Source organism: Ochotona curzoniae, unplaced genomic scaffold (assembly GCF_017591425.1).
Source record: "Ochotona curzoniae isolate NIBS_2020 unplaced genomic scaffold, NIBS_Ocur_1.0 contig_4612, whole genome shotgun sequence".
Taxonomy (NCBI): domain Eukaryota; kingdom Metazoa; phylum Chordata; class Mammalia; order Lagomorpha; family Ochotonidae; genus Ochotona; species Ochotona curzoniae.
Window position 1 is genome coordinate 13,609,942 of NW_024466343.1, and position 144,179 is coordinate 13,754,120.

The 144,179-nt window shown below is 40.0% G+C and overlaps 3 protein-coding genes across 16 annotated transcripts; 2 read left to right on the forward strand and 1 right to left on the reverse strand.

Annotated features, from left to right (window-relative positions):
• Nucleotides 1-5,166: 5,166 nt before the first annotated feature.
• SAMD13 (sterile alpha motif domain containing 13) lies at nt 5,167-68,895 on the forward strand. Of its 6 annotated transcripts, XM_040987360.1 has the most exons (5): nt 5,167-6,056; nt 10,436-10,520; nt 35,266-35,377; nt 54,115-54,222; nt 67,942-68,022. In XM_040987360.1, exons 1-4 carry the CDS (start codon nt 5,912-5,914, stop codon nt 54,184-54,186), a joined length of 414 nt encoding a protein of 137 aa, XP_040843294.1. In that variant the 5' UTR covers nt 5,167-5,911; the 3' UTR covers nt 54,187-54,222; nt 67,942-68,022. The 6 variants fall into 6 exon arrangements, with proteins under 6 accessions (XP_040843294.1, XP_040843291.1, XP_040843293.1 ...); XM_040987357.1 differs by lacking the exon at nt 54,115-54,222 and having other exon boundaries at nt 67,942-68,895; XM_040987359.1 differs by lacking the exon at nt 67,942-68,022 and having other exon boundaries at nt 54,115-54,549.
• A 14,010-nt stretch (nt 68,896-82,905) lies between these two features.
• Nucleotides 82,906-128,352, reverse strand: LOC121160995 (uricase). Its single transcript, XM_040987224.1, has 8 exons — nt 128,238-128,352; nt 104,817-105,035; nt 101,699-101,815; nt 101,523-101,601; nt 90,686-90,872; nt 88,837-88,960; nt 86,904-86,987; nt 82,906-84,040 (listed from the first exon to the last, which is right to left on the reverse strand). The coding sequence occupies exons 1-8, from the start codon at nt 128,265-128,267 to the stop codon at nt 83,966-83,968; spliced, it is 915 nt and encodes a 304-aa protein (XP_040843158.1). The 5' UTR covers nt 128,268-128,352; the 3' UTR covers nt 82,906-83,965.
• Nucleotides 128,353-128,850: 498 nt separating this feature from the next.
• Nucleotides 128,851-143,826, forward strand: DNASE2B (deoxyribonuclease 2 beta). 9 transcript variants are annotated; one of them, XM_040987227.1, is made up of 6 exons: nt 128,851-129,166; nt 131,760-131,937; nt 136,012-136,093; nt 138,811-138,906; nt 140,909-141,106; nt 143,371-143,826. In XM_040987227.1, the coding sequence occupies exons 1-6, from the start codon at nt 129,054-129,056 to the stop codon at nt 143,709-143,711; spliced, it is 1,008 nt and encodes a 335-aa protein (XP_040843161.1). In that variant the 5' UTR covers nt 128,851-129,053; the 3' UTR covers nt 143,712-143,826. The 9 variants fall into 9 exon arrangements, with proteins under 9 accessions (XP_040843161.1, XP_040843162.1, XP_040843159.1 ...); XM_040987225.1 differs by having other exon boundaries at nt 128,852-129,166; nt 138,745-138,906; XM_040987231.1 differs by having other exon boundaries at nt 129,073-129,181; nt 138,745-138,906.
• Nucleotides 143,827-144,179: the final 353 nt, after the last annotated feature.

Consider the following 144,179-nt stretch of genomic DNA (forward strand, 5'->3'; position numbering starts at 1 on the left):
ATTCCAACTTCTGAAACACACCAACTTCTGATCTCATGCTATGGAGGAAAAACTATAGATTTTCTTCAGTAAACCAAAATCCCTTCCATTCCCATCCTGTTCTTTCTTTTAAAACAAGTAGGCCAGATAAGTTTTTTATGCCATTCACCTCCTTGAAAACCTAATTCTTTGCATTGTTGAATTTACTTCATTTTTGCTTTTTATGACATTACCTGGTGACCTAAAGTTTTATACTCTCTTCTGTTTTCGTTGAATCAATTCTATAGTTCTCATGATTTCTCATGAATGCTTGGTTCAGCATCATTCAGATTTTTAGTTTATAACAGAACATATATTGTTTAAATTCTCCCAATAAGTCCTGCTTAATTGCAGTTGTTTTATTTTTTAAAGATTTATTTATTTTTCTTGGAAAGGCAGATTTACAGAGAGAAGGAGAGACAAAGAGAAAGATCTGCCACACACTGATTCACTCCCCAAGGAGCAGCAATGGCCAGAGCTGAGCTGATCCGAAGCCAGAAGCTTCTGTTGGGTCTTTCATGTGGGTGCAGGGTTTCAAGGCCTTTGGCTATTCTCTACTGCCTTCCCAGGCCACAACCAGGGAGCTGGATGAGAAACGGAGCAGCTGGAACATAAAGTGGAGTCCATGTGGGATCTTGACAATTGCAAGGCGAGGATTTAGCCATTAGGCTATTGTGCTGGACCAATTGCACTTGTTTTATACAAATTGATGTGTTTTTTTTTTTTAAATCATTGTTTAGCCATGAAAAAGTTAATTTTTTTTATTATGCTATACCCCTTGATTGTTGAGTTATCTGGAAATGTGCTTTTCAATTTTCTGCTGAATGTCTTTTATCTTTTAACTGAATCATGATCAGAAAATAGAATGTATTAAAAAATCAACAACTTATAGGGCAGTCATTTGCAAGAACCAACCTCTCTGATTCTAAGTCCTCAACCTAGATCTGTCGTTGGATCCTGAAGTTTCCTGTGGTCCCTAGTGACAAAGTTTTAGTCTCCACTTCCAGCTTCCTTCAGGCTTGCTTTGTCTTAGAGCTTTCTTCCCTGAGTCTGCCCAGTCACCTTGAATGAGGTTTCCCCACCCCTATGCCTTGATGAACCTATCTTAACTACACCTGCAATGATCTTATTCCAAGTGCTAGCGTTCAATGTCCTAATACTTTAACATATGTGGGGGGAGGAGCCCACGATTCAAGCCTCAACACTAATTTTTTCTCCAGAGAGATTTTATCTTCCAACAGACATAGATCATGTTGTTCTAGAGACACAGGATTTGGCTTTCTCTGTGCTGTTTCAGTGCCATATTATCAGCTTTCATTTACAGGGATATAGGAAATAATTTAATGAATATTACTATTGCATTTGCTGATTAAATTCATTAAGATGCTGTCCCATTTAATTTTTTCAGACTAAGTGCTCCAAAAATGTTTCCCTGAATAATTCATAGATTTCCTTTTAGAATCAATGAGAACAATATATTATAGCTCATTCTATACTTCTTTTTACTCTAGATGCCAGGAAAAAAAGCTTACGATTTTAGTCCTAAGTTAATTTCAATAATTTTGCAGAGTGATGCAACTACATAACTGGCTTTTTTACTTTTGCTCTAATTATCTTCATGCTGATGTTACACAGTTTTTAAATGTTTTTAATGTTATTACAAGTCATTCCCAATGGATAACATGCAGATTACAAGCTATCAACAACCATTTTCCAGTTTACATTTCCAGTGAATGACAGGAGCAGTATTCAGGCATAAAGTGAAATGCCCTAAAAGAAAGCTATGGAGGTTCCTGCACTGCAGCCTAGTGGCTAAAGTTTTTGCCTTGCATGCACCGGAAAGCCCTATGAGTGCCAGTTCATATTCCAGCATCGTCACTTCCTATGCAGCTCCCTGCTTGTGATGGGAAAGCAGTCCAGGATGGCCCAAAGCCTTGGGACCTCGGACCCACATGGGAGACCCGGAAGACGCTCCTGGCTCCTGGCTTCAGATTGGTGCAGCTCTGGACATTGCCACCACTTGGGGAGTCAATCATCAGATTAAAGAGCCTTCCTTCTGTCTCTCCTCCTCTCTGTATAGCTGATGTTCTAATAAAAAAAATTAAATATTTAAAAAATGCTATGGAAAAAAGCATAGGACTCATAAGAATTCAGATTTTAAAGTATAAGGAAAAGCAAATGAAACAAATGAGAAGTCAGGTTACTGACAATTACATTAAAAGCATCAAGAAGTAGAAAAACTGCAGAAAATTGGGCATTATGGGCAATCTATTTTAAAAACTCATGCAGAATTTAGTAGAAAATAAATGGAATGAATGTGATCAGAAAGAAAATGAAAGACAGGCCTGTAGCAAGTGGAGAACTTGATAAATGAATATCTACTGCCTTTGAAGATGTAAATGATCAAGTGGAAATGCAAACATTTACTTATAGGGTAATTCTATGTAAAATAAAACATCTTGAAATTGCATGTTGAAAAAGTTCACTATATTGTTAAGAAAATTTCATGCAAGCTTTCTTTTCATGATGTAAAAGTTCTGCATTTATCTAGGCAAAAGGGGAAATGTCAACTGCATAAACAAAGATTTTGGATAAAATGGACAGTAAATTTTTCCAGTGGCCCCCTTAGTTTAAGTCAGATACTAAATCCTTTTCTCCTTCAATATTGATTAAGCATGAATCCATTTTTTTCTTTCTTTTTTTAAAGATTTATTTTACTTTGATTGGAAAGGCAGATTTACAGAGAGAAGGCAAAGGAAAGCTTTGCTGGGTACATTATGCTGGGCCAACAATTTTTTGCTTTTAGAATCTGGAATATTTTGCTCCATCCTCTTCTGGCCTGTAGAGTTTTCTGTGGAGGTCTCCTGTGAATTTAACTGGCATTCCTTTATATGTCAATTGATTTTCTTTGGTGACACATTAGTCATTCCATATCATGTTATTTAACCTCATGGCATTGTAAATTCCTATTTTTTTATTCCTATTGTTGATTTTGTTTTGTGCTTCTTCATTTAAGGAAATGTGTAGTAACTCTGTAATAGAGACTATCATATCCAGATGTGAGGATACAACGTAGTATGCATCTCTACTTCCAGATAAAGATGGATTCCCCATGAAACTGTTTATTATATTTTGACAATGCTGGACTCTCTGCCATTGTCCATGCCCGCAATGATGAACATATGACTGTGTATGAAGAACTATACTATAGTAATAATATAAGGAACTCAGTTGGAGGGGAGGAGACCTGGGGAGGGTAGAGGGAAATCCTAGAGCATATTGAACCGTATTATAAAATGAAAATAATAATAATAAAGAAGTGCCATTTTTTAAAAAAAGAAATATCTCTGATTATATCATACTTCTGGTGCAACTTCCCAACAGATTCCTGTTTCATTCAGAGTGAAAAACTTGAGTGCTTGAATTGCCATTGAGCCCTACAGCATCTGTCCAAGGTCCAAGGGGCAGTCCTTCCATTACTCAAGGCTCCTACACCCCTACTCTCTCCACACCAACCACACTGCTGTCCTTGCTGTTTCTATTTGGAAATCCACAGCTACTTTCTTATCAGCTCCAGATCTTTCCTTGAAAGTCATCTTTTCAATGAAGTTTTCTCTGACACTGTGCTTAACATTTCAACCCATATTCTTTCTCCTTCACTCCCAACTCCCACTCTCAACTAATATTTTTATTTTAAATTAATTTATTTTTCTTGGAAGTACAGATTTATAAAGAGAAGGAAGAAGAGAAAGATCTTCCATCTGCTGGTTCACTCCCCAAATGATGCAACAGCCGGAGCTGAGCCAATCCAAAGCCAGGAGCCAGGAACTTCTGTTGTGTCTTCCACATTGATGTAGGGTCCCAAGGCTTTTGATTATCCTCTACTGCTTTCCCAAACCACAGGCAGAGAGCTGGATGGGAAATGGATCAGCTGGGACATGAACTGGTGCCCATATAGATCCTGTGTGTATAAGGTGAGGATTTAGCCACTGAGCCATCATGCTGAGCCCACAACTAGTATTTTTAATAATTCCAATATGTTAATGACTGTATTTATTTGGCTTATATTTATTAATCATATTTATTGTCTGCCTGCCTCTCTGTTAGAATATAAGTTCATAAAGGCAACAAACTTAATGTTAATATATTCATGTGTAGTAAGTGTCTAGAATGAAAAGGCACTCAAAAGATTGTCATTAACTGAACAAATAAGTACTTCTTACCCTGACAAATCCAATGCCCCTTTTCAGAAGCCTCTGCAATGTTTTGAGGTGAAAGTTTTAAGCTACTTACACATGTAACTTAAAAACAAAAAACAAAGCAATGAGTTAATTGTAGTGTGAAGGGAAAAAGTAAAGAAAGTAATTGTAATAAAATTATAAATGTTTGAATATTTAAATGCTCAGGAATTTCTAAACTGAAAGACACAAAGAAGTAGTCAGGTATTTCTGCCCACCTATAGAATCACTATGAAATGGACAGCTACAACATGAATAGTATTGGCAATAAAATGCCAAAATATACATCATTATTGCATTTATTACATCCTAGGAGAATTCAATGCAGCTTAAGACTGTGAAAAATACTATGTTGATAAGTAAAATTTACTCTAGACCAGGTGATCACAAGCAGGTTTTTCACCTACACAGTAGTACAGAGAAGTCCACAGCATGTGGGACAATCTTTGCTATCCAGGACTGTCTGGTCCATGGAAGATGCCTCCCTGGCCCCAACACCTCTTTGCAGGTAATCTTTCCCTTCCAACTGAGAAGAGCAAAGATCATGCTGGTAAATTTCCATAACAACCCACTCATCTCTATCCCAATAGCCCGTGAATTTAAAATCTAGTAACCTCTTTCTGTTATCACCTCTTGGTAGTGAGTGACCGGTTGGTGTGCTCCCAGCGCCCCCCCACCCCCGGGGGGGCTCTTCTTTCATCCTTGGTTCTGGTTTCCTTTGCAGGGTTCCCTTCCCCCCACTTCCTGCCTGGTATCCTTTTAAGATTCCACACCTCCCCTTAGCCGCTGCTACAGCTTTCTCTTCTTCTCTAGCCTGCTACTGTCCCAAGCAATACACCCTTAATTCCATTTCTATATAAAATGTCCAAAAGCACCACTCCCAAATGCTACTTGCTCATTCACACAGGTCCCCCGGCTTTGAAATCCTGTTTCCTTTTGGCTTCTTTTCTCTTACTCATAGAACCTTCTTGTTATTTTCTGCTCACAGTTTTTGTGTGTGAGCCTCCACTGCTAGTTTTCTCTTCCCTGTCCGTTCTCCAATTCACAGGTCCTTCTTTTGGTTTTACTTATCTTCTTGCTTCATAAGGATTTGTTAATCAGCCATTTGAAGAAAGTTCCGCACAGCAAGCTCCTCTTCTTACTGCATCTGTTCCCAGCCCTCCTCCTCACTCTTCCTTCCCAGCTGCTCAGAGCAGAGTTGAATAGGAAAATAAAAAGTGCAGAGTGGCTCGAGCTCCACTGGTATAGACACAGAAACGCCCTCCAACATGAACTTTTCTCTGCCTAAATCCAGAGTATTGTTTTTATAATTCCAATTCAGCGAACCAATTAGATGAAGAATGCTTCGCAAAACTAAGAGAGCTATAAAGCTCCCTGCAAGCGTCATGTGCAAACATCCGCTCTCCTTTTGCACGCCCAGGGCTTCAGCTGAATCGCTCTGGAGGAACCGAAGAGGTGTTCCAAGCAGAGAATGCCAGGTGTGTCTTCAAGGTCAAAGAACAGAGCCCTAAAGAGATGAACCTGACTCAAGAAACCTCGACTTATCAATGCCGCCCAAGTCCAGCTGAAAACTTCATCGGGGTTGTGAGGAGCAATTAAGACTGGAAGGAAGATGAAGTTAAGCTGTGAACCTCTTCCCCGCTCCTCTCAGCTGCATGGAAGTTTTTGCACCTGTCTGCCCTCACAGGACCCTCACACCCAACCTCTCGGACCCCGGGGCCCAGGGCGGACTACAACTCCCGGCGTGCCGCGCGCCAGCTCCTGGTGGGCGCGTTGCTGCCGCCGAGCTCCGCGCGGGAGGTAAGTGCTGGCCTGTGTGGCCAGGGCGAGGGTGCGCCCACGCTCTTCCCTCCCCAAGAAGAAAGGCTGCGGAAGAGCTGCCCTCGTCTCTGCTGTGTGTGCGGCGGTCCTGTCGACGGTGGCGTGGAAGTCTGTCAGCCTGAGGGGCGCCGGGGGCGCAGGTGGGCCCCACCCCGGGGGCGGCGAGGCTCGGTGGCCTCCGCCAGCGCCACGCCCCCACGCTCCCTTTCCGGGGGACAGGCTCTGCCGGGCGCCCCGAACAGAAACAGTGTGTCCTGAAACGTCGTAGCCAGAAACTTTGTCCTGGTGTTGCCGGAGCCACACACTCAGTGAAGTGCCTCTCGGCCGGTGCCGCCGCCGTTACCCACTTCGGCCGCCCCTCGCGACGCGTGGAGCTCCGGGCTGGGCGGGCGGTCCCTGTGGGACAGCACTGCGGTTCCAGGGATGTCTGCGCTAACACGGGGCAGAGTCATCTAGACACACACACACACACACACACACACACACACACACACACACACACACACACACACACACAATCAAAGGCCACACAGTCCTCCCTCCCCCGCCATGTCCCTGGGGAACCCACTCCTCTGTGTGCCCAGAAGTCTGCTCTGGAAGCCCGACGCTGGCTGTCTTCAAGTAGCGCAGTCCATGCTGAGCCCGCTCAGAGGTTTTGTTGAAGTAGCCCACTGCCCCCATAAACACCGCTCACACTACACGCCTTACAACCATGCATATAGCACACGCATGGGACACACCCCATAGCAGACATGTGACACCCACATACCATTCCTTCTCTCGAACAGGAGTGTTTTGTGAATGGTCTGTGCAGGACGTGAAGAGGGGGAGTGGGTGAGTGTACTGGTGAATGTATATTCACAAATGAAAAATTATTATCAAAGTTAGAACTTAGCTACTTAGCTAACCGGTGGAACCTCCTGTTATTATATAATGTAGTTGGCCTTTGATGCTGATTTTTTATAACATGGGAGTGGTTTTCTTACAGCACCAAACACTTGCTCACCAAACTTTTGATCGCAGCAGGCAAGGTGGAAAGAGATCATCCTTTGCTCCCTGTAGGAACAAATACTTGGAAGAGTTTCACAGGGTCCTCTCTCCCGTGTGTCTGAGGAAGGGTGAGGTCCAACTACTTTGTGTTTGCCCCCGCTCCTGAGAAAGAGAAGTGAGCCAAACAGCATTTGTTCTGAGCCATGCCATCAGGGCACTCTCCTCCCCTTCTTATGCCAGCCACTTCTACTTATATTTGGCTGACGCTTAGTTCAGGAAAATTCTATAAGGTACAAAAGTTTTGTAAAAATCTCTTGGTGATACACCCCTCTATTGCCCCAGTAGCCCATGGTTTTCATCAGCTGTGATGAACCACTCATCCTCCAAAAAAAAAAAAAAAAAAAATGGCCCTCAAAAATATTTAAGTAGTTAGAATGAATCTCTGAGTTGTTATTTGCATTTTCATGGAGGCAATAGCAAAGCTGGTTAGAACAATTAAAAGTCTTTGCCAGTCACAATCTTTGAAAATGCTGAAGATTGCTGATATCACTCCTGGAACAAGTTAAAATGGAAAAATAATGTTTTGAAATTCAGGTTCCAATTTTAGTTTATTAGTGGATGCTCTAGTACCCTTAAAGAAGTAGTAAAAAAAAAAAAAGTAGTAAAGTAGTAGAGAATGAAGCAGCCACTGTGCTGCTCATTTTGGCCTAAAGTCCTTAGATCATTATAGAAGCAAAGGTTTTGCAGGATCCTTCTGGGAACCAGCATTCTCTGGGAACCAGTATTGTTGGTATGTTGACCTAAAAGTGTCCTAAAGTGCTTGCATGTGTGCACACTCACCCCATATTTTCAGTGTATGCACAGAGCAGTTTGCAGTTTATGGAACAGAAATGTTGTCCTCCAGCAGTGGTTCCAGACCAAGCACAGGAACTGTGAGGCTGACCAGGAGAGCTGAAAAGATCTTGCCCAGGCTCTGTGCTCCTCCCAGTTTCCTGAGTTGTTGATTTAGGCTGCTGGTGGGAAAGACTGAATTTAGGAGTTGGCACCCTGTCGTCTTATTCATATGTAACTCATACAGTCCCAGGTGCTGATGGGTCAGGAGATGTATGAAGTAATGCTTTATTTGTGCAATTTGGATATAAACAGTTAAAATTAAAACTACCAGAACTAATTGTTTTCACTTTGTAGAATATGGTTTTGTTTATTTCAGTTTGAATTTTGACTGGCTTTGCTGGATAGGACAAATGCCAAAATGAAGGAATGTGGGTATTTGGGGAGATCTGGTAATCTATTTTGCATGCTCTCTGAAATATGCTACTTCCTGCATAATGGAGAGAAAGGATTTGCTGCTGGGCAGTGCTTTCCTTACTCTCACAAAGAGATTACTTCAAAGCCAGCCCTGGGAACTTTGTCCACAAATCTCTATTAGGAAATAAAAATGGACAAGGAATCACAGCTTCTGAGTGTTCATTGAGTATAGTGCATAAGCACTACCTTCTCTTTCCTCTATGAAAAAGAAATAGTCTGATATATGATATTCATGCCCAGAAAAAAGAAAGTAAAGGCATATGCAGCAACAATAAAGGGAGGGAGAAAATAAGAGGCTATTGAGACTGCTTGGTTCTCTTTGTCTAAAACAGGTGCACGGAGGGAGAATTCTGCAGTTTGGGAGTTGCAATTCAATCACTTCCACTAATTGTGCTGAAGGTAGTTAGTAAAAGTGAGCAGGCACACTGTAGCTTTAAAAAGTCAGCCATGAACCAGAAAGCAGTTGGTGCAGCTTGTGTGTGATTCCTAACGTCATGTTGGCTGAGAGCCAGCCTGGTTTTATTTCACTGTGTCAAATTGTACCTCCTTATTGAATTCCTTTGCCAGCCTACTTTGTGAAAGAAAACATTGGGGTTTCTTTGGCTGTTCTTGATAAGCCTATAAAAAATGACATATTTTAGTTGCTTATAGGTAGGTTTTCTTTTTACTCTTCCACCAAAAAAAGAGAGAAAATAGTAATAATAAGACAATGTAGAGTGATGTTGCAGAGTGTCAGTGTGAGTGTTTTGTTTTGTTTTGTGAGATGCTTAGAAAATGGTGAATGTGTAACAGTTTCCAACTGGTGTGAAATCATTCTGGTAGCCTAGAAAAGCATCACTCTGTTTGTGTCTACTCTAACGGTGTGTGAACCAATGCTAATATCTATGTGTGTATTAAATGTTGCTTTCTCTAGCAATATTCTAAGTGGCTTAGCAACTGGAAGTTTGTGTGTATGTTTCAGGAGTAAAGATTAGTGCACACTTACAGTGTTATTTGCTAATCATCTAATTCTCTAACAGTGATAAAATCTTGTGAATATACTAAATGATGCACTTGCCATGTCAGAGTAATCCCAGGAGGAGTGCCGAAGTATGAAGTGATTGGAGAGCAAATGTGTTTAATTTATGGCTTCAGCTGAATAACAGAAAACACGTTTCAGGACTAGTTTTTTTGTTGTTGTTGTTTTTCTTTTTGCAGTTTTGTTTGTAGTGTTTTTATCTTGCTAGTTGCATATTGATTGTAGAGGACTTTTGTTTTTCACAGGATTTTAATATTTTTCCTCATTCTACTAAACAAAAAGACTGATGGATGCTACTATCTCTCTTTAGATGTCTTGATGATTTTACATAAATCCAGCGAGTTGTCTAGGCTCTCATACACACACACACACACACACACACACACACACACACACACACACACACACAGCATCACCTCAGACACACACAGCATCACCTTTCTGTTCTTGGGGCTGGCTGGCATATTTGTGACCTTCCTGCATTAGCACAGCATGGCCATCTCACGGAGGGGTTTTAGAGGCTTTGCTTGTGAATATGTGAGGTGGGGAATACTTGCAGACAAAAGCTTTACGTGCCCTTCTGCATGGCAATGGAAAAATGTAGGAACTGGAGAAGTGGGGGAGAAATACAATAGGAAAAGAAAAACCACAGCCCGCTGCGGGAGGGGGAGGAGAGCCAGGATTGTTTTTCTGTACTTTTGACTCGTTTCTGAGTTGCAATGTCTTAAGTACGAGCTTGGCACCCAGTGGAAGCTGTGCCAGTTCACACAGCACTTGTTTTGAAGGAGGATTCAGTTTCATTTGCAAATGCTTATTGTCAGGGCAAGCAGTGCCAGTGCAGATGAAAGCACCCCAATCCGTCTCCTCCGGTCCTTTAGGTTTAATCGCATGTCTCCAATCGCTGAGGGAACTGGAGGTTTAAACAAACATACATGAACTGGTGTGAAGCTGTAAAAGAAACCATTATGTTTCCGACTCAGAATATCTATTCTTCTCTCACTTTCTAAGAATTAAACACAAGCTTTTCTCCCTTATTGATTAGTTGCTGAAGTAAAGGAACCCTGCAGCCTTCCCATGCTATCTGTTGACATGGAAAACAAGGAAAATGGCTCTGGCGGTGTGAAAAAGTAAGTGAAGCTGGCTTCTGAGTTCTGCTTCTGCAGACCACAGAGGGACTCGGTTTCTACTTTGATACTTTTTGCTTAGCTACTAAAATACAGTTTGGGGGTTGTCTTGGTTTGTCTACACTGGCCACCAGCCTCACTTCTCCCCCCAACCCCACCCAGTTGCCTTTTTCTGTCTTCCATTTCCAAGACATGATGTCTCAGACATGAGAAAGTGCCTGGAAGGTGAGCTTTATCAGGCTTTGGAAACGGGGTTGGGGATTTCAACCCTGCATTCTGTCTACTGCAGCGAAACAAACAAAAACAAACAAACAGGTCAAGCGGAGGAGACTGCCTTCTAAGTCCTTACTTAGGCTACCAGGGTGGGGATAGAAGATGGAGTTTGAAATTTTTTTAGAAATAAAATCACTTGTCACTCTCAAAACTAATGTGAAGGGAAGGAAAAAGCTTCATTAAACATACTAAATTTAACAACTTCTCTGTTGCTGTTCCCTTTTTAATCTGTGTTCTCACATTTGCAATCTCTGATAATGCTTGTGTTTGTTGTGGAGGAAGTATAAGCTTGGTTTTTCTAAACAGAAAATTCTGTTGCATTGTATAGCACAGTACTCTGAAACCAAAAAAAAGCCAACTTTCAAGAAGTCCATGAGTCAATGTAGGAAGCATGTATTCTAATTTAGAAGTTATGTCTAAGCTATCACTACTTTGATAATAAGGATAAAGAAAGTTCCAGGAGAATGTTATCTGTTTCATTTTTTTTTCCTGTGTCATTTAGTTTAAGATTGCTGTAAAGTTGAGCTGTGACGGAAACTAATTGAATGTAATCTGTAGAAGCTGTGATATTTAAATGAGACAATGTGCTATATGTTCATGCATAGAAAGTATAGTTTGTTTCACAGCAAAGTTACATTAAAATTAATAAAATCTTTTTTTTTAAATTCTTGGGCAGTTTATATGTCAGTACAATTTTTTTGTTTTCCTCAAATGATTTCAGATTTGAAAGTTTCAGTGTTCTGTAGTGCAGGGTTTAAGGTGTTGTCCTTAGTCCCATTCTTGTTGTTTGGCATAAGTAGATGTAAGGAGAAATGGCTTGAGTGAGCTACAGCTGTGCTGTGTGGTAGTACTTGCTACAACCATAGGCATGTTCTGTGCGTGGGCTTTCTAAAACAGTAGCTACTGACCAGGTGAGGCTATTAAGCCCTTGAAATATGACTAGTGTAACAGATTAACTAAATTATAGATTTTACTTATTTTCAAACTGTTTTAAAGTGAACAGGATTTTTAGTGTAATGAGTATATGAATTTTATGTGTTTAAAGCATAAACTGGTGATTTTTGTATTTATGTATGTCTGTCAGATCATGTCCATAATAAAGATAGTGAACACATCAATTATGCCCAAAGTTTTCTTATAGTCTGTTAGAGTCTCTTCATCTTCTTTCCTGCCACCATATCTCTAAGCAACCATTGTTGTGCTGTCATTGTAGTTTGCTTTTTCTAGATCTTTGTAAAAATAAGTGCATAATTGAATTTATGTATATGATTACATGTGTATCATACACACAAACCTACATAAAGGAGCTTCAAAAAGATCATGGAAAATGGAATTAAAAGATAAATGTGCATTTTCCATGGCCTTTTTCAAGCCACTGTGTGTTTATGTGTATATATGTCCATGGGGGAGGATTTGGTGTCCTTCACTTAGCAAAATTAATTTGATATTTGATATTAGTTCATAATTTTTTATTACTGAATACTTTTCCATTATATGAAGTTTTGACTTTTTAAAAACTATTTAGCCATCTGCATGATGGTAGACATTTGGATTGTTTCTGTATTTTCAGCTATTACAAATAAAACTGCTTTGATAATCATGTACAGGTTCCTGTGTATATGTATACTTTCATTCCTTTTCCCATCAATGCTCACAGGTAGAATTGGTTGCTCGGAATGGTAGATGTATGCTTACTTCTTAAGACTTTGGTTTTCCAAACTGATTGCATCTTTTCCATTCCCACCAACAATGTGAGAGTGCTCCTGTGGTTCCATGCTCTCCCAAACTTGGCATAAGCAGTCTTTTTCTATTACACGTTGTATTACATTCTTTTCAACTTTATTTTCTTAATAACCAATAGTATTGAACATCTTCTTTGTATACTTACTTTCCATCCTTGCATCTTCCTTGATAAAGTATTGTTCAACTTTTTAAAATCATTTTTCCTGCATTAGCTTTTTCCATGTTTGTCATGTTATGAGTGCAACTCTTCCATCATATAGATAAGTTCTTTCCATAATTAGCTAATCTTTTTGTTCTGTCTATAGTGTTGTTGAAAGTGCAGATGTTTTTAAATTTTGGTGAAGTCTCATTTATTAAGTTTTTCTTTTACGGTTATTGCTTTTGGTATCATAGCTAAGACATTTAGCTAATCCAAGGTCACAGTGGTTTTCTTGTTTAGCACTGTGTATTTTCGTTTAACTTTCGTTAGCTAAAGATTAAATTGTTTCTGTTGCTGTGGTAGTAATAGTGTTTTGTTTCATTCTCTTTGCTATGAATATCTAATTTTTCCAGTACCATTAGTTCAAAAATTAACTTTGTTAAAAATAATCATATGTATTTTAATTTCTTTCTAGACTTGACCATAGTCCACTAATCATATATTTATGCCAGCACACACTATTTCGATAACTGTGGCTTTGAAAACTACAGCCTGAAATCAGGTTGTAGTTTTTCACACAGTGTTCTTCCTTTTTCAAGATTATTTTGGTTCTTTGCTTTCCATATTAATTTTAGACTCATCAATTTCCACCAAAATACATACATACATACATACATACATACTTACTTACTTACACCCATACATAAAACACCTGATGGCATTTCAGTTGGCATTGACATATATCAGTCTGGGAAGACTTCAAATGTTAACACTACTATATCTTCCAAAAACGGAGCATAGCATAGCTCCATTTACTTAAATCTTTACTATCCCACAGTGATTTCGAATTGTTTTTAGTGTGTAGGTATTACATGCATTTGACATATGCATCCCTGGACAAATTTCATGTTCTTGATGCTTTTATAGATAATGCTGCTTTTTGAACTTGAATTTCTAATTATTCATTTCTACATAGTGTTTAGAAATCCAACCTAATTTCCTCTATAGTTCAATATCTTACAATCTTGTTAAACTTAGTTGTGACGTACAGTAGCTTTTTTGTAGATTCTTCTTACAATAGAAATAGTTATGTCTTATAAATTAAGGTAGTTTTAGTTCTTTTTTCCTTTTCTCTATGCCTTCTATTTTTTTCCTTTCTTGCTGCACCAAAGAGAATCTCCAGTAAAATGTTGAAAATAGTGGTGAGAACCAGCATGCTTGATTTGTGCCTCATCTTCATCTTTAAAAAAAGGAAGAGACACAGAAAGGAATATCTTCCATCTGATGATATACTCTCCAAGTGACTGCAGTGGTACTGCTCAGATCTGAAGCCAGGAGCCAGGAACTTCCTCTAGGTTTCCCATGCAGGTGCAGCATCTCAAGGCTTTGGCCCATCCTCAACTGCTTTCCCAGGCCACAAGCAGGAAGCTGGATGGGAAGTGGAGCTGCCAGGATTAGAACCTGTGCTCATATGGAATCCCAGTGCATTCAAGCCAAGGATTTTAGCCACTAGGCCACCACTGTGGGCCCTAATCTTCATCTTTCACTTGTTATTTGTTTTTTTCTTTTTGTTTTCTCTCTGCCTAAAATGTTTCCTTCTTTATCACTGGCTTTTGAAGCAATTCATCATGAGACTTGATGACATTGTCTTTGTTCCTGTGATGGGTTTTACTTTGTTTCTGGGATTTAAGTGTTTGCCTAGCTTTTATTAAATCTGGAAATTTGGGGGCATTATTTTTCAGATAATATTTGTCTCCTTTCTCCTTTAGGGGTTCCAGTCTTATGTATATTTAATTGCTTGCCCAGTATTTTACTAATGTTCTGTTAAATTTCTCTCTTTTATCTCTGTTTTATATTTGGATAGTTGTTTATTGCTTTACATTGATGTTCTTCTAAAATTTCTCATCCCTTGTTAATTCCATCCAATGTGTTTTTCATTTTATACAATGTAGTTTTCATCTCCAGATCCTTAGCTCGGCATGTTTTACATGTTTGGCTTCAATGTTTCTATTTAATACACTGAAATTTCTCTGTATATTTTAAAAATATTTTTTGAAATCAGAATGACAAAGAGGGAGACGGATTTTCTTTTTGAAGATTTACTCCCCAAATGGCCACAAAGGCCAGGGCTAGGCTGACGTGTTGAGTTAAAAATCTATACCAGGAGCCAGCACAGTGGGATAGTAAATTAATCTGCTGGCAGTTCTGTTACCCCCAGATGGGTACAGGTTCATGTCCTGGCTGTTCCACTTGTGATCCAGCTCCCTGCTTATGGCCTGAGTAGCAGCAGAAAATGGCTTAAGTCCTTTACCCAACACTCAAATGGGAAACCCAGAGAAGACTCTTGGCTTCAGATCAGCTCAGTTCAAGTGGTTGTGCCATTCATTTTGGAAACTGAACCAACAGAGGAAGGATCTTTCTCTTTATCTCTGCTGTCTGCTTATCTCCTTTCTCTTTATCTCCTCTGTATATAAAAATCTACCTTTCAAATAAAAATAAATAAATCTTTAAAAAAGATTAATTTATTCCAGTTTCCCATGTGGTTGACAGGGACCCAAGTACTTCAGTCATCTTCTTCTGTCTTCTCAGGCACAGTAGCAATGAGTTAGACAGAACAGAATAATCATAACTTAAGCTGGCACTCCAGATTGCAATGCTGTCATAGGAAACTACTTAACTGACTGCCACAATGCCTACCCATGTTCTATTTAAAAAAAAAAACAGTAATAACTGTAATTTCAGCATTTCTTGGAGTAAATTCTACCATTTGTATCATAGTTTCAACCGACTGTTTTTTCTTCTGTCTCTTATATTTTCCTATTTTTTTCACATGCCTGCTAATTTTTGAGTGAATACCAGACATTGTGATTTTTTTCACCTTATTATGAGTTAATTTTTTTTGTATTCTTATAAATATGTTTGAGTGTTATCCTTGAAAGACCTCAAGTTACTTGGAAAGAGTTCGTTCTTTTAAAGTTTTGCTTTTTACATCTTGTCAGGTAGTACCACAGCTGCATTTATTTGAAGAGCTGTATTGATTTTTCCTCCTTTAGTGAGTTAAGATCTTTCTTTGTGCTCTAATGGTGCTCCTCATTTATAAGATTTTCCTCTCCGACAGATAGACAGTATCTACCTACTTCTACATGATCTTCAAAGATTGTTCCCACTAATCCATTTGAGTTATTCTTCTACAGGCTCAGGTAGCTTCCGCACATGCAGGTGCTGGTGAGGACCGTGCTGACCAGAGTTCTTATACTGTGTATCTCTCTCCTCTGTAGTACTGCCCTTAACACAGCCTGAAAGCCCCAGACAGTGAATGTGAAGGGTTTGCTTTCTAGTTTTCCATCTCTCAGTGATCATTAACCTTCACTTCCTGTGAACAATATTTCACATGACATTGTTGTCTATGTTTGGTCTGCATGGAGTTTTAATTTTTTTTCTTAATTTTTCTGCTTCTTGATTGGAAGTAAGAGTTTGAATTAATTTATGTGCCCACAGCATGCTAGTGGCTAACACATTGAACAAGACACCAAAAGTTTTAGATTCCCTAAACACATAAACCACAAGTTCTTAAGGCTATTTTGTGAAGGGAATATAGGATGTGTGGCAGCATCCCTGGCCTCTCCCAGCCAAGGTGTAATACTCTTCCCAGTTAAGACAATCAAAATGTCTTCAGATATTGCTAAATGTTTCCTGGGGCATAACATCACCTCTAGTTGAAAACCAGTGCTCTAAACTAAACTCCACAAAAGAAATGTGTAGCAACAGATTGGCTCTTAAGTATCAGAAACTCGTTTACAATTTGTAACTGTCACTTATGCAGAATGAATTTTTGAATATTTCAAATGAGAACTTTCTCTGTATTCCTGTTTTTTGCCTGTTAATTTATACATCAGAGAAGGGAAGACAGGGAGAGAAGAGAAAAATGAAGCAAATGTAGTTAAATATTAACATTTGGGAGAATTTGAGTGATGCATGTATAGGATTTTTATACTATTCTTGCAATTTTTCTGTGAGTGTGAGACTTTTAAAAATAAAACCCATTCTATAAAAGGGGTGAGACTGTTACTGTTCCCTAGGAAAGAAGGGATATTGCTGCTCAGACTTGGCAACCAGGGAGGACCCAAGCGTGACCTGGTAATGGTAAGAGTTATTGACTTTTAAGTAAGTCTTAGGTGCAGAAGTTAGGTTTAACCTTGCTTTTATTTCATAATTAGCAAAGGAATTATAATAAATATAATAGCATGAGTGATAATAGATATAATACAATAATAGTAAATTAGTTAATTTTTCTCATCTTGCTGGTTTTGAGTATAGATTGGAATTGAAGAGATGTTAGGATCAAAACAAGGCACTTGAATGCATTAGAGTAATATATAGCTGCAACAGTCTTTATTTTCCAATGCAGAATGCATAAGAGGGCCTAGAATGAGCTATGCTTTCTGCTTTCTGGTAATGATTGTTACACACATTATCTCATTTAATTATCTCTGAATGAGAAATAGTAAATACATTGCAGCCCTTTTTTCCAGTAAGTGAATGGTAGCTTAGAAATGTAACTGAGAAAGGGGCAAACCTGAGGTTTGAACCTAGCTCTTCTGACTCCAAAAAGTGATTATTTTACTTCCTCCTACAACCTATAATTATCCTCACCCAGTGCTATAACTGAAGTAGATCTGGTGCTAGTCAGTAGGGGCAAGCTTTGTGTAGGCCTGGACAGTTGATTCCTAATGTGGCTTCTGTTAGACAAAGGGAAGGATAATTGGAATTTATTTTTCAGGCCTTGCAATTTGTCAGATGTGTTGACCCAAGTGACTGGGATTGGAAAATAACCTTGATAGCTTTGAACCAACATCCTACATTTATACATTTATTCCATTTAGGAGTTTAATGTAGATATTTGTGTAGATTGCTCTTTTTGCATCATGTGAGTCACTATGATTTTGGCATAATAATCATTAAGACTTAGATTCTACTTGAACTAATTCAGAAAAGCAAGAATAATTGGATTTTATATTATGTTTAGGGTCTTTAACAATAGTAACCGATAAATCAACCATAAAAGCAAAACACAAGAATGTCATTAAAAAATGGTCACAGGGGCCTGCATTGTGGCATAGTGGGTAATACCACTGCATGTGATGCCAGCACTCCATGTAAGTGCAGGTTTATGTCCTGGCTGTTCCACTCTGATCCAGCTCCCTACCTAAGGCCCAAGAAAAGCAGCCAAAATAGGCTCATGTGCTTGGTCCCTGCCTCTCTCTTTCTCCCTGCCTCCCTTCCTCTCTCTTTAACTTTTTCAAATTAAATAAGTAAAGCTTACCAAAAATAGTCATAACATGACCAAACATTTCACAAGAGTAGCAATTAACATTTGAAAAGAAATTCTTATCATATCCATATACTTGCCAAAAACGCAAAAAGTTCACAATACCTACCACTAGAGAAGATACGAATTTAGAGGCCATGGTGCCAGAGAGATTGTAAATTGGTACAGCAACTTTAGAAAGGTTTGACATTTTTTCTAGTGTTAAATATTTTATAGTTCAGCAATTTCATTTTTAGATATGTATTTGTATTAATGCTGCCTAGTAGAAACAAAACCTAAACATGTAATTTTGACTTTTCTGATCATCATATTTAAACTAGTGACATACATTTTAATAAGATGCCTTATTTAACTTAATATATGAAAAATGTTAATTTGATATGTAAAATAAGATTCTTAATGAAATATTTTACATTTTTGGTACTATATTTTCTAAATCTGTTGCATGGTTTACACTTACTGTATGTGCTGATTTGGACAGAAATTTTTCTTTGGGAATATTTGATTTGCAGTTAGATTTCAAAAAAGTAAAAGCTGAAAACATAGATGTACATACTGAAATAATTCCAAACATACTTAAAAGAACTAAAAAAAATTCTTGTTAATATTTGCATGCAAATTGATATAACTGATTTAGCTTGATCTGACTTTGAAACAAAAACATATTGGTTTCAAAATTAAATATGTCATAGTTAGATAAATTTATCAATGGTCGTATCAATGCAGTGTTTTTAAAATTGAATTCCAAGTAGTACTGCATCAGCTTTTACTTTATGAATGTCATTAAATCATCATTCAAATTTTCTTGGAGTTATGAGAAAAGTGTAAAATAATTACTATTATATTCTAAAAAGATAATTTTAATATAAAAGTTCTTTCTAACGATTTATGTGTTTTTATTTTTTGCTTCAAAGACAGATGAGGAAAGAAGAGATCCCCAGTCGTCCCAGTGGCCAGAGCTGGGATTGGGTGAAGCTGGGAGCCAGGAGCTTCTTCTAGGTCTTCCACATGAGTCTGGGGGCACAAAAACATAGGCCACACCCCTGCTTTCCCAGGCCGTCAGTCTGGAGCTAGATCTGAGACGGAGCAGCCAAGGACTGGAGTCAGAACCTTTATGAATCCCAGGCAGAGGCTTAGCCTAGTATGCCAAGACACTCAGCCCTAATGTAAAGTTTTATATGTGATTAGGCCACAAAGCAGCTTTAACTTTCTTTGGAACTTCCTAATTAGTTCATATGCACTGTGGAATTAGTTATAACATATAAATTATTCTATTTTAATTTTTAATTCTTGAATATTTGACAAATATTCTTGTTTCAGTAAAATATTAAGGTTGTGTTAATAGTACAATAAAGCTTTTCTGGGCCCAGCACAATAGCCTATTGACTAAAGTTCTTGCCTTGCATGTACTGGGATGCCATATGGGTGCTAGTTCCACATATGGGCGCCAATTTGTATCCCGGCTGTTCTGCTTCCCTTCCAGCTCCCTGGCTGTGGCCTGGGAGAGCAGTTGGGACTCTGCACTCTTGTGGAGACCCGGAGTAGGCTCCCGGCTCCTGGCTCCAGATTGGCTCAGATTGGCTCAGATCCAGCCGTTGTGGCCCTTTGGGGAGTGAACCAATAGAAGGAAGATATTTCTGTCTGTCTCTCCTTCTCTCTGTAAATCCAACTTTGCAATAAAAAATGAATAAATCTTTTAAAATTTTTTTAAAAAAAGCTTTTTCATGACTTGCCTAGTATGTTTAGAAAATTGGTCATTAAATTAGTCAGAAATAAATGATTACATTTAGAATCTTCCATTTCATCTAACAGATAGATTAACACTTACTTGTTCATTATATTTACAAACACATTGCAATTTAACATTGGTACCCATGACACTTCACAGGACTCTTCAGAAACTCGGATGTAGATATCAATGACAGGAAACAATAAGGCAAATATTGGTCTCTTCCCTTGAAATTACAATAAACTTAGATTTTTAAAACCTAAACATGGCTGAACAATGTCCATGAGGCTAGATTTGATATATATATTTTTTATAAATCTAGCTGAAATTTATCTTTGACAAATGTAAAAAGATTTAAAAATATCTAAATCATGAGTTTGGCTTCTCAGTCTGTATACTGACATTTTTTTCAAACTTGGATGTTTTTCAAGATAAAACATACCTCAAGTGTTAATTGGGTAGTGTCTTTTATATTACAGTTTCATCTAAACCTAAAAAATACTTGAGATTTTTTTCAGATTTTCAATCAGTTTATCTTAATTATTACAGTTTTTCAGGTGATTCTTTTGTGGCATGATTGTGAGAACAGTCTTTTTATTTAGTGTCTTCTACAAACTAGAAAGCTGAAATAGTTGTATTTTCATGGAACAATTGTTTTCTGTCTTTTGCAAGACTTGTAAACAGTATGTAACTGCATGGAGTTACAAGTTCAGATTCAGTTTTGAATCATTTTAAAACATTTTGTTGGACAAATAATTTTGATTTTAGGTGACTAATTTCATCAGTTCTTTTTTTGCCTTTTGGAAAGAAACTTGGCAAGTTAATTTGCTCAGAGTATCCATTTTTTAATCTTTGCCATTTTAAAACATGTTATAGTACTTTTTCCTTGTTTCTTCTCCAACAAATTGAAGTTGCTGCTCTTAAAATTTCCAAAATGTCTTGTTCCTATCCCTTTTATCCTCTTTTCTTGTTCTGGAGCTCATTATTGTGAGCTCTCAATTCTGCCTCCTTTTCAAATTTTAAAGTACATTTATGCTTATGTTTGGCTAAAAACTTTTATTTGTATGAAAACTAGAATAATACTGATGATAACAACTTAATCACTAGTTAAATTAATTGGTAATTAGAAGAGGGTCCTCATAGCTCGTGTTGCATTGCAAATATTGATCAAATATAGAAGCAAAAGGAAAAATTGTTTAAATTGATTCAACCTATTGAAACCAACTAGATGAATAATGTGTTGACATGTGCTACTAGTGAGAATATAAACGTCTGAAATGAGAAACTTATTTCAATAATGATATCCTCTGGAATGGAACAACTGAAAGGATGTAGTTGTGTTTTAACAGAAAGTATTTGTATTTTGTACCTTTTAACTTACAGTTTTTAGTTGCACATACACAAGCAGCTCCTCAGTCAAATTTTAAACACTTAATAACCACATGTTACTGCTGGCTGCTATGTTGAAATACAGAAACATGGCTGAGAGAAGCTGTTGAACACATACACTAGGACAAAAGTTAAATGGATATGAGATTGAAGATGAGAATTTCCCCAGGTAGGAAGGAAGAGTGAGTGCCTGAATCATAAGCTGTAGTTATGGCAAGATTGCAGCTTTTATTTTGCCTAGTGGATTTAAAATAACTAGAAAGGAGCAACTTAATAGTTCATGTACACTGTTTTAGAGAGTTTGAAAACATAACTTTTGATATCCCTATATAATCACACTGTAATGTACAGATACATTCCTATGTAGATACATACACAAACATATACATATATTTAAAGAACACATATGTGTAAGCTTGTATTGAACAGATGGGTCTTAGTATTCTATATTTGTGGATTTCAGATGTGTAAATTTTTGATGAATTATATTCTAAAACATGACACCCTCTTACTGGTAGAACATAACACATTCTTATTGATGTGTCTTAGAATTTTTAATAAGTTGTATAAAGAAAGTCTCTTACATTTTCATGCATTTCTGACCAAGTAATAAATTTTTAGTCATTCACTTGTTCTTACACCTTCCCCCCACACATCAACTTACCTTCTTTCTCCCCCTTTCTCCTGGAATGGCAAGAAAAGCTAATACTCCTGTGTGCTAGTTGCTTACACTAAGTCAGCAGCTTTTCAACCTGAAGCAGTTTATCTACACCCCACCTACCCCACAGGTTCCCCCACCTGCCTCCTCCAGCCTTGGAGTAGAGATTGCCTCAATAGAACATTCTCAGTAACGAAATTTAGCAAGGTTTTGCAGAACAACCTATTTCTTTTTAATGCCATGGCTTTTCTTGCTTGTATATATCACTACATTCTGTGCTTTTTGTTCAGTATGTTGTTTCATTATGAAGTAAAGGCTTTTTTCTTAATTTGGGAGTTAACATTCCTCTCATTTGTCTCATAGTTTTGGTAATGTTGTAATGCTTCAAACTAAAATAATGCTAGCTTTTAAAATAATCTTGTGTTTTCGGGCCCGGCGGCGTGGCCTAGCAGCTAAAGTCCTCACCTTGAACATGCCGGGATAGCATATAGGCGCCGGTTCTAATCCCGGCAGCTCCACTTCCCATCCAGCTCCCTGCTTGTGGCCTGGGAAAGCAGTCGAGGATGGCCCAAAGCTTTGAGACCCTGCACCCTCGTGGGATACCCAGAAGAGGTTCCTGGTTCCCAGGTCTGGATCGGCGCAGCACCAGCTGTTGTGGTCACTTGGGGAGTGAATCATCAGAAGGAAGATCTTCCTTTCTGTCTCTCCTCCTCTCTGTATATCTGACTTTGTAATAAAAATGAATAAATCTTTAAAAAAATAATCTTATATTTTTATTTTCAAAACTTGTTATATACCTAGTTAAGCTAAGTATTAAGGAAGTCATCAATTTTTGCCTAGGTAAATTAGAGAAGATGCAAATAGCCAAAATAATATAGTGAGAATTTATTCATCTGCATCAGTGAAATTTTATTCCAGCTGATTAGCAATAGCTCCTTTCTATTATTGCTAAGATTGTGCTACTAGTGTTGGTTCTATGGGTTATATTATTTTAGATACTGTGCAGGTAAGTAGAATCATGTAAGCTTATTTCTGTAACAGGCTTACTTCATTTAACAAAGTATTCTATAGGATTCATCCATGTTGTTGCAAATAAAAACTTGTTTTAGGTTGAATAATATTCCATTGTGCATAAGTACTGCATTTTTAAAAATCCATCCTTAAATCCATAGACATTTCTGTTGTTTCCACATACTGGCTATTGTAAATATTGCTATAGTGAATGTGGGTGCCCTAAGATGTCTTTGAGATTCTGATTTACATTATTTTTTATAAAGACCCAGAAGTGAAATATCTGGATCATTTGCTCATTCTATTTTTGATGTTTTAGGAACCTGTATACTATTAACATATGAACGGCTATAACATTTTTGCATATCCACTTGCAGTATACAAAGATTCTAGGGTACCTAGGTCCTTGCTAACATTTATGATTGTTGTTTTGTATCCTGACAAGTATGAGATGAATTATTGTGGCTTCAATTTAAATTTTCCCTGTAAATACTGACATTGAGCATGTCTTCACATACCCAAAGGCCATTGGTGTGGCTTCTATGGAGAAATATCTGCTCAAATTCTTAAGCTACTTTAATTAGACTATTGGGTTTTTTGTTTTGTTTTGTTTTGCTTTGCTTTTCACTGTTGAGTTACAGCCATCATTATATACTTAAGAATTTAGCCACTTATCAGATACATGATTTGGAACTTGTTCTCCCATTTCATAGTTTATCTTTTAACTCTATCAATTGTTTCCTTTGCTATGCAGAAGGTGTTTAATTTTATATAGTCCTGCTTTTCTATTTTCCCCCATTTTCAAAGAGGCTAGTGTGTGTGGTATCATATCAATGAAATTACTGTCTTGAAGTTTTCCTCTAGCAATTTTACAGCTTCAGGTCTGAAAGTTAAGTATTTAATCCATTTGAAGTTGTGTGTAGTATTAGGTAAAGGTCTACTTTAATTTGTTTGTGGATAGGTATCAAGTTTTCCCAATACTGTTTGTTGAACAGACTAAGCTTTCCCTATGGTGTATTCTTGACACTCTGTCAAAGATCACTGGACAATGTATGATATATTTTGGTGATATAAAGGCTCTTGCATCATTGTGTATGTCTATCTTTATCCTGTTACCATATTGTTTAAATTACTGTAGCTGTATAATATATATTTTTAAAATTTTATTATTATTATTATTATTATTATTTTATTGGAAAGGCAGATATACAGAGAGGAGAGACAGAGAGGAAGATCTTCCGTCTGATGATCCACTCCCCAAGTGAGTGCAATGGGCCGACGCTATGCCGATCTGAAGCCAGGAGACTCTTCCGGGTCTCCCACACGGGTGCAGGGTCCCAAAGCCCTGGGCCGTCCTCGACTGCTTTCCCGGGCCACAAGCAGGGAGCTGGAAGGGAAGCGGGGCTGCCGGGATAGAACCGGTGCCCACACGGGATCCCGGGCGTGCAAGGTGAGGACTTAACCACTTGCGCCACCGCGCCGGGCCCTGTATAATATATTTTAAAATGAGGATATATAATACATTTTGAAATGAGACTATCTGAACCGCTAGCTTTCTTATTTTTTTAAGATTGTTTTGACTATTTTGGGTCTTTTCTGATTCTGTAGTAAAAATTATAACTAAAGCTTTTTTGTGTATTAATATGTGTCCTGTAACTTGACTCGATTTATTAGTTCTAAAAGGTTTTTGGTGTAATCTTACAGTGTTTTCTCTATAAGAGATCATATCCTTAGAAAAGGGGGGTAATTGTTCTTTTTTTTTTTACAATTTGGATGCCCTTTATTCCTTTTTCTTCTTGCTCTAGATAGGACTTAAGATACTGTGTTGACCAGAAATGTCCAGAGTAAACATTCCTCCTGTGTTCTTGATCTTAACAGAAAAGCTTTTGGGTTTTCACCATTGGGCATTTTTTTTTTCTTCATATATGGCCTTTAATGAGTTGAAGCTAATGACTTCTATTCCTAGTTAACTCTGAACAGTTTTTGTTATAAAAAGTGTTGATATTGTCTAACACTTTTCATGTGTCTGTAATGATGGACTATGTGTTTTTGTCCTTTATTCTATTAATCTAGCATATTGCATTGATGGAATGGTTATAGGTAGAATGATCCCAGGAATAACTACTATTTGGTCATCCATCATGTATGGTACTTTCAGTGTGAGAATGACTCTAGTTTGTTAAGTTTATGTTGAGGAATTTTGTTTCTGTGTTCATCATGGGTATTGGCCTATAATCTTTTCTTGTGGCATCTTTTTTTTTCTGGGGTTAGTAGTAAGGTAATACTGACCTTCAGAAATGAGTTCAGAAGTATTCCTTTCTATTCAGTTTTTGGTAAAAGTTTCAGAAGAATTGATGGTGTTTTATAAGTATGCAATAAAATCTCCAGTGGGGTACATTGTCCTAGACTTCCTGTTTTTGTTTTTATTTGAGCGGTATGGCAGAGAGAGAGGAAAAGTATATGTGGTGTCATTGACTGGTTGCCCACAGTGGCCAGGATTGCGCCAGGCTGAAGCTGGGGTCTCAGTGCTGAATCTAAATCTTCCAGAGGGTGGAAGGAACCTACTTACTTAAGTTATCAGTGCTGCATTCTTGGATCTGTAATGGGCAGGAAGCTGGAAATAGGATCCCTTGTTTAGCACAAAGTTTGCCATTTTTATTTTTTTCAAAAGAACACTCTTACTTTTGTTATTTTTTTCTATTTTTTCCATTTTCTACTTCATTTATTTCTTCTCCTGACTGAATTTAGTGTGCTCTTTTCGAGTTCCTTGATATGTAAAATTAGTTTTACTAAAAACTTTGCTTATTCTTTAGTATAAATTTTCAGTATAAACATTCTTCTTAGTACCGCTGTTGTTGTGCTCCCTAAGATTTGGTATGCTTTATTTTATTTTCATTTGTCTCAAGATACTAATTTACAGGTGTATTTCTTCTTTGTCTTGTTGGTTGTTAAAAAGTGTGTTGTTAAAAAGTGTGTTGTTAAGTTCCACATTTCTAATCTCCAAGTTTGCTGCTGCTATTGAATTCTAAGGTTTACTTGATAATGATTGCAAAAGATACTTGTTATAATTTTAGTCTTCTTAATTTTGTTAGGTGTTATTTTGTGACCTAACAATGATGTGTCCTTGCAAGTGTTCCATGTCTAAATCAGAAGATTGTATACTCAGAAGATTGTTGTTGGTTTGAATGTTCTGTGTATGTCTGTTAAACTTGTAGGTGTCCCATAGATACCTACAGTGCTATTTAAGTGCACTATGTTTTGCTGAGTAATTTTTTGATCTTGATAAGTGGAACTTAATCATGCAGTTTTTTTTAGGAAAGCTAAATTCATATTTCATAGCTGTCTGTTACTATGTTCTTATGAGAAATAACTGATGACTCCCTTCAATTAAATGATAATGTGAATTAAGAATGAGTTTATCTATTGTTTTAATTTATATCATTTTGTAGTTTTAAATAACGTTCTTAACTAAGTATATACTTGAAAAAGTAAAATTATACATATTTAGATAACACATTTCAAGCTGAAATCAACAGGAGTTCCAGTCATTATATACTTACCTAGGTAAATAGCCTTGAAGGGTTGTTGTTTTCTGTATGGTTTCTGTCTTGCTCTTTGTATCCCTGCTGAAGTAAAATCAAATTTGTCTAAGCAATAAAGCCACAGTCACCCTAATTCTTAGGAATAGTGACTACTGTGCTGTGGCTCAGAACAGAGAAAGATTCTCCGAGCCATCACTCAGCTGTTGTCTTTGGTACTAATGATTCAGATTTTAAATGTTAAAATGTCTTTGAGGGTAAAATTTGTATGTGATAGTAAATAAAAACAAATTCATTGAAACATTTTGAAAAATGTTTTTATACTAGTTAGAAGGACTTGATTGATTACTGTAAGTTATAGACAAAGAAAAGAGACTATTTAGGATTCTTTGTTTTTGGAAAGAAAGGGTGAGTTATTAGGAAGACATCTTAGGCAGAGGTATGCTAAAAATAGGATGCTGTATAATTGCCCAGGACAGCAAGCAGCCTATTCCCAGGAGAAAGAAACCTGCTACAGATGAAAGAAATTATACTGGATGCTGCCCTATTGGTCGTGAGTACTTGCCGCTGGGACTGTCCTTAACTCAGAGCTCCAGAGTTTCATATTCATCCCAGCCTGACTCTGATTGCCAAGTGGACTATAAATCTGTTCTCCATCTATATGCCCTGTTCTTGATCCACATTTTGGGGTACAGGGAACAACGTGACTCTTCATCCTGCATCTTACTGGAGATTATTTATTTATCTCAGTAGCTTCCAATGAGCTTCCAATTCTTTCTACATTCTTGATTCATAAGAAGCAAATTAAAGGCAATTAATTAATGGCTATGTTAGAACATTGATTAAAGGTGTTTTGGTTGTTACATTTAACTTAAAAGAAGCAAGTAGGACTCAAATCTCTAGATGTTGAGGTTTGAGTGATATAAGCAAAGTCTTGGCTATAGTAATATTGAGGATGTTGCCCTGCTGGCTTTGCATACTTAAAAGGTGTTTAAATCAAATCTCTGAGTACAAGGGTAAACAGTTTGGAATACATAGAATTCTTAATGAGTTCTTTACATTTTTTAAAGATTTTTTAAAATTTTTATTGGAAAGTCAGATATATAGAGAGGAGGAGAGACAGAGAGGAAGATCTTCCATCTGATGATTCACTTTACTTAGTGGCTGCAACAGCTGGTGCTGTGCCAATCCGAAGCCAGGAGCTAGGAGCCTCTTCAGGGTCTTTCACACAGGTACAGAGTCCCAAGGCTTTGGGCCGTCCTTGACTGCTTTCCAGGCCACAAGCAGGGAGCTGGATGGGAAGCAGGGCCACTGGGATTAGAACCTGTGCCCATTTGGGATCCAGGCGCAGCGAATGCAAGGTGAGGACTTTAGAAGGTGAGGACCTTAGCTGTACACTTTGTCCATGTTTTAAAATAGGCTCTGGTTAAAAGCAATTTAACTTAATGCTAATAAAATAAGTACTCTCTTTCCCTATACCATATCTAAAAGTCAAGAGATTCAACAGAACACATTCCTTCCTCTCATTTCTCTCTTCATGCTAACAAGTAGGATGTAGCTAAAAAGCATGCTTAAAAACAGAAAGGAAGATTCTAAACTTTTGGACACTTTTCCTTTTATTATATTCAGATAAGAGTTGACTACATTTAGCTCCAGTAATCCAAGCAATAAAAGTGCTTAAAAAGCAAATAACTTGCTGTTCTGGGTATGGCGTGGTAGCCTAGCGGATCATGTCCTCTCCTTGCAGGCCTGAGGATCCCATATGAGCACTTCTTTTTTTTTTTTCCTTCCTTCTTTATTTTTTTTTTGCTTTTTTTTTTACATTTTATGATTATGATTATTATTATTGTTATTGCTTTATAATACAGTTCCATAGGCTCTTAGTATTTCCCTTATCCCCACCTCAATTCTTCCCCTCCCACCCAGTTCCCCTATATCATTACTAAAGTATAGTTCTTCATACATAGTCATATGTCCATCATTGCAGGCATGGACAATGGCAGAGAGTCCTGCATCCTATTGTCAAGATATAGTAAACACTTCCATTGTTAGTCCATCTTTGTCTGGAAGTAGAAATGCATACTACATTGTATCCTCACATCTGAATATGTTAGTCTCCATTTCACAGCTACTGTACATCCCCTCAAATGAATAGTCATAATACAAAATCAACAATAGGAAGAAAAATAGAAATTTACAATGCCATGAAGTTAAATAACATGTCACTAGATATGACAGTCTCTGTTACACAGTTACTATACATCCCCTTAAATGAAAAATCAGAAAATCAGCATCAGGAAGAAAAAGAAATTAACAACACCATGAAGTTAAATAACATGCTACTGAATGACTAAAGTGTTGCTGAAGAATTGAAAATCAAGAACCTTCTTGCAGAAAATGATGCTACTGTATGATCTATGAGTCATTGAATAAAGTGTTTTGAAGAGGTGAAACTAAAGCAAAAACAATCCATGCAATATATTTTCCACTGATTTTTGTTGGTGAAATGTGTCTCTTCTAGGCAAAAAATACATGGATTTTGTTTTTTTAATCCCATCTACTAATCTATGCTGTTTGGTTGATAAGTTTAAGCCATTTACATTCAGGGTTAGAAATTATGGGTGGTAATTTGGTTTTGTCATTGTAGGAATGGGTTGTTCATTGATTTAGTCTTCTGCTGCCATTTTACTGGGGTGTTTTTCACAGTAGCCTTTGGTTTTTGTGGGTGCTATTCCTCTGCTCTGTCAAGAGACCATCTTGAAGTATCATTTGTAGAGCAGGTTTGAAAGAGGCATATTCTTTTAACTTTTCTTTACTAGGAAAGAATTTTATTGCATTTTCAAAGACAAAAGAAAGCTTTGCTGGGTACTTTATCCTGGACCAACAATTTTCTGCTTTTAGAATCTGGAAACATGTCACTCCATTCTCTTTTGGCCCATAGAGTTTCCTATGAGAGATCTCCTGTGAATTTCATTGGCATTCCTGTATATGTCACTTGATTTTTTTTCATGTGCACATTTAAGGACCTTTTCCTTTTGTTCGATTGAAGAGATCTTGATGATCATGTGTCGTGATGAAGATTGCTTTGGATCAAGCCTGTTGGGAGTTCTGTGACTCCTGGACTTTATTTCCCAATTCTTTCTCTAGATTAGGGAAAATTTTTCCTTTATTATTTCATTAAATATATCTGTAAAACCAGTTTCTCTTTCTGCACCTTCTGGGACTCCCATAACTCTTATATTCAGCCTTTTAATAGTGTCGTTCAATTCTTGAACATTTTTTTTTTTAGATTGACTCAGCTCTGCTTCAAGCTTTTTGTTGAGTTCTCCCTGGTGACAGGAAATATCTTCCAGTACTGAGATTCTTTCTTCTGGCTCCTTCATTCTATTTTGGAGACTTTCCTCTGTACTTTTAGTTTGCTCCACTGTTTCTTCAATTCTGATATATCAGCTTTCATTTGATTCATTGCTGCTTTTCCTATGTAACATATTCCTTAAATTTTTTGATCTCTTGTATGTGCTTCTCATTGTTAATCATTTAAAATGAATCTTTGAATTCTGTGTCCCCATGTTTTCCTATGTATTCTTCAGTTAGCTCAGGTTGGCATAGGGTTTTGCTCCTTTGCAGGGGAGTCTTCAGTAATATTCCTTGTGCCTGTGTCTCTTCTTTTGCTCTTGGTCATTGTACTTCTGGTTAGCATATTCTTCTCCTTGGGCAGGTTTCTAAGCTGTGTCACTCACAGGTCTGCAGTTTGATTTTACTTATTGTAGTTGGTACACAACTCTTTGTTTGCAGTCACTTGTGCCACTCTTTCTAGCCAGTTCCAGGTCTGGGTTCTTATGTTAGATTTCCACCATGGTGTCTGTAGCCCCAGCTCCAGGCTCACCTCTCCACCTCCTGTGATTCCATGCTGAGGCCGCCCCATTGTCTGTACAACCTTTCTCCCACTTCTGGTTGGAGCAGGTCCCAGGATTAGGGAGACACCAGTTGTCCTATATAGCTAGGTTGTTGTTGGTGTTTATCTTGCTGGAACCTGTTGACCTGTTAAGTCTGGGTACCATACGGACCTGTTTTGACTCATACAATGTTATAGTTGGTATTATTTTCCCTGTGGGACCAGTGCAGTCCACAAAACTCAGTGATTTCTCCTGAGCCCAGAACATGCACCATTCACTATTGTCCACTGTAGTCCCCCTAAAGCTATTGCCACAGTTTACAAAATGGCGCCAGATGTGCCACCGCTAGAGTACTTCATCTGCTGGCAGTCAGGTCTGAGGGCTATCCAAACCTGATTGTGTGGAAACTGTAGAATGCCATGTTGCTGCAGTTACTGAGTCAGAAATGAGTTCACACCCTGCTCAGCATATGCTCAGTCCTTTCTCTTGCCTTTGCCTCCTTAGGCAAAATGGTACCCAATTCGGCTCTAGGGGGCAGACTGGGCTGTGAATTCCACCCTGTCCTCGCACTGCCCATCTGGAATGTGGTCCTCTGTCTCTACTCCTGGTCAAACCAAACGGACACGCAGGATGGACAGTTCTTTGTCTGGGTTCCCCTCCCAAGCTTCCAGTGAAAGTCGTTTCCTACCTGGTTGCTGGTGGAGTTCCAGCTGCTGGTGCAGTTCAGATCACCGTTACCTGAATGCCACTGGAATATTAGTCACTGCAACACCACACCGTTGTGTCCACTGCTTTCCTGTGTCTGTCAGTCTCCAGGTACCCCTTTGCTGTTGTTCTGTCCTCTCTCACCTCTTGGAATGTGTCCTCTCTGCTTCATCCTGATTAAATGTTTTTCCGTGCTTTTTTTTTTAAGATTTATTTATTTTTATTATAAAGTCAGATATACCAAGAGGAGACAGACAGAGAGGAAGATCTACTGTCTGATGATTCACTCCCCAAGTGATCACAACAGCTGGTGCTGCGCCGATCCGGAACCAGGACCAGGAACCTCTTCTGGGTATCCCACGAGGGTGCAGGGTCCCAAAGCTTTGGGCCATTCTCGACTGCTTTCCCAGGCTACAAGCAGGGAGCTGGATGGGAAGTGGAGCTGCCAGGATTAGAACCGGCACTTATATGCTATCCCAGCATGTTCAAGATGAGGACTTTAGCTGCTAGGTCACGCCACCGGCCCCTTTTCTGTCAGTTTAAATATATCCTTACTCTATTCCACCATCTTGCTTAGAAGCACCACTTCTAATCCCAGTGGCCCCGCTTCCCATCCAGCTCCCTGCTTGTGGCCTGGGAAAGCACTTAAGGATGGCCCAAAGCCTTGGACTTTGCACCTATGTGGGAGAACCTGAAGAGGCTCCTAGCTCCTGGTTTCAGATTGGCACAGCTCCAGCCATTGTGGTCACTTGGTAAGTGCATCAGCGGACAGAACATTTTCCACTCTGTCTCTGCTCCTCCCTATATATCTGACTTTCCAATATAAATAAATAAATTTTAAGAAAAACATGGACAAAGTTGTAGCTAATCTAATTTTAAAAATTAGTTAGAAATCCAGGCAGTGAAAAGAATGCATTTCTGAGCGTAAAAGTAACTGACATAACAAATATTTCAAAAAGGTTTAACATAACATATCATCATAAAATAAATCATCAATCAATGAATGTGATGTTATGTAATGAATGTAATGTTATGTAATAGTTATGAAATCATACCTAAATTTTATTCAAACTACCCATTGAACTTAACCATCTCTTAGGATTATAAGATCTTAAGTACCACAAATTATACCTGTGCTAGGTTTAGACAAAGCATGTGAAAAACTAATTTTCTACATGACTTTGTATACTATAAAGGAAATGATGACTTTTGTTGCCAGCACTTTGGAAATTACGATGTTCTTAATAATATCTCAAGCTGTTTATAACAAATTTATTTAATTTCTCTCCTTCTGATTATCTCTTTAGACCTGTTTAAAACTGAGTAGATTGTTTAATCAAGTGATGACCATATCTTAGTGCGTATTATCAGTCTGTTATGTAATTGTTATTAATGCATGATGTATCTAACCATTTCTACAAGGGTTGTGAAGTGACTGGGTTAAATGGAAACATTGATTTTATTCTAGTAAGAGATTGAAAAAAAGGTTTCTCTTCTTCATTTCTTGTTAGTATTTTGCAATATGCATGCATAGGAGCTTTTATGCTTAGATAAGTATTATATGTCCATGTACATATATTTATATATTTATTCTGTTATAAAAACATTTTGCTATGATGGTAGTGGATAATTTTAAATGGTGATGGCACTTTTATATCTACCATCTCATTTCACCAGTATAAAATTGACAGCTTTAGTCAAACACCATCTGAGAAGTATTTCAAACTGTCACTTATATTCCTCTTGGAAAATAAGTAGAGAGAATAGTCTATTTAGAAAGGAATAATGTTAAGTGCTCATTTGGCCACAAGTACCAGTCCTTGAGGAGATGTATCATTTCCCAACAAGGAATGATATCGCTGAAATCTATCCTCTAAAATTCCCGTTGTCAGCAAATACTTGGCCTTGGTTTCTTCCCCAACTGTGCCCTGACACTCATCCTGGCTCTTTGTGTTTTTTGCATAATCTTCCGCTCTCTTCTTAAAACTTACTGAGATAGCTGGAAGGGCCCAGTGAAATTACCCATCATGCTTTAGCATCAGCCCAGGAGTGATGATGTGTGCCTCTTCAAGGTGTCTCCCCATCAGGCCCCAGTTTAATAGAGTATGGTTTGAGAAACAAAGGCCCATAAAACTTGTCATCAAAAATCTTCATGAGTCCAAGTCAGACAAAACTGGATAGGCATTCCATTATATGTGTGCTCAGTGGTAGTTTGTTTACCCCTCAGTTCTTGCTTTAGGTTGTGTTAGTTATTAGTCTACTTTCCCTCCCCCAGCTTGCCAGTCTCTTAAGGGTGGTCTTCATAACCCAGTGTGTAGCACAGTTTTGAGATCTTGGAATCTCAGTAAATAGCTGTTGAATCAGTGAGTATAGAGGGAAAAGTATAGATTTTGAGTCAATTCTATTGGGAATCCAATTCTTATTTTATCTGCTATATAATCTCTAGTGAATTTTTCAACCTCTCTAAGCCTATAATTGCCCTGATTAACTAGTTCCTCAGAGGTGGATAACATGCTGTATAGTTTAGGTGCTCTGGTGAGCTGTCTATTGGACCAAAACAATGTTTACTGTGTTAGTTGTGCACTCCTCCTGCATGAGTTCCAGATTGAAATCCCACACTAAGTCTCCCCTCGGATATAAATGGTGCCCCAGCTTTAACATATCCAGCTAAACCTGAGAGTGCATGTCAGTGATGTTTCCACCAGCCATTGGGTTCCCATTATACTCCCATCCCCTGTATATCTAGCAGCACTAGTCATGCTGATTTTGTTAAACTTACTTTAAATCAACATGCTCTCTGCTTTTCCATAGCATTACTTTGAGTCTGAGTTATCATGGTCTCCTACTTGAATGACTTTAGCAGGCTTCTCATTTGGTGTTTCTTTTCCCTCAGCTCCTCTGTAATACTATCCTTTAAAAATATGAATTTGATCAGGTCACCCTTTCTACATAAGACCTTTTGATAACTTTGAATTGCTCTTAGCAAAACCCTAATTGTATTGGAAACTTGGCATGACCTGGAATATTCTTTACCTGACCTCATGTGGCTAATTTCTGACTGTTTTTTAGGCCTTACCTCAAATGAAATTTTCATAGAAAAGTTTCTCTTTCCCCTTAAACTGCCAAAACGCATTATAACTGTCATTGCTAGTATTTAACAGGACCTGTGGTTGTATGTTTATTTGTATATTGCCTTATCAGTGTCCACTGCCACAGGAATGTAAGGCCCATAAAAGTAGGATCTAGATCTATTTAGCTGCCCAAGCTATTCCTAACTGGAGAGCTAACGAGTTTTGTTCCAAAGGACTTCTTAAGTCACATAAACTACTTATAGTTTATTGTGAGGGCAACAGGAAGCTTTCAAAAGATTTTAAGTAGAGGAATCATGTGATCATATAAATGCTCAAGGTCAGAGATTCACCATGTGAAATGGAAAGGAATCTAGACAAATATTCATGAACCATGGAAATAAGGCAGAATCATAGTAACTGCAAGTCATTGGCATTCTCTGTTCTGCCTCTTCTACTCTCCTCTCTGAATCTAATGAGGAGTGCTCCCTTGAACTCTTTCAAATGCTTCATTGTCATGTTTGTTTATTCATTTGGACTATATTGAGTTCCTAATGATGTGCTTAGCACTAGAAACTTTAAAATGAAAAGTGATCTTGCTCAGATATATTCCTCTAGCCCAAACTTTGTACTCCAGTAGGAAAAAGTATACAATAATTAGTATAATCCCATGCACAGGAGCTCACAATGGGACCTTGAACTGAAGAGATTATAATAAAAAACACTTTCCTATCTTAACTAGGAACTGTTTCATAGAGGAGATAGCCTTTGAACTGGTTGGAATGGAAGGATTTTGTTGGTGCTAGAGGCAGTTGAGGGGGGCATGGTCAATGGCAGAGTTAGAATATACAAGGCATAGATTTGTAAAAGAGCATGAACTTTTGAAGATTGTGTTTACCCATGTATGTAGGTTTGGGGATGAGGTAGGTAGTGGGAGAGAAGAAAAAGATACTTGGGTCATGTTGGAAAAGGACCTGGTGTTTTTAACTTAAGTTTATGACTGGGCCACTTTAAATGTCTTGATTTGAAAACAAAGTATGGGAGGTTACGTGAAAGAGTACATAAATGGAAGGGAAGTAGTAATTAACCCAGTGTGTGTAATCATCATGACAACACAAGAAATAGAAGAATCAGTCTAATTCTGCAAGGAGTGGGCTTAGATCTGGGCACCTGAAGGGAGACAGCTTGTGAACTGGGAGGCTACGTCATGAGTTTGGACTAACTCCAGTGGATGCACACATGAATTTGGTCTGGACTTGTGTTTTGCAGTTCTGTGGAGAATGGGAGACCACCTGATCCTGCAGATTGGGCTGTGATGGATGTCGTCAATTATTTCCGGACAGCTGGATTTGAGGAGCAAGCTAGTGTTTTTCAAGAACAGGTAACTGAGTCTGAAGAAGCATGTTACAAACAGTCGCTTTATTCCCCACATTGAGAGAAGGCAGTGAAAAGGGGCAGGACCAATGAGCACGAGGAGTCACTGGGGCTCTAAGAAACTGAGGGGGAGACAGTCTAATGATTCCTTTCTGCAAGATAGAAACACCAGGCTTGAGGCACAGTGGAACAACAAAGAAGAGGGCAAAAGCTCATTAATGTGTCTTCTGGATGACTGATAATGCTTGGGGTGGAAGTCTTCAGCCCTGCCTTATAATACATGTATACCAGAAAGCCAGAATCATAGGAAAAAAGAAAAGAAGGGTCATATTTGGTGGAGACACATACAGTGCTTTTTGCTGCCTACATTGGCACCTGCTGAATGCATAAGCAATTGCAGTTTGCTGTCTTGGTGTTAGCAAGATGAAGTGCAGTGAGCACTGGATTTCTGCTCAAATTATGGTTCTTCTGTTTCTTTGTGACCACACCTAAGTTGCTGTACTACACTCTTACTTTTTACCTATAATGTGAGGCTGTCAATGCCTAATTTTTTAAAAGCATTATTGTGAAGACTAAAGAACAGTATTCCAGAACAGCCAGTCTTGGCACAGTGTTGGTGTTCAAAAAATGTTAATTCGTTTCCTACAGATCCAGGGTTGGCATTGGAAGAGGGAGAGAGGAGGAGGGATCCTCTCAGTTACTTGGACAAATCAGCGTTCCATTTTGTGTGCTAGACCAGACCAACTGTGAGAGTTGGTCCTCAAGGGGCTTTTAAAATGATGAGGCAAATTGGGGGAATGTATAATCCACTCCATATTAGCTTTTAACAAAATACAACCAAAGCTGCCGTTTTCCCAGCATTAACTTTGTCTAATATTGTGATGTAGTTGAGGGAATCATGAACTAAAATTGAATGCAGCTGCTTGCTGCACATCCCTCCTTTTGTACCATTATTTATTCTCTGAAGCTATAGCTTGCATGGGCTAAGTTTGGATAAGTGAACTTTTCTAATATTATATACATCAATCTCTCGATTTCTCTCAACCAGTACTTCCTTCCAACTTGATCCTTGTACATATGTATTCTTTGCTAGCTTGGAAAATCTGCCAAAATAGAAGCTTAAATTACTTACACCCACCAGAAGAGCTAATATTAGAAAGTCTGATAATGCCAAATGTTGACGAAGATGTGTAGCAACCAGAACTCTCCTACTTTGTTGTTAAGAGTGTAAAATAAACATTCATACAGTTACCCCATGATCCAGCAACTTTACTATTGGGTATTTGTCCAAGAGAAATGAAAGCAAATGTCTGTAATGGTTTATATAAAATTATTCTTAGTTACTTTTTAATAATAGTAGAAAATTAGAAGTTTAAATGTATTTGAATAGAAAAATGAATTACAAACAGATTATGTTCAAACAGTGGCATACTACTCAATAACAAAAATGAATTATTCAAAGAGTTGTATCAGTTGTGTTATATATATCATTTTTATATTATATTATACTATACTATTTTACATTATATCATATATAGGTCTCAAAAACCTTTGAGAATCTTTACAGAACAGAGTTCAGATGAATGGTTGCATTAGGATAAAGATTCAGAAGGAAACAAATCAGTGATTAAAGAAAAATTCAGAGCAGTGGGTAGGGAAGTACAGTTAATAAAATGGACAAAGAACATGAACAAACAATTTTCAAAGGATATAGTACAAATGGCCAATATACATCAAAAAAATGCTTGGGCTCACTGGACATTTGAAAATACAAATAAAAACCACAGTGAGGTTCCATTTATCCAGGAATTGATTTCGGTTGTTTGTCAAAGATTTGTTAGTTATAGATGTATGGATTAATCTGTGGATTTCTATTCAGTTCCACTGGTCTATCTGTCTCCTTTTGTGCTAGTACCTGGTTATATGATTATGCCTTGAAGTCTTGGTATTGTGATGCCTCCGGCTTTGTTTTTATTGTTGATTACTTAGCTATTTGAGGGTCTCTTGTGTCTCCACATGAATTTTAGCATTGTGCTTTCTAGATCTGAGAAGAATGTAATTGGTATTTTGATTGGAATCACGTTGAATCTGTAGATTGCTTTCAGTAGTATGGATATTTTAATATTAATTTTTCCAATTCACAAATAGAACATGGAGGATTTTTTCCAGTTTTTCCGTCTTATATTTATTTCCTTAATGTTTTGTGGTGTCATCATTGAGATCTTTTACATCCTTGTTCAAGTTTGTTTCAACACATTTGTACTTTTTCAAGTTGTGAATAGGACTACTGAAACTACCAACTCTTTCTCACCCATGGAATTGTTTGTGTATATGAAAACTTTTGATATTTGTGTTAATTTTATATCCTGTAACTTTGCTGAACTCTCTTATGAGTTTGTATAAGATCACTTCATTTCCATGTGTTTGTATATTTCCTAATATTTCTTAAGTTACTCATTTCCAGCTTCATTCCATTGTGATAAGAAAAGATACATGGTATGATTTTAGATTTTAGAATTTGCTGAAGTTTGCTTTATGACTAGCATATGGTGTACCCTATAGAAAATTCTCTGGACTCATGAAAAAAAATGTATTCTGGAACTGCAGAATGAAATGTTCTGTAGTTATTGGTTAGATTTGATTGCATCATAGTGTAGATTAAGTTTGTTCTTTCTTTGTTGTTGCTTTGTCTGGTTGATATACCATTGGTATGGTATGGCATAAAATTCTCCATTACTATTGTATAGAGTTTATGTCTACTTTTATATTCATTACTATTTTTTTTAAAAAGTCATGTGCTCTGGTATTGGGTGCCTGCACATTCTCTTTTTTTTTAATTTTAGAATTGGAAATTTATTTTTTTAATCTTTTAAAATTTATTATTATCATTTATTTCATTTTCTATCAGTTAAAGAGGCTCATTGGTATTTCCTTTATTCCCAAACTTAACTCCTCCCCTCCCACCTAGCTCCCCTATATCATTACTAAAGTATAGTTCTTCATACACAGTCATATGTCCATCATTGCAGGCATGGACAATGGCAGAGAGTCCTGCACCCTATTGTCAAGATATAGTAAACACTTGCATTGTTAGTCCATCTTTGTCTGGAAGTAGAAATGCATACTACATTGTATCCTCACATCTGAATATGTTAGTCTCCATTTCACAGCTACTGTACATCCCCTCAAATGAAAAGTCATAATACAAAATCAACAATAGGAAGAAAAATAGAAATTTACAATGCCATGAAGTTAAATAACATGTCACTAGATATGACAGTCTCTGTTACACAGTTACTATACATCCCCTTAAATGAAAAATCAGAAAATCAGCATCAGGAAGAAAAAAGAAATTAACAACACCATGAAGTTAAATAACATGCTACTGAATGACTAAAGTGTTGCTGAAGAATTGAAAATCAAGAACCTTCTTGCAGAAAATGATGCTACTGTATGATCTATGAGTCATTGAATAAAGTGTTTTGAAGAGGTGAAACTAAAGCAAAAACAATCCATGCAATATATTTTCCACTGATTTTTGTTGGTGAAATGTGTCTCTTCTAGGCAAAAAATACAAGGATTTTGTTTTTTAATCCAATCTACTAATCTATGCTGTTTGGTTGATAAGTTTAAGCCATTTACATTCAGGGTTAGAAATTATGGGTGGTAATTTGGTTTTGTCATTGTAGGAATGGGTTGTTCATTGATTTAGTCTTCTGCTGTCATTTTACTGGGGTGTTTTTCACAGTAGCCTTTGGTTTTTGTGGGTGCTATTCCTCTGCTCTGTCAAGAGACCATCTTGAAGTATCATTTGTAGAGCAGGTTTGAAAGAGGCAAATTCTTTTAACTTTTCTTTACTGTGGAAGAATTTTATTGCATTTTCAAAGACAAAAGAAAGCTTTGCTGGGTACTTTATCCTGGACCAACAATTTTCTGCTTTTAGAATCTGGAAACATGTCACTCCATTCTCTTTTGGCCCATAGAGTTTCCTGAGAGTTCTCCTGTGAGTTTCATTGGCATTCCTGTATATGTCACTTGATTTTTTTCATGTGCACATTTAAGGACCTTTTCCTTTTGTTCGATTGAAGAGAGCTTGGGAGTTCTGTGACTCTCCTGGACCTTATTTCCCAATTCTTTCTCTAGATTAGGGAAATTTTTCCTTTATTATTTCATTAAATATATCTATAAAACCAGTTTCTCTTTCTGTACCTTCTGGGACTCCCATAACTCTGATATTCAGCCTTTTAATAGTGTCTTTCAATCCTTGAACATTTTTTTTTAGATTGACTCAGCTCTGCTTCAAGCTTTTTGTTGAGTTCTCCCTGGTGACAGGAAGTATCTTCCAGTACTGAGATTCTTTCTTCTGGCTCCTTCATTCTATTTTGGAGACTCTCTTCTGTACTTTTAGTTTGCTCCACTGTTTCTTCAATTCTGATATATCAGCTTTCATTTGATTCATTGCTGCTTTTCCTATGTAACATATTCCTTAAATTCCTTGAATGCCTATGTTACTTGCTTCTTATTATTGATAAGAAGCTTTATAACAAATATTTTGAATTCTGTTCCCCCATTTTTTCCTATGTATTCCTCAGTTAACTCAGATTGGCAAAGGGTTTTGCTCCTTTGCAGGGGAGTCTTCAGTAATATTCCTTGTGCCTGTGTCTCTTCTTTTGCTCTTGGTCATTGTACTTCTGGTTAGCATATTCTTCTCCTTGGGCAGGTTTCTAAGCTGTGTCACTCACAGGTCTGCAGTTTGATTTTACTTATTGCAGTTGGTACACAACTCTTTGTTTGCAGTCACTTGTGCCACTCTTTCTAGCGAGTTCCAGGTCTGGGTTCTTATGTTAGATTTCCACCATGGTGTCTGTAGCCCCAGCTCCTGACTCACCACTCTCCACCTCCTGTGATTCCATGCTGAGGCCGCCCCAATGTCTGTACAACCTTTCTCCCACTTCCGGTTGGAGCAGGTCCCAGGATTAGGGAGACACCAGATGTCCTATATAGCTAGGTTGTTGTTGGTGTTTATCTTACTGGAACCTGTTGGCCTGTTAGGTCTGAGGTCCACACGTACCTATTTTGACCTATATGATGCTGAAGTCCATATTATTTTCCGTGGGGACTAGTGCAATATACTTAACTCAGTGAATTCACTCCCAGCTCAGCACATGCGTAGCTCACTGTTGTCCCTGAAGTCTTAAATTCTTTGCCCAACTGTAAGAAATCGCGCCTGATGTGCCACTGCTAGAGTTATTGATCTGCTAGCTGTCATGTCTGGGAGATACTCAAATCTATCATGGGAGGAATCTGTAGGATGCCACGTTGCTGCACTTCACTGAACCAGAAATGAGTTCACTCCCAGCTTAGTGCATTTGAAGTCCTGTCCCATGGTCTTTGCCACCTTAAACAAAATGGTGCCCAACTGATCTCTATGGCTGTGAAGTCTACCCTATTCCTGGCCTACCCATCTGGGATCTGCCACTCTTTCTCTGTTCCTGGTCAAATGAAACAGACCACCAGGTTGGGCAGTTTTTTGGGTTCACCTCCTGAGTTCCCAGTGAACTCTCATTCCTACCTTGTTGCTGCTGCAAATCAGATCACCAATTACTGAGTGCTGCTGCTGGGGTATCAGTCACTGTAATACCAATCCATTGTGTCTGTTGCTTCCCCGTGTCTGTCAGTTTCCAGGTACTCCTCAGCTGTTGTTCTTCCTCTCCTGTGTCCTGGAATGTGCCCGCTCTGCGTCGCACTGGCTAATGTTTCTTCTTCTGTTTAAACGTGTCCTTACCCTATTCTGCCATCTTGATTTTCTCTGCTGCTATTTCTAATCTGTTATTTATCTCTTTCTGTGCCTTTAGGAACTCCTAAGACACATAAATTAGAACTTAGATAGGATCCCCTAAATCCTGAGTACCATTTTCATTTTTTGTAATTTTTCTTCCTTTGTATTTTCTGAGTTGTTTCCAATGATTTCTCATGTGTCTCAGACATACTTTCTTCTGCTTCACCATGTGTGTTGTTGAGGCTTTGCATTGTGTATTCAATTTTTTTTTCATACTTGTTTGATTTCTTTCCATATATGAATCTCTTGGAACATTATTCTTCTGTCCATATGTTATTTTCTTCATCTCATGATTTTTGGTTCTCTGTTTCTGAATAATCTTATGATCATTTAAAAAAATTTATATTCAGGCATTTCCACAGTCTCTTTGTCTTCATTTTCTAATATTGAATTATTGTGCTTCTTTTACAGAATCGTATCATCTTCCTTATGTTTGTTTCTTTTATTTCTTCACATTTACTTTTTTATTTTTCTATTCTTTTTTGTTATTATTTAGATGATGTTTACATATTTGAGCAGGGTGGAAAGGATACAGAGTTGGGAGAAGTGAATATCATTGTTTCCAAACTTTCTATTTCTTCTTTTTTAAAGACTTATTTATTTTTATTGCAAAATCAGATATACAGAGAGGAGGAGAGACAGAGAGGAAGATCTTCCTTCTGATGGTTTACTCCCCAAGGGGCTGCAACAGCTGGATCTGAGCCAATCTGAAGCCAGGAGCATTTTCCCGATCTCCCACGCAGGTGCAGGGTCCCAAGGCTTTGGGCTGTCCTTGAGTGTCTTTCCAGCCATAAGCAGAGAGCTGGATGGGAAGCAAGGCCACCGGGATTAGAACCGGCACCCATATGGGATCCCAGTGCATGCAAGGCAAGGACTTTAACCACTACAGCCATGCAGCCATGAGAACAAAAATCCTCAGCTTCAAGCCCAGACCTGCTTGAGATCCGCCCTATCTCTTTATTTTTAGCCGTTTGTGGAAATCCTTGTTGCCTTCTCTTCTTGTGACTTTTGTGTTTGAACTATAGTTCTGTGCCTTGGTAAAGTTTATTTCCCTTCAGCAAGTATTCAGAGGGTGTACTTAGTTGGGCCAAGGAGCTCTGGTCAGTGCTGAAGGGTGAAGCAAAAATCCATGTGACACCCAAATTGGGAGTCATGGATCTTCAGCAGTGGGGAAGATGTGATCATATCCATTGATGTAACCATAGCCTCACTTCCTCTCTTCCTATGTGATCAATGCCTGGAGTATCCCACAATGGGTACAACTGTCATCCACAAGGCTAATGATCTGAGCAATGCTCAGTATTAGCGCGGAACCCTCTTCAATGCCCTATGCACTCACTGAGCCATCTGTAGCCTCAGCAGCTAGGTGCAGTGGCTGCCCAGAGATACAATCTCACCCCATGCGTTGTTGTGCAGTCACAGAATTCCCAAAGTCATAGAGCTCAAAGCTTCCACATTCACAAGGCACAGAGGATCCACTCTCAGTCCCACAAGCCTACCCCATTCACAAAGAGAACAGGGGCACTCCCACAGCCAGCTGCCTGTGAGTGCTCTGTCTTGGCTGTTTGAGCCCAAGAGCCTTGATAGGTTGTGGGGGAGAAGAACAGCTCAGAGTCCTACATGGGTGGCCAGCACCCTGCCAATTCTCTAGGCCAGACTCAAAGACAGTGGGGAGTGTGGATTTATTCCTCTGATAAAATCCCATGATTGCACGCATGCGGGAGCTGCCTTGGCCTCTATTAGCATAAAGATGCGGCTTTCTCCCTGCTGGTTGGCAGGCATCCTTGTCGAGGGATGGAGAGAAAGAAATGCTGTTTCCCTTCATGGGGTTGATGTAGGGGGAGGTACCCTGCTTTCTGCTAGGACTCTGGACCAGACAAAGTCAGTATAGTCCACACGGTTGTCACTCAGGCAGTATCACCGATGACATGGGCTGCCACAGTCTGTTTTCATCTCCTCCAGTCCCCAGCAATGGTAGATTTGGGTGGGGTCTTCACTCACTGCTTCAGGTTTGTACTGTCCACACTGCTCCATGACTTCTCTCTTCTTTTTGTAAAATTCTCTCTGCAAACTTCTCTCAAACTCTGCTGTGGGAGTGCACTTCCTCTACTCTTCTCTGCTTAGAATCAGTATGTTTTTGGTCTGTTTAGCCATCTTGGGATTTCTGAAAGTTTTATAATGAAATTATGATGGAAAACAACAGCTCAAATTGGAAACTGGAAGGCAACTGGTCAGCTGGTACATATTTTAGTTTGTTTTTTTAATATTAAGCAGTCAATTTTGACATTGCAGTTGAGTACTCCCTTCCAAAATCAAATTTAAATAATATTGCAAAAAGTTAATAGAAAGAACTTAGTGAAAAGTTCTGTTTGCAAGATTCCAAGCTTTCCAAACACCTTTCTCAGTTTTTACCCAGACACTGCTGAAGCTGACATCCTGATGGTGGGGGCATCAGGTGTTCTCTAAGCTGTTCCAGGTCTGGGTAGGATCTCCTAATTAGAACTGACCAACTCTGAGCGTGGTACAGGAGCAGGCCATACAGATTGACTTCATTCTGGCACCCACATAACAGAAACATTTATTGGAAAATCCTTCAGCAGGGAAATTAGTATCATCTTGCAACTGTTTGGGATTGGCCAATTTAGAGATCTGAAAAAGGAATTCCTGGAAGATTGAAGTCTTATACAAGCATGATCCAGAAACAAACTATTCAGTTCTCATGAGAGAATGATCGGGTTGCCGGAAGATTCTCCTGAAAATATTTCCTAGAAATAATTCAAATATACTTCATACTCCAAGATTCCCTTCATTTTTCATCTTTCCATAAAAAGGAGGAGAAAGTGAGAAAGGAGTTGCTGACCATTCTCAGGGTGGTGAGTAGTGGCTGTGAGTTTTGAGGACTGAAGCTTATGTTCTGTGCTTTGTTAACCTTTCTCTCCAGTATTATGTTAAGCTGCCATCACTAACTTCCAAGATAATTCTGGTAATGAGCCTCAAGTAGTCAGCCCTTACTCATGTATGTGCTGATGGGAACATCTACAGGTTACCATCAAGCCATATCCATGACCAGACACATGTTCTAGGTCACAGCAGCTGATCAACAATGAGAATTGGACATATCCATAAATCTTCTCAAGGAGGGTTTTTCTGTGCCATTTGATGGAAACAGGGCAAGGACGGACACATCCCCTAAATCAGTTTTGAAAGAGACAAGTACAGAAGAGGCAGCACGATTGCCAGGATGTGGGAGTTTACTGTTTTGTGGCTGATACATATGGACTGTGGACTTAATGCTGTAATCCCCTCAGTTTTTATTTTGAAACTTTAACTCCCAATGTGATGTATTGGAAGGTGGGACTTTTAGGGGTCATTTCATTTAGTTGAGGTTGTGAAGTTGGATACCCAATCATGGCATTAGTGTTCTTCTAAGAAAATGAAGAAACATCTGACAGCTTTTTTGTTTGTTTGTTTGCCATGTAATGATCCATTCTCAAGCCAAGAAGAGAGATTGCATTAAGTGGCCATGCTGACACCTTAATCTTGGATTTCAAATATTCACAACTGTGAGAAATAAATTACTGTTGTTGCCAAGTCTGCAGTGTCTTGTTACAGCAGGCTGAGCTAAGATACTGGCATAGATGTTAAACAGACCCACCATTAGGTGGGCTGACTATCAATATAGTGTGTCCTCATGGTAAGATCTAACAGTACATTTTTGCACAACCAGACTGAGATGCAACTTTCTGGTATCTTGCTCCCTTGGGTATAGCTCAGGACATTGAGGGAAATTTGTCTTAATGGTAAGAATAGTGCCACATATTCCTATGGTTCTGAGTGGCAGCTGGCTTATGCCAGTGATCTTTGCCTACCTTGTTTACTCTGTGCAAGTATTCTGTTACCACATAGCAACTACTTCAGATAAGTTTCCCTCTATCTTAATCAAACTTCTAGAAATCCTGTTTTGAGCCTTCCCTGTAAGCCAAAAGAAACAAATGGCCCGAGTTGCTGTACATTCAAATATCTGTGGAGGGTATTCACCTGCCTTTCCTTCATGACCAGTGTTTTTTCCCCCGCTGGACTGGAATGAGGTTTGTGTCCTCAGGACTGCAGTGTTTACCACGTAGGGAGTCCAACCCACTGGACTAAGAAAATGCCTCACAAGGTTCACTGGCCAAAGCAGCATGAGATAGTGGGAGCTCTTCCCAGACAAGGCAGTGATTATAGGCCCATCTGCTCTCTGTCTGAATCCCATGAACACCAAACTACACTGATGGTTGCTTCAGGTCCCTAGAGCTTTCTGGCTGCAGTGAAAAGCATGGGTAGGAGTCAGGACTCCTTATTTTCTCCTGTTTGATTTAAAGTCACTGGTGATCATGGAGTGTTTGCCTTTTAAGAACTTGGACTTTCAATAAAGTAAGTGTTAAGTTACATAAGCAGAATATTGCTAAAATTCCTGCCCCAAAATATATAATCTTGGAACTGGCCCTCATGAATTATGCTTTCAGGGCACACCATAGAGCACAAAAACTTGTGTATGGATGTGTTTTTTTTAAAATGGGCAACTGCCCACAGATATGGATTGCCTAATAGTCAAAAATCTAAGCACTCCAGGGTCAGAAATTCTACTCTCCAAGAGCTTTGCTTTTTAAGGAAGTCTATTTTGAATAACCTTACTCAAATGTATCTCTACATTCCTCAGAGAACTTTTAGGATAATGTTTACTTTGTTAAACTCTGAATGCTAAGGGAACAGCATTCTCTTGGTAAAGGCATCTCTACTGAAAATGCTTTTAGCTGCGAGCTAAGGAATTCTGGAAATGACTCCTTTGGTTGCATACTTCCTTCACTCTTGCACTTTGACTTTTGGCATCCCTAGCACCTGCTTACTCTCTGGCTTTCTGCAGACAGACGCAGAGGACAGATAGCTCCTGGACATGGGCCCTGTATGGCTGTAACCCTCACCCTCTGTTCACTACTTGAGTGAGAAAACTGACAGAAACTGATTTGCTCAAGACAACACAGATAAAACAACTCTGACTTTTAACTCAGAGAATTCAAGATGGCTGGTTGTGGAAGGCAGGTATAGCTGAGTGTGCAGAAAGCTTTGGGAAAGGATCTAGTGGAGTGGAGAGCTGGAAGAAGAAAATTGCTAGGTGAGGTGATCGAAATTCCCTGGAGTCCACTGGAGGAAGGCGGGTACCATGCAGGTGAGGAAGAGCTACTGAAAATGCTCAGAATTGCAGCTGGTAGCCCAGAAGGGTGAATATAAATAGCATTCCAGCCACAGACAAAAGTCTGGCAAGTTTCAAACCAGTACAGAGGACTCCCGGCAGGAGTGTTTGTCTTCCCCAAAGAGGCAGTGGAAAACAAAGGAACCCATTCGACAAAACACCAGTGAAGGAAGGGAAACCTGAGGAGAAACCCAGATTGTCAGACACCAGATTGGGCAACTCTCCTGCTGGCCTCCATCAAGCAGGGCACACCATTGGGGAGGGAACAGCTGAGGGGTGAATCATTTGAAAACGGGACATGTGGAGCCAGAACTTAGTCTGCCCCAAACTTAAGGACCTATACCCTGAGTCCCCAGAGAGATACTGGGATCACCTGTGAGGGAGATGCAGGATCCCTGGAGGCAGAGTCTGGACCCAGATGCTGAGTGGTGGGAGAGTGCAAATCCCTGGTCACACAAAGCAGTGGCTGCTGGTATGCTTTCCCACCACTAGCCACAGCTGTTGGCTTGCCCAGTACACACTGTTCCAGGCACACCTTCTACCACCTGAAGAAGGCAAGTCAGAGAGAACATTCCTTCCCTAAACAGGGACACAGCGGATGTTCCTGTGCCTCACCAGCCTCTCGGAACTCAGACATCCCAGAAAACTCCAGCAAAACACCAGAGACCATCTAGCTATTACCTGTAAGAGACACATCTAATCAACAAAGGTACAAGAAAGCTGAGAGTGAAAGCATGGAAAAGGTCATTTCATGCTAATGGAAAAGAAAAAAGAGCTGGTGTAGCGATTCTACTATCAGATGGTATAGACTTCACTATGAAAAACATTAAAAGAGATAAATATGAATACTACATAGTGATAAAGGGAGCTATCCACCAAGAAGAAGTAACAATAATGTATACACACAAAATACAAGAGCACCTAGCTGTATAAAATAATTATTGATGGATCTAAGGGGAGTTATAGATACCAATACAATAATAGTTGGGGACTTTTACACCTTGTTAACCATCAATAAACAGATCAACGAGACAGAAACTCAGCAAAGAAGCAATAAATCTCACACAGACAACAGAACAAATGGACTTAATAGGTATGTACAGAACATTCCATCCCATGGACACTGAATATTCATGTTTTTCAGCTGTACATGGAACCTTCTCTAAGATTGACCACATGAAAAGTCACAAAACAAAACTCACCAACTTTAAAAAGTTGAAATCATATCATGCATCTTCTCAGACCACTACAGAGTAAAACTAGAGATCAATAAATCAAAATACCCCCAGGATATTTGTAAACTCTTGGAAGCTGACCAACATGAACAATGAGCAATGAGTCAGAGAAAAAACTAAATAAGAAATTTAAAAATTCTTGAAACCAATGAAAATGCAAGCACAAAATACCAAAACCTGTGGGATATTGCCAAGAGTGTAAATTTAAGAGGTAAATTTATTGCAATTGGTGCATATGTTAGGAAACAAGAAAGACACCAGATAAGAGAGCTAAGTATAAACCTGAAGGAACTAGAAAAAACAACAGCAAAATAATCCCAAGAACAACAGAAGAAAAGGAATAATCAAAACAAAACAAAAAAAGAAATAAACCAAACAGAGATCAAAAGAAAATGAAAGTGTTGGTTCTTTGAGAAAATAAACAGAATAGATATGCCATTGGCCCAATTGACAAAAAAAGCTGGATCATAGAATTAATAGTATCAAAAATGAAAAAGGCATATCTCAGCCATACAGAGAATAATCACAAATTACTTTAAGTAACTATACACCAACAAATCAGAAGACTTTAAAGAAGTGGACAGATTCCTGGACTCATATCATCTACCAAAACCAAGTCATGAGGGAACAAACAATCTAAATAAACCTATAACTGAGACAGAAATGGAGTCATCAATAAAGCCCTCCCAACAAAGAAAAGCTCGGCCACAGACAGCTTCACTGCTGAATTCTACCAAGCATTCCAAGTAGAACTGACCATAATTCTTCATAAACTATTAAAAAATAGAAGAGGCAATCCTTCCAAACTCTTTCTATGAATCCAACATCAACTTTAACACCAAAACCAGACAGAGACAATACAGAGAAAGAAAGCTCTAGACCAATATCCTGGCTGAATATTGACACTAAAATCTTCAACAAAATACTAGCCAACAGAATACAAAAATGCATTAGACAGATCATTCACCCAGACCAGGTGGGATTTATCCCTGACATGCAGGGATGTTTTAATATATGCAAATATCTGAATGTGATACACCACATCAAGAAACTGAAAAATAGAAATCATGATAATCTCAATAGATGCAGAGAAAGCACTTGATAAAAATCCAACATTCTTTCATGCTAAAAACAAGGTAGACATAGAAGAAACGTTCCACAACATAAAACAATTCATGAATACCCAATGCCAGTAACATACTTAATGGGGAAAGATTGGAAGCTTTCCCACTAAGATCTGGAGCTAGATGTCTACTATCACCACTGCTATTTAACATAGTACCAGAAGTACTTGCAAATGCTATGAGACAAGAAAAATAAATTAAGGGAATTCAAATAGGGATAGTCCCTGTTTGCAGATGGTATGATTCTATACATAGGATCACCAAAAAACTCAATAAGGACACTGATAGAATTTATAAGAGAGTTTGGTAAAGACACAGGGTACAAAATAAATGAAAAGAAATCAAACAACTCCAATGCAAACAATTCCAAGGCTGAAAAAATTAAAATAATAGAGACAATAGTGAAATACCTAGGAATAAACCCAGCTAAAGACATGGAAGATCTCAATGAGGAAAATTAAAAACATTTTAAAAACAAATAGAAAAAGACTTTAAAAAGTGGAGAAACATACCATGTCCCTGGATGTACAGAGTCAATATCACCAAAACGTCCACATTACCAAAATCAGTGTACAAATTGAACATGATTCCATTCAAAATACTAAGAGCATTCTTCACAGAGCTGAAAAAAAATGATTCAGAAGCTCACCTGAAAACACAAGAGACCATGAACAGCCAAAACTGTCCTGAAAAATAAGAACTTAGCTGGAGGGATCACAATCCTAGACCTTCCAACATATTATAGGATGGTAGTAATCAAAACAGCCTTGTGCTAACAGAGAGGAAGACCAATGGAGCAGAATAGAAACATAAGAAGGGATCTCACACATGTATAGTCATCTGATCTTCAGCAAGAGAACAGAAAACAACCCAGGGAAGAAAGAAGGTCTCTTCAGTAAATGCTGTTAGGACAATTGGATAGTAGCCTTCAGAACTGAGAAACAAGATCCCCACATTTCACCATACACAAAGACCAAATCTAAATGGATAAAAATTTAAACTTACAACCAGAAACCATCCAACTTGTATAAGAAAATGTAGAAAATACAAGATACAGACACAAAGACTTGCTAGAAAAATCATCAACGCAAACATAGTCGACACCGAAATAAACAAATGGGACTACATCAAACTAAGAAGCTTCTATACAGCAAAGGAAACAATCAACAATGTAAAAAAAAACAAGCAACTAATGGATGGGAGAAAATCTTTGCACACTACACAACAGAGAGGGGATTAATATCCAGAATATACAAACAACTCCAAAATAATCATAATAACAAAACAAACATTCAAGAAATGATTGAAAGAAATAAGCACTTTTCAAAGGAACAAATCCAATTGACTAACAAATCCAATTGAAAAAATGCTCAAGTTTCCTAGCAATAAGGGAAATTCAAATAAAAACAACACTCAGGTTCCACTTGACTCCAGTGAGAATGGCCCACAAAGAAAAAACTATCAACACCTGCTGGTGAGGATGTGAGGAAAAAGGAACCCTACTCCACTTCTGGTGGGACTCCAGGCTGGTACAGCTACTTTGGAAGTTGTAATGGAGAATACTCAAGCAATTGAAAATTCTCCTACCATATGACCCATTAGTCCCACTACTGGGAGTATATCCAAAGAATCTGATAAATGAGAAAGCAACTTGTGCCCCTGCACTGCAGCACAAGCAACAAGAACTGGGAAATAACTAGATGCCCATTGAAAGAGAACTGGGTAAGAAACTGTGGTACATTTACTCCATGAAATACTACTCAGCTATTAAAAAGAATCAAATTCCAGCGTTTGCATCCAAATGGACCCAACTTGGGACCATTATGCTAAGTAAAATGAGCCAATCCCAGAAGGACAGATATCATATATTCACTCTAATGTAAGGCAACTTCCATCAAAAATACATAACAGAAAAGGGAGGAGAACAAGCGTACACTTGTAACCCCACAGAGAGAGGATGTAATGGAGACTAGACTACCAGGAATCAAGGAAAATAAAAGACATCTGTCCTAAGGAATGAAGGTAGACTCCCAGTGAAATGTCTAAATACAGCTAGAAAACAAAAAATTACAATTCCTACTAGTGACCATGCCAACAATGTTGTGACCCGCCCAAAGAGCAAAAAGTAGGAATCATTTCTCTTTCATCTCTAATTTTAAGTGGTTTTTCCCCTGGTGACGCTCAATGCTAATATGGCTGAGGGGTTGGTTTGTTCATCTACTTAGGGAATGGCTCTTTCTCATTTCAGTTTGCAGGTTTTGGGTATAAAATCTAATTATTCTGCTGTAAATGTTACCTTTTCACACTGCCTATTCATTTGTATCTTTTTAAATAAGTTGTTGTGGTTTATTAATTGATCGTCCATAAGAGACGTTTTGATTGCACCTGAGGTTGTAAATGAGCCCTTCAACACTGTTTTTGCTACATCTCATGGGTAATGATGTTCTTGGTTTTATTATAATTTCTTCAGCACCACATGGGTCGTGCAGTAGCATCAATTTCTACAAGGTTTTTGATTTTCTTTTTCATCACTCTAGTGGCACATTGGTGTTTTTAAGTAGCATGTTTTTAAACTTCATGTTGATGAAAATTTTCTGTCTTTCTCCCTGTTGTGGATTTTGTTTACTGGCTCTCTATTTAAGGGGATATATAGTAGAAGTGTAGCAGAAACTGACATATTCAGATGTGCAGATGTAATGCAGTATATCTCTCTGCATCCAGACCAAAGATGGACTCCCAGTGAAATAGTTGAAAATATCCTGACAGTAGGGTGCAGGACTCTCCGTTCATGCCTACAGTGTCAGGAAACACTTTAATATCAACACGATGGACTTATTACTGTTTATGAAGGAACACCCATTGTAATAATAGAGGGGAAGGCAAAGATGAGGGAAGGGAGGTAGGGGAGGGGATACAGAGTCTATGGAACTGTATTATAAAACAATAATAAAATAATTTTTTAAAGTTCTGGAAATGTAGAGTGTAACTTCATACATTCAAATTACATGGTAACTGCAGGTCACAAAGACAGCTCTTCTAGTGCTATATTGCCACTTCATTTCTGTGGTTTTATCTCACATACTCAGAATACATATGAAGATGATGGAAGATAACCGCCATCCACTCAATGTCATATAACTCATAATGCTGAAGTCTCCCAAACTTAGAGCTACTGTCCTCAGTAGTCTTATGCATATAACAATATATATCTCTGAGATCATTTTTTTCCACAAAAGATCATGACAGTATAATATGCTGCTGAAGCTGATTAATTAATTTACTCTATTGTCTCTTTCCCTGAGTCACTTAAGTAAGAATGTATTTGAAATGCCTGGCTGGTTATTTAAGTCATTTACTTGAAATGTAAAAATTCATGTTTCTTTTCAGTTGTCTTATTGTTAACTTTTGATGAGTTTCTGAAGTTATTGACCTAGTAAAGATGAATAAGTTTCTTTAATGCTGTAGATTGCGAAGTAACACTGACTACTTCAATATGCAGCAGTAAATTTAAAAGGAGGCAATTAGAGCATCCCTGAGTTGAAGCCACTGAATTCAACCATAGTGAATCTGAATGGATACTTCTAATTAGGCCAGAAACAAATCCACAATTTGACAGGAGGTGGAGAGGACTCAAGTTTGTATAATTCCAAGAGGCCCCACTGGGAAAAAAATACATGATCATGAATACAAAGTTGTGAGGGCAGAATTTAAGCTTCATTAGCTTTGTGGTAAACTCAGCTCTGGATTAGGCTACTTAAAACCCACAAGTTGGAAATAACTTTTGTTACTTTGCCAGCATTTAATAATACCAGTACCAAAATATTCAAGTTGCTTTAACACCTAGTATTTCTTAACAACTGAGGACCACTAGAATGCTTAAAATATTTTATAATAAAAATGTACATGGAAGTGGCATCTTGACATCTGTAGATATGTCCTTTTAGCCCATGAAATTTTTAAAAAAGAGTTAAAATAACCAGCAAATGCACAATACTAATAGGAATATGAGTAGGCAAATTCAAAGCAAAACTGTTAAGAAACGTTGAAATATTTATTGAAACATAGCAGCTTTGTATATATTACTCATATGACTGTTTTATTCATTCGCATAAAATTAGAATGAATAAAAGACATGATAAGCCAGTCAGGTAGGTAATGCTTCTGTGGCTTATCTACTTCAGTCATGGTTTTCATAAATAGTGTAGTCTTTTCTAGCACTCATTAAAATAGGCATAAGCTATGAAAGTAAAATAATGCATCTGAAACCAATTAAAGCATCTAAAACCAAAACCAATATGAGAACCAACTGAGGAAAACAGAAGATTCTAGGCAGAGTAGAGAACCATATTTGAAGTTTTGGTTATGTGAAACAATTGGATTTATGTTGAGAAAGCCAAGTAAATGGAATAGGAGAGGTAAAGCAGAGAATGCTGAGAGATAAAAAAAGCTGAAAGGCAAATAGGGTCCAGGAAACAGAGTGGCTCTTCTGGCAGAGGAGAAACTTGGCCCAAGGCATTGGGAGGCCACTGAAAGATATTCAATGGGGGGTCATGATACTTGGGATTTTGAAAGATGAAACCAGTGGATGATGCAGAGCGGTATGAAGACTGAAGGCAGGAAAGCTGTTATGGTAGTCTCAGTGAGCACAGAATAGAAAAGATTAGGAAGCTCAGAGAAGAAGATAAAATTAATTCAAGCAGTTAGTGGTGATGGACAGTGATGGGGGCTAGGAGCAAAAGGCTTATTAATGAGTGACTTCAGAGTTTCTGTTTTGGGTGATGAGAAGATTTTTTAAATAGTGAAATGATTAATTACAACATTACAACTGTAATTAATGCTACTATGTACTTTAAAGTGATTAAAGTGGTATATTTCATGTTAAATGCATACCACAATAAAAAAATTTAATTGTAATACTGGCCATTCTATACATGAACAGTTGATTTAGTCAATAAAGACACACATTTCCTTTTTAAATAAAAATATGAAAGAATTAATACTGACCAAGAAATGGGTGTCTTCCTCTAGGATGGTGACATAGGTGAGTATCTATGCAGACATTACTCTATTATCTGTGGATATATATATGATTACCCTTGTGTGATGGCTGACTTTAGTCACCCCTCCTATTGTAAGGTATACTTAGAGAGTTGGTGAACATTATTTTACCAATTGTCTGTGTTGCTGTTTGTAAAGAATGTTCACATACAAAATAATTGATTGCCCTTACCAGTGTGAGTGAGCTTCTTGTAATCTGATAATAACCCTAATTGAACAAAAAGTGGAGAAAGATTGAATTCCTTCTGTTTGTGCCAGCAGGGACATCCATTTTCTTCTGAACTGGGATGCTGGTGTTCCTGCTTCTTTGGATTTCTGGACTCCTTTTGATTGAAGTATATTTATTACTTACCACAATGTAATTTTGTAGGTATAAGATTCTTTCCACCCTCTCCCCTCCATTCCTCTCCATTTTCTATGCCGCCATTTTTCTCCATGTTATCACAGTAGTATAGTTCCTTAACAGCAGTTACAAGATTAACTTTCTAATATCATATTATATAAGTATATTTACATGTTCCAGTGGAGTTCCTTCTTTTATTCAGGAGTAGATGCGTACTAAATGTTGGTCTCCATTATACAGTTCATCTGTAGACTATACTTGAATACCTATCATTTTTATCTTACACTTTGCAAAACAGCTGCCATATACCAGAGAGGGCCTGTGCTCTTCATGCCTTTGGGACTGACCTATTTCACAAAGTGTAACAGTCTCCACTTGGGACTATTTTGCCACAAACTACAGGATTTCATTATTGTTTTTATGGCTGAGTAGTATTACATAGAGTAGATATACCACAGTTCCACTTTTTTAATGTTTTTAAAGATTTATTTATTTTTATTGGAAAGTCAGATTTACAGAGAGAAGAAGAGACAGAAACATCTTCCATTCACTGGTTCACTTCCCAGGTGGCCACAACAGCCAGAGCTGAGCCGACTGAAAGCCAGGAGCCAGAGCTTCTTCCAGGTCTCCAATGTGGATGCAGGGTCTCAAGCCTTTTGGTCATTTTCTACTGCTTTTTCAGGCCACAAGCAGGGAGTTGGAAGGGAAGTGGAGCAGCCAGGATATGAGCTGCATGCAAGGCAAGGACTTCAACCACTAGGCTACTGTGCCGGGCCCCCATAGTTTCTTTATCCATTCATTTGTTGACTGACATCTGATTTGCTTCCAGGTCTTCACTATTGGGATTTGTACTGCTGTAAATATAGGGTTGCAGGTCGCTTTCTTTTGAGTGGATTTCATTTCATTTTGATATATTCCCAGAAGTTGGAAAGCTGAGTCATAGGGTAGATCAATTCTTAGTTATCTGAGCACTCTTAATACTGAATTCTATAGCAATTACACTAGTCTGCAGTCCCACCAACAGTGGATTAGGGTACTTTTTTCCCCACATCCTCTGCTACAGTTGTTAGTAGATTTCCAATGTAAGCCATTCTCACTGGAGTTAGGGGGAGCCTTAATGTGGCTTTATTTGTATTTACCTAATACTTACAAAGCCTGGACATTTTTTCGTATGTTTCTTAGTCATGTGAATTTGTTCGTTTCGAAAATGTCTGCTCATGTTCTTAACATTTCTTAACAAGGCTGTTTTACTACTGTTGAGTTTTGAAGCTGTTTGTATTTATAGGATATTAGTCCTCTGTTATGTAGTATGCAAATATTTTTCTCCCATTTGTTCATTGCCTTTTCACTTTATTGATCATTTTCTTGCTGTACAGAAGCTTCTTAGTTTGACACACTTCCATTTGTTTATTTTAGCTTTTACTACCTGTGCTTTTGGTGTCTTTTCTAAGAAGTTTTGCCTACCTATGATTTCCTCTAGTAATTTGATTATGTCTGGGTACAGATTTAAGTTCTTGCTCCATGTAGAGCTGATTTTTGTATTAGGTGAAAGCAGGGGTCTTGTTTCTTGCTCTGCAAGCAAATATCCAGTTATCCCTACAATGTTGAAGAGATCAAATTTGTCCCTGAGTAATTTTCAGTTCTTTTGTTGAAGATCATTTGGCTGTACATTCATGGGTTCACTTTTGGGGCTTACATTCTGTTCCATTAATCTCCATTTTTGTACCAGTACCATGCTGTTTTGATTATAGTATCTAAATTCTTACATACTGTTTTGCCTAATAGAATATCTTGAAATTTGGAATTGAGATTCTTCCAGCTTTATTTTTGTTCTTCAAGATAGCTTTGGCAATTTGTGGCCTCTTCTATTTCCAAATGAATTTTTGTATCATCTTCTCTATTTCTGAGAAGGATGTTTTTGGGATTTTGATTGGTATCTTATACTAATCCATAAGCATGGTGCATTTCTCCATCTTTTAATGTATTCTATTTCTTTAATGTTTTATAATTTTCATCACAGAGGTCTTTCACATTTTTGATTAGGTTTATTTCAAGCTACTTAGGATTCTATTCCACTATTTTGAATGGGATTGTACTTAAAAATTCCTTCTCAGCCATATAATTGTTTGTACGTACTAAGGGCATCAATTTATATTAAATTATTTTGTATTCTGCTGCATTGCCCAACTATCTTATGCTTTGCAGAAGTCTGTTGAGTCTTTTGATTTTCCTGTTTTTTTCCCCAATACCTCTGGCTAGGACTTCCAGTATTATGTGGACATCCTTATCTGGTTCTGGATCTTGGTGAGAAAGCTCCTAGCCTGATCCTGATGTTGTGTTTTATGTATATCACTTTGACTGTGTTATGGGACATTGTTTTTGTGTCATCCTGTTTAGAGTTTTTGGCATGAGATGGAGCTAGGTTTTATCAAATGCCTTCTTTGCATTGATGGAAATAATCATATGTTTTTTATTCTTCATTTTGTTGATGCGGTGTATTACACTTATTGATTTGCATGTTAAACCATCTCTACATGTCAGGGATAAATCCACTTGGTCTGGGTGAATTACCTATCTATTGTATTGTTGAATTCCACTGACTAGTATTTTGAGGATTGTTATATCTGTGTTCATTAAGGATACTGGTTTGTAGTTCTCTTTCTCTGTTGTGTTTCTGTCTGTTTGGTACTAAGATAATGCTGGCTTCATAGAGTTTGGGAGGATTGCCTTTCTACTGTTTTGAATAGATTTTAGGTAATTTCTTCTTGAATTGTTTGGTAGAAAGCAGTAAATCTATCTAGTGTTACACTTTCTTTGCTGACAGGGATTTAATTACTGCTTCAATCTCAGTTCTCTTCGTATAGATCTATTCAGGTTTTCAATTACCTAATGTTTCAGTTTTGGTGGATCATATGTGTCCAGAAATCTATGCATTTTTCTAGGTTTTCCAATTTGTTGATGAATAGTTGCTTATAATACTTCCTGATGATTTTATGTCTGAGATGTCTATTGTTTTCCTTTTTCATCTCTGATTAATGGATTTGTGTCTTCTCTTTCCTTTTTTTTTTTTCCTTTTTGTTTGGTTGGGTTAGTGTTGTACCTATTTTGTTAATTTTTCCAAGTACCAGCTCTTTGATTGTTTTCTATTTTATTTATTTATCAGCCCTTGTTTGTTTCCCTTGCTTTCACTTACTTGTTTTATTTATTTTTCCTCTTTTCACTCTTTCTGGTAATCTTGGTTTTATTTTGCTGTGATTTTTCTAGCTTCTTTCATATGTAATTAGGTAGTTTACCTGGTACCTTTCTAGTTTCACTGGCGCAGATATCAGTGAACCATCCGCTTAGCACTGCATTCACTATGTCCCACAAGTTTGTATATGTTTTGGAGTCTCCCTGGTGGTCCAGTAGCTAGGATATATTGAGTTAACTCCTTCAAATGTTTCAAAGAATTTTTAAATTTTCTCTTTTATTTCTTCTATAATCCACTGTTTATTTGGCAGCGTGTTGTTGAGTTTCCAAGTATTTGTTTATTTCAGGGAATATTTTCACTTGTTGTGTCTCCAGTTTCATTCCGTGATGGTCTGAGAAAAGGCATGGGAATGTTCTGTTTCACTGTGACACAGTCTACTGGAGGCTCTGTCGTTATCAACTGGCAGGTTGTAAGATCATCTATACATTGACACCCAGTTGATATATGGAAAAAAAGCAAGGAAGAACCCACATAAGTGATCCTGTGGTCCAGGCCTGGAAAAGGTATGCATCATCCCTTCACATGTCACTGGCCACAAGTTATCTCAGCATAACAAATTACAGGCAAGACTGAAATGTGAAGTGTGGGCGGTGGGTCCTAAACAAAGAGCAACCAACAGCTCTGTGGCTGAGAAATATGTTTTTAAAAGCATTTGATGTTTGGATACTGATTCTTAGTATAGTTCTTAAGCCAAAGATACATTTCAAAAGGATTGACATTAAGTCGTATTGAGTGAAGTTAGTTACACACAAAAAGATAAATATCTCATATTCTTCCTTATATATAGAAGCAAATTAAAAAAAATTACAGAGAAAGAAATGTCTGTGTCAGTTTTGCTACAAATATGGTGTTTTTTCATCTTTTGTTTTATATCTTTGTCAAAGTGATTAAAAATAATGTATTATGATAGTTTTAATTTTGTGATTATTTTAAAAATAGCTGTATACTGGGTGAATTTGATCATTTATAACCTTTGCCTATATTTCTGCTGGACTTTGGTTTTCTTGAGCATTGTGCCTTTTGCTATAATTTTTATTATTATCTCAAAAATGTTTAAATAATATATGGAACTTAAAAGGGATAATTGACATTAAAAGTTCAACTGAAGAAAACTTATGTGATAATACATGGAAAATCATCACTTCTAATTTTTTCCTCTCAACGTATCCTTTTTAAAATCTGCTAGTCTGAGTGACCTACTTTCCTCATTTGCTAAAATGAGCTTCATTATGTTTCCTTCATCAGAAATGGACACAAGATCTTCTCTGCAGTACAACCCCTTTATCACTCACCTGTTCCAGCAGTGTATATTCAGTAGCAGAGAGATGCTTGTGAAGCCATTGAAAGCATTAGCCCTCACAGTAAGCCAGAATGCCATTTCAGTCCAACTGCAAGTCTCCTTTGAATCATGACTGTCGATTAATAAATTTAGTAAAAGCTTGTTAGTCACACAAACACATGTATACTTCAAAATATTCATGAAGAGATAGGCATTTGGCATGACAATTTTGACACCAGTTGGGGCATCTGTATCCCATGTCCTTGTACCTGGTTCAAGTCTTGGCTCAGTTTCCTATTTCAGCTTTCTGCTGATGCATGCCTGGGAGGCAGCAGATGATGGCTGAAGTGGGGGATCTGGATTGAGTTCCAGGTTCCTGGCTTCAGCCTGACGCAGTCCCAGCTGTTGCCTTCACTTGGAAAGTAAACTGGTACATGGACAATATCTCTTTTTCTCTCTATCCCTGTGTCTTTCAAATACAATGGAAATAAATGAAAGTATTTCTGATGGTTTATGGGTAAATTAAAAGTATTCTTATTTCTGTGATTTTTTTTGAAATTTGCTTAGTTTTGAATAATATTCTTTTTCACATATTAGGAAAAATGCACTAAAGTAAACTTATACGTTTAATTTCATTTTCAAATATTATTTCATTTACTTTTTAAAAAAGATTTATTTATTTTTATCTGAAAGGCAGATTTACAAAGGAGGAGAGACAGAGAGGAAGATCTTCCATCCATTGATTCACTCCCCAAGGGGCAACAATGGCCAGAGCTGAGCCCATATGAAGCCAGGAGCCAGGAGTCTCCTCCAGGTCTCCTACTCAGGTGCAGAGTCTCAAGGTTTTGGGCCATCCTTGACTGTTTTCCCTGGCCACAAGCCAGGAGCTGGATGGGAAGCAAGGCTACTGGGATTAGAACTGGTGACCATATGGGATCCTAGTGTGTGCAAGATAAGGACTTTAGCTGCTAGGCTACCACACTAGGCCCTCAAATATCATTTTAAAGTTATTTTATGGCTTTTCTCTGTTAATAAGCCATTTGGTATTCATTGTTAAATAAGATAGAGTCCTCCCAGTATATATACCATTTACCCCAAATTTCCCACGAATTGAAGGACGACAGGATAAGCACAGCATCAGCTGACAATCAGTGACTGAGAATGTTGACCTCATAATCACTCCACCCAATGAGCTTCCCCACAGCAATGAGTAGGGTGGGACATATGAAAGATCACCACACTAACAGGAATTTCTCCTCCAGAAGAGACTATATCCTAAGAACCATGTGATAAGTTTCAATCTGGTTGTGAATTTGAATGAATCACCACCTTCCTTTGTAACATTATATGGAAATTCTTAACATAAACTCTGCGTCTTATTAGAGGAAGGCCATTTAAAGAAACATGGTGAACTACTATCAACTACTGGGGGTACCTGAGAATGCTTCCACCTCTGAGATCAAGAAGGCTTATCATCAGCTGGCTCTACAGGTACATCCAGACAAAAACCCAGAGAACAAGGAGGCAGCTGAGGAGAAATTCAAACAAATAGCAGAAGCCTATGAGGTCTTGTCTGATGTCGTGAAGCGCAACAGCTATGACCGGTCCAGAGGGAACCGCACCGGAAGGGAATATAGAGATGGCAGATACAGAAGCCATTTGGAGGAGGACCTGTGCTTTGAGAGGCCGCACTATGTCTTCCAGAATGTCTATGAAGATGGACACCGCCACTCAGGACACTATTTTCCTACTGGCCATTTGGGTAGGCCTGAGAGAGTCTACTACTCCATCTTTGATGTGACCCCCATACTGAATACAGGATTTTCCACTTTTGTATCCCTGCCCCACACATCAAGTCTATCTACCTCTGAAATATTTGTACCCTTTGTAAGCATGGGAATGGGAAACTTCAGACTGGTCACCACCTGCAGCCAGATAGTGAATGGTGAAAGAGTTGTTACAACAAAGGTGCTAGAAAATGTGAGGGGGAAGACTGAAGTGAAAAGACCACAAGAATCTCATCAGATTCCTCCACCTTGCTGGTAAGGAAGTGTTGCTTTGTTCTGGAGCAGCATAACTTTCATAGGAACCCATGTAAACCTAGTTTGGATGCTTCTCAAGGACAGAATTAGAATCTGTGTGTGAGACTGGAATGGACAGAGGTCAGCTCAGTCTAAACCTCTTACTTCTCAGAAGAGGAGGGTTATGGGTCAGGTGTTTACAAAAGAAAAAAGCAAGCAAGAGATTTGGCCTTCCAGCCAGTCTCCTGACTGTTAACTAGAGCCTTCTTTCCCTCTCTATGCTTCTTGAAGCATTAATGGCCACACACACACATGACCTTCTGAGTCAATCGCATCATAAACCCCATTGATTTCTGCTCAGCCTTTTCCCTGTCCTGCCTCTCCCTTGTTGGCTACCCTTTCCCTCTTCCCAGTCTCACTGCTTCTTCTCATGTCATTTGCTTCCTATGCATTTCCCATGAACCTTAGCATAATCAGATCTAAAGAGTTACCTACGTATAGATTAATGCTGGCAGAGAGCATGTGAAAAATAAATGGTTAAATTTTTATACACATTAACAACTAGCATTTTTGAATGCTCAGTCGATGTCAGAAATTCTACTTCATATGTATTATCTCAAAAACCCTTTCAGCTACTTTCCCACTATCTTATAGATAAAAAAATGAGGTTTAGAGAGATTAAATCACATGCCACAGGCCCCACCTAATAAACAGTAAGATAGTGTTCTACTCTAAAGCACATGATTATCTACTGGATTATAACAACTAAGGATATTACTTATTTATTTTTAAACCCAGAAACTTGCTCACATTGGAAATTTAACCCTATCATCACTAAACCTCACTGCAAGACATGAGTACTTGCTGAACCACATTAAGTTAGCTTTTATTGTCCAACAGCAACTTAAAAGTTAATTATTCATTAACATAAGAATCTCAAGGTGTGAATTGTTCAGTTGTTTGGTTTTAATCAAAATATGTATGTGAAGTCTTAGGATTTTTATTTTGCTTTGTTTGCTTAACCAGAGCTGGTCTCACTCCACCCTCTTATTTTATGCTTACAAACACACTGGGCTCTGCAGGAGATAACTTGTGGAAAGTTAAGGAAGGAGTCTGCGTTGGAACTTCTTAAAGTTTCTAGACCCAAGTTCATTGTAGTACACCTTATGTAATGGCAAAATTGAGATAGCATATGCATCACAATGCTTTATAGAATGTAGATAACAATGATTAGCTTTCTCCAATAAAAAAACTTTCCCGTAAATGTTATTTTTATAAGACAAACATTAAATGTGATCTTTGAACTTTTCACACTTTAGCAAAAATATGTCTGTGTCCCTCTGCATCTAAGCAGAAGGTAGATTTGGAATCAAAATAGTTCCCATTTCTTTCAAAGCCTATGAGTTCCCATTTAGCAGTGATTAAAAACCTGTGTTTAAGGATGACAGGCACTGTGTTTTTGCCATCAATAATTTCCTTTAAAAAGCAAATTGGAAGAGACCTGCCCTCCACTGGTTTACTCCCCAGATGGCTTCAGTAGGTTGGGCTGGGCCCGGATGAACCCAGGATCTATGATCTCCTCCCACATGGATTGTGGTGACCCAGGCACTTGAGCCACTGTCTGCTATCTTCCTGGTATATTAACAGGCAGTTAGATCAGAAGCATAGTCAGGATTCTGTGCTGGGAACTCTTGATATGGAATGCAGGAACCCAAATGGCTGCTAAGCTAAGCCCAATACCAATCTCCACCCCATCCCAACTCACCCCTCCCCTGCCAAATGCAGCTGTTGTTGTTTCCATTTTGCTAGTGAAAAAAGCTGAGTCTCACAGTCAGTCCCTTCAACAGCACCACACAGTCAGTTGTGGAGACATAAGCAAACTGCAGCTTGCCTGGGAGCTGTAAGTCTCACTTCCCATTATGCTGTGTTCTCCCCTCATTACAGTGAAGCACTGCCACCGCCATGGTCGAAGGGGGGAAAGTGTTGTGGTGTGTGTGAATTAACTCTGCCCACTTAGATGTTTTCTAAGTGAGGATTTCCAGATGGAGCTTTCATTTACCAACCCTGGTCTGAGGTGGACTGCACTGTTTCTACTGCACACACACAAAATTGAATTAAAGTATGAAATGTGATATTCCATTTTGTCAAAAGTAAAATGGAAGCTTCATCAATTTTCAGACATACTTAGCTCTTGACAGAAATGCTGACATACAGAAGGATGTTTTACCAACAAAGTTTTAATTCATTTCTTAAGAATTTACTTGGTTGGCCTACGAAGCTTTCTTATAGGGAAATCAAGCACTGACATCTCTTCATGGTGCCCATCGAAAGCAGGCAGTTGGTGAAGTGTGTGCAAACAGCAGCAAAGGAAATATCCACAGAATGAGGAGGACTTGGCAGGTGGTAGAGCATCCCAGTCTGTATTTACTGCATGCACAGACTGAGGCCCGAGCTTTGAAGTAATCTGTAGGGCCAATTACTGTGACCTAGAAGTGTCTTCAGAACCACTGCAGGCCGTTTCCAGGGACCAAAAGCTCCCCCACCAGCTCCCAAACTTGCAGGTCCCACTGAGAGTCAGTCTTATGAATTACTTGTTGCTTCAAAGAGGAAGTAAAAAGGGACTAGTGAGTCATTTCCTGAGTCCTTAAATACTTTGCTACTTTTGCCCTCTCAGAAAACTGCTTTTTTTTATGAACTGTGCTGCTGAATAGTTGTCTTTCACAAATTAACATGAGTCATTTTGGCTGATGGACAAAAGGTAGCTGATGGAGGAAAGGTTTCCAAAACTCAAAAACAGCGTATACCACTGGGAAGCAGTTCCCTCTCTGCTCTGGTTAAGGTGGCTGACAAGTGAAAAGAGGACCATGGTCCTGTTGAGAATGTGGAAATAATGATGACTCATAGCTCTTGGGGGCGTTTACAAGAGCAGCTTCCTACAGCATCCTGTCAGAAACTCCACATCCTCCCAATACTAAGCCAAAGGGCCAAAGGAGGAAGGCACTTGGTGCAGGTCACACAGTGGGTGTTTCTGCAGCCCCTAGCCCAGGGCTGCTTCATCCACAGGCTGAGGCATTCAGAGCCTCTTTTCTTCACAACCTAGCCAGGTGCGTGACAGTGTGGAATGGTGGTTTCCAGAGTGATGTAGGAGGATTCCTAGTTGCAGCACTACCATGTGCCCTGTCAGAGGGAAGTGCAGAAGCATGGGGTAAAGGATTCAGAAACACTCAGGTTCAACTGATATTACACAGGTGGTTCATGTCCTGAACCCACATCTTTAAGAACAAGCTCAGAGTGTTAAGAAACCTGAACCAAACAGTTAGCAACAGTAAAAATAAGGCGGTATTTGATGCTTCTTAATGCTTTCCAGCAGCTTCAAACCACCCTAAATATGTGGATTCTTCATGTCATTTATAAGAAGCTCATTTTACTCTATCTGAAAGCCTTGTAGTCTCCAGGATGCCTAGACTGAAGTGTATGTGACTCTCTGCTTTGGACAACATGGGGAATGGACTCTTGAGAGGAGTGGGAAGGGATTTGTGGCTGGCAGAGCCCTTCTCTGACCACCCCATTGAAGTCCTGAGAACCCATTGAGAACCATGTGGCAAGTGCCTGCTGCATGGAGGTGCTGATTTTGGAGCTGAGACAAGATAATTTTCCTCCAAAAGGTTTTCCTTAGAGTACGTCATTTCTTTAACATCCATTTTTATAGATAGTAAGATTCTAGAAGTCCTAGGTTCTTGTCCCTTTGGGCCATCTATACAGCACATGTTTAGTCCTTGGAGTCAAGGGAAGCAGAAGGGGATTGTAAAAAACTTGAGCTGTGGTTGTAAACAGATGAGACTTAAACTCTACAAGATTCTTTGAAATTTCTCAATCTTATGCAGGTTTACTTCGCATTTGTTTCTTAGTTTGCAGTAAAATAGAAATTATATTTGATGCCCATTTTAAGTTATTTTAGCAATTAAGCATCCAGAAAATTCTGCATATACTTTAATATGTTTAAGTGTAACATGTTACTATTTCTTTTTTAAAAAAGAGTTATTTAATTTTATTGTAAAGTCAGATATATAGAGAGAGAGGAGGAGAGACAGAGGGGAAGATCTTCCATCCGCTGATTCACTCCCCTAGTGGCCACAACAGCTGGAACTGAGCTGATCTGAAGCCAGGAGCCAGGAGCCTCTTCCGGGGCCCCCATGGGTGCAGGGCCCCAAGGCTTTGGCCCATCCTCGACTGCTTTCCAAGGCCAAAAGCAGGGAGCTGGATGGGAAGTGGAGCTGCCAGGATTAGAACCAGCACCCAAATGGAATCCTGGTGCATGCAAGGCAGGACTTTAGCCACTACGCTGCTGCAAAGGCCCACATGTTACTATTTATTCCAAAAACACCTTATATCCTTAAGGGTACAAGTTGAAAATTGTCTGTTAATGTTTTTTAACATGCGATCTTTTTTTTTAAAATAAATTTTTATTTTGACATTCTTTACATAGTTAATTAGGGTAAGAAGGTTCAAGAGCTACAGGAAAGTGGATAATACTAGTATGTTTTCCATATTGTTACCTTCATGTTTAAGGGGGGGGGGTATTAAGGGAGAAGGCTCACCCAATTTCCCACCCTCCCCAGATCCCGCATGTAGGGCATGCTCTGAGATTCTTGCTCAAGTGGTTTTGATATTTCAACAATTATGAATTGCTGTCAATCTTGCCACTCCAAGCGCTATGAGGTCTTCGAAAAATCCGCTGATTGACATAGTCCATCATAGCTGAGATGGTTGGTTGACCTGTTCTGTCTTCTCTCTTTTCTTCGTTAGGGTTCTGAGTCCAGCATTTAGATTAGGAAGATCTCGAAAGAAACTTCTTGTATGTGCTAACAAGTACAGGGCCTGGCACCGTCCATCGCCCCAATCAGCTGGTGGTTGCAATTGCTGGGTTGGTTCTGTTTTCACTCCTGACTTCCACTGGAACCAATGGGTGTTGCAGTCCAGCCTGGTTCTGCCCAGCACATACTTGGCGTTCGCATAAACCAGTGGGAGCTGCAGCCTAGTTGGAGCGACCCACAATAACTCCCACCAGGCCCACCCCCTACCCTGGTTTGCCAGTAAGTGTAGCAGTAATCCAGTCTGTCCCACACCCCATTCCACCTAAGCCGCTGTCTTAGTTTTATGTCCTCCTGTGGAAGTGGTAACCCAAGAGGGATGAGCCCACTATTTCCCTCCCAGGCCTCTCCCACTCCCAGATTCCAGCTGATACTGTGGCTAAGCCCAAACAAACCTCGCCCGCTTTAATTTTGTTTGCACCAGTAGGAATAATCCGCCGAGCCCGGCTTTTCCCTGATCTAGTCCACATGAGGCACACAGGTGTGGTAGCTCTGCCTAGTCTGGTCTGCCCCCATCCCAGCCTATGCTCTCCTACAGAAGTAGCTGTCCAGCAAAGGAACCCTCCCTTATTGCCCCTGCCGACTCTGCCCACTTCCTTTCTTGTTCTCACGCTGGTTGGGCGCTGCAGTCCCTTCCGGTACAGGCAACCTCACCTCGGCATTCCATATTGTGCACTAGTCTTTGTTGTGACCGAACCTGGCTCGACCCACACTGGTGCTTGGATTTGCCAGTGGATGACGTGGACAGATTCAGCCTGGTCTTGCCCCCACATCTGCCAATTGTATGCCAATGTGTAGCTTTCCATGGCCTTTTCTGGGCTGGTTCCTATCATGTTTTTTGCGCTTACCTGCCGGGTCTGTGTCCTGCCAGAGGAGTTGCCCAGGCTCCTCCATCAGAACCTCTCCCAATGCCAGGTTTCACGCTTACCAGTGGGTCCATGAGCCAACCCTACTCAGTCCACCTCCTGTCATAGAAGGAACTGTGGCTTTTCCTGACTGGCCTTCCACCCAATCTGGTTCTTGCTGTTGGATGTTCCAGTCCAGCCATGGTTTGTCCATACCCACGTATGGCTCACACATGGCTCAGTAGGGGTTTGAGACCTTGCCTAGTCCATCCCACATCTGCCCTGGTCCTCCAGGACACCAGGGGGTGTTGGGGTCTGGCCCGGTTCTGTGCATCCAATCCCAGTCCACACTTGTGCCAAGGGAGACTACAACTGTATCCAGACCAGAACGCAGCCCCCCTTCCAGGCCACGCGCCCCTTGGTGGGAACCTCAGCCCAGCTAGGGTTGTCCCCTTTGCTCCCCAACCCGGTCTGTTCCCAGCCATAGATCACTCACCTGCCAGTGGATGCTCTGACTCAGCTTGGCACAGCCCCTCCCCTGTCCCGAACTCTGCCTTAGACACTGTGGCTTCGCCTCCCTGGCTCATGTGGACCAGTAGATACAAGAGCCTAGCTTGGCATGACCTCTGTTCCCTCCTGGTTTCTAGTTTTACTTGTGGACTAAGGTTTGCTCAGTCGTGCCTGATCTACTCTGTTCCATTACCAGTTGACACATTAGCCAGCTGTTGGAGCTACTTTTGCAGGACAAGCCCCAAGCCATAGCTTCTGCATGGACTGGTATTTGGTGCTCAGCATTATTAGTGATTACAAGTTTTACAAAGGAAGAGTTACTGCCCTTTTCAGGTCCAAGAAGCACAATGGGTTCAACCTGGAGCTAATTAAGCAGCAACTCAACCAAATCCCCAGAGCTCCCCGCCCGGGGAACAGCTCACCATGTGCACATGGTGGCTGCCCGGGATCCAGGCATGAGACGCCCCGTCCTGAGACCCACCAGCTGCTGGGAGGCTGCTGGAGGTTTAAATTCCCAGGCCCAAGGTTGCGCCCCTCCCAAATCCCATTCACTGCCCAATGAAGGCGGGTGGGTCCCGGACCTGCCCAGTCCTGGAGACACCCCCCTTGGTGTACTCACCCCGAAGGGAGCGGCCCCTGGAACCCAGCAGGCCCGGGGAACAGCTCACCATGTGCACATGGCGGCTGTCTGGGATCCAGGCATGAGACTCCCCGTCCTGAGACCCACCTAAATATGTGATCTTGAAAACAAGATTAGCTATGGGTTATGGTCACTTTCAAAATATAAGAAAAAGGATATGAAAACAGTTGTTTTCATGTTTTACTATGTTGACACTACTAAAACAAGCATGTTTTTAACTTGCAGACAATTGGCATGACTTTTGCTGTTCAACTTCCTTTTTTCCTTCATTAACCTTGTGTTTTTGAAGTTAACATATTGGCTTTACCCATCTCATTCCTTTCTAGGAAATTGACGGAAAATCCCTGCTACTGATGACAAGGAATGATGTGTTGACAGGACTTCAGCTAAAACTGGGACCTGCTCTGAAAATCTATGAATATCATGTAAAACCTCTGCAGACGAAGCATTTAAAGAACAACTCTTCGTAGTACCGTAAATTGGGGCATTAGACCTCAAAAAATACATGATGACATAATTTAGTTTCATGTGATGAAACTTTGTAAACACAATACATACATGTGTATATGTAAAGAATTTCAACCAAATAATAAGTTATCCTATTGGATAGACTAGGCAATCCATCAGCTGACTCTAACTGAGTCAGGGGGAGCAAGGGCAAGATGTCCCTGGGATAGTTTTTCTTGTAGATTATCAAGAGGGATACCCTCTGATGTGATCAAATGCCCTTCCCCACAAAGGGTTTGAAACCATAAGAATTTTATTTCTTCAGAGTTTTTTCCCCCAAAGAAAGCCTTGTTAAAAAAATCGAATGGAGAAAGTATCTTTTAGTTATATCTAGAAAGAGTTAAAAACAAGAAACTTGGGGAGGGGATGAGAAAGACAGGGATTGTTGCTACCCTTAGATTCTGCTCCTTAGAGCATGTGCTACTTGGATGGCATTGCCAAACCCTTTTCTATAGAGGGTCTTCCACTTGACCTTATTAAGGTTTCATTGGATATGCTGCAATGTTTGAAATGAACGTGCATCATGGTCCCTTCAGGAGCGGAGTTGTAACTCTGAAAAGAGAAACTCTTGTGTCCTAGGGAAAATCACCCATATTTAGCTAGCTTTCATAGGGGTTAATGGTGTTTTCTGCTTAGATTTGTTTAACTTGGTTCTTTGTTTCTGAAGAAAGTGTTTTCTTAACTTTATGATTTGTATTTATAATTTGTTTCTTGAAGAAATTTAGCAAGTTATAGCTCAAAAAGCCTTGTTGCTAGTACAGAATATTTTTATATATACATTCCTTCATGATGGTGTTATATTTTTTAAATTGTTCTATGCTTTGTTTGATTCCTGGTTTGAGTACTTGTTTTTAATAACTTGAAAAAGTGGGCTTGCTACATCTCTGTTCAAAGAGACATTTGTTCAATCTCTGTGTGTCAATGCCTTGTTGAATTGGTGCTTTGTGGTTGCAATAAAACATTGCTTCAGTTATTTCCTGTGTATCTTTGAGCTTTTCAGTTGGTTGCTTGTTTTTTGGGGGTGGAAGGCTAGAGCTTTATTGAAATGATGGGGAGAAAATTAATTCTTAAAAAGAAAAAAAACCTTTAGAATTTTCATAACTCTGTATAATGGGTTTCTCTTCTTTATAAATGGAATCATCATTCCTCCTCTTACCCCAACCCAGCAACCAACTTTAACCAAAGATCAAAGATTTTTCTGTAGGACATTAGGGGTCCTGATTTTGTTTTACTTCTGGGGAAGGTTTGGACCTTCTCTCCAGGAAAAAGCTCTTAACCCCATATGTAAAGTTTTGCAGAAAGGTGAAACAGTCCCTGAATTTCCCTCTTCCTCCTTGCCAAGAGTTCTTATTTTTTTATTTGTTTGTTTTCATTTTGTTTGAAAGAGATATAGATACAGTGGCAGTGAGGTCTTCTTTCTTCTGGTTCATTCCATAAGTGTCCACAACATCCAGGGACAGGCCATGCCAGAGCCAAGAGCCTGGAACTCAATTTGGGTCTCCCTCATGGAGAGCTTGAGCCATTGTTGGTTACTTCCCAGGATACACACTGGCTGGAAGCTGGATCAAGAGTGGAGTAGCCAGATGTCCCAAGCAGTTTAACCACTACACTGAACTCCCACTTCAGTAGTTTTTGTATTTGAGTATCGTAATTCACTCCTATATACAGATAATTTCTCTAAGTAATAGAAACATCTGATATTTTAAAATACAGGAAATGGTACAGTGAATACTTCAAATTAATTCAATTGTGGAGCTTACAGAGTGTCTTAAACTTTAGTAGAACATTGTTTTGTATTATAAATGAGAAAGGTGGCTATAAAAGAGACATCTGCTGTCCTTATGTTCTCATACTCTGACGCAACTCACCAAAACAAGTAAAAGCATGATGACAGAAACAAAAGACAAGGGATGTGGCTGCTGGAGACCTGGATAGAGAAGCAGTTTGTGGGGGATCAAGATAGAATGAAAGAAGATGAAATGAAAAGCTTAACTCAGACTTTTTGAGGGCAGACATTTGACGCTTCTATTCCCAGAATCGAATATGACCCCATCAGAGTCCCTGGCTTTGATCCCTGGTTTCAGCTTTTGTTTTTTTAACCTCAGCTTCTTGCTGATGCACAATTTAGGTGTAGCAGGTATTGACCTGAGTCATTCAGTCCATGCCAGCCCTTTGGGGAAACTGGATTGAGTTCCCGGCTCCTGGTATTGGCTCCCTGGCTCATGCAGGCATTTGGGGACTGAGCCAGTTGTTGGGCATTTTCTGTGCCTCTCATATCTTTTTTAATTTCTGAAGAAGATTCCCGCAGTAAAATAGTGATGATGCTTGATCTCCTTGTACTTCACAAAGGTAACAGAAGCAATGAGCTGGTCTCAGCATAAAGGTAAAGGCCTGTTTTTTTGCATCTGGCTGGTTTTCCTGACACTGGTTTGGGGTAGGTTGGGCTTTGTGATGCCATATAACCCTCCCCCACAACTTCCCCGTCCCCTGGCCAGGTATTGTAAACAAGATCCATGCCCACTTCTCTCTCTGGTGAATGCCCAGATAGTTGGAACCAGGGATGACAGACTCCTCCCATCTTCTTGTTCCCTCATACATTTGCTGCACATCTTAACATCTATTCCCAGAATTAAATATTTTATAGCACAGAATGGTGGCTTCAGCTCTTAGCATCACCACTTTAATTGCAGCCAGCAGGGAGAAGAAAAGCAGAAAGGACTAGACCATCTTCCTAAAATGATGCTGCCAAGAAACTGTGTATATTTTTTTCTCTCACATTTAGACTAGATGCCCTGCTAACCAGAATTCAGTCACATTGCCATAATCAACTGCAAAAAGACTTTGAAATATTTCTCTTTTTTGGAAATCATGAACCCAGCCAACAATCAGAGGTCCCACTGTGTATAGATAAGGGGGAGGAGAGATATTGAGGTCACTGTTACCAATATCACTTGATCACTAAAACCTCAGTTAAAATATGATTTAAAATGTCTTCATCTGCATTTTTCTCTGAATTTGAACTTGGATTCAACTACTTCAACATCAGACCCAGAGTTTTCTATAAATGTGTGTTGGGAGGATACAAAAACAAATAATGACAGAGGCAACAGAGTCCTATAAAATCGTTGCCCAGCTTCTGATAGCAGCTTTCTGGCAAAATTAGTGAATTATAGTTGCCTGCCTTGCTTACATCCAGTGAAAGGCGTGTGACAGGCAGGATTCCTGAGTGCTTTGGCAGTGACTGAAGGTGCTTGCATTCTGTGATCAAAATAGCCGTGGAGAGAAGCTGGGAGTACTTGAAATTCAGCAGGTAGGCAGCCTTTGTCTGCAGACAGCTGTAAGCACCAGACACATAGATTCCTTTGCAGATCACACCGAGTTTTTCCTAGTGTGATCTGGATCTGCAGCTTGCAGCAAATGCACTTGCTGCGTAGGAAAGCACTTCGGGAGCATGAAATGGAATGGACGTAGCCTGATGCCATCTATTTTATGGGGAAGGTGTATGTGAGAACTGGCGAATGCTGAATTTGTCCACTCTCAATCAGACAGGCATGGAGGATATTCAAATCACAAGGGATTGAATGCAGTGATTGACACTCTACCTCCATTCCTCACCCCCACATTCAAATTCAGATTCAGACCTGACAAAGGAGGTTGAATGAAATGCTTTAAAGGCTGAGTCACAACTGACCATTTTTCAGTGGAACCTAAATCAGTGTATTTTCATTTGACCAATGTAAACTTGGTGTGTTTTTGAAATCACCTTTGCATCCTTCTAATAAGGCCGAATCTCCGATTTGCTACAGTCTCTTCCATTACCTGTCACAGTAACTTTACACTTTAACTGTCTGGACCCTGAAGGCATTTTACTTTCAGACACAGTGCTTCAGCTAAAGAAGTGGGAAAAAATATAGTGCTTCCTTAGAGTTAGTTCGGGAAATGGAGGTAGCAGGGATATGCAGCTGAAAAGAAAATGAGGTGGTGCATGGCATTGGTATGCACAGCAGTTTGAAGCCTATGTCTGATTCTTAGTGGACATGATGATAAATAGGAAGAAAAAGGAGCCAGTTTGGGATAGTCTGTTCATGTTCTCAGCAAATATAGGTTTTTGTCCCTCAGTGATTAGCATATGCTCTCAGGAACACACGTTGTCCTTCAACTGTATTAGTGAAATTCATCTTTGGGAGAATTTAATTTGCAAAAGTCTAATGACCCTCAGTGGCTCAAACCCCCCTATTTGGAAGCCAAATACAAAAAGTACTTTGTGCTGGTGATTCATTTGCCTTTGACGGTCCCGCCGATGGGATGTGTGGGTGTCAGGGTTTGGGCCCAGAGCCGTTAAGTGTTTTCTGTAATGATTTGGATGATGAAGTTAAATTTTCAAAGAGCTGACTGCTGCAGGACAGATATGCCTCTTAGAGGAAAACTTGTTAATTCTGCTTCTAAACCAGGAAGAGAAGCCACAGGAAGGAGAGACTGCACAACGGGTGCATTAATGAATAGCTCGTTAGTTTCATGCTGTAGCTCCAGAGGCAATTAAGTAGTCTGGGAACCATTTCTGGCCAAACTATATAGACAGAGGAGAGTAAAACAATATTATCCAAGTTTATTCAATGACTATGGCAGCCTTATGTCTGGAAATTATTAGAGGTAGGAAAGAATTCTGTCAGGCCTAGCAATGGGTCCTAAGAATAAAATTGGGAAGTCAAAATGTCTCCTTGCCCCAATTTGGTCTGAGCGTTCCTGTCTACCAGGGCCTTTTGGGAAAAATCAGGAAAGATGGTGATGCTGGAACATCTCCTAGTGGAAAACATGTCTCTGTTCTACAGAACAAATGCATTGAACAACCAACTACATGTACTTTGGGGGCAAAGGTATGGACAAAGCTCAACACATTTATTGCCTTGCTGAGGAAGCCATGACACAGGCAGGTACATAAAGGGAAGCATGCAGCAAATTGGATCATGCTATCATCCAGGGCACTGTTGGGGCATCACTCATGGGGTATCTTTTGATTGTGGGATTAGAGGTTTTGAGCTTCCAGGAAGGCAAGGGAAAGCAAGCAACTCAAGGTGTGTCCCTAAGGACCTGTACTTTTGTCATCAGTGGTATGTACCTACAGGCAAAATGTGCCAAGTTGAATGTTTTCCTTTGATATGAAAAAAACATAATCACTGAATAAATTGTTTAATAGTCTTTTTTTAAAAGATGAATTACATTTATTTTCATATGCTGGGAAATAAATAACTTGAAAATAATGTTGTGGAACTCATCCTATTATAAACATTTTGAGAAAGAATCTAAAGCTCTTCCTGTCTTAAGAATTTGTATTAGGCATAGTATTGTCTTTTCCATACCTGAGCCCAGCGACACTGGGTGAGATGCACTGTACGCAGGGGCAGTAGACAGTCATGAGTTCACATCAGGGGCCTCAGGTACTTCCTGTCTTCTCAGTGCATGTATAAAGACACAGCAGCACTAGCCCAGAACTAGCCAGTAAGATACAGAGGGAACTACATATTTTAAAATGTCAAAATCATCACATTAAAAATAAGAAAAGAGTAGTCAGAGAAATAAAAGAATATGATTTGTAAGCCAATATACCCAAAATATGATCATTTAATATTTAAGCAATATAAATTATTAATGATATGTTTTATAATCTAATCTTATTAGCCTTTGAAATTCAATTATTTTAGGTTTAAAGTACATCAAAGGACAAGTATAGTTCAAGTGTATAATTTAGGACTAATTTCAATTGGAATTCCTAAGAAACAATAAGTGAAACAATATGAGGTTTAAAAGGCAAGCAGTTCAGGGTAGACATGGCTGCTCCATAAGGCTCAAGATGGCTGCAAAGGATTCAGTTATTATAGCTGCACTCCAGCCAGGAAGTAGAAATGATATCCAATATACGGAATTGCATATAGCATTCCTGCTGCCATCCTTTTAACAAAAGCTTGGTTATTTGGCAATAAGCAAGTTGGGAATTGTTTTAGGCAGCCAACTATCCAATTAAATAAGGACAGGAAAATGAGTGCTGTGGAAGAGCTGGCAGTCCTTTCATAGTGCCACTCACATAACGATGATGGGAAATTGAGAGTATAATATACAATCCTTGATATTTCATTAAAAAGCACACTAAAAATGGTTTTATTACTATGATCTCATCCCATTCAAGTCAAAAACAGTCAAGATTAATAAGTGTACACCAAACCCAAATGCTATTTATTTAATCCATTTAAGAACACCAGAAAAAATAGAATTGAGTCTTTGGAGACTGGGTCGTTCTAGGTGCTTCATCTTCATAAGTTCATATGAACCACAGCCAAATCCAAAACCAAAAACAGAATACTTAGCCATCTTAAAAAATTAATAAGCTGAATTAAGGGAAATATGCTGGGAAAAATGGGTATAAATTAGTTTTGGTCTCCAGTTAGGCAGAAAAGTTGGAAGTGGTGCTAAGTTCTAAATATATCCTATCTCCAATCTAAAATGAGCATTCAAAGGGATTCAAAATGGTTTTGTGAGTCTAATGAAAGGGGAACTTGTACTATCTCTGTGGTTATAATGAAGATGAGTGAGGGTCAAAGCAAATAGCTTTTAAAAATTAGAGCTGTAGTCATTAATTTGAGCCAATTAGGTTGATACCAGTCAGCTTAATTGTCTAGCTGGGCATATTTCTCTAATGTATTTTTAATGCTAAGATGACTTCTCCCAGCCACCAGCATTTCTGTAGGTTCTCATCGGCCTTCCATATGCAGTGTATACATCTTGAGAAGTAATTAATATTGGCTGAATATGCACACAGTTAAAGAAATGTGGGAGTCTATGAGTCTCTAATGGAAGAGGAGAGGTATGCTGGACCGAGAGTCAGAAGCTCTGGTCTCACCTAAGGCTTCCTGACCTAGAGCCCTTGCAAAAGTCTTAGCCTCTCTCACTCAAGTGAGATCCAACTAAAAGTTTATCTCATAGCACTGCTGTGTTCCACACTGTCACTTCTTCACAGATGTTCTCAGATTTTGGTATGTTGTGGTTGTCTCTTTGTAGTGAGCTAAGAGCAACTGCTTTTTAAAAAGATTTATTTTTGTTTGAAAGACATATTTACAGAGAGAAGGAGAGATGGAGAGACAGAGAGAGGGACCTATCATTTGCTGGTTTACTTTCCAGATGGTTGCAACAACCTGAGCTGAACCAATCCAAAGTAGGCATCAGGAGCTTTTTCCAGGTTTTCCACACAGGTTCAGGGTTCCAAGGCAGGGAGATGGATAAGAAATGGAGCATCAAGGACTAGAATGGTGCCTACCTGGGATGCCAGCATTGCAGGCAGATGATTAGCTTATTGAAACACCACACTCCCCCCACCCCCAATCCTGCTCTCCCCCAGAAAACGGCTTTTCTTGGTAATTGTCAAGTTTGCTGACAAGGTAATCCTGGAGCTTTTAAGTTCAAATAACACAATGTCCCTTGGAGGAGGTAGTCTTAGGAATAGAACTTTTAGATGATCACAATTTAGATTTGAGAGAATGAGAAAATGCACCTTTTCCAAGTTGGCAATGGTACATAGAGAGAGGATGGTATGTCATTCCTATTTATTATCTTTGAAGGAACATCTGCAGGCTGACTCCTCAGTTTGCCTTAAAAATCAACTCTTTGAGGGTGATAACGTTGGGATGGTGTAAGCAGGTTTGAGAATCAGTGCAGCATATGGGCACTTACAGATTGTCACAGTTCCAGAATAGGCATCCCATTCTAGTCCAGAAGAAATCTTGCCCTTTCAGTGAAGTATTCAACTTGCTACCAAACAGCTGGATAAATTGTTCCAATTGCAAGCACTCACTTCAAAATAGTTTTTGTTCCTGGAAAGCTAGATATCTGCTAGCAGCCATTGTCAGTAATGGAGAGGTTGAGCCCATGATTTAGGGCCTTTGTATGGTCTTAACTCTTGACACAATGGCTACTCTATGAATTCATTGTGTAAGCACTGGGACTGCTTATAACAGAGGTTTGCTAACATCAGCTGGTCATAATATTCTCTTGCCTTTTCCATAGTCGATGCCTTTGATAAACAGTAATATGCAGAAGAGTGATCTTTTCATTTCATGTCAATTCCAACTGGTCTTACTTACATGCCTCTTCCTTCTGACCTATCTCCTAAACTTTCTCATTGCAGGTGCCAGACCAGCCATGCTACTTGTCACTGCCCATGAATTTGTATGTACTCTTACCTATGAACATACACAAAGTAGATGACCTTTTGGTGTATTTCCTAAAGACACACTCATTGGGAAGATTTCCCCTGAAGGCTCAACTTCCTCAATTGTAAGCACGGGAGGTGCTGCAGATACAGTAGAGGGTAATACAGGGATTTGTTAATCTGCACATGTACATTCCTGAATCCTCCATGCCTGCTTGTGCCTGATCCCAGATTATTTGTTTCCACCCTGCAATGGACCAGCTGGCAAGTTTATGTTGAGAACCCAGCTCATGATGAGTAGCTACTGTCATGAACCCTACAGATGCCCACAGAGGTTGGTCTTTATTATGAGGCTGAGTAGTATAACAGGAGCTGATTTTCAAATGATGATGAAGGCTTTGCAACTCACAGCATGGCCTTACTCCAGAGCACTGGAAATATCTATTGTAATTTTCCAACTGGGTCTTGCCAGAAGCCCCACACAGCTTTTTCTCACCATCAGAGACACTACTACATGAAGTCCACATACAGTTCTAAGCAAGAGGGATATTTGTGCCCAGTCCAGACATGCTGCAGATATTTTGCTGTTCTGGGTCCCATGCAAAGCTGGAATTCTTCCTTGTCACCTAGTAAGTGAGTTGAAACACAACTCTCAAGTGTGGAGTACAGTTCTCCCAAAACATCGACGACTACCAGGTATTGCATATTGCTGTTAGTGGTGGGAATGCTGAGATGTGGTAAAAATATCCTTGATTTTGGAGAAGATGCTTTGCACAGTCCAGACCAGGAAGGCAACAAACTTTCTATAAAGTATCAGGGTAAATATATTAGGCTTGTAAACCAAGGCTATACTCTGTCATTATAAAGTGAAAATAGCCACAGCGAACACATAAGCAAATGGATATGGCTGTGTTCTGATTCATCTTTATTTACAGAAACATGGAAAAATAGGCCAGTTCTGCAGACACAGAGACTTCAGGTAAGGTTGGGGATTTACAATTTAAATCACATCAATCAGGAGCCTGAGCTTGGTGTGGCAGATCTGTCAGAGTTGAGAATTCAATTTTCCTTGGAGCTCTGCTACTTTTGTAATTAAGTCCTAGGCTGAACTCTAAGCTTTCTCTTTCATCCGAATGTAGAGTCACTTTGTATAGTGCCAAGCTGTCCCTCTGGCAGCCATGCTTTGCCAGTGGTTATTAATTATCCTTAGCTGTTCATGCTGATGGTTCACAGCAATATCAGTACAAAATTCATGGTCCTTTTGATAACTGTTTTTTGTAAACCTCTCAGGAGTCTGAGATACTGCTCCTGTTGATGGATTCCTTTATTCCAGCATACCATCATCTCATTCACCTCTGGGAAAAACAATACGCATTGCATGATCACAACATTCCAAGGGCTCCTTACACACAAGCAAGTGGATGATTCAGCTCCATGGTGTGATTTTTAGATTCTTCTTCATATTCTGATCCAGCTACCTGCTCTTATGTCTAGGTGAGAAGGAGAAGATGCCCAAAGTGTCTGGGCCCTGGCAACCCATGTGGGAGACTTGGATAAAGTTTCTGGTTTCAACCTGCCTCAGCCTCAGCTGCTGCAAACACCTGGGGAATAAACTAACAGACAGAATGTCTATTTTTCCCTCTGTCACTCTTTCAAATAAATAAATAGGCCCTTCTTAAAAAAAAAGGGGGGGGGGGAGAATCAAGATGGCGGAATAGGGTACAGACACGTTTAAATGGTGGGAGAAACATTTAATCAGGATGAAGCAGAGAGGACATATTTCAGGAAATAGGAAAGGACAGAACAACAGTAGAGGGGTACCTGGAGACTGACAGACACAGGAAAGCAGCAGGCACAGCAGTATGGTGTTGCAGTGACTGATACTCCAGCACGGTGATCTGAACTCCACGAGCAACCAGGTGGGAAGGGACTTTCACTGGGAGCTTAGGAGGTGAACCCAGACGGGGAACTGTCCATCCTGCTGGTCTGTTTGATTTGACCAGGAGCAGAGACAGAGCAGTAAATCTCAGACAGTGCAAGAACAGAGTGAATTTCATAGCCCAGTCATCCCTCTAGAGCTGAATTGGGCGCCATTTTGCATAAAGAGGAAAGGACAAGGGAAAGGACGGACCATGCTCTGAGCGGGGAGTGAGCTCATTTCTGACTCGGTGAACTGTAACAACGTGGCACTCTACAGGTTCCATCTGGGGCAGGTTTGGGTAGCCCTCGGATCTGATGGCCAGCAGATCAAGAACTGTAGTGGTAGCACATCAGGCGCCATTTTGCACACTGCGGCAATAGCTTTGGGACTGCAGGGGACAACAATGAACTGCGCATGTGCTGAGCTCGCGAGAACTCACTGAGGTCCCGCAGGAAAATAATACTGACTGTGGCATCGTACTGGTCAAAATAGGTCCGTGTGGCACCCAGACCTAACGTCCAATAGGTTCCGACAAGATCAGCACCACCAACAATCTAATTATATAGCACACCTGGTGTCTCTCTAATCCTGGATCTGACGTAAGAATCCAGGCCTGGAACTCGCTGTAGGTTGTGGCACAAGTGGCTGCAAGCAAAAAGTTGTGTACCAACTGCAATAAGAAAAATCGCATTGTGGACCTGTGGTTAACACAGCTTAGAAACCTGCCCCAAGAAGAAGACTCTGCTAACCAGAAGTACAATGATCAAGAGCAAAAGAAGAGACAAAGACACAATGAATATTACTGAAAACTCCCCTGCAAAGGAGCAAAACCCTTTGGCAACCTCAGAGTTAACTGAGGAAGACATCGAGAAAATGGGGGACACAGAATCCATAAAACTCATTTAAAAGATTCTGATCAACAATGAGAAGCTCATGCAAGAGTTCAAAGAATTTAAGGAAGCAGTAAAGCAAAGCAAGGCTGGTATATCAGAAATTAAGAACACAGTAGAGCAAATTACAAGTACAGTGGAAAGTCTCCAAAATAGAATGAAGCAAGCAGAAGAAAAAATCTCAGAATTGGAAGATATCTCCTGTCACCAGGGGGAAACAAACAAAAAGCTGGAAGCAGAGCTGGATCAGGCCAAAAAAGTATTCAAGAATTGAAAAACACTATTAAGAGGCCAAATATAAGAGTTATGGGAGTCCCGGAAGGTGCAGAAAGAGAAGCTGAGTTTGCAAATGTATTTAATGAAATAATCAAGGAAAATTTCCCTAATCTGGAGAAAGAATTGGGAAACAAGATCCAGAAGGGATACAGAACTCCCAACAGGCTTGATCAAAAGTGATCTTCACCAAGACACATGATCATCAAGATCTCTTCAATTGAACATAAGGAAAAGATCCTTAAATGTGCACGTGAAAAAAATCAATTGAGATATAAAAGAATGCCAATTAAGCTCACAGGAGACCTCTCACAGGAAACTCTACAGGCAAGAAGAGAATGGAGTGACATATTCCAAATTCTAAAAGAAAAAAAATTGTCGGCTTAGGATAACATATCCAGCAAAGCTTTCTTTCATCTTTGAAAATGAAATAAAATTCTTCCACAGTAAAAAAAAGCTAAAAGAATTTGCCTCTTCCAAACCTGCCCTACAAATGATACTTCAAGATGTTCTCTTGACAGAGAAATAACACCTACCAAAACCAAAGCTAAATGGGAAGAACATCCTAGTAAAATGACAACAGAAGACTAAATCAATGAACAACCCATTCTTAAAATGACCCTGAATGTAAATGGCTTAAGCTTAATCAAACATCATAGATTAGTAGACTGGATTAAGAAACAAAACCCATCTGTTTATTGTCTGGAGGAGACACACTCCGACAAAGTTCAGTGGAAACTATATCACATGGATTTTATTGTTTTCTGTTTGTTTCATCTCTTCAAAACACTTTCTTCTGATTAAATCATTCAATGACTCGTAGATCATACAGTCACATCATTTTCTTCAAGAAGGTTCTTGATTTTCACTTCTTCAGCTACATGTTATACATTTAATAGCATGTTGTTTAACTTCTTGGTGGTGTTAATTTCTTTTTTCTCCCGGATGTTGAGTTTGTTTTGTGGCTCTTCATTTAAGGGGATGTATAGTAGTTGTGTAATGGATACTGTCATATCTAGTAACATGTCATTTAACTTCATGGCATTATAAATTTCTATTTTTCTTTCTATTTTTGATTTTGTATCATGACTTTTCATTTAAGGGAATGTACAGTAGTTATGTAATGGAGACTAACATTCAGATGTGAGGATGCAGTGTGGTATGCATTTCTGTTTCCAGACAAGGATGGACTTACAGTGAAACTGTTTATATTATATCTTGACAATAGGATGCAGGACTCTCTGCCATTGTCCATGCCCACAATGATAGACATATAATTGAGTATGAATGACTATATGTTAGTAATGATATAAAGGAACTAGGTGGGGGGGGCGTAATTGGGGAGGGAATAAGGAAATATGGAACTGCATCATAAAATGATAGCAATAATAATAAAATGTGGAAAAAAATAAAAATTAAAAAAAAAGAATCTCCATCATAGAGTCACTCGTGGTGTCACAGATAAAAGAGAAATCTAGCAAGACCCTCAGATTTTCATGCAGGAGTCTCCTGGGAAAGCCCTGTAGGCAAAATGCCTTGAGAGGGTGGCAAGCAGTTTGGAGCAGTGGAAGAAAGTGAACACTAGTTCAAGTCCCAACTGCTTCCTTTCATGTCTAGTGCTCTGTTAATGCACCAAGTAAAGAATGGTCCAAATGCTTGTACCTCTGCCACCCACATGGGAGACATGAAACCATTGACTCCTTGCTATTACCTAGGCCAGCTCCAGCCATTGCAACCAATTTGGGTAGTGAATCAATGGATGTATGATCTTTCTTTTTCTGCTCTCCTCTCTCTGAATTTGGACTCAGACTTTCAAATAAATAAGTTTTACCCACAAAGAAATTTCTGAAGGGGACTTTGGGAAAATGGAAGAATGAGAAGTTACTGGGCTTAAGACAAACAAGACAAAGATCAGGAAAAATGCCAAGATATTAAGTTTGAATTACTTACGAACAGGAAAAACCCGATGTGTCTGACTAAGTTTAGAAATCCATATCTTTGCGAACAAGCTTTGGTTCACTCCTCAGGGCAGGTAAGGAAGCAAATGTGATGAAGGTTTCACAAGGGCAACCCACAAAGGACAAACTCAACTAGCTCAGAGTGAAGGAAAGGAAAGAAGCATGCTCTCTGCAGAGAAGAGAAATTAGTAAAAACTCTTCCTTTGTTTTCTGGTATGGACTTCTCAGGTCAAAAGCCATGGGTGGTTGGAAAGAGGGCAGGGTGGAATTCTGCTATTCTGCTTCAGTAGCAAGTAAAATGCTTTTTCAAAAACATTTCTGTGGTGCCAGGGAAGAGAATCTCTGTAGTCTTGCTTAGCAAAATGCCACCATATTTTACTACAAACTACACCAAATGATAACATGTTTTGCTACAAATTATCCCACAGATGTTTACAAGTTTAGCTCTGCCTGCCCCTTTGCCAAAACTGAAAAGAACAGGTGAAACACAAAGCTAGTTTTTCAGCAAGTATACCACATTCTGAGCTCAGGAAATCACACTTCACAAAACATAAACCTGCTCCTTAATGATTGCACAGACTGCAAACAGCATTTTCTGGAAAATACAGAATTTTCTGGCAAAAAAAAAGAATGCCAGGATATGGCATCCAGTAGCACATTTATAGCCCATTAGAGAAGATAATAGAGTTCAGGAGATGCAAAATACGTCAAAATGCAAACTGGACCTCAGTGTCAACAGTACTATTCCAACAAGGACTTCTTGTCTAAAACACTCGCACATATAATACATAATATTATGCAATAATAACATGTCCATATTATGTCTTATGATGCATATTTGCATAGTAATGTATAATGTGAATATTACATATAGTTATATAATATGAATTATATGCATATAAGTATTCTTGAAACTAGCAAGAGGACACCCAGTAGAAAGGTTTATGTTGTGCATGTGTGTGTGTGTGTTTAGGAAAAATCAGGTTACACTCTTTTTATTTGGAACAGAATTATCAGGTATGAACAAGGGAATAAAATGTACCAGCTGTTTAGCCATGATACATTTGTAGTTCATCTTCAATGCAACACAGAACTTTCCCTATCAAATGACTTGCTTTGTCTTGCCATTTCCAAGACTGGACCAGCTTGTAGTGGCCTCAGGCATCTTTAGAGTCTGCTGCTGCTCTCAAGACCACCTGTCCCTCACTTGGCCCACAGAGCCCAGCGATGACTTCTGCTTTGGTCTAGTACCAAAGGAAAAGAGTAGGATGTGTATTACAATCAGCAAAAACCTGTACAGGAAATATCTGTGTTAAACACAAACACTACCAGAGTATTTTACAAACATTTGCACTTCTATAATTGCCACTATCAAGCCAACTATGCTAAAGATGGGGAAACTGGATGCACATCTAATGATAACATGAAACTGGGACTTAAGAGTTTATGCAGTCAGCCACTAAACTCCACTACCATCAGTAGCAGTTTTGTACTATGCGAGTAAAACAGAAAGATTAAATAATAGTAACAGCTCATGTATAAATATTCATTAACAATGGAGCTTTTATTTGAGAAAATGGAAAACTTAAAATATAGAAAATTCACATGGGTAGGTTTTCATTGAGAGTTTCTAAAATTGCAAATCATGTCATATGTAGTGTAAATAATTGTCAATTAACAGAAAGATAATCACCACTCAAACCTGCATTCACTCCTAAATCATTTTTGTAATAGCTCTCTGATTATAGAAGCAATAAATGTTCCACAACATGGTGAGATTTTTAAATCACTTATAGTTCTATCTTCCAGAACTCATCACTGCTGATTTTCACTATGTTTATTCCCTAGTCATCTTTATGGGCGTTTTTCACTTGTATAGTAACAACATTTATGAAATGTGACTGTTTATGCCCAAGTGATCCCTTATTCAAAGAAAAATTTCAACTTCATTATGGTATCCCAATGTATACTAAATAATCACCAAGTGCTCTAAAACTGCAAAAGTGATACACAAGGTGGGGTGATGTTAAGACTCTTATTAATGTCCATGGTTTTGCCTTACAAATGTAAAAGTATTCCAAAATAGAAAATTTAAAAAAAAATCACCTTACAAAAGTACAGAGAAAAATAGACTACTACTAACACATATGCTAATCATTTAAAATTTCAAATATTCCATCAATTGAAGTCATGGTGATGATATTTAAATATGATTTTTATTTCCTTTGCTGCTTACCTCAGAGGAACAAGTAAAATGAAAATAATATTTGCTTCTTGAACTTGTACACAAATTGATGTGACACCTTCATAAATTCATGAGAATTTTAACAAACTAATTCAAAAGCATCTCTAAGATAGGATGACACAGACAACCAAAAGGAAATCATGATTTATTCTTGTTCTAATTCCTCTCAGCAGGTTTTTAAGCAAGCTATCTAGGAAGCATAGTATTATTGTCAACAAATGAATCTCCCAAATCTTCATGCAGGAGGAAAATAAAGCCTCCAGTCAATATATCAGGTTGAAACTGTGCATAGCTGTAATCTCCGGTATCACAAAGGATTGGGAACAGACTGAGAGGAGATGGCTGCTGCTAGCCCAGTGTCACAGCCTTGAAGGAAGCTTCCTCTTGACGGTGCCAGTAATTTTGCCATATGGATTGTCTAATGGTAGCAAGACCTGCGGAAAAAGCACTTGGTAATTTCAGAGACATTAAAACAGCCCTTTCCTTTATATAAATCAACATTAAAACAACAATGGAATGACAACTTGTGACACAGGCAATGTGTATGTGCCACAGTAAGGTCATTTTAAGCATGAGAACAGCTTATTTCTGCCTTCAAGCCTTGATAAATGACTTGCTTTTCCAGAAAATCACAGTGTTTTTGGTTATTAAGATAGAAATGTTTCTAAAACACATGACATATCCCTGCTTTTTAAGTAGAATGTAGTGAATACAGGTTGACCTCTCCTTGATGATTCAATTTGCCCATCAATAAATGTCCAAAGCTGCAATGCCACCATGCCCTCCGGAGCAGCTGAGGACAGCTGAGCTGTTAGCTCAGTGCTAAAGGACTCCAGACAGCTGTACTTAGGAGTTCTGACTTTCCACCTTGCCATTTGTTACTTGTTGTCACAGGCTCCAAGTTCATCCTTCATACCTTTACCTCATACATACCTGTTGGTTGCCCAAGGGCCAGATATTGACCTCAGCCATCCCCAAAGTGCAAAGACAGACACAGAGACAGCTTGTGCACTTACTCCGATGCCTTTCTGTGAAGCCCTGATCTGAGGAGGGGCTTAGAATATTAGACCAACCAGCTCCCTAGGAGGGTTCGCTGCAGGCTTGAAGCTAGGGTCATTGACAAGAGTCTCCTCCCTCTGCCAGCATGTCTTAGTTGACCAGCACTGTCTGTCTTGGTAGCTGACCCCTCTTCTGATTAGCATCCTCTTGTTTTGCTACAGGTGGACATGGCAAGATTACCTTTAGGTCTATCTTCTGCCTGCTAGAAACTAAACATTTTTTTTTTAAAGATTTATTTATTTGTTGGAAAGTCAGATATACAGAGAGGAGGAGAGACAGAGAAGAAGATCTTCTGTCCCATGATTCACTCCCCAAGTGAGTGCAACAGCCGATGCTATTCTGATCCGAAGCAAGGAGCCAGGAACCTCTTCCAGGTGCAGGGTCCCAAGGCCTTGGGCCATCCTCGACTGCTTTCCCAGGCCACGAGCAGGGAGCTGGATGGGAAGTGGAGCTGCCGGGATTAGAACTGGCGCCCATATGGGATCCCAGGTGAGGACTTTAGCCACTAGGCCATGCTGCCGGGCCCAATGCTAATCATTTTTAAAGAGTTCCATATTCTAGTCAATGGCCTACTGGTAGTCACCATTCTTTTCTGTCTCTGGCGCTAACACTAGTGCTTCCCTCCTTTCAGTGAATGAATAGCACATGGATCAGAGATTGCAACTCAGGGGTCTATGTCACTTACACTAAGCATCTAAATTTTCCCCTTGCTTCCCAAAGCCACTCTGTCACTCCACCTGCAGCCAAAAATAGTATAAAGCTCAGTGGAGTCTACCAATATTAGACGAGGTCGGGTGCGTTCAGGGTAGTATGGCCGTAGTCAGGTCTACCAATATTATTTGCATAACTGTCACAAGGTGCCTAGACAGAAGAATCGCAAGGCCATTGAATCAGCAGATCCAGGATGGGAGAACTGGAGACCTCAGTACCAGCCCTTTGCTACTGAAGGATATGACAGCACAGCAGCAGAGGCATGCTAATAGGCTCCTTTCCCATCTCATTCCCTCGTATACCAAACAAAGTACCTAGAATTTGGGCTGAAAATTCTAGGAACCAGTGGGAGGATGAATCAAATGGAGAGCTACTATAATTTTGAAAGCCCAAGAGGCAAGGGTTGTTCTTTTCCCTAGGAACTGATCACAACAGGCAATGGATCAGGGATTCAGGCTGCCAGGCCTGACACACTGGAGGAGTTAGCCTTCTGCTATGACTAAAAACAAGTCAGGGTAAGCACCATTTCTGAAATAAAGGTTTCCTTTCAAAATCTGAATTTCCTCATCTTGCCTTCTACAATTGCAATTAGAAATACAAAAATACTTCATCCACACTGTGTGTATTGTGCTGCATACTTTTGAAGCGACTGTTTTATCAAGAGGTAGATAAGAGGGAAGAAAATACAAATGGAATCCCCCTTTTTCCTCCTCATTGTCTCATGGTGGAAGAATAATGAAGCAGCAGCCTTGTTGGCACTTTTCAGAATAGTGCATCTCAGATTTGTTCGCCAGACATGCTCTGTTCATCCCATGTCCTCTTCTCTCTGTTACTCCCAAATTTGCTCCATAGCCATCATCCACTTCTAAGGCTCTCCAGCTTCAGGCATATGAAAGGCCCAGAGTCTAGAGGCTTCTAGTCAGTGGCAACTATGAATATTCCCAAAGCAGGAGCAGGTGCTTGGCACGGCTGCTAAGATACCCCTTCGGGTGCTCACACCCAAGTTGGAATTGCTGAGTTTGAATCCTGGATCCAGTCCCAGTTCCAGGTTGCTGCCGATATGTACCCTAGGAGGCAGCAGTTGGAGGATCTTGTAGTTGGGTCTCTGCCATTCATACAGAACATCTAAATTAACTTCTTCACTTCTATCTTAAGCCTGGCCCAACCTGCTGTTGCAGGCGCATAGGAAGTGAACCAGCAAATGAGAGGTGCATCTTTCTGTTTTGATCTCTTTGCCTTTCAAATAAATATAAATAAGTAACTAATTAAATTTAACTTAATTTTGATGATATATTATGCAATGTTAATAAGGAGATTGGGCCAAGGAGTATGTGGGAAGTTTGTTATTATGATCCTATAATTTTTGTTTTGTAAATTTAAAGCTATTCTAAAATATTAACTAATAACACATAGATCTGTGGATATATACATAAATAAATATTCTCCAAACCAACCGTTGTTAACCTTGACATTATCAACTCCGGCTTATATCGAGGCATGAGACAGGGCGGGATGGAGGCTGCTTACCTCTTCCTTGTTGATCAGTCCCATCTTGGACATGTCTATGTTAAAGTAGTGAATGTTTGGCAGGCTGATTTCCATATCCTCTATCTAGAATCCACAACAAAATGTATTACATTGAGCAATAATAAATTCTTCTGTCACTTTTTGTACCTCATCCCACCTATCTACTACCCCATTACACAGCTCTGTGTTGAAGGCACCCTCTGATGTTCCTATATTCTCCAATACTGTTCTTTCCTGTGTCTCTTATTATGAGATGTTGGCTTTCTCTTTGATAAACAAAAATTCTTTGAGTCAGAAATCTGGGACCTCTTCAGTATCCAATTGACTGGCAGGTATTGACTGATCAACATCCTAAATTCTTCTTCCTTCCATTCATTCTTTTGCAGGTCTGTCCTTAACACTAACAAGTCCTGGAATAAAACTTTAATTGGAGATCCAAGTGCCAGATTGATAAAGACTTTGAAGTTATAAATTAAGCTAACAGAAACTTTTAAGTAAAATATGTTCCTTCTCCTAACTTGACAAATATACCTTTCTAACATTCTGGGAGGCCAGGTGTTCATTTAAAATGTTTCTACTCTTTGGAATCCCAGGCCAGGACAAGGCAGCATGGGAACAGTCAGTTCCCGGCACCTGTCTTGGACTCACATGGGTAGGCACTCTGGCTTATATGCCAAGTCCTTCCACGCATCCTACAAACACCTGCCCCTTGGCCAGCTCTCAGTCCTTGTGTTCTCTGCCCTTCAGAGAATGGTTCTTAGGGAGAGGTTGGCTCCAGTTCCACAAGGAGGCTCAGTGCTCTTTGAACAGGAGGTTCTAAGAAAACAGTAGCTCCTGAAAGGTTGGTTGTTTTGGTCCCACCAACTGCTCACCCTGCAGAGGGAGAACCAGCCAAAAGGAAGCCTCTAAAGTGCTGTGCCACCATGGGAGTCCCTCTCACCCAGGTCTAAGGGAGGCACGCCTCCTTCTCATTTTCACCAGGGCCTTGTCCCATGCTCTCCTCGTTGCATTTCTGCAATTACTCCCAGCAAAATCTTCTTGCATTTTAATCTGTCCTACTTCTGTCAGAAATCTTTTCTAGAGTGCAAATTTAATCATGTTTCATTCAATCTAAACCCCTCAGTGGCTTCTAGGCACTTTCAGGGTAAAGTGTACAGGCTCCCCGCCTCATCGCTAAGCACAGGCAGAGACTCTCACCCCTCCAGTTTCATACATGGGAGATGCTTAAAAGTTAGTGACTCTGTTGTTCCAAGTTAGTGGCCCTGTTTTAATACCTCTTCTTTTCATAGTTTTCCTTACAGTAATCCCCATCCTTAAGTGTGGACTCAGCTTCTATTTGTCCCTACAGATTCAACACCAACACCTCTCCCTCCAGAAAATGTGGCTGGCTGGAATGAAAGCATTCCATAATACTTTTTCCCTACAGTAAATTTACTAGCTAACTTACTTGTTTTTATTGCTGTTTTCACTTAGCCTTGCACTCTTGAAGGGCAGGGATCATGTCCAATTGATCTTTGTATCCCTAGTGCACTGCCAGAGACACAGCCACCTTTCAACCACCGAATCTCCTACATCTGCTATCTTTCATTCTTTGTCTGGCTCCCCTTGAAGCATAGATCCTCCATCTATGTACCTCTCCCTTAAGTCAATCAAGTAGCCTAAGCATGAGGCTTCAGTCCATGGCAGATTGGAGAGACTGAAAGGAATTTCAACAAAGCTGAAAAACTACAGCAGTGGCCTGCATTTTCAGGTTGGACAGATTTTTCCATTTTTTGCTCTCTTTTAACTTGCTATAACAAGCTTTTGAACAACAGCAGATGTCATGTTTCATGTGTCTCCCACTTTCTTATTTTAACTCTCAACTCTGTCTCGGAGCTGACAGGAGACACAACAATGTTCTCAATCCCCAAAATGGCAAGTAACAACAACCTACCTCAGGGACACGGCTCAGAGCAAGCACCTGGATGTCATACAGGGTCTTCTGGACAGAGGGTGAGTACTCGCCTTTGTCATAGGGGCCAGCAAATTTCTCCAGAATAGTGTCACGAACAATGTCCCTGAAACACAGTGGTAAGAATTGTTATAGGATGGATTTTAGCAAAGCTTTACAGAACCAAGAAGTAGAAAGCTTTTCTCCCCCAGAAAAACAATTATATCAATGGTTTCAGAGGATAATAATACTTCGTAATGTCAAGAAAACACTCACCCTCATTTTGCATTTCCTTACACACACACACACACACATACACACACACCCTTCAACAACTGTATTGAATATCAACAGGCTGTCTTCATAGGTCAGCACCAGAGCTACATGGGTATTCAGACTAAGTCTCCCACCATGTTTCAGGAGCCCATAATGAAGACTTCAGAGTGCTAAATACATCTAATTGGGTTGCTTGACTGGTCACTTGAATTGTTATATTAGTGGCTTTGCTTTGTGCCTAACCTGTACTAAGCAGTCTGTGGCTGTTACTGAATTTTCAATATAGATGAAGCAGATACTACTAGATTCACCAGTTAAGAGGAGAGGAAATTGTACATGAGAGGTACTGCTCAGTGCAGCAATTAACTCACTGCTTGGGATATCTGCATTTCACACCAAGTGTCTACTTTAATTCCCAGCTACTCTGCTTCCCACCCAACTCCCAACTAATGGGGGGAAATGGGGATCTTGAGGGGCAGCAGAGCCTGGCTCATGCAGGTGGCTGCTGCTACATACAGGTGAGATCTGGTACTGTAATATAGGTTGGACCTCTGGCTGAGGCACTGGCATCCCATGTGGCCACTAGTTTGGACCCCAGCCACTGGACTTCAGGTCCAGCTCTGTATTGGCAGTCTTGGAGGGCAGCAGAGGACAGCCCTGCACCCATGTGGGAGACCCAGAGGAAGCTCCTGGCTTCTGGTTATTGTGGTTGTTTGGGTAGTAAACTATTGGATGGAAGATCTTTCTGTCTCTCTCTTTCTTCTCTCTTTGTAACTCTGCCTCTCAAATTAAAATAAAATAAATCATAAAACAATGCAAAAAAACACTGTTCATGAAATGGGAGAAAATCTATCTCATAATAAAGGGAGCAGGGAAAGCTATGATGGGGAAAGAATTATGATGGGTAAACCCCAGCTGGGCAGAAAGCAAACTCAGGGAGTCCAAAGGCCTAATTGTCCCTTGTCAAAGAGATAATAATAGTAATAGCATCTTGAGATTTTCCAAACGTTTGTCATTTTCAAAGTGCATCTATAAAATTCCTATCATTTTTAGTTTCGCCTAGAGTGACCAATAGTCTCAGTTTTCCTAGGCTCATGGCATTTTCCATGACATGGGACATTCTGTGTTCATAACAAGAAAATGGGCAAACTGGGGCAGGATGGTCACCCCAGGTTAACTCTATCTGCCTCACCACAAAGCCAGATTATCTCTTCATTTGATACAGGGCTCCTTACAGTGTGCTCCATGATGCACCAGATTTAGTTTCATCTGGGAGTTTGTACGAAATGTAAATTCACAGACTTATACATAGGAGCCCCTGACAGCAGGGGCTACTATCTTCATTTGAACAAGCTTCAGGTGATTCGGGTGCATACTAACATTTGAGAACCAAAAAAATTAATTAATTAATTAAAAAAAGAGAACCACTGTTTAATAAGGCAAAAACTGGAAGAAATTTCTGGATAGCATATAAACAGCTACTGTTTCCCATTTAAATCTAAGACTCCATGAAGCCTGGATGCAGGGGAGAAACAAGACACTTCCTGTCCCAGTGTCAGCTCCTCTACATTCATACCAAGTGGCCTCAAAATCCACATCTTTGCTTTGTTGGTAGCGCCACTTGCAGTACACCTGGGTGGCAAAGCACCGGTCCTTGACCTCCGGGAGGGTAGTAAACTGGTCTTTAATGAATCCTTCAAAGCCAGACTGGGTTGTTTTCAAGACCTTGAGGTCTTTGATTCCAGAATGAATAACTGGAGGTCCTGAAATGTAGGAGAGAATGTAGAGAGTAATATAGCAGAGGATGAGATCATAGACAAAATGCCTCCTGCAAACACCTGACCTGAGTACTACGATCATAAATACAAGACTTTGTGGCCAAATGGGACAAACTAGAGACCATTATACTAAAGGAAATGAGCCAATCCCAAAAAGTCAGATATCATATGTTTGCTCTAATATAAAATAATATGATGTCAAATCTAGAGATATTACTTGTTAATCTTACCTTATGTCATTTCCTACTGACCTGTACCTTCTGTAATAAGATCTTGTGATATAATTCATTAATCAACCATCCATAAGAGGCTGACTGTTTATAATTACCTGAGATGGTCAATGTTCTTTTTAACACTGTTACTGGTACTGCCTATAAACAACAAAGATCTAGTCCTCATTTCACCCTCATTAGGACCCTGGGATACAAGAATGAACTTACAATGAAATGACTAACAGTCTCCCACATGGTTGGGAGACAATATGATGGACTTGTGAAAATTCACAAAAAAAAAAAAAAACCCATCCACTGTGAGACTGGAAGGGAGAACATAGGGGAAGGGAGGAAGCTTAAAGAGGGATAAGAGAGACTCTAACACCAAAAAACAATAAAAATAATTACAAAAAAAGAACATGGTACAATATGCCTATGCCAAGAACCATTGTCCTGCCCATTTGTTCTGCCTTCTTGTGACTTCTGAAGACTGAGCCAGGCAAATGGTGGCCCTGTCCTTCCACCTGTTTTGGCCTCTCCTGCTCTAGGAAGATTGACTTCTATACTGTGTCAAAGACATGGAAATGAACATCTTCCTCCTATCTATGTGCAGCAATCTCTCAGCCAAATAACCTTGAAAAATTTTAACTCTACCTCATTCCACTGGCAATTTTGCTCAAATGGTTTTTTGAGGTCCTTGGGAGAAGGCCTCTCTGCTTGCCATGGTCCCCCTATAGGGAGCAGTCCATATGTTGCTCATCCACAGTGGTAGACAGCTCCAGTCAGCACTGGGCCCAAAAGGCACATCTAGTCTCCTATGCGTATGAAGGTAATGAACCAGACAACTTCAAGAACAGGTAGCAGCACAGACCTAGCTACACCTAAAGAAATGCTGAGAGGATGAGGCTCGTGGTTCTCTGAGCATACGTCAGCTTCAGCTGGTATGGTGAAGGCTTTTGAGTATTGGCTGAAGGAGAAGTGTTAAAATTGGGTCACAGACACTGTGGGGAGACGAAGAGGAGTTAAATGCAATGGAGGAGATGATGCAGATACTCCTTCTATCACTAATATTTCTCCTGAGCTAATGGGGCAGGCAGGTGCCAGTCCTAATCTAAAGCCAGCCTTGCAGTTACAGCTTAGGGCCCAGGTAACTGGTGGAGCACAGATTCAAGGAGGTAAAGAGTCTTTCTCTTTCTATTTGAATCACTATACAGCCACAGCCGCTTAATGAAGTCTAAGTAGAACACAGCATTGGGTAATGCATTGAGAGACATCCACAGTGTGGACGTCACATTGTAACCAATGGACACAGTGACTGCCAGAAGGTGGGAGTGTTTGTTGGGATAGTCTAGAAGTTTTATAGTACAAAAGCTACAAGATCAAGAAGATTCAGAAAATGATAGTCCAATTCTTATATATAGGTGCAGGTTGGTACCATTATGGGACCTTTGGGTAGCACTTGGCAAACCCCAAAAGCAAAGGTATGATGGGAGACTTATTCATACTGCCTTTTTTCAGTCTCCAAGTCAGCCCTGGTTAGTAGCTGTCCCTCTTGAGCATAGTCTAAAACTCAAGGGTTAGAGGTGCCAGAGATCACCATATATGTGGTCTTAATTGGAGATTAAGAATGTAACTCACTATCCTCAATTAAAATTCAAGGAAACTCTTTAAAAAAAAAAACTCTTTAAATGAAGTCTATGATTTGCATCACCTGTGTGGTTTCAAATGGTGTAGCTAGCTGAGGAGCAGTTTTAGACTATATCTTGGTATTTTCGTATACTACACAAAAATAGCAATGGCCAGTGGTTAGTGTGAGATCTTCTGATTAAATAAGGAGTTCTGGTCAAAATGTTCCAGGACAATGTGGTTAAACAGAAAAATAACTGCTTAGCACTCTGAAGTTCTCACTAGATGCCATATCTAAAGAAAGATCAGAAGAAAAACACCAGCAATACTCTAATGACTTCAGTTGGTGGGGTTTACCAGAAATATATTATAAACACATAGTGCCTCAAAATTAGAATTTTCTTAAATGTAATGAATCAAAATCAGCCAATAAATATTTGTAGAGTAAATTAATAAATTAATAGTAAGGTTGATTCACATCAAGAAATAAGTATGTTTTTCTTTCCTAAATAGTTCACTGTCATCAATCTTTTCCATTCCCCACCCTGATCCCACTCCATTCTCACCCACAGTATGGCCAGGGAAAGGACAAGACTGACAATGCTTTAGAATCTCCTGTTTACAGGCATGCTTTTGATTGTTGCCTTTTAAAATCTTAATCTTTCTTAAAAATCAAAAATTTATAATGTAGATTTTTTTATACATCTGACATTTAGTCACTTACATTTAATCATATGGTTAGAAACCAACATACTTGAAGTGGAAGTTCGATACCAAATTGTTGGAGTCAATGCTTTTCTTCCTCCTTTTTTGATCATTCTCCATCTATGCACTCTTCCTTCCTTTCTTTACCTCTTTCTCTTTTAAGTGTTGCAGTCTTTCCAAGAGACAAGAAGGTTGATACCTCAATATCATAGTGTGATTTGAGAGACTCAAACAGGACCCCAAGCTGAAAAATACAATCTCCCTTGGTCTGAGATGGAGCCGGATACATCACTTTTTTTTTTTTTTCGGATACATCACTTTTTAAAATGGTGTTCAGGGCCCTGCGTGGTGGCCTAGTGGCTAAAGTCCTCGCCTTGAAAGTGCCAAGATACCATATGAGTACTGGCTCTAATCCCGGCCGCCCTGCTTCCTATCCAGCTCCCTACTTGGGGCATGGGAGAGCAGTTGATGAGTATCCAAAGCCTCGGGACTCTGCACCCATGTGGGAGATGCAGAAGAGTTCCTGGCTCCTGGTTCCTGGCTTCAGATCAGCTCAGCTCTGACCGTTCTGGTCATTTGTGGAATGAATCATCGGATAGAAGATCTTCCTCTCTGTTTCTCCTCCTCTCTATATAAATTTGACTTTGCAATAAAAATAAATGAATCTTTTAAAAATGCTTTGAATGTATCTTGAAAAATTTATATTTCATAAACATTTATTATTGAAATGTAGCGATTCCTTAGCAGAGTAACTCCTTCAGCCTTTGCAAGTTAAGATTATATACTTACAATAGTAGCCCCTTCCAGAAAACAAAATCTTATAAAAATGAAGCATGATTTTGTGATCAGGAGTGGTACGCACCTGAGTAGTGGAAACTTTTCAGTGGGAATAACGTGAATGAGGAGCAAGAACCCTATTCCTTTCCTTCAGCTGCGTTTGAACATTAGCATCCATATAAACCATTCTAACTTTAAAGGCTCTTGCATTGGACTGCATCTTTCAAGGATTCCTGCATGCATGCTACATGGTGCTTGAGCCCACTGAGGAACTCACATTTCTTAATTTAGGTCCTAGCATTTGCATAGTTTCCCCAACTCCCATTTTGAAGAACACTATGCTCCTGAAGAAATTATTAACCTCTCACTTCCTTGACTTTCTCATCCGAAAAGTGGAAACAATAATCTTGTCTATTTATTAGAGAAGCAGATGGCAAAGGTAATGCATGGAAAATGCATCTCACTTAGGAGAATAGATGCCTTCAACAAATCTTCCCTGAAACTTACTATGATGATTTTTCTCTGTGATGATTTTTCTTACCGGCTTCAACCACCTGTACATACTTCCCTCAAGATTTACAAAGGCTCTTTGTGTTACAATGAGCCATCCCCTCCTCTTCCGATTCAGGAAAAGGTGACCTAAGAAGAATGTCAGTCCTAGTAGGTCTCTTTTAAAACGTCAGGACTACCCCTAGAATGCGAAAAAGAAGAAAGCGGGCACATTTTAAACATTTGTTTTGGCATCATTTTCACACTAAATAAAATGTTTTGTGTTCCCTGAGACAATTAACTATTGCCACAGCTTTGGCAGAAAGCAAACCTACTCTGGTGCTCTCATTTTATGAACAACACAAACGAGACTCTTGAATGTTAAAAGAATTTTTTCCTTGGCACATGTTAAACACGCTGGATGAAATCACAGAGCTTATTTTATCTTCTGGATTGGCAGTGTCCCAGCTTTCTGAACATTTGTAAGAACCTGAGGCTTTCAAATTCATGGGCTCATCAACTTAAAATATAGTGCCTCACACACACTAAAAAAAGATGCCAATTTAGACTAACAAGAAATAATTCAACCAAAAAGACTGTCCTTTTCTAGGTTATTTTACATGAAACCACTTAATCAGCTTTGTTTTTTTCTGCCATGGTTATAGAGTAATGCAAAAGTAAGGAAGATTTTTTTCATAATTTACATTTTAGACTATAATCTTTTCTAGCTTTCACTGTCCTCCCACGCACTTAACAGATTGTGGCTTATCTCTCGGAGAAGCATCCACCCTACTCTCAAGCTCTCTGAGGGGGAAAAAAACCTCACTGTGAATTAATAGAAAATAAGCCCAATTTCTTACCTACGCATCAGGTGTCACAAAGCACAAAGCTTTACAGAGCCAAGACAAAAAAAGAAAACCTTGTCATGAAGAGGATAATTGCTTCCACATTTAACACCTCCAAAAAGACACAAATAGCTAAAAGGAGGATATTTTAAACTATATTAAATCATTCTAGTAGAAGCTCTCAAACTTGTAAAGTGCTAGAAAAAGTGAAGATCAATTAAATATCGTTTGCCCTTGAAGTCCATTTAGCTCATGCTGGGAGAGGAAAAGCTCACCCCCTTTGTGCAGTTCCGGATAGGGAGAGATGACATCACTCATAGGGAACGAAGTGAACTGGCATCTGTGCAACTAAGTGATGGCCAAGGTGACTGTAAATGACCCCATGTTTGCCAAGGACTTTACTTGTATGGGAACCGAGGTGCGCTTTAGGACATCCACAGCCTTCTGGGCAGTGGTCACCGCTGGTCGTGGTTTTCTACTTTTCCTGTCTCACATTTTCTCACCTTGTCACCTCTTAAATATGTCCACAGGAACTGCACTTTCAACAGCTCCTTTCCTTAAAAGCATCTTCTTACCCACACCTGACTTCACTTCAATGGATGTAAGGGACTTTTTTTTTTGCCACCAGAAGACAGTGTCTCTAACTTAGCTCTGTCTCTTTTTCACCTTGACGTTGGCTGAATCATTACAATTAGTGTCAAAACAGCAGAAATCTGATACTTCAAGAACTGTGAGTTATAATTTAAATAGTGCACAAATTTAGGAGCAATTCAGTTTAGATTAGTGACTCAATGATCTCAGCAACATCAAGGCTTGGCTAAGTTTGCAGTTCAGCAAAGGAAAAGAGTTCTGAAGATCACGATTCCATGTGTCGCCTGCACTGACAGCCCGCATCACACCTGCACAGCCTATTTCTCATATCGGAAAGTCATAAGCCTCGCATCATCCTTCATCCCTGGGAGTGAGCAAGTTTTTTCTACCAGATTCTCTCACAGAACCAGCAGATTTTGAAATATATACAGTTCAACAATGTAGTTTTAAAAGAAATAGCATAGTGATAGTTTCAGAAGAATTTCAAAGACTTCAAATGGTGCTTAGGATTCATTAGGGTTTCTATAAATACTTTTCAGTTGATAAATAAGAATGAATCCAGTCTACGGGGAGAAACTCAGTCACAAATATAGAATGCAAGCATCCCTTTGGGAGTTGTGTGACTGTGTAATTAAATTCCTATTTTATTTATTTATTTATTTATTTATTTGGAAGGTAGAGATACATATAGGAAAACAGAGCTAGACACAAAACTCCCCGATTTGCTAACTCACTTCCCAAATGTCTACAACAGCCAGGACTGGGCCAAGTCAAAGCCAGCAGTCAGGAGTTCAGTCCAGGTCTTCCAAGTGGCTGGGAGGGATCCAAGTACTTGAACCAGCACCTGCTGCCTCCAAGAGTGTGTACCACCGGGAAACCAGAAGTCAACCCCAGCACTTGTAGGTACCCCAAATAGAACTTAACTTTCGTGCCAAATTTATATCCCAAGACCTATGTTTGAAGAGGTAAATATCTCATCATCGTAGCCAGCTTCCTACCAAAGCCCCCAGTTAGAGGTTTATACAAACATCCTTCACACTGCATGCACTCATAGATACTTCTTATGACACTGAATCTAATATTGACATATATTACAATATCTGCAGTTGTCGCAAATTAAGATTAAACTCTTCTACCAAAAGGGCTTACATCCCTGCTCTTCAAAGAGGGACTATACAAGCACCATCTTTATAGAGCTCCGGAAGATAACACGCACGCTCATATGCACACATATAACTGCTTATACTTAGGGAAACAGCTTTCCCTCCCCTCGCCCTGATCCCTGCCAATCCTGCATGATATAGAGTGAGGCTGGACTTGACATGAGACAAGCTGGAGCTTCTGGGAACACTGCCATGATGATCTCAGTCCTCTGAAACTTTCAGCTTTCGGCAGAGAGAAAACACTCTTCCCTGATTATGGTGGCTACTTCTCCGTTCTGCAGCAGCTAGGTGATAAGGGTTCAGGCTGATCTTAAATCGCAGGGACTTCTGGAAAGAACACTTATATCAAGAGAAGCCTGCTTTCTTTTCACAGTCAACAGAACCTTGTACTTGGACATGTTGTTTCCACCTCCACAGCTCTGCTAAAAGTACTCCAATGGGAGCCACCAAGCAGCCCTGTTTGTGAGCTGCACAGATTCTCTCCATGTCTCCTGTTCATCCACACTTCTTAGCCCTCCTGTGACTAAAGCTATGCCCTCTTCCTCCTGAATACCCCGCTAGACAATACTTGGCAGCCATCCTCCACCCCGCCCCAGTTGCATTAGCTACAGCAGTGTGATTGTATTTTAGCAGTAGAAGCCCCATGTGTTTTGGTTTTTGTTTGTTTGTTTTTTACTTTAAAAAATTTTATTTTGATTTTTGAATTTTATGGTACAATTCCATAAAGTCGAGGAGTCCCCCATCACAAATTCCCACCCCCCGATTGATTTTCCCCATATTGTTACAATAGTGTAGTCCTTCATAAGGAGTTATAAAGGCTTGTGAGGTTCTGTCCCACCCAACCCTTTTAACTGCTCCAAGTTATTTTCCTGTGCTGGATACTTGGTATGAGGATCTACTCTCAGGGTAAATCCAAAAACTAAGTGTTAAAATTGTAAGGATGCCATCAACTCTGCATAACAACATGGAGTGCAATGCTGTTTCCACCACCAGCCCTCAACACACATATACACATGGTGGCTGGGCACACAAATGCTAAACTGGACTCACCTGTGAAAAGGCAGCTTCTTGGACTGAGACACAGCACACAGGCTTACTCAATACGCATCCTGTTCTCACAATAATCAGACCTACTTTCCTAAAACATATTTCTTCCGCACACCTGACACCACTATTCCAATCCTTCAGTCTCTTTCTCTTTAAACTGCTCAGCCCTGAAATTAAGGTGTTGTCCCTGGGACTCCCATATTTTCTCAGTTTGTTTTTTGGGAATCTCCTTTCTTACTGCATCTTCACCTACCATCACTTTATTGACGTTCACCAAATAGATAACCAGGTAGGTTTCCAAACTCACCAGCTTTCCCCTAAAAACTTTCTCCTTGTCTGTATTCTTTCTAGTGATTTCCAAAATCTCCCACTTAACTGTTACTTTACCTCCAGCTGTCCAATCTTCATATATATATTCAACCACTAAAATGTATTGGTTGCACTTCACAGATGCCTCACATAACACCCTCACCATCTTGATCTCTTCACCTCAACTTCTACTGCCTTAAATCACACACCATCCCTTGTTCATCTGGGCAACAGCTTCCCAGACATCTCATCACGGCCTGTTTCTCTAGGATGTTCGACGAGCCTTGGTCCAAATAACTGAATCAAAGGATGAATACACACACATGATCACTCACCTCAATACTGAAGATCTTACCTAGTCCTCCACTGACCTTCTAAACAGTAATTCCAGCTCTTATTTAGGAGTACTTCCTTTGCGCCAGCTACTCTGCTCCATGTTTCAATAAAATAATTGTAGAATTTATCTGCTTTATTTCTCTAAACTATTACACAAGAGGAACTGATATTTCTCTTTTATAAATGAAAACCCCCTGAAGTAGTATAATCCCTTTGCTTCCAATCACATAGTTGCGAAGTAGTGGAGCTCAAACTCAAATACAGTTCATTCTGACCTTGAATCCTCTGGGCCTAACCACTGAACAAAACCATCTGCAATTCGTGAGAAACTTGCTGGTGTGACACATGAGGCTCTTTAGGATGCAGTCGCAACCATCTTCATGCTCATTTCTACTTCTGACATTCTGGGACTCAGCCCCCTCTGGATTCCTGTGGCTGTTTCTCACATGCTTTGCCCTCTCAACAACTGAGTAAACCACTCGCCCAGTATGGAGCTCAGCCTGACACAGGTTTTCAAGCTATTTTAGTTCCCTGCTGCATTGCTTCTGTATGAAGCCTGATTCTGCTACCTGTAATTCCTTTCCCCTTTTCTATGCTTAGCAGGTTTTGAAGCATTTTCCAAACATTGTTTCGAATATTTTTCTCCTGTCATGTCAAGCTGTGGGAAGAGGTAGAGCTCTGGTTCTGTAACATGCCCAGTCCCTCCATGTGGTCTTCATCTTCTCATAGTATAAAGAATCTATTTAAAAGTCTATCTGCTATTATTCATCTGCTATTAACTCAGGGGGCTGGAGAATGTTGAATTCATCTTTTGTCTATAGCTCCTTACATACCAAATAAGTCCTCAGATGCTAGTTGTTAAATGGATAGTGTATGAAAGTGTATTACATAAGCATTTTTCATAAGTACTCTCACTTTGAAATTCTCTCTCCTGCAGTCTAATTTTAGTCTTTCCTATTATCCTACATAACTGAAAATGGAATGAAGAAAATGCTAAGAATCACTAAAGACACTGAACGCCAGTGTTGAGCTATGCTGATCAATATAGCAACCACAAGAAACATGGTGCCATTTAGCACTTAAAATATGACTGAAGTGACCTGGATGCTATAAATTCAAACTGCACACAGCTTTTCATGGACTCAATGTTTAAAGAGACATAAAATATTCCATCAATAATTTTATATGTATAACATAATGAAGTATTTTTGATGTATTGAGTTATAAGAAATATACTTTCAAACTTGATTTTCTTCACTTATATTTGCTTTTCCAATGTGACATTTGGAAAATTTTTGAAATATACATGTGGCCTGCATTATATTTCAATTTGACAGTTTAGTGTTTCTAATTTAATGAGTATAATTAATGTGTTTTATGTGGTAAAATATCAACCAAAGAACCAGAAAACTTGTTTTTCTTTCTTTTCTCCAAAGTCACATGGCTAAAACAAGAAGAAAGGAAGGGAGGGAGGGGAAGAGGAAGGAAGAAAGAATGGAAGGGGAAAGGAAGCTTGTTGTTTACATTTTAATAGCACACAGTTCATCCAGTCCACAGAGCTTCCATGACTACACATTTGGGAGATAAAAATTCAATTTCCCCTTAACACAACTATTATTCTCTGTTATGTAAGCAACAATTAAACTGACAATTAAACATGAAAAAGGTGTTGTGTCTCAACTTCGCTACAGGTGGTGAAACTATTCAATGAAATTAGCACACTAGAATTTTTTTATGAAGAAATTATCCAACAGAACTCACAGTGGGAAGGGACCTTATATCTTATGAATCTTGTAATCTTCCTCATGCTTATTGGAGGCCACCCAAAACTCTTAGCAGGGAAGAAAAAGAAAAAAGCAAACAAGATAAAGCAAAGGCCCCAAACAGAGAAAAGGGAGGTAAGTGCGGAGAGACATAATGGAAAAATGAAAAAGTTCAGAGTGCATGTGCTCAGTTTATAATTGAAATGTATTTTTATTGAGAGAGAGAGAGAGACATTCCCACTTCCTTTGGTCCTATGATTCCCAGAGATATAATCTAATTTTTAGCCAATTATTGCATTTTATTCTGATAATTTCAACAAATCGGTGAAATCAAGCTTCAGGAATTATTATCTGCTAAGTTTAATAATCCAATTGTAATAGTATCAGAGGTTTTATTGTGCTACTTAGTAAAGATTTCCTACAAAACTTACTATAGTTATAGTAATGTATGATGTGAAAAATATTGCTCAGAAAATTCAGAAATTTAAACTTTCACCAACCTGACTTTTCTCCCTCAACTCAAAATCAGATCATTGAAATGATCAGTCCTACTCAATCCTCAAATTTTGTTGCAAAATGAATTATTTCAGGTTTATGTGTTAAGGCAAAATGTGGCCAATGCGTTACTGTAATTCAAAGTCACAGTATTCACACCCATTTACAATGTAATTGAAGAATTATCTAATATTTGCTTCATGTTATAGAGTTGCTTATAAATAATAACCTTCTGAAATCACTTTTGCAGAATCAAAGGATGAAAATATTTTCTTACCATTCCTCAGCTGTTCAACCTCACAGAAGTGTGTTCCACTAGGAGTATGAATAAATGCATGGACATGTTTGACTCCATTCTGAAAATTAGGATAAACTGGTGTTCAATTAAATTTCAGCATATGCCATAGACCCAATGTCTTTAATTAAACTTGGAACATAAATCAGGGAGATAACCTTTTCGAAACGCTTCCAGGGAACTTCCTCCACGTAGACATGAGCTCGGAGGACGTGATTAAAAGAAGAAAGGAAATGCTCACAGATATTCATAGCAAAGGCTTCTACGCTTTTGATCTGTAAAAGAAACAAACTGCCAGCAGACAGAAACATTTGCTGCATCTAAAAATAATCTTTATCCAAGGAGCTCACTTACTTTCTTGATCAATTCCTTTTTAGGAGAGAAGCACAAAATTGGAAAGAATCTCAAGAGATGCATTGGTCCTTACTCGACTTTTTCACTAGAGCTCCCAAGTGTGGTTAATAGATCACCATTGCCAGGACAGATTCTTTCTCTCTCTCTCTCTCTCTCTCTCTCTCTCTGTGTGTGTGTGTGTGTGTTTTAAAAGATTTATTTATTTTTATTTGAAAGGTACATTTTACAGAGAGAAAAGGAGAGAAAGAGAGAGAGAATTTCAAACCCACTGTTGTACTCTCCAAGCAACTGCAATGCCTGGAGCTGAACTGATCCAAAATTGGGAGCCAGGTACTTCTTCTGGGTCTCCCTCTTAGGTACATTGGCAAAACAACATGAGCCATTATCTGCTGCTTTCCCAGACACATTAGCAGGAAGTTAGATCAGAAGTGGAGCAGCCAGGACACAAACTAGAGCACATATGGAAAGGACTACCTATGGAGGATTAGCCTGTTATACCACTGCGCCAGCCCTGACTTTCCTTGTTTTCTCCATGGCTGAGTAAAACATGACATAACGTTCAAATTCTTCTTCATTATGAACTCAATTTCACCTACGCAAGTCACAGTCCTTTCCATAACACTGTCAATCCCTTCTGGACATTTCACAGTGGGCCTCCGTGTACCCTGAGAAAAAACGGTATTGAAGGAACTCCCATAGTCCTTGCCTTGCCTATAGCCCTTCTATTGATCATCACCAGCTCTCTTCCTCTTAGGCAGTTCTGACTTCCACTTTACTCTTCATACTAACTCACAGGCAATATTTGGTCCTAGCACAGTTTATGACTTGATAGTGGCATTGCCAGTAATTAAGATCAACTGTGCAGGCATCCCCAATCTGGTTCAATTTTACACCTGTTATCCCAGAATAATTCCTTTTTAAAAGACTTACTTATTCCTTTGAAAGACAGAAATTACAGAGCAAGGAGCAGACAGGGAGATCTTTCATCTACTGGTTCATTATCCAGATGGCTGCAGTGCCCAAGTCTGGGCCAGGACTAAGCCAAGAGCCAGCAGTTTCATCTCTAGGTTTCCCACATGAGTATCAGGGGCCCAAAGACTTAAGCCAACTTCAATTGCTTCCCACCAAGCCATTAGCAGAGAGCTGGATCAGAAGTGGATTTGCAGGGACATGAACCAGTGCTCAAATGGGAAGCTAGCTTTGTAGGCAATAGTTTCACCCTCCATGCCACAGTACCAGCTACATCAGAATAATTACCAACAGCATCCTATTTCACTCTCCAAAATGACCTGTCTTCTATAAGAAAGTACATGATTGTTCCATCTTACTGAATGAATTTAAACTATTTTCAGCATCTAGATTCATTCCATCACTTGCCTTCAATTCCTCACACAACAATACGTGGAAGGACTGTGCTGCCTGGTCTCCTCTCTCCTAAGACAAGCCTATATTCAAACGACTCGTTTCAAAGAACAATTTTTTTCTCTTCACACTGTTTGCCAAGCTGCTCTGATCAGGGAGAGCAAAGCCTGAGTAGAGACAGGCTTTACAGAATTGTGTCGGTTCTTTTATTTGTTATACTATGGATGTATGTAAGACCATAACAAAAGCAGCTGTTTCAGTGTACATTTCTTGTGTTTTTATACTTCTTGGTAAAATAAAAAAGTTATAAATTACCCAGAGGCCTGCGGTGAACCAAAACATCTTCACTCACACCCCAAAGCAACTGGATGTGAAATTGCTAAAATATCAGTTTCTATCCAATCGCAGTCTCTCTTGAAAAACACAATTAATTAACACACATGAAGAGTAAGTGGTAGTTAAGTGGGAAAACTTAGAAGATATTAAAATTTGCACAGATTTTGATAGCTTTTTAATGTGTTTTATAATCAAGCTTTTCTTCTGCAGTAATACCAGAAAGAGTAAGGGCATTTTCTTCTGTAAATGCATCTAACTCTACAAGCCAAAATAAGTTACAGGGGAGAATAAAATGCCTGAGGAAAAATGTGTTAGATTCTGAAATCAGGGGCATCAGTAGTCTGTAAGCCTAAAAACGGGTACTATGCTAATGTGTCACATAAGATCCTCTGCCTAAAAGATTATAGCTGTAAGGGCTCAGTCCAAGCATAGAATGCTAATTACTAGAGGCTTGGAGATGAGAGAAATAATGGTAGTTTGGATTTTTAAAAATAGAGGTATCCCATTAATTGTGAAAAATAGATGAATATGAGCTGTTAATAAAAGAGGTGGGTGAAGGGTATATGGAGACTTTTGTTAGTGTTTTTTAATTTTTGCCTTGTAAATTAAAACTGCCATGTAATAAATATTTTAAAAGATAAAAAGAAAAGATTGCAAAGAAGGTCAAGAAGTGAAAACAAAAGTGGAAGAAATATTTCTTAAAAAAAAAAAAAAACTCGTGTGGTTGTATAGCAAGCCAATCCTCTGCCTGTGGTGCTGGTATCTCATGTAGGCTCCTGTTTAAGTCTCTGCTACACCATTTTGGATCCAGCTCCCTGCTTATGACCTGGGAAATGAGTGGAGAATGACTCAAGTTCTTAGGACCTTGCACTACATGGGAGACCCAGAAGAAGCTTTTGGCTCCTAGCTTCGGATTGGCCCAATTTTAACCATAGCAGCCATTTAGGAGTGAACCAGCAGACAGAAGATTCTTCTCACTCTGCCTCTCCTCTCTCTAATGCTTTCAAGTAAAACCAATAAATCTTAACAACTAAGGGAGGAAATTGTAGAGAGGGCAAGCTTTTCAGCAAGTCTGGGGTTTTAGTAAAAAGAAAATGTTTAAGTGATTTAAATGTTAAATACACTAAAGGACAAGAGAATATGAAGGCTTACATCCCAAATCCATATGGGTATCCAGAAAACTCTATACCAAGATAGACAGGGTCCAAGGAGACCAACACATACCCCTTTGAACTTGGCCAAGACATGAACGGTGTTCTTCATAGTGTCTGTAGGGATGATGTCTGAATTGTCTCCATACATATAATCTTTTTTTGAACTTAGAGTAAGCTGCACTGAAGTTGCCACCTCTTTGATACTGTGATATTTTCCATCGCGTCGAATATGGAGTACTTTTACCATATCCTTTCCATAGCCCGTGCGGACAAACTCCACCTCCTCATTCTGCAATGACACCACAATTATCTTTTAGAAGAAGATTAAATGAAAGCAAAATGTCAACTGCTGAAGTTTTAGCTTACTATGTCATTACAAAAGGTGAGAATCAGAGTATTTATAAATCAATCCCCCATTCCACCTTTGAGGAAATGTGGGAGCTTGTTTAGCAACAAAGCAAACCCCAAAGAGCAAGTGAAAATGGGTCCAAATGCTGTGATAGGCTGAGACCTGTGTGATAATTATAACAAATAATAAAACCTCTTGAGTCAAAGCTGAACCACTTTTCTGTAGTTTAAATTTTTTAATTTATTTTTACAATATTATTTATATGATTGGGGTACAAAGGATCAAGGGCTACAGGAAAGTGGGTAAGACCATTGTTTCCACACTAATATCATAATTTTTCCCCAGTATCTGGGGTTAGGGGAGAATCGAAGGGAGAAGTCCCACCCAGCCTCCCACTTATCTCAGATCCGCAATGTGCATCATGCTCTGAGGGTCCTGCTCAAGCAGTTTTGATAGTTCAACAGTTGTAAATTGCTGCCAATCTCGCCATTCCAATCATGATGAAATCTCTTCAGAATCCACTGGCTGACATAATCTCTTCAAGGTTGGGGTTCTGAGATCAGCAGTTCAGATAGAGGGATCTCCAAATACACTTCGTCTGAGGTGATCCCACCTGATTCTTGTGTGTGCTTACCAGTACAGGGTCCGGCACCGTCCATCATCCCAGTCAGCTTATGCACATGCTGGTCATTGTAACTGCTGAGTCAGTTCTGTTTCCAACCCTGTCTTCCACACAAACCAATGGGTGTTGTAATCCAGCTCGATCCTACCCACTTCATACTCGGTCTTCATGCAAGCCAGTGGGAGCTGCAGCCTAGTTGGGGCTACTCCCCATAAACCCCATAAACCAGGCCTGCCTCTACCCTGGTTCCCATGCATGCCAGTATGTACTGCAGACTTGTTCAGTCTGTACCACATCCCATTTAGCTCACATAGATATGTCAGTGGGCATTGAATCCTAGTTAAACCAAACCAACCCTATTATCCAGCCCACACATATACTGGAGGGTGCCTTTCTGTCTTGCCACCCCTGCCCCTGTCCTTGTCTTAGTGCTCTCCAGTGGGAGTGGTAACCCAAGAGGGTGATTCCCAGTATTTCCCTACTAGGCCACTCCCACTCCTGGATTATGCACTGTCCAGGTGGTTCTGTGGTTTAACTTGACAGATTTCGCCCCCTAGTGCCAGCTTCTGCCAGCTGATGCTGTGGCAAACCCCAACCAACCCTCACCCACTCTAATTTTTGCTTGCACCACTCAGAACAATCAGGCTTTTCCCTGATCTAGCTCACATGAGGCCCACAGGTATTGTAGCCCTGGCTGGACTGGTCTGCCTCCATCCCAACTCATGCTCTCCAGTGAGAACAGCTGTCCAGCAGGGGAGCCCACATTCCCCCTGTGGTTTTGCCACCCCCCTTCCTGGTTCTCACATATGCTATTTGGGCACTGCGGCCACATCTGGTACGGCTCACCTCACCTCGGCAATCCATAATATGTTTGTGTTGCAACTGAACCTAGCCCGACCCACACTCTATTCTGGTGCTCAGTTTCGCTAGTAGGTGATGTGAACTGGTTCATCCTGGTCTGCCCCAGACTTATGCCAAATGTATGCCAGTGGGTATCTTTCTCTGGTCTGGCCTGGATTGCTCCTTATCATGGTTCTTGTGCTCACTTGCAGGGACTGTGTCCTGACAGAGGAGTTTCCCAAACTCCTCCATCAGAACCTCTCCAATTTCCAGATCTTGTGTGTACTTGTGGGTTCATAGGCCAACCATCCTTGCTGGCCTTCAATCCATCTTATTGTTGGATGTTTCAGCCCAGGCAAGGCTTGTCCATACCCAGACACTGCTCACACATGGCTCAGTAGGGGCAGAGACCTAGCCTAGTCTATCCTACATCTGCCCAGGTTATGTAGAGCACCAGATGGTGCTGGCATCTAGCCTGGTAAGGTGCGCCAAGCCCCAGTCCACACTTGTGCCAAGGGAAATTGTAGCCATATCCAGAGCAGAACACAGCCCTGACTCTGGACCCTGCACTCTCCCGTAGGAACCCCAACCCAGCAAAGGTGTTCTAGCACAGCTGCCCAACCGAGTCTATTCCCATACCTAGATTATGAGCATGCCAGTAGTTGCTCTGACCCAGTTGGTTTAGCCCCTTACCTGTCTCAGCCTTTGCCTTTGATGCTGTGACCGAGTATCCCAGGCTCATAAAGACCAGTTGGTATAAGAGCCTAGCTCCACATGACCTGTGTTCCAGCCTGATTTCTGTTCTTCCTCGTGAGTTGAGGTTTGCTTGGCCCTGCCTAGTTACTCCCGGTTGCAGCCTGGCGCACCCCACAACATATTTTAGGATGCACTTTTGGGTGCTGCTGCCTTGATCTGCCCAGACTGTTGTCAGTTCCTTTACCCGTGAGTGATGGCAGGTTCCATGTTCACACCTAGCTCAGCCCATCACCACCACAGCTCATGAGCTAACCTGTGGGACTTGTATTTCCACTGGATTGGGCTCACACTTGCCCCAGAGAATCTAGCCCCTGGACCTGGTTCTCTTGCATGCTGGTTAGTGTCTTAACCCTGCCAAGTATGACCAGTCCTTTATTCCACCACCCAGTCAGGTACTAGTACCTAGCTCTGCCAGACAGGCCCCCAACCCATAGCTTTGGTGTAGACTGGTGATGCTCTATGCTAACAGCCCATCTCAGGATTCCCATGTGGGCTGATGAATCAGTCTAACCCAAATAGATCTATGGACTCTCCCCTCCAAACCACTATGTCTCAGCCACCACGCTTGCCAGAAAGTTCTGGGACCCTTGCTGGAAATCACCCAGAATTCATCCCTCACCTGCACTCACACTGGTCTTTTCTATGATGTCCCTAGGCAGCAATTACATATCCTAAAAATTCCAAAGCTCAGCCATAGGTAGTCAGCAGGCAGAGCCTAGCACCACATGGTGAGCTGGCCACTCAAAGCCTAGGACTTGGTCAACTGCCTTTCAGCAGTGTCTTTGGCTTGAGCCTTCAACATTGGGTCTGGCCTGGCTGGGGCACCCCCCACAGCCACCACATTGCAGGGAGCTACTTTCACCACAACTCCAGGGCCCAAGCCTGATCTATTTTTATGTAAACCTTGCTAATCTAATCCTTGTAACATCTCTGTGGAGCTCATCATGCCACTGTACAAACAGAGATTGAGTTCCAAAGCCATGAAGTGGCGTTCCCTAGTTCACACAGCTAGGATTTACTCTCACATTGGTTGCCTCCTCATTGTAGAGTCCTTGTGATATAAACTGCCTTTCTTCTAGAACATCTTGAGTAGGTGGGTGGGAAGTAATGATATACCATTTGGACAGAGAATGGCATTCTGGAGAGAAAGCTCTGAGACTAACAGAAACCATTTGAACACTGCCTTTTCCACCCGCTGCCAGGAAGAAGAACCATTGATGACAGAGTCCAGATTACCTTCATGCATGCAGAGCTGTGGCCATCTGACTGCAGGCAGAGCTGTGCCATTAGCACAGGGACACTTCATAAAAGCTGGGGCTTGACTCATTAGTACCCTTGTCTGACACTGGAATTTAGCAAACAGGTGTAGAAGCCTCAAGGTGTAAAAGCCACTAGATGGGTCCCTGGGCTTGACTGCTGTTTGAAAGAAGAGGCAGGAGGCAGCACAGCGACAGAAGAACTGATTTGATTTAGAATGTAAATTGAATATGAAAATGCTAAAGAAAGAAGGTGACAAGCATAAAAGTAAATATAAAACAACATATAGTGAGAGTCTGGGTAGGGAGCCGGAGAAGGAAATTTACCTGCAGACAGCTCTCAGGATGGGCACTAAACACTCAAGTGTGTAAAAAGTCACCAAATCCTCTGAAAATTAAAATGCCAGCCCAAATCAGAAACAACTGCTGTGATCTTAAAGTGGGAGATGGGAGGTTACTTCAAATCTTAGGGCTGGAGCTGGGTAGAGCAGATGTTTTCTGTCATTTAACACTTCCTGGGGACTTGAGGTGTCTGAATTAGGTTCTTTCTGCTTGGGAGGTGAAACCTCTGAGACCAACTTGGGAGACTCATCTTGAAGAAAACGGTCAAGAAAGAAATCAGAAGATCAGACCGAAGGCAATCCTAATTAGAACTGTAACACTCATGGGAAGCAGAGCCTGCAGTGTAGCTGCAACAGCTGTGGAGTGAGACCCAGTCCAGCTTCAGTTTCTCCATTAGTCTAAGTGGCAATAACACCTCTACTGCATAGGACTGTTTACATATATATGTGGCCTGGGTTGGTTTCAGTTAGTCAAAGATGCAGCAACGTCAATGCCAGCAATAGTAACCAGGATCAGTGTGGTGTTGGAAGGCACAGCAACAGAGGGCTATAAAAAAAGGGTCCTAATTTTAGGACAGAGAACCCTGCTGGTGGGAGAAAGAGAAAGATAACAGCACATCAGAATCCACAGAGAGGGAGAGGGAAAGAGGCTGGGATCCAGGACCAAATGTCTCTGAAAGCATCCATTATCCCCAGCACACTGTCAGGCTCAACAAATATGACTGCTCAGTCCCAGTCTATGCCACTCAGTGTCCCAGCTGCAGCAGTTCAGTCTGAGAAAGCGGATGACACCTCGTGCTGCGAAGAAAGCTTAGACAATAACCATCCTTCCTGTCCTCTGCCTGCCTCTTTTCAAACTCTGCTTCAGCCATTCTGAGCTAAGCCAAGGCTCCAGACGCTATCTGCCTGAAGGCCTTTGACTTCCTTATTTCTTCTATTCCAAACACTTTCCCCCTGGTTTCCCAACCACCAACCTTTTTCCTAGCATAACTTCTCACCCTCTTTCAGATTCCACAACCTCACTTCCCCAGAAAATATCAATAGGGATCCCTTTCCCCTACTCTCAAAATGCTTGAGACAGAATCATTATCAAATTGCATTGCAATCACCTCTTTATGTGGCTGACTCCCTCAAAAACAAACTATGAAACGAGGGCCAGGTTCTATCTCGGTCACCATGGCAACGCCAGCACTCAACACAGTGCCTGGAACATAAATAGGTACTTAATAGATGTCTCATGAATGAATGGATGGTACCACTGTCACCCCACTGCCTGTATGATGCTGACATGAAATAGTTCATGAAAACACACAAAAGATTGCAATACAGGAAGAGCCACTTCAGCTCCGCTCCCAGTCAGGAAGTTCCTCTTCCTGAAAAGATGGGGGAAGGGGGCTGAGGCTTGGAGATTGCAGACATAGCTGCCTGGAACAATGGCCCAGGAAGTGCAGAAGTGAGTGTGGAGAACTGGGAGAAGGCAGCACAAAATATTCGCATTGCACAACAATGCAAGCCAGAGACATACTGTGGATGGTGGCAGGTAGTGGAGCGGTCAGCACTCCTTAGCAAGGCCACCATGGTGGTAAGCAGAGCGTGGCATTCAGCAGAGCTTGAATAATCCCATTTACTGAGCATTGAATTAGAGCAAAAAATCCTCACCATCTGTGCCTGCAGCCATACAGACCCTGTCCGACACGGGACACTCAAACAGCTCTTGGGAGGACCTGAGAAGAGATGCTGGCCCAGCCTGGAGTCCAGACTGTCCTCCACTTGTTTTACATTCAGAGAATTAAGAATGCCACTATCTGTAACACAAGCTGCAGAGATCCTTGTCTATGAATATGAAACGACAGACCGCTGAGAGGGGCAGGAAAATTTATGTTGTAGGGTTAGGCAGCCCAGGTGGAGTCCTGGTCTGCTGTCCATCTTCCCTGAATGCACACGAGTTTCTCCGTATGTGAGATGGGAGTAATGATAGCATCCATCTCTCAGGATTGATGTGGGAAGATTATAAGAGAGAAATCTTTTTATTAAAAAAAGATGCTGAAGAAGTGGTAAGCACTCAGCAAATATTAGCTACACTTATCACTGATACTTAACTGTGTGACAATTTTTACATCAAAAGAGTATGCCTACTGTGACATGCACACCTAGTGTGTCCTCCAGAACTGGAATGATACCAACAAGGGGATGCTGTTGACAGGAAGCCTGCTTCTGTCTACCAATCTCAAGTCCACTGACCTAACTGAAGATAGGATCACTGATTCCAACAGCCTTGACTGTCCTAACTGAAGACAGGATGACTGATTCCAACAGCCTTGACTGTCCTTCCTCAGGTTGGTCCTGTGAAAAAAAACAGTTACCCAAGGACATTCAGTTTCCCAAAGTAAGACTCTGGACAAAGTATTTTAGGAATAAAACTAAATCTTTACCTGGCTCTATCCAAAAAGGAAAAGTCTTTTCTTAAACCATAAAGAGTTGCAGAATCACTACCTGTGTCTGCAAATAATGGTGAAGACAGCTCAAGAAGTAAGATGTAAGTTTCAGTTCTATAATGAGATAAAGCACATGTTCTTTATCAACATGTCCAAGGCCATATTGAAAGTGACTGGACTGTCATTGCAATCTAAGAGGTTTAGCCTAGGTCTGTTAACCTCAGAAGGCCCTGTGAATGGATTTGAGATGGGATTGTGGACTTCACACACTTGTAGCTAAAGTTTCATGCATTTGGGCAGAGGAGCAGAGGGTGGGTGTTTCCAGGGAGAAGAATAATCATTACTTTTTATTAGATTTCAAGGGAGCTGGATCATGACTCACCAAAGTTTAAAAGCCATTGTTCTGTATACCTGGAGTCTAAATTTTTAGGGTCTCTTTAGCCATATTTGCTGTCATGGTCTAACAAATAGCTATAAGATAGCAGAAGGGATGCCATTTAGCCATTGTTCATGTGCAGACACTTAAAGGCAACAGACCATCATTTCAAAGGTTAAGACGCCATCACCAACCAGCTACACGGCACTATGCAAGCTACTTAAACTTTTTGCTCCTTCCCTTTCTGATCTGAAAAATAGGATAATCATAACAATGTTTTATTATTTTCTCGTCATGTGGTTGAAGGCAAGTACTTTGGTGATGACTAGCACATTTTATCAGAAAATGTTCATTATCTGGCCTGCCAGCTTGACCAAACATAGCAGCTTGAACATTTTGATGTCGATTCCATCAATCTTGTTTCTGTTTTTGATTAGGAAAATTGTATATGCCATGCAAATATGGATTGCTTTGTGCTGCACGTATGATACTGATTTTAAAAAGCTATGACATTCTGGGCCTGGCGCGGTGGCGCAGTGGTTAAGGTCCTCGCCTTGCACGCCTGGGATCCCATATGGGCGCCGGTTCTAATCCTGGCAGCCCCTCTTCCCATTCAGCTCCCTGCTTGTGGCCTGGGAAAGCAGTCGAGGACAGCCCAAAGCTTTGGGACCCTGCACCCATGTGGGAGACCCAGAAGAGGCTCCTGGCTTCGGATCGGCATAGCATCGACCGTTGCGCTCACTTGGGGAGTGAAACATCGGATGGAAGATCTTCCTCTCTGTCTCTCCTCTCTGTATATCTGCCTTTCCAATAAAAATAAAATAAATCTTTAAAAAAAAATAAGCTATGACATTCTTAAATTTTGTGAAATTTATTTTACTCATTTGAAGGGCAGAGAGATACCAAGAGACAGAAACACACAAAGAGAGAGAGAGAAAGAGAGAGAGAGAGAGAAACACAGAGAGATGAGGGGCAGAGAATAAGACAGAGTGATCCCCCATTCACTGGCTCCCTTTCTAAAAAGCTCCAGCACTGTGGTCCAGGCCAGGCTGAAGACAGCAGCCAGGAACTCATTCAGATCTCCCACTTGGGTAGCAGGGACACAACCATTTGAACCATCACTGCTATTTCTTAGACTGCATCAGCAGTAGCAGAATCGGGGCTCAAACCCATATACTCTAATGTGGGATGCAGCCATCTCAAGCACTATTTTATGCCAAATACTCCTCCTGTTTTAAATGACTTGTAGATGGCCAAACACATTGAAGAGAAATCTTTATACAAGCGAATACTTTCTCCATTCATATGCTATACAGCTTTTACCCATTTATCCACAGTTCCTTTTAATAATTATATTTACGTATTCATGCTTACACATGCCAGATATTAAATTAATTTCCCTACTTTATATACAAACTCCAAGGCAGAAATAAGTGCATTTCAATCTGTCTCCAACCAGGATTTGACATCTAGTTGCTGTGATTTTAACCACCAAGGAATACTCTGCTTAGAATGCCTTTTCTCCATATAGCACAGCTCTCTCCACATTGTGTTTTCTCTTTAAAGCATTTCCGAATGCTCCCCAGGGGAAATAATGTCTCTTGCCTTGAAACATCCAAAGAAGTAATAGCTAATCCAAAGGTGTTAGTTATTTAGGTTGTTGTCTTCCTTTATTATTCTTGGTTGTATAAGTGTCTTGATATTCCTAGTAGTGATATCTTGGGGGTGGGAGCAAGTAATTTTTATCTTCCCATAGCACTGACAATGCTTTGTAAATTCTCATAAATTATTTGTTCAAGGATCAGGTTCCTTCATTTTGCAGATTATTTCAGAAAATGAAGGTCATTCTAATTGTAGTACAAAAACATTGCTTCAGCTTTAATTTACCCTACCAATTCATCTTCACATTCACATCTTTAAATTACAGGATGAGTTGAAGGGGTAGAGGGAGCCCTCACCTGCACCATTCTATATTTATGAGAGAGAAGAAACAAGATTTGTTTGAGCATTTATGTGCTCAAAATTATTCTCAGAAAATGAAAAGTTCCCATGAAAAAGAGAACTGCCCATGAGCTTTTATATCATTAAATATTATAAGTAAAGTATGAAAATTATGGCACATTTCCAATACTTAAATCTCTAGCAGTTATTTTTTTTTAACATAGAATTGTTATTTTAGTGGCTTGTTTGGATATGGCTCTGTAGTTTTGATCTCAGTTTCCCAAACTGCAACCACTGAATTTCTCTGCTGAGCTGGCAAGAATTTATTGTTTATAATTTTAGATTTTGCTAATATCAAAACATGAATATTGATTTAGTATATGTGTGTATACACCAAATGTGTATTTATATACACAGATTTCAATTAGAAACTGTTGGAAAACTATCAAAGATGATACTTCTATAAATTTAAAATATTCAAAAAATTCATTTGTTCAAAATTTCTATTTGAAACACAGAGTTTACAAAGAAGAGAGTCAGAGAGAGAAGTATTTTGTTCACTGTTTCATTCCCCAAATATCCACAATAGCTGGAGCTGAGCTAATCTGAAGCTAGAAGGTAGGAGCTTTTTCTCATTAGATGCAGGAGACCAAGGCCTTGGGCCATCCCCAGCTGCTTTCCCAGGCTATAAGCAGGAAGCTGGAGTAGAAATGGAGCAGCCAGGACACAAACTGGTGCTCAAGATAAAATACCAGTGCTACAGGTAGAGATTTAGTCTATTATGCCATGGCATAGGCCCCAAATTTCAATTTTTTAAATGACTAGAAATTTTCTCTTAAATATTAGAAGAGTTTTTATAAGAATCATCTCTACCCTCCAAAACAGATCAACAGAAAAATGCTAAGTATCCAGGGCTCATTCCACCTGAATAAATACCTATTCAGTTGCAGAATTATGTGCCAGAAGAAAGAGTTAGGCATGCAGGCAGCCCATTCTTCTATCTTTGGAATGTGCTGGAGACAGTCTTCAAATTCTGTGCCCAGGTTTCTCCTTGCCTGGTTATTGGTCTTGGAGCGAGAGGGAAGCATCTGATGTAGCAGTTAAAGCTGCATGTGGGATGCTAACATCTGCTAGCAGAGTGCTTGGAATGTCGCAGGCATTTGAGGCTAAACCAGCAAATGATCTCTCTCTCTCTCCCTCTCTCTCTTTCTCCTTTCTCTTGCCCTTCAAATAAATAAAAGGAACAAATCCAATTTTTAAAAAGAATTTAGACAAAAACACTGAATTAGCATGAGAAAGTAAGCACTCAGATGAACAATATTAACATCACTTTGGTTGATCTTAATCATGCACAATAATTATACCAAAAAAGATTATTAATAATTTTAATAGCAACTGGTAGTTTTTGGCTGCCTAGCATTTATTAAATGTTAAATGGCAAGTTACCACTATCCAGTAGAAACTATCATGTTGTTTTAATCTGTTGAGTGGCTTATTGCTATCAGATAAGATATGCATGGTGTTATTTATGCATGGTCTTATATCTAAAAATTTGTCAAAAAGAGATCTCAACAACTGCACAAGTCATCTGCACCGTTATGGTAGACAGAGCGGTCACTGCTGCCCACTGGGACACCATTTACAGGTGCTCAGTTACTTTTATTCTTCTGCCAATCACCAAAAAGAGAAACACTAATTTTCTTGCTAGCCTCTCCACTCTACCTACACGTTTAGTGCAGGCACACCAGACCACAAGATGTTCTAAGATAGGGAACAGGAAACACTTAACAAAAAACTGATGGATGATGGATGGGGGTCAGCCATGTGGTGTCGGGTATATATCATGTTCTGGCAGCTCTACTTCCAATCCAGCTCTCTACTAATAGTGTGGGAAAAGCACTGAAAGATGATCCAAGTGCTTTGGGCCTTGCTATCCATGTGGGAGACCTAGAAAAAGCTCTTAGTTCCTGGCTTAAGCCTAGTCCAACCCTGGCTATGCAACCATCTCAAGGGAACCATAAGTTAAAAGATATTTCTGAGTGTGTGGTTTTGTGCATGTATATGTGTGTGTGACCCCTCTCTGTAATTCTAATTTTCAAATAAATAAATCTGTGTTTCAAAAAGGGAGAGAATTGACAGACTTCCAAACATAAGATTCAACAAAATTTTTATTGACATGCATATTTTTAAAAGTATCTACTTCTTGGGCCCGACACAGTGACGCAGTGGTTAAGGTCCTCGCCTTGCACGCCTGGGATCCCATATGGGCACCGGTTCTAATCCCCGCAGCCCCGCTTCCCTTCCAGCTCCCTGCCTGTGGCCCGGGAAAGCAGTCAAGGACAGCCCAAAGCTTTGGGACCCTGCACCCGCGTGGGAGACCCGGAAGAGGCTCCCGCCTTTGGATCGGTATAGCATCGGCCGTTGCGCTCACTTGGGGAGTGAATCATCGGACGGTGGATGTTCCTCTCTGTCTCTCCTCTCTGTATATCCGCCTTTCCAATAAAAAAATAAATAAATAAAAAGTATCTACTTCTTAATTGTATGAATCTTTGAAAATAAAAGTAACAGCAGCAGCCTAAACTGGGGAGTTTGATATGTGTCATGAAAGTCAAATACCTCCATAAATCCTGTATGAGAACACTGTGAAGTAGATATTGTTTTCCATATTTGGTGGGTTTTTTTTTATTATTTTTGACAATCTTGACATAATTAGGGTAAAAATGTTCAAGCACTACATGAAGATGGGTAAGACAATTAGTTCTGTATTGTTTCCTTAACATATCTGATGTAAAAGGAGATTTTAAGGGAGAAGTCCCACCCAGACTCCCACCCACCCCAGGTCCCAGATGTGGGGCATGCTCCGAGGGTCTTGCCCAAGTGGTTCTGACAATGCAACAGTTCTGAATTGCTGCCACTCTCACCACTCCAAGCACGATGTGGTTGTTGGAGATTCCACTGATCAACATAATCCATCATATAGTCTCCGTTTGCCCAGTATTTTCATTGCCAACATATAGCTGAGGTGGTTGATTGACTTGTTCTGTCCTCTGTCATTTGTTGGTTAGCGTTCTGAGTCTGAAAGCTGGAGTTGGGGGATCCCCAAAGAAACTTTGTCTGAGGTGTTCCCAGACCAGATTCTTGTATGTACTAGCAAGCACAGAGCCCAGTACAGTCCATCGCTGGTAGTTGATAAGCTGGTAGTTGCAGTTGCTGGGTTGGTTCTGTTTCCAGCCCCTGTCTTCCTCTGGAACCAATGGATGTTTGCAGTCCAGCCTGGTTCTGCCCAGCGCATACTCGGCCCTCACATAAACCAGTGGGAGCTGCAGCACAGCTGGAGAGACTCACAATAACCCCAACCAGGCCTGCCTTCTACCCTGGTTTGCCAGTATGTGTGCAGACTAGTCCAGTCTGTCCCACATCCCCTTCTGCTCTCATACATGTCAATGGGTATTAAAACCTTGTTCCATCTAACCAGCTCAACTATCCAGCCTTCACGGATGTTGTTGGTGTCTGTCTACCCACCCCTGCCCCTGTCCTAGTTTTCATGCCCTCCCATGAGGGGAGGCAACCCAAGAGGGAGGAACCCACTATTTCCCTCCCAGGCTACTCCCACTCCCAGATTATGCACTCTCCAGGTGGTTCTGTGGTTTAACTTGACAGAACTAGCCCCCAGTGCCAGCTTCTGCCAGCTGATGCTGTGGCTAAACCCAAACATCCCTCACCCACTCTAATTGTAGATTGCACCAGTAGGAAAAATCAGCCCAGCCTAGTTTTCCCTGATCTGGTCCACATGAGGCGCACAGGTGTCGTAGCCCTGCCTAGTCTGTTCTACCCCCATCCCAGTTCCCGTTCTCCAGTGGGAGTAGCTTTTCAGCTAGGGAACCACCCCTTATTCCCCTGCCAGTTCTGCCCCCTTCCTTCCTGGTTCTTGCATGTGCTAGTTGGGTGCTGTGGTCACATCTGGCTCAGGCAATCTCACCTTGGCATTCCGTGTTGTGCACTGATTTTGTTGCGACTGAACCTGGCTCGACCCACCCCTCTGTTCTGGCATTCAGATTTGCCAGTGGATGATGTGAACTGATTCAGGCTGGTCTGCCCCCGACCCATACCAAATGTATGCCAGGGGGACACTTTCCATGACCTCTTGCCTATTTCCTTCCATGTTTCTTGCGCTTACCTGCAGGGTCTGTGTCCTGCCAGAGGAGTCACCCAGGCTTCTCCATCAGAACCCCTCCAAGTGCCAGCTTTCGTGCATACCAGTGGGTCCATGTGTCAGCCCTACTCAGTTCACCTCCTGTCCTAGCAGAAACAGTGGCTTTTCCTAACTGGCCTTCAACCCATTCTGGTTCTTGCTGTAGGATGTTTCAGCCCAGCCACAGCTCGTCCATACCCACATATGGCTCACACATGGCTCAGTTGGGGTTGAAACCTATCCTAGTCCATCCCACATCTACCCTGGTCCTCCAGAAGACCAGAGGGTGTTGCAGTGTGGCCCTGCCTGGTGCATCTTGTCCCAGTGCACACTTGTGCCAAGGGAGACTACAACTGTATCCTGACCAGTACACAGCCCCCATTCCAGCCCACACGCCCCTTGGTGGGAACCTCAACCCAGCCATGGTTGTCCTCTTAGCCCCGCAACCAGGCCTGTTTCCAGTCATAGATTGCACACATACCAGTGGTTGCTCTGACTCAGCTTGGCACAGCCCCTCACCTGTCGCGACCCCTGCCTTAGACACTGTGGCTCAGCATCTGTGGCTCATGCAGACCAGTTGGTTCAAAAACCTGGCTGGGTATGTCCTATGCTCCAACCTGGCTTCCAATCTTACTTGTGGGCTAAGGTCTGCTCAGTACTGCCTGGTGCACCCGTTCCCTTGCCTTTTCGTACATTGACGAGCCATTGGTGCTACTTTGCCCAGCCTGTCCAACCCCCAGGTCCGGACCGCCTATTCACCAGTGGGAGCTATAACTCGCCAGGGGAGCTTCCCAAGTTTCTTCCCCTGATTCCCCCCCAGACCCAGTTCTCATACATGCCACTGGGCTTTAGGTCAGTGTGCGGCACAGTCCGGCCATCCCCTTGGTTTTGCATGAGCTGGTGAACAGTGCAGTCCGGCGACCCCACACCCCCTCAGGATGCACACTTGAGCGCCGCTGCCCCAACTAGTCCAGACTTCCATCAGTTCTCCAATCTATGGTCAATGGCAGGCTCCCTGGTTACACCTAGCTTAGTCCACCACAACTCCATCTCCTGAAGTAACCTGTGGAGCTAGAATTTCCATAGGTTTTGGCCCACACATCCCCCACAGAATCTTCCCCCGGGTATGGTTCTCTAGCGTGTTTGTTAATCTCATGGCCCTGCTTAATGTGACCAGTCTCTGCTGGGTCAGTTCTGTTTCTAGCCTTGTCATCCACTTGGACCAATGGGTATTGTAGTCCAGCTCGAGCCTACCCATTTCATACTCGGTCCTCACGTAAACCAGTGGGAGTTGCAGCGCAGCTGGAGCGTCTCCCCATAACCCCCACTAGGCCTTCTCCCTTCCCTAGTTCCCATGCATGTGAGTATGTACCACAGGGTTGTTCAATCTGTCCCTCCTCCCATTAAGCTCTGGTCGGGATTCCTAATTTGGCTGGTGTTTCAGTCTGGCTCAAATAGATCTTAGGGCGTTCCCCTCCAAACCTTCAGGTGTCAGTCCCACGCTTGCCCTAAAGTTTCATGTCCCTGTTCCTGGGAATCACCAGGAATTCATGTGTCACCTACACTAAAGCTGGCCTTATTCATGGGTGTCCCTAAGCAGCTATTTCATATCATAAAAACCCCAGAGCTCACCGCTGGGCGGCCAGCAAGCAGAGCCTGGCACCATTTGGTGCACTGGCCATCCAAAGCCAAGGACTCAGTCACTGCCTTGTGGCAGTGGCTTTGGCCTGAGTCCCCAGTTGGATTCTGCCTGGCAGGGGCACCTCCCACAGCTGCCACCTGTAGGGGTTTCAGATTGCCCTCAGCCCCAAGATCGGATTGGAATCCACCCCGACTTGTCCTGCCACCAGCTTTTGGCTGCAGGGCAGAGTTAGGACATTAATCCAGCTCCCAAGTTTCCCTCATGGTTATTCACCCTGAGGGATGGTTGCTCCTGGGCCTGGAGAAGTCAAGGACTCAGCCACACTTTGGCCTGCGTCCCCAGTCAGATTCCCTGTTTTCCATATTTGTCAGAAGAGTAAGACAGTAGGACCAGGTAATCTTAGAACTCAAATGATTACTAGGTGATAGAGGGAAACTGAAACTGAGAACCTTGTGCCTCCAGATAACATGATTTTTGCCACTATGTCACTTTCTGACAGTTTGATTGTGGGCCCCTCCACACATTAAAGAAAAAAAAAGAAGAAATAAAAGGAAGCACTTTAGAGAGTAGGCATTTAGCCTAGCAACTCAAAACCAACCTCCAGCATACGGGTACCTGGGCTTCATTGCCAGCTCAGGATGCAGGGCCCAGGAGCCTGCCATTGTAGACCTTGGGAGGTATCAGACCCTGGGAAGCAGCTCAAGTAATGGGCGACCTAAATTGAGTGTTGGCCCTGCCTCAGCTATCCTAGGCATTTGCAGGCTGAATTAGCAAATGAGAGCTCTTACTCTTCCAGATAAATTTTAAAAAAAAATGTGATTTTTTTTTTAAAGCATTCTAATCCCAGCAGAAGGAGGGGATTGGCCATAGTATCAGAAATATCCATTTGGGCCATCATGATGACACAGCAAGTTAATCCTCCTCCTGAGTACTACAAACTAATATGGGTGCCAGTTCAAGTCCCAGCTGCTCCACTTCTGATCCAGATCCCTGTTTATAACTTTGCAAAGCAGTGGAGGATGGCCCAAGCCCTTGGACCCTCACACTCTCTGGGGAAACCCAGAAGAAGCTCCTGGCTCTCAGCTTTGGATAAGCCCAGCTCTGGCTATTATGGCCTTTTGTGGCAGGCGCCAACAGATGGAATCTCTCTCTACCTTCCCCCATCTTTCAGTTTCTGTAACTCAGATTTTCAATAAGACAAATAAACCTTTTTTTTCAAACGCATTTGTATGTTATTTTATTCTCTGCAATCAACCTTTCTGTTCCTAACTATAATCCTGTGAATTACTAGAAAGATTTTCTATTTTAAAATAAACTAGCTCAGATACATTCATTGAGCTACCCAAAGTCATACAGTTGAGATGCACTGATAGTATGAGAAAGGGTCCTGCAAGATGAAAAAGAGAGTGCACTAGGCAGAACTTAAGGCACATGAACACAAGGATAGCCTTACCTAAACCAATCCATGCCCTAGTGTTAAACTCGCTGTTCCTTAATTAGTGGGAATTGTAAGCTCACGTGTGTTCTCTGTTGATGATGGGCATGTCTACGCCATGGAGCATGGAGACAGAGTGGTGGCCCTTTGGAGCCAGACAGGAGTTCAGCTTCATAACCTCTGACAACATAACTACTGACAACATAAGCAATGTGGGTTTCTTTGTGGTCAGTTAAAACTTACACAAGAATTATTTTTAGTCTATCAGCAAGTAAAAGGAAATAACTTTGTCATGGAAGAAATAGCAGCAAAATTAGAAAGAACAGCATTGGTGAGAATGAAAATTAGCGCAGCCACTGTGAAAAACAGTATGGAGATTTCCTTTAAAATCAGAAATAAAATTATCATATGCTTTAGTAGTCTGACTACTCAGTTTAGGTCCATATATCCAAAAGACATAAACTCACTGTATCAAAGAAAAACCTGGCCAACCATGTCTATGATAGCACAATTCACAACAGATAGAAGGGACATGCAATGTATGTGCATATAATGGAATACTATTCAGCTGTTTAAAAAAAATGAAACCCTGTCAGCTGACTCAAAATCAGTGGAAGTGGAGAGAGGCAAGATGGCAGCATAGGGTGCAGACATGTATGGGATGACAGAGAATCATCAGGGTGAAGCACAAGGAGAAGATTACAGTAAAAGATAGGGGTCAGACAGTTCACATGGGGGGTGCCTGGAGAACACCTGTATACAAGGAAGTGTACAAGGAAGGCAATGGTGGAGAGGTGTTGCAGTGAACAGAAAACCGGTGGCCGGCAAGCGACAATCCAGACTCTGGCAACAGCCAGGGATCTAGCAGCAGCCATGGTTTGGCTCTTTTGGCAACCAGGTTGGAGCTTGAGTTCCCACGGTGAGCTTGGGAGGCGAATGCAGATTGAGCCCTGTCAAGTCTGCTGAAGCGTTTGACCCAGGAACAAGCTGCGAATGAACAGCGGACTCCAGGGGGCACACCAGTGGCAGGACAGAACTCACAGCACAGAGATCAGGCGCCCTCTTGTGTGGTGGGACAGAGAGTGTAGAATTGAGGGGATGGCATGGAGTGGGCTCGTTTGTGGCTGATTGCATTGAGCTGATCCATGGGGAGGACAGCACTGGCTTCTGTTCCTGCAGGGTCTCTGTTGTCCCCGGATCTGAATGCCAGCAACCCCAATTCTCCAGCAATGCCCTGTCAGGTGCCATTTTGTGTAGTGAAGCAGAGCATGCGGATTTCAAGGGACTGCCTACAGTGGGCTCGTTTCTAGCTAATTGCACTGAGCTGAGCCCACAGAGAAGGCAGCGCCAGCCTTGCATCCTGCAGGTCTCTATGGTACCCAGATCTGATGGCCGACAGCCCCTGATTTATGTTAGTGAACCATCCGGTGCCATCTTACACAGATGCAGTGAACCATCCGGTGCCATCTTACACAGGTGCCATCTTACTCAGAGGTCAAGAGGAGCAGTGGTAAACTACACATGCGCTAAATCTAAAGAGCTGGGATGCTGTTTTCGCAGGACCAGGCACTGCCAGAATGAAGGGAGGACAGCTGAGCTACACAAGAGCTATAGAAAACAAAATCACTTCCAGCTTAGAGCACTGTACAGGCTCCTCAGCAAAAAAAAAAAAAAAAAAAATCAGTTGTGGCACTCTACAGACTCCACCCAAAACAACTCCAGGTGGCATTTAGACAAATATCATATGTTCTTTCTGATATAAGGCAGCCTTCATGTAAATTGCAAGATCAATAACCCTTTTCATACTGTTTGTGCTGCATCCCATGTGCTTTGATATTTTTTATTTCATTCTCATTTCTTCCAAATACTTTCTTTACTCTTGTTGAATTTGTCACTGGTTCATAGATCACACGGTGGCATCATGTTACCCAAGAGGCTTTTGAATGGTCTGTTCTTCACTCATATGTTGGTTATTTAGTGGCACTTTTTTTTTTTACTCTGTGATGCTGTATTTTTTTTCTTCTTTCTGTTTTTGTTTTAGCTTCATACCTGTTGTTGACCTTATTTCGTGGCTTCTCATTTAAGGCAATATATAGTGATGGAGTCATAGAGACTACCATATCCAGATATGAAGATACAAAGCAACATGCATTCCCACTTCCAAATCAAAGATGGATTCCCAATGAAACTGTAGGACATGTCTAGACAATGGGATGCTGGACTGTCTGACATTGTACCACCAATGTCAGAGCACACTTAAATAACAGACTGATGGAATTATAACTTCCTATGAAGGACTATAGTATTGTAACAATATGGGAAAAAAATGAGGTGTGGGGACTTAACGGGGGTTGGGGGGGCCCCGAACTCTACAGAATTGTACCATAAAATTCAAATTTAAAAATAAAAACTTTTTGGGCCCGGCGCGGTGGCGCAAGTGGTTAAAGGTCCTCGCCTAGCACGCCCGGGATCCCATATGGGCGCCGGTTCTAATCCCGGCAGCCCCGCTTCCCTTCCAGCTCCCTGCCTGTGGCCCGGGAAAGCAGTCGAGGACGGCCCAAAGCTTTGGGAACCTGCACCCGCGTGGGAGACCCGGAAGAGGCTCCTGGCTTCGGATCGGCATAGTATCGGCCCGTTGCGCTCACTTGGGGAGTGAATCATCGGACGGAAGATCTTCCTCTCTGTCTCTCCTCTCTGTATATCCGCCTTTCCAATAAAAAAAAATAATAAAAATAAATCTTTAAAAATAAAAACTTTTTAAAAATCAGTGAAAGTGGAGACCATTATGTTGAGTGAAATAAGCCAGACACAGAAAGATAAATAAATGTGGGACATAAATTTAAAAAAAAAAAGAAGCCCTCTTTCTGACTCTGATTGGTGATTCCCAGAGGCTAGGAAGGGTTGGTGGAACAAAAGCAAAAACAGACTAAAAATAATAATAATAATAATAATAATATATATATAGAGAGAGAGAGAAGGCTTGACATAGTTCACTAATTATGACAAACATTAATATGAGGTGTTAATAAGGAAAATGAGGCATTACTACCTCACATTTCTTGTTTTTTAAATTCACAACTAAAATTATAGGAATAAAACATAAAAAGTAAAAAGAATCAGAATTTAATGAGCATGAGTTATATGCCAAAATTGTGCATGTGAGGGGATCCTTCAAAAAGTTTGGGGAAAAAATGGAAACAAAAGATCAATTTTACTTTGCTGCCTCCTAAAATGAGATTCTTCCTCAGTTTCCTCACAATCACCACTTTCCATCTACTTTGTAATAACCTCTGAGAGCACTTTGTCAACGTGGCAGTCATGAGTTTCACCCTTAGAAAAGGAAACAGAAGCTCAGTGAGATTACACGGCTTGGGCAGGACCACATACATGACTGCTGAGCAGCAGGGCTGAGCGAGTAACTCAGATCTTCCAACTGCACCCAGCTTCCTCCCTGAGTTGCAAACATTGTAATGAATTTCTTCATCACGAGTTTTACTTCCTACACACTTGCTTTTAGTTACTTTTATGACTGGTTTTACTTCATTCCAAATTCCACATCATTCCAAAACAGAAGTCTCTGAAATCTTTTGTGCTGAACCCCTACATTCAGCTCTACTTATTTAGGTCCTTCTAGGTGGTGAGCCCCATGACATGTGCTGCAGACACAACTATAAACAAGGCAGACTCTTATAACTTCATCGTTTATATGCCAGAACCAACTCTCTCTGGAAATAATCACAGCGTAGACTAGGCTTCTCAAGCCATAGAGTCTTTGTTTCATCGACACTATCCTGCCATCACAGTATAGCAGCTGCACATAATACATGAAAGATTGGATGTGGCTGTGTTCCAACCAAATCTATTTGCAAAAACAAGCAATGAGTCAGTTTGACCCAGAGTTTTCTGACCCCAGCTCTCTGAAGGATGGCTCAAAAACCCAGCCAATTAACAAGAGGCACATAATGATAATTATTGTGATTAAAGAAATACCACGCATTCTGGGAATAAATATATTGCAAGTGTGTCTGAGCCAGATTGCAGATCAGAAATGGCTTCTGAGAAAATTGCCATTCTCAAGGCATCTTGGAGGATGAATACAAACTAACAAAATACAATTTTCTTGCCCTCCTATACTTCTACTTTTGTTTTCCTTTAAGCACATTTCTTGTGAATAATTCTTTATTCTAGAAATACTCGTGTCCTTTGTTTATCTCATCCCCTCTTGTAAAGTAATTCAAGTATTTTCTCCTTTCTCCCAACAGTACCTCAACTTTTACTTTACAACTTTCTGGAGTCTACTAGGTCTACCAATAGTCTTGTCAAAGTGTAAACAAGAACAAAGGTGAATCCCAATTAATTTATTGATATGTAAATTATACTTCAAAATGTAACTTACAATAACCAGCAGATTCACTCCCTAGAATCCTGAACTTTGCAGATGCCAACACAGACAAGGTCTGGAGAAATCCAACTTTATCTCAATTCTAAAACATTTTTTCAGATAAAGTTTCAAGGAAAATAAATTCAGAGCCAAAAGCCCGAAGTACATAGAATAACAAGGTGTTATGAGAAAGGGTTGCAAAAATAACAGCAAAGTCTGACCCTGCAAAGGACTTTATATATTTTAACTAAATGTGAAAATATAAAATAACATTTACAAATTTTGCAGAAATAAAAGATTGACCATGTAAGTAAGAAATAAGAAATTTTTAAAAAGTGAATTTGAATAAAGTCAATAAAACTTCTATAAATGCATTAATAAGTAGATTGACACAGATTAACCACAACCAAAAAAAGAATTAAGATACCCACAACTACAGTTTATCAATTTATAATCAGAATCAAAATTTTTAAATTTATTTTGTGAAAAATTATTTGAAAGTTACAGATTAAGTAATAAATTGATGTTGCCAAAAAGAGAAATAAGGACCTAGAAATATATCCAAATAAAAATTCAAGCATTAATGCAAACAAGGAACTAGATTACATGAAAGAGATACAAAATATGTTAGGAAGATATGATAATGTACAGCAAGATATGATAAAGTACTATTTGAAAAGCACAAAATAGATTTTCCAGAATTATTAGATAAATGAATACACACCTTCAGCCACAAAATAAGAAATATACTACCAAGTGAAGAAGTGCATTGGCTAAGTTATGATCAAGGCATTTGTTACTATTTTAAAGATAAATGAATTTTGAAAGAACCATCGTTTCTCTACTATTGAGGCTTCAAAAACAGTAAACCTTCTGGGGGAAAATATTCAATTTGCATTTTCTTCATGCATTAAATTTGTAGTATTCTTCCAACATTTATTTTGTTATGTTTAGTACAAATGAGGTTGCTGGAATTCAAGATTTAGGGTCATGTTAAATCCCTGGAGCCGCTCAATGTCCAGATCAGTGGTAACAGTAGTGATTATATAAGAAAGCTTGTTGATTGACAACCAGTGTGATAAGGTTAGTAAGCAAAGGAAGATAAAAGAGTTTATTGACAGTGATGCTTGAAAGAAACCAATCTAGAAGTATTTTTTCAGAGCTTGAAATATAGCTGGATTTAACAAAGGCCATCCTAATTTAGACGTTCTCCAACCCACCTCACAGGAAGCGATCAGGTTATCATAGGAATAATCTTAGCTTACATTTATGAATCACTCACTATTTCCAGGCACTAATTTAAACATGTAATGAGGAAAAGAAAATGGAAATTATCTTACACCCTGTTCAACAAATGGTCTTTAGCCTACACAGCTGAAAACAAGTAGCTTATATTCTGGGAATGGATCAACGAATCTCAAACGTGGTGACTTTAGCTATTATTGTAACACAAAATGTTTTCTAAGATAGAGTTCTACTTTACTGTAATGTAGGAAAGTAAACTTCACACCATGAAAAAATTTTTAATTGACAAAAAGTTTGTAGTTGTAGAAGTTCTTTTTCCCAAGCATAGTAACAACATATATAAACAAAATGATACCCATGGAGAAATGGTAAGAAAAACATTTCTTGGTTTAGCTGATTTGATCTGTTCCCTGCAGACTAAAGCTATGGATCTACCAGATTGAGCCTAGTCTTGGCCTTAAATAGTGACTCTAAGTGTTACTATGCACCAGTGTCTCCAACAAGCTTATTCAAAATATAGCTTTTCAAGTTCAGCTACAAGGATTCTGACTAAGCACTTCCAGAATAAAGTTCCGAATTGCCCTTTATGGCAGGAGCAATATGTAATGTGAACAGGTGGTTCAGAGTCTCCTCACAGAGCTCTGTCTTGAATGGTGCCACAATCCCTCCCTTTCCTATGAACCTGAACATCTTCAAGCTTGTTCATGCACATGATCTAATTCCTTAAGTGAATCTGATCAGAATCCATATCAGAAGGACAAATTTTAGCCATCACGTCAATTATTCTTTTAAAAAATGTTTAATACTTAAGCACAGGCAGGCATTCAGCCAGGCAGGTGGAGCTGACTTGGGACGCCCACATTTCATTTCCAAGTACCTCCAGTGGAGTCCTGGCTCAGCTCCAGATTCAGGCTTTCTTCTAACACACATTCTGGTAGGCAGCTGAAAATGATACAGGTAGAAGGGCTTCTGCACCCATGAAGGAAATCTAAATTGAATTTCTAGTTCCTGGTTTTGGTCTTACTCAGCCCTGGACATTGGCAGGCATTTTGGGAATAAACCAGTGAATTGAAGACCTCTTTCTCTCTTCCCCCCTGTTTATTTGAAATAAAAGTATAAAAATGTAAGAATAAAGTAAGTTTCCTTTTTTAAGTTTTTTTTTTTTAATTTTTATTTGAAAGACAGATTTAGAGAAAGAGACAGAAAGATCTCTCATCCGTTGTTTCATTCCCCAAATGGTTGCACAGCTGGGACTAGTTTAGAAGCTAGGCGCCAGGAGCTTCTTTTGGCTCTCCCACATAGGTGCAGGGGCCCAAGCACTTAAGCTGTCCTCCACTGTTTTCCCAGGAAATAGTACATCCAGGACACAAACAAAAGCCTATATGGGATGCCATTACTTGCAGGTAGAGGATTAGCCTATTGAATCACCATGCCAGCTCAACAGTTTATTTATTTTGAAAATATTTAAGCAGATGTAATGCTAACTAATCTTAATTGATCATATATTGAACTGTCACACTGCACTCCATAAATATATATCATTCCATTTTTTAGAGGTCATCAAGATACATTGCTATTTGTTATGAGATCATCTTATATAATATAATCAAGCATCATACACTTAAAACAACTCTTTTCATATGTTTGCCTTTCCCTCCTCCAAAAATAGATTGGTCTCACCTTTTTATAGTTGCCATGGTAGTTGTCCATTTCCCTGGGCTTTCAAATTGAGATTCAGTTTCAAGCATGAGAAAGAATAGTTTGGGTAAATTGGATGTTTATAACACTTTTTATTTAACCTGAAAAGTGGGCAATCAATATGTTTGCCTGGTTGTACAATAGCCAGTTGGACACTAAGCTCTCTTTAAACGAAAGTAGCATAATGAATGGCCAAACCCAGAGAGGTGGGGACCATATGCAAACATTTCTGGCAAAATACAATTAAATTTATTTTAACTTTTATGCAATCCTTTGAAGTACCATCTAGCAAGTATTTCCTTTAAAACTAGTATTTTAAGTGATGGATCCTATTGACTACCAAGACCTAAGCTCATTTCCATTTATGGTGTGGACCACATGTTTTTGCTCACTCACAAAGAGTTAGTCAGGAGAGGAAAAAACACAAATTATCATTAATTCAGCATCAACCTGTCAACATGGAGCACTCCTAATTACTGAACTTCAAGCTACACAATATTCTCCCCAAAGAGTTAACTGCATATCTCTTTGTTTCATCTCCAGAAATGTTTTTGATGACTTTGCAAATGAGTCAACAATTCAGCATAAAGGCATCGGGAGTCACGCGCTGGCATGTTGTGACAGATCACACATTTACAAGGGATTCATCCCATTCTGAAAATGCCTCAACAGCAAACAACAGAGTTAACTGGAATCTAATGTCACGGCCAAAGCAGCCTGAGAGAGACCTGAAACTCCAACTCCTCCCTCTGTGGACAGTTTCTTACTGTGCCATGGAACAGGAGTGACAGACAGAAGATGGCAATGAGACTTCTGGGAACAACCGTTGCTTTGCTCTTCCTTGGCCATTGTGGGTTTCTGAAGGCAGCAATAATATCATGCAGAAATGAGGAAGGCAGAGCTGTGGATTGGTAGGTAAAGAAGAGGTAAGGCGGGGTGCACTCAGCACACTAGCACCCTTGGGCAGGGGAGTGCCCTGTACAAGTCCTACGGAGAATTTCCACCCTATTTCCTCTATTTACAAAGAAAGGAAGTTAACGTACAAACAGGCCAATTTCCCAGGCTAGGATAGGCTGCTGAATGAGAGTGCCTGGCCCCCCTGAGAAAGATCTGAGTAGCCCATCTCCAGCCTGACTCGTTGCTCTCAGCTAGGCAAGGCTGGCAGCCATGGAAACAGGATGGAGGTGACAACTTCTATCAGTTGGTGATTCCCTCTGTTTCCACTGTGGCTTTTCCTGACAGAACTCTCCAGCATCCTTTTAGAGACTGACTCAGGAGAAAGGGCCTAGGACATTTTCTGAAACTGAAGCATGTTTGCCTCTTTGTGGAAACAAGAAGGAAGACATTCTCCCACTCCCACCCCCAGCACTGTTTGACTAACCTTGGTTTGGTTGTTGCAGTGAGTGGGAAGTCACTGGGCTTCTTGTGTAGCATCCAAGACTCTAAACCCAAGAATGCATGATAGTTGTGGGTTCTCTAAAGCCTAGATCCGTTTTTCATTCTTGACATCCTGTTCAGGTTTGCTTTTATACTTTGCATCAAACTCTGTATACATTTACTTCATCTTTGAGCATCTCATGCCAGGTTCTTTTGGAAGTGTGCCAGTGTGAAAGAAATGTTGTTCCTACTCACTGGGAGCTCAGATATGTGGGGAGGAACAGGTAGAGCATTAAGGGGCATAGATTCCAGAAGGTTTCTCTGAGAAAATTATTTTGAGTTACTTTTATACGAGCATTCAACACATGGTTAGAACAAGAAGATACAAAGTATTTCAAGATAATGGAGGAAAAATGAGAGAACAGAAATGAGGAGCAATCTGGGAAGTCTAGAGCTGCTGGAACTGTGTGAGAACATGTGTGAGGCTATCAGGTGAGGCTAGAAAGGCAAGTGACAGCTAGGTCATAAAGTGCTTCCTGTGCGGAGCTGTGGGGTTTGGACATGATATGGAAGGGGAGCTACAGAAGGACAGGAAGCAGGAACACGATGTGGTGAGAACTGCATGGTTGGAAGCCCACTGGCCTAGAGACTAAGGGGACTTGATTAACATTGCAGAGTGCAGTGATGGTGGACACAGAGGAGGAGGAAACGTTGAGAAGACTTGGGAGTTGGTGAGTTGCTGAAGGTGAAACAAAGGGAAATGTGGATGATGACTTCCAAACTTCTGGCTTGTGGAACTATGTAGACATGTTCCCTAGCAGCTGGGGATGGGCAGACTTTGAGCAGAGCATCAATTTTGTGTAAAAATGTGTAGTTAAAGGTTTCTGGCAATTTTTGTGTTTAGGTTTCTCTGAACCTCTTCAGGGAGGCCTGAACTAGAACATGATTCCAGGGTTTTCAGTCTATTATTGCGAACAGTCACTTAGGGAAAACACTTATAAATGCTGTTCTCAACTATGTGCGTGACGCACTGATAATTCAGCAGCCTTTTAGTGGCATGCCATCAAACTGTGATAGACATGTGTTCATTTTTACCACATCACAACAGACATGTTACTTAGTAATATCTATAAGAGACAATATAAGCAATATGTTGCCTAGCTACTACAAGTGCCTTGGGGAATTAAAGAACAGAAACCATCAAATTAACACCAAAGGATTTCAGATTACTGTGCCTGGTGAGGACCTAGCCTTGCAAGCAAGACAGTAAAGCATGGCAGGAGAGAATTGACTGAAACAAGGGTGCAGTACTGAAAGAACCCAATGAAGAATCTGGTGCTGCATACTGTTATATAGTGTTATTTTAATGTATGATAGTTCTTGGTAGACTGTGAGTATTCATGGGTTCATGATGAAGCACCCAATTAGTTAATATTGGCTAAAACAGCGACTCTTAGCTACAGGACTTTTTACACTGTCAGAACTTGTGGAAACTTCTGCCTTCTAATTGGGGGAGGCCAGCAGTCCACAATACATAGAAAAGCTTCCACAACAGAGAATGATCTGGTTCAAAATGCAAGTGGAGCACACTGAGAACCCCTGGACTATAAGATCCATGGGTGAACGAATGAATGCTAAAAATGCCCACCCATCTCCCCTCCACGTAACATCCAAAGGAGCTATATATACAGGACACATTAATGAAGGAAAGGAAAAGGATTAGTTAGTTGTTCCTGACTCTCAATCATGTTTAATGTTCTAATAATGGAATTGAAGATCACGATTGAGGTAGAAAGTCCTTTGTGCCTGCATGTACCTTCGAGATCAAAAGTTGCAGAACAGGACTTATGGCAGAATAAAAGCTAGGGTGTCTTCATGTCACAGATAGGTCATGGCCTTTCCTCGCTGCAGCCACTTAGGCTGTGGAAGCAACAACAACAAAAAATCCACTTTCCATGTACACGTGCTTTCCCTTTTGTGTGAAGAGATAGGTGATTTGAGCAAACCCTTCTTCTTAGAGGCCATCTGTGAAGTTTACACTAGAGGCAAATTTAAGAGTTTGACACAATGACAGCCAACAGGAAAAGTCAACAAATGTTAGTAATTAGTGATCATTTTCTTTCTTAGGTTTATATTTTACAAGCTACCTAAAACGCAAGACAAGGAAGATAGAAAGACAGGTTTAGAATACCTGTACCTGGACTCTACAACTAAAAGCTGGAGGAGAAGTAAGCAATTGATGAATACTACCATGAGTGTTTTGGGACGAACGCTGCAACAGCTATATGAAGCATATGCCTCTGAGGTATGGGAGACTTTATCATAAGATGCTTAAAACAGAATTCAAAGTTTCTAAAATATCCATGGAAGCTTATTTTACCACATAATTCTCAACCCCAGTAATTTGAAGTAAGCAGGCCTAATGTCAGCCAAGAACAACTATGTGAATCAATCTGATGGATGACTTGGGAAATAGTCATCTTCCTCTACAACAGTGCCAAATCATCAGTACATTTGGCATCGCATCCGGTGATATCACTAGCTGAGGTGTGAGCTAATCATATATATTAAAGTATTCTGGCTGCCAATTTTTGTGCCAATTCAATTCATTCAGTGCTTGATGACCTATCCACCTGAAAGAAATAGGAAGGTTAACCCTCTGCTGCCCCAAGGTTCCACAGAGCTGTGACCAACACGCATGAGTTACAGATTGTTTATGCTATGGTGTTGATGAGTAGTGACGATCCAAGGTTAGGGTATTTCTTTTAATTAATTATTTTCAAAACAATAGGTGATTAGTTAGAGTGCTACTTCTGTGCTCTTAAACTGCAATCTGGACTTCATCAGGCAATGAGTTAACTAGCCAAAGAGCGCTAGGTAGGTAGTCCTGCTGAGAGCTGCCCAACCGTCCAAGTACTGTCTGTTGTTCAATGACTAGATACTGCTTTCCAAACAAGGGTGACAAGGTAAAAAACTAGTAACATCCAGTCTTACAACCATATGCATGTCCTAAAAATAAATTATGAAGAAGTAAATACATAAAATGACTTCATTTCTACAATATGCTGAGTTCTGGCATAGCCTTTACACCTGTCAAGCAATGCAACATCCAGAGTAGCATTTTCACCTCCAGCACTACTACACACGGGAATCTCAGGACTTACTGCAAATATGCAGGAAGCTGCCCCTGTGCATGGTAGTGCTCATTGTGTTCATGAGACATGAAGTTCAAACTTTAGTACCAAGTTTCAAAGTTAAAACTGGCTTGTAGCCTGTTGGAGTCCATATGATGTGTTAAATACTCTTCTAAATGTTTTAAAAATTATTTACTGTGGGAGCCAGTAGTGTAAAGCAATGGCTTATCCAGCCCCCAAAAACAGTGCCCCAAAACAGTGTATATGGGCACATGTGCTTGGCCCTCTGCACCTATGTGGAACACACAAGTGAAGTGCCTGACTTCTGGCTTCCGGATGGCCCATGCCTGGCCATTATGACCTTTTACAGAGTGGACAAATGGATGCAAGATATCTCTTTCTTCCTGTTTTTGTAATTCTTTCAAATAAATAAGTCTTTGAACAGTTACTTGGTCTCAACTACAGCTCTGTTTAAAACAGAGTATTACAGAAAATCAAAATGGCCTGTAGCTGATTGTGCCTCCTAAGGCTGCAGTTGTGAATCAAAGCCATGACCCATGAGTGAGACAAGACATGTTGCATTGTTCTTTCCTCCATCACAGGGATTGCAGAGGGAGGGAAAAGGAAAGGTGACTTTGGAAAGCTTCTGTCCTTGACGTTAGCTGGAGTACATAGCTCTGTTTGGCAGAATACAAAGTTAGCTCCAGGGTCAAGGAAGGAGGAAGAACTAAACTAGTCCACAAAATAAAAAAATTAAAACATTTTAAAACAGGAACAACTAAAAAATGTAAGAAACACAAAGGGAGACTGGAATAGAACATCGTGGCAAAATAATTGAGGACATGCTATACCCAAATATGCCAAATTGGTATGTTAATTATTTCAAGACAAAATTCCCCAAGTAACTACAGCTTCAGAAAGGACCACTTGCTTGTTACTTCCTAAATGTCAGCCACAAAGATTCTTTGAGAAGGAATATCCACCATGTTCCAAGATCAGAAAACAACCTTGGTCAGCAGAGATTGATAACCAGAGTGGCAATGAGCCCTATCTTTCACTGTGTTCTACACACCCTTTCTGATGTATCTCTTCATCACATTCTTAGAATTTACTACCCTAGTCCAGAGAGCCAATTTTTTTTTCTGTCACTCCTTCACACTTATTGTTCTTTGTCCAAAAAGTGTAAAAGCATCATAATTTGATTATTTCTTAAACTTCACTCTTTTGTGAGGATCCTTACGTACCTGTAAATTTAATAAAATGTCTGCACTTTTTTCTTATCAATCAATTCTTACATTAAATGAATTTCTAGATGGAGCAACAGAGTCTGCATCAGAGCTTGGGAGTATAGGAGGGGCTAGTAGATATCTCTTCTGACTCTGTAGTGGAGGTGTAAAACTATTAAATGCTTCTTACTTACCGTAAAGTCCACTTACACACAGTGCCATGACTGATTGGTTATGGGTAAAAAATGAAATGAAAGGGGCTGATTTCCATGTCTTATAGACATGGAACTTGGAACCAAAAAAGAAAGCAACATCAGTGAGCAACATCCAGTTACAACTGAGAGTTCTTTGGAAGCTAAACTGTTTACCAGCAATAACAGCAGTATCCAAATTCCACTATTTGCTGGCCTGAAATTGAACTTCTAACAGAGTGGCATGCAAAGTCAGACCAACTGATTTTAAATATAAATGTTTTAAATACAAATGTCAAGGTGAGAGATTAATAGTTTGATGTCACTTATAATTGCTCATTTCTATTCCATTTGCAAATAAGAACATCCCATACATCTTCTTACTAACAGTTCTCAAACTGTGTCTATTGTACACTATGTACACACGAGTATAGTCATTGCTAGACTGAGGAACAGAGGTTATGTTCCTCTTATTCAACACACAACAGTCACAACAATATCCACCATATGTGTGAAAAGAACAACATTGTGCAAAGGTACACAGCTGCATCACCCTGTAATTAAGGCACATGATCTCTTCCCACCAAGTCTACATGCAACACATTTGCCCCTAGTTTACTGCTATAGTCATGACTGGAATAATAAATTATATTAGAAGCATAAACTTGTTCACCAACATTTTTCACTCCCTTCACACTGCACCCTGAAGGCACACAAATGGCCTCATTACCACATGCAATGTCCATGGCTTATAGAATAACTGTCAGTTTTCTCCACTGAGCATGATACAAATGCCATTCTGTAGCTGTGATCAATTCAGGAAAATGAAGTTGATGAAACAGCTTATTTACTGAATATGCCTAAGCAGCACTATATAGACTATTGTACATTGTAAAATTATGTCAGTAAGATTAAGTAACTATAAGAGACTTAATTACTAGTTTGTTGGTTTTTCTCTGAGAGAAAGGGGGCTCTTTTTTACAAGGAAAAGGGCTGTCCTTTTCTGCTTTTAGTATGCCACTGATTTTTTTTAATATCAACATTATTGAAATCCTTATAAGTCATTGCATCATGACACAACTGAAATGGAACCACCTAGAACAACTGTAAGTTTCCAAAACATGGCAAAGACACTATCAAAACAATGCTTTCATTTTGACTCAGAGATTTGGCCAACTCTTTGCAGAAATTACGTGTATTTTACTTTACCAGAGGAAATCCAACATCACACATAAAAGTTCACCACAGTTTCCAAGTAGAACTGTCAAATTGGAAAACAAAATGACCCTGAGAAACTGAACACAGAAAAGTCATCCAACGTGCAGAGGGGAGGAGGGAAGAAGTTGGGAAAACTTAACTGAGCACAGTGCTGTGACCAAACAGTGGTGCAACAAAGAGGAAGAAGAAATAAGATCCTGACAGCCAGTTCTACCATGTGCTGTAATGTCAGTGATGCCAGTGCGCGGGCAAGGGGCAGAAGTGTAATCCTTGGCTGACTGTTTCTACTTTTCCAGAACAAATCATTTATTGTGTACAGGTTTCTTGTCCAGAAATCTCGTTCCAATGCAATCAAGAGAAAATGGAAAATCACCTTTGCCACAATCACGATTCATAAGGCTGTTGTTACATGAGTCACAAGCATGCATGTTTGAAAACTGACTTCCTTTCTTCCTCTTTTCTGCAAGCACAGGGTTCACATTGATAAATGAATTACTTCTCATGTGTATTAATCAAAGTTCTGGATTGCAGGCTGGTTAACTGCTGGAAATGTTGTGAGCATTTGAGAGTGGAAGAATTACACCATTATAACCCTGATATATCTCTACAGAGTAACCATACGGCCTATCTAATATATAATGATGGCATCCCTAAATCTATGAATTACAGCAGAAAGTACGGACACTCCAAAGGTATGTCAAAGGTTGTTGGTTTCTCTTTCCTACTGAAAATGAACATTTTATTAAATATTTCATCTTCAGTAGCCTCATACCAAAAAAAAAATGGTTTTCTTTTTCGTGGTTTGTTATGATTTATGAAAATATGATTTCCATATCACAGACTACAACTATTTACTTTGACTTGGAAATCCCCTCTTCAGGAACCACATGTTATTTCTTATTTTTAAATAAATACTTTAGAGCACAAATCCAACTTCTGACAATTGAGAATACCCACATATGTGTGTTTTTGTATATATACTCAAACACACAAATACATGTACAACTCAACCAGTCATATATGTATGTATATATATGTATGTGTATAAGTGTGTATGGAGAGTGTACACTTTTTACTCAGGCTAAGTTACTATTTACAATGAGTAAAACTCATTCTTCTTTTTTTTTTTTTCAATTTTTTTTTTTAAGATTTATTTTTATTATTTTTTCATTGGAAAGGCGGATATACAGAGAGGAGAGACAGAGAGGAAGATCTTCTGTCCGATGATTCACTCCCCAAGTGAGCGCAACGGGCCGATACTATGCCAGTCCGGAGCCAGGAGCCTCTTCTGGGTCTCCCACGCGGGTGCAGGGTCCCAAAGCTTTGGGCCGTCCTCGACTGCTTTCCCAGGCCACAGGCAGGGAGCTGGAAGGGAAGCGGGGCTGCCGGGATTAGAACCGGCACCCATATGGGATCCCGGGCGTGCAAGGCGAAGACCTTTAACCACTTGTGCCACTGCACCGGGCCCAAAACTCATTCTTCTTAATGTAAAAATGCTTAAAAGCACCATTAAGTTGCATTATATAGCATTAATTTGCTATGTATATGTTGTTCTATGTTATTATATGTAATGTTTTAATTACATTAATTTATAAATTTCCTATTTATAAATTATAATAATTTAGAGCTCATAAATTAATATTAGCTTGTGCATTATAGAAAATTCGAAAAGCAGATAACATAAAAACCGTGATCCTAATATGCACTAGATAAGTGTATTTGATTCTTTCTCCTTTTTATAAAATGTATTTCTTAAAGCATTTTATGAAACAAGTCTAATGGCTATTTTTGAGCATTTTTTCCAACTTTCCATGGCAACACACATTCTTCAGAAGATCCTAAATTCAAACATTTTTGGAAGCAAAGTGGATGGAAGTAGCAGGTGACTGGAGGATATACACACTTGAAAGGAGGCAACTATTTCTCACTTGTCTTACAGGGATGAGATTTCTTAGGAGATGCTAAAAATTAGTATTTTTGGAAAACTGCCCCAATTTTTATATGTTGGCAACAAATTTAAAGATTTGAAATTGCTCTGCAAGTCTAGCAATGTATACGTGTGGGCTGGATCTGTCCCATGAGCTGCCGGTTTGCAATTTGATTAGGAATGTTATCTGCATTAGCTATCAGAGATCTTGAAACTAGAAGATTTTTAGTGGCCCTATTTACATGGAATGCAACAATTATAATAACATGCCACATGCTCCATTCTTTCATCCAACAACTTCCAACCATTTGTACTGCTTCCCTTTATTGTCTGCCACAAGGGTTTGGAAATATGCTAGAAAGAGGATGGGGTTTAATGTCACGGGGGAGTAGGGCAGGTTGGTTCTTTTGCCAACAGCTGCTCTAACATGTTACGACACTCAACACAGAAGTTTGGATAGAGTCCTTGAAGGCCATCCAGCCCCATTAAGCAACAGGACTTTCAACATTTTCCTCTTCTACATGGGCCTAGAATCTATTTCCATAAAAAAAAAACCAATAAGCATGGTTAGAGTATGCTTTTTGGGAAAGAAATAACTAATAGAAATTTGGTTTCCATGCTAATAACAAAGTAAATATGAATGCATTGGCTTTAAAATCCACTAAGTTGTATGGCCACATGCAAACTGGAAAGTCTGATTACCATACCAAACCTACCCTGATAGATCTGCCGACATGAAGATACCTGTGGGTACATGTTGCTCATGGTTCTTCTTTCCATCTCACAAAAGTAATGAAAACTTTTCTGATTATTTTCTTTTATGGTTCTTGTGCTATTTTGCTCCCGAGATTTTTCTAAGCATAATTGACTAGGATGCTTTAGGAAGGCTTCGTGTTTTCACTCATTGCTTGTGGAATTGGGTGACTCCTCTGGCAGTTAATAAGCATTGATTTCTCCAAATAAAATCCTACGGGTACATTTCTTCATTTCACATTTAATTTTTAAATTCTGTTTCCAAGCTGGTGTTTGAAACTAGCTTAGCTGCTCAGCAGTAAAGACACTATCTGAAGCTTGCCAGTTGACTGTATAGTTAAACAAGGTCAAATTCCAATTTAGCAAGTTTGCATTCTGCCAAAACAAATTTTCCTTGTGGTTTCAACATAAAATTCCCCTTCAGTGTTCACAGGATGGCTGCCCAGGCCCCCATTTTATGGTGACTTATTATTGGTAATGGAGCAACATGATGCGTACCTGAATTATTTTTGAAATCTTTGAAACACAAGCGTGGTCCTCATGATTATTAGCTTAATAAAACATTAGCCTGAAGCATAAACAGACTTGCATGCTGCAGCTTTGAACCCTACTTTAAAAGGAGCTTTTTCTTTCTGATGTATCTGTGGACTATGTCTTTGGTAGGTTTACTGCTGTGGAACAGAGTCCAGGGATTCTGGCTGATTCATTCTATTCCTCGGTTTCCTCCCATTCCGGAAGAAGGCTATGCTTATCCACCCTCGGGGAAACGAAATGGACAAAGCGGCATCTGCATCACTTTCAAGCACCACCAGTATGAAACCATAGGTGGGGGGAAAAAAAGAAAAAGAAAAGAAAGCAAGATCAAAAAAGGGATTTGAAATAAATATGTCCCTTTGTTTTTTCATCTACATAGGGACTGCCTCATAGGTACATTGGGCTTTGTCATGATGAGACAGTAGGAAGGTTCACTTACTGGGTTTCAGATGCTGGGGTAGCAATCAAGTCACTGAACTGAATGGGGCACTACTTTCAACTGTATTCAGGGGCCAGGCAGATAACCAAAAAGCAAACTAGACAGATATTGCATGGAAAGTGGGGAGAGTGCAAAACTAGGATGTGGACTCCTGTTTAGCTCATAGAGGCTTCTGCTTCATGACATCGTATCTGTACAGGGAAACAGGCCTAACAATTACAGGTATTGAGGATTCTACAAGAACACAGAAATAGGATAAAGAGATCAATCGAGATTATTTTCTTTATTTTAAATTTTTATTTTCATTTTCAGTCATTTTTAACAAATTTAATGTGATTTATAGACACAATTCTAAAAACATAATGTTAATCCAGATTTTTTAAATGTAGGTTCAATCTTTTTATTTAATTTTGCATTTCACGTTGTCTGTACAGACAATATAGCACTTCTTTGCCAGGTGATCTTATGGGAGCTCAAGCTCAAAAAATAAAATTAGATTCAGAAAACTAATGTGGAAAAAAAGCAACACTGTTACTATTTAGCCAATCACTTTTTACTGAGGTAGTTGCATAATAATGTTGAAGAGTAGCTTGTATCTAGATGTTGGACCCTTAGAAAAGTTTTCTCATCAAATTTCCACCTTTTGGTAAGACTCACTGATGCTCTCACCTAAGTCAAGCTCTACTCTAACCAGTAGAGCTCAACAAATAATAGGAGAGCAAAACAACATGGAAATTAAGTATACATGCTGATAAGCTGATAATTCTTGATGCTGGATGATACAAGGAGCATTATATTTTTGTATGTGTAAATATGGGAGAAAAAATATGACCTCCAAGATCAAATTACGTGACTTTGCTTATCAACTGCATCAGTCACAAGTTTTATTATAACATTTGGCAAAACTCTCATCTAATCAATCTATAAAATGAGGGAAATTATAACAACAGAATTTACCTAATAAAATGTATATGAAGATTAAGTAAGTAAACTCAGATAAAACTCACAAAGCCAACTCACAAAAAGGAGGTGATGCTCATTGGGTATAGGTTATTTTAACCAAAAGTAACTTAAAAGCTGTTACTTTAAAGAAAGCACTGAAAAACAATACCCCAAATTAGTTTGAGCATTTGCTGTCAAACCCCCAAGTTGGGTCCACCTACCCAATGTGCAAAATGTCAATCATCAGGGTGGAGGGAGAAATTGGTTATTTATTACAAAGTGCAGAGCTATGAGTTGAGCAGCTGTTACTCACTCCCAGGCTCCTCAAGGAGTTAGAGGTGACGGTCCTTATAAACTGGAGTTGAGATGAGAGGTGCATTTCCAGTCCTGTGTAAGTTCCTGGGGTTAGTGGTGCTCACGACCTTTCTTCGATTGGCCAGAGCTGCTGTATTATTTAGGGAATTTTTATCATGACCAGGTGGGTTGCAGTTGAGCTGAAGATTATAAAAGTAGTAGTTACCCTTTTGCCCCAGACTTGGAATTTCCCTTCCTAGACCTGGAATTTTCTCACACAAACCGCATGGAATAAAAATGACTAACACAGGTCTATCTATTGGAGAAAGAAATGACTTGTTGAGTCCAGTGATTACAGCCTTGTAGGGCCAGCTGTACAACTCTCTTGACTCAGTGAATTTGTTTTGATAAAGGACACCCAAGGACACCTTGAGCTAAGACAGACAGATGAAAGGCTGAATCCTGCTTTTGCATTATAGGAGTTCAGTCTCTGTGAGAATGTGTTGGAGTTTGTTTCTTTTTCTTTTTCTTAATCCAGAACACAGCATGTAATAATACCAAAACGTATTTCTATTTGCATCTAAATTCTCAAAATTTCTTTATTATTTCTGGATTCAGCTTCTCAGCTTCTGATCTACAACCCAAACATCTATAGCTGCTCCATCCCAGCTGCCTTTCTTCAGGAGTTCATCCACATGTCCCAGCTTTGCAAGACGTCCAGCTCCTCCGAGATCCCTGTCCAACACCTGGCCACACTTCAGTCAGCCCAGGGACACAATTTTCTCCATTTTGCAAAGTCTGATTCTTTTCTTGATGGTATGAAAATGCATTACCAAAAAATATGCAGTACAACTCTGCTGTTAGACTCACTAAGGATTGCTTGAAGGAAATGTTCTGATTGGGGGCATGGGGTGGGATTCAGTTTAAAAAAAAAAAAGGAAGAAAGAAAAAGAAAGAAAAGAGGAAATGTGAAGGATAAGGAATAATGAAGTCAAGGATCAATTCAAACATTTGCCTTCTCCATTTGAAAATCAGGGTTCCTGACCCAGCCACAAAGCTCCTCCTGGAGCTAGGATCCCAACCACTACTCTTCTTCCATTCTATGAACAATTAATTTAAGCCTTCCTTGTTCTCAAATCATTTCTAGTACCTAGCCTCCCTCACTGACAGAGAACATAGATCAGTAGGAAGGAATCTCTCTAATGTCTTCCCCTACCCCTGCAACATTCTGATCAGTTTTCATTGCTAATTACCACATGTCTCCATGACAGTAATGTGCCCCTGGGCTCTGTATCTACCTCGGCCTTGAATATATAATGTGTGACCTAGTCTGACACTGCTTCGAATGCGCCATTCTGCTGATTCTTTCTTGGTAACATACAACCATGATTGACTGCTCCTTCAGTTCTAAAATCGCTGTATCTCTGTATTTTTTTTTTCCTTAAGTTTCTTTTCAAAAAGCTAGTAAGGGCATTCACCTGCTTGGTGTTCTCTCATTGAAGTCTTGTTTCTGTCTGTGAATAATCCAGTCTCCAATCACCAACAGTTGCCTCAGATAATTTCTTATCTTCTTGCCCTATTTGACCCTTTCTTCCTCTATCTGTTGAATGGAATGTACTGGAGGACTGCTATTTTATGAGTCCTTTACTGAACACTAGGTTTCCCAAAATTAATAGGAAAGAAAAAGCCTCTAGAGACAGATTTTTTGGCTTATCATTTATGATACCTGCATTCCATGGCATAGTTTCTGCATTTGAATCCTAGCCCTACATATCATCTAAAATGCATTTGTCCTGAGTGAAGGTTCCTGTTAATGCAGACCCCTGGAAGGGGATCCACTGAAGGAAGTGGTGATAGCTCAGGTAGTTAGGTTTCTGCTGCCCAAGTTTGGTTTCTACCACAGACCAACCTCAACCATTGCTTGTCTGTAGGAACCCTACAGACAATAGGCTTGTCTTTGACCCTTCTCTCTTCCTCTGTCGCTTCCCTCCTCTGACTCTCAAATAAAATCTTTTTTAAAATCTGCAGAATTTGGCACTGTTGAAATCATCACCTTTCTGAAATGCTTCCCTGTCTGATTTTGGCCTCCCCCTACCCAGCCCTCACTTTCTTTAATTCTCCTTGGCAGGTAGACCTCCTCTGCTCATTAGGTGACATAGTTGCCATGACATCCTCTAGCCCTTCTTTCACTCTGCAGTCTCATGCTTGGTAGTTCCAGTGAGATCTCAGGTGATCCCCAATTCTGACTCTCTGAGACCTCTGCACTGCCTGATGTACTCAACAGTGAAGGGAGCATTTCCTTGTGGAGGTGGTACAATCATGTCAAATCTATCAAGCTAGGCTCATCTCACCATCACCATCACCCCCGGAGTGTTATTTTTTTCATGCTCTACATGCTTTACCAGACATTCTAGATCCCTTATTTATCTCAATCCTCTGTGAAGTAATAAAATTCAGTCAATCCCAGATTCTGTAGGACTAAAACATTTACCTTGTTCCAACTTCTCTGCTACAGATAAGTCCACCCCATTTGTATTAGCTTCAGGAGATTATGCTTTTCTTACCTCCTTTGTAACTTATCCCCCCAATCATCCTACATATCACTTTTTAATTGATTACCATCAGTTTCTGTTATTTACTAACATATCATAAAAACCGCCCCCATTTATTTTAAGAAAATCAAAATACAATCCATTTTAGCATGGCTTACCAAGATCCCCAGAAACTAACCCCTATTTCAGAGCCATGAATTCCCCAAGTGAAATGATTACTTCTCTAGGTCTATTCCTTCCAAAGGTCTTTTCAGGGCAAAAGGAAGTATCACTCCCTTGACTATATGGAACAAAAAACAGCCACAGACACCAATCTCATCACAGTAAAGATAAAAATAATGCTTATTTTCATATCATTTTAGCAATTGGAAAAAACTATCCCACTCACTATCTTAAGCATATTGTTATTATTGTGCATATGCCACCCATGTCTTAGGTGGGGAAGATGATTTCCACTCCCGAGGATATATTTAGGGACTGTCTCAGTGTAACCACCATCCTCACTGTTTTTCTCCTCCTAAATCCTAGACATCTTTGCAGGCTGGATGGCTCAACATTTGAAGACACACTTGCTAACAGAAACCTGGCAGCGAAAAAGACAAGAGCTTCCCTCAAACTGCTCCCTTCCTTACCATGTCTACAACATCAAAGCAATTAAGATATCACAGCAATCTTACTTCAGTTCTTATCAGGATCATGCCAAATGGTGTGTTTCCCAAAAAAGCACAAGAAAACACTGGACATGTATCGGAGACCTTAACCGGAGCCCACACCAGGCCCTCCGAAGTGGAGGATTCATTTGTACCCAGAATCAACATATTTATAAAGCATTTCAAGGACTAGTTTTGTATCATGAGAACTGTAACTAAAAGCATATTATCATTGCAAACACTGATATTAGGTCATCTTCCATTGGACTCATTCTTTATGTACTACAAGCAATAATCCACAAGTCATCAAATAAAACAAATTTATTCTGCTTTTACTTTATCTTCCAATTGGTGGTGATTTATCTACGTTGCATTTATGTATACAGCTTTTTATAAATAAGTAAAATGAGAATAGAGAAATGGAATGTTTTCTAAATTAGCCAACTCCAATTGTTCATGTGTTTGTATTGCCTGTACAGATCACAGCTTAAAATTCATTCTCTTCCCAAAGACTTTTTTTCCCAAGACTTTAAGGAAAAAGCAGGTCTCTCTCTACACCTTCAAACTGTTTGGTCATAGACCTTCTAAGGCTTTTTCTCTTTGATTTAGAGTTAAGTCTTTATCTCCTTCTGATAGATAATATATGATTTGGGACAATTCTTTCAAATTTTCTGGATCATGATTCTT

Excerpts from the sequence above, each read along its gene's own strand:
- SAMD13 (XM_040987356.1), top strand. The coding sequence starts at position 60,133 with ATGGTGAACTACTATCAACTACTGGGGGTACCTGAGAATGCTTCCACC. Across the intron at positions 60,771-67,941 it reads CAGATTCCTCCACCTTGCTG|GAAATTGACGGAAAATCCCT; the intron begins GTAAGGAAGTGT and ends ATTCCTTTCTAG.
- LOC121160995 (XM_040987224.1), bottom strand. The coding sequence starts at position 128,267 with ATGGACAACTACCATGGCAACTATAAAAAG. Across the intron at positions 101,816-104,816 it reads TCTTGGCCAAGTTCAAAGGG|ATCAAAAGCGTAGAAGCCTT; the intron begins GTATGTGTTGGT and ends TTTCTTTTACAG. Across the intron at positions 88,961-90,685 it reads GTGGATTTTGAGGCCACTTG|GGACATTGTTCGTGACACTA; the intron begins GTATGAATGTAG and ends ACTGTGTTTCAG.
- DNASE2B (XM_040987225.1), top strand. The coding sequence starts at position 129,054 with ATGGCAATGAGACTTCTGGGAACAACCGTTGCTTTGCTCTTCCTTGGC. Across the intron at positions 131,938-136,011 it reads ATGAAGCATATGCCTCTGAG|AGTAACCATACGGCCTATCT; the intron begins GTATGGGAGACT and ends ATATCTCTACAG. Across the intron at positions 138,907-140,908 it reads CCACCAGTATGAAACCATAG|CTTCTCAGCTTCTGATCTAC; the intron begins GTGGGGGGAAAA and ends TTCTGGATTCAG.